Raw genomic sequence first — 144,179 nt, forward strand, 5'->3', positions numbered from 1 at the left:
CTTAATTTACGAGCGCTAAAAGAGTACGTACTCTATAGCCTGATCGTTTTACTGTAAGTATGAATGCGATCTGGACATCATCCGTCATGTTGACGTTATCATGTGACTTACGACGTTATAACAAGTGCAGCAACTTAAAAGATACGAGTGACAGGTTTAATTCATCTATCTGTAAATATTTTGATGTTTATGAAATTTGCTCATTTTGTGGTGAAAATGAGCAACGGCTGCCCTTTTATTTTGTGATTGTAGTATAACCAATAAATTTTGAGTTGATTGAAGTTTTTTGTCATTATAATTTCTAAAGAAAATTACAATTTTGTTAAAGATACAACCATCTTTCATTGAGCTTGTATGTAATTATAAGTTCTGCAGTAATATTAATAAAAAAAAAATAAAAAAAGAGGGACAGGTGCACTAACAACTCATAGCATCAGTACCTAGTACGGTTTTCCTCAGCGTTTTCAATGTTTGCACTAAGGAGATGTCGATCAGCTGCTCAAAGATCTTGCCTTTGGAGAAGACTGTTGATTTTATACTCGAAAAATGTAAGTATTACTACTTAAAAAATAAGATAACCCCAGAATGCATTGGTAGCCCACCCCAACACATGCACATTAATTAGGATAAACGCTGACCAATAATTACTAAATGATTACTAAAACGTGATAGGAAAAAAGAAAAATACTTTTTGTGACAAAGGTCAACTCCTTTTATGATGTATATGTTTTGAGGTGACTTGTAATAAATTAATCTATTATTGTTCCTACATAATATGTAACAAAAAACAGTGGTAATCTATCTGTTTAGGAGTCTAAAGCCCAGCTCACACCAAGAACGATAACTATAAAGATAACGATAAAGATATAGTTCTAAAAATCGTTCTCAATATTAAAGAATAGCCGAGTCCACACCACAACTATAACGATAAAGGCGCAGAGAAATTATATCGTTGGAATCACTTTCAGAACAATATTTTCCAGCTGATGAATACAAACATTGACATCTAATCAGAATCCATCCTGCTGTCACGAGCTCAGGAATTTAAAGTGGCAGACGAGCGTACACTTAAAAGAAACAGACGATATCGTTCGCTGGTGTGGATGCTAATATTGTTATCTTTATAGTTATCGTTCTTGGTGTGAACGGGGATTTAGACCTTTCCAACGATATATATAGAGCTTACAGAGCTGCAAGCTGGTTATCTGGACATCAACTGAGCACCTGGAGTTGGACATTTCATTTGACAAAAAGTATACAGATGCACACATGAAACAGTAAGCAGATAACAGGTGTTATGTCTTGTACACGCAACAAACACCAAGAGCACTGTATAAAAACATTAATAGTAAAAAACAAACAAAAAAATGTTTTAAAATAAAAAAAGTCACAAGGCATTAGAAAAGTATATTACATGTGATCAAAAGTTAAATAATACATTGTAAAATAAAATGAGTATGCTTTTATTAGTGTTTGTTTTTTATTCAGTTTCTGATGTAGCAATAGTCAACAATACATTGTATGGGTCAAAATGATCGATTTTTCTTTTATGCCAATAATCATTAGGATATTGAGTAAAGATCGTGTTCCGTGAAGATATTTTGTCAATTTCCTACCATAAATATCTCAAAAATTAATTTTTGAATAGTAATATGCATTGCTAAGAACTTCATTTGGACAACTTTAAAGGCGATTTTAAAATTGACCCTTATGACTGGTTTTGTGGTCATAAGGGTATTCTCACTTTTCACTTGAAATAAGCTCACCTCTTAAATTCACTAGACCAGCACAGATCTTTAGCATTTCATCAATTTTTTAACAAGATCCTTGGCGTGTTCAGACATTATGTCTATCCAGATTCCAACAGTCTTGCTGACCTGACCTTGTGACATTTTAAATCGTCTTGCTAAATCAGCCATGACAAAGTTTTGTCTTAGTTTCATTAGGATTTGATCCACAACAGGCATGGATGATAAAGTAGGGGTAAATTGTTGTAGGCAGGACACAAGGGTGTGAAACTCAAGGAGTAGAATCCCTGTATACAAGAGGGAGTCTGCATTACTCTTCAAAATACTATCTGCAACAGGGCAAGATCATTCTTGTGGTGGTGTAGACTAGTACTCATTCTGCAGGTGATGGTAGGCTCTTTTGAATAGGTGTGGTCCTCCATCATTGGATCGGACCACTTTGTTTGGGCATCACAGGAGGGCTTTGATGTAGAGCACGGCTCCTCATCCTGATCCATCTCGTCAAGCTCATCTGAGGCTAACAACACAGTTCACAATTACTAGGGCATTAGAGACATTATCACTTTATCATTATTGGTTATTAAGGTTTGATGACATGCATTTTAGCTTTAGTTTCTGAGAAGGGTCATTCTGTGTCAAATCAACCAAAATACAGAAACTTCCTCAGCTCAAACACAAACACAAATAAAAAAGACAAACACAAATAGTGATGAAAGCCAAAATATAAAATTTCATGGATGTATATTTACTGAGTAATTTTTAAGGCCCAATATGGTTCATTTCCAGAGATATTGGGATCTCAAATGTGGCTCCATGAGAAAACTGGTCAATTGTACCAAATGAAACAAATTGTGGGTAACTTTTCATACAGCTGATACTTGTTGTGTTTAAAGAAGAATGTCTGAAGAACAAATAATACTGAAACTGGAAATGTTTCTGGAAAATCTAAATACAACATTTTAGTTGACACAGAATGACCCAGAATATGTGAATTCAGCAGTCGACCAACATTTGTGTTTGATTCATCCGCTGATGTTGACATCACTGACGAAGACTGTTCTTCGCCTGAGAGCGATGAGTAAAGTGCTGGTGGTAAGTTCACGGTTTTTGTTTTGCTAATATGATATTAGCATCGAAAAATGTTTTCTGTTCTTATTTATCTAACTACTTCGCTCTTGAAGGGTCGACTCTGGAGGAGTGCACACACTGTCAAAAAAAAAAAAAAAAAGTTGAGCGAACTTAAAACTTTTTGAGCAGATTTTCAGCAGATTTTTGAGTTTACTCAACTTATTTTTGTCGGAGATTCTCAAATTTTTGTTGTATAAACTCAAAAATGTGCTGAAGCTGGTTGCCTTAAAATTTTAAGTTGGTTCAACTTTTTATTTTTTACAGTGCAGTCGGATATTCACTGAAACTGTGACTGCTTACATCAAAAAGTGCACTGATGATGTGACAGTCACCAAGACCATCACCACACGCGCCAACCAGAAGCCATAGATGACAGCAGAGGTTCGCGGGCTGCTAAAGACCGGAGATAAAGCAGCCCTCAAAACAGCAAGAGCCAATCTGTCCGGCAGCATCAAAAATGGAAAACGGTCATATGTTCAAAAAATCAACAATCACTTCACAGACAGCAGAGACACACGGAGCCTGTGGCAAGCTATTCAGACCATCACAGACTACAAGCCCCCGCCACAGGCCTGTGATGACGACACATCCCTCCCAGATACACTCAACCACTTTTACTCACGGTTTGAAATGCAGAATGACACACCTGCACAAAAACTGCCCACACCTCCCAACGACCAGGCGCTCTGTCTGTCTCCAGCCGACGTAAGGAAGACCCTATCTAGGATCAACCCACGCAAGGCTGCGGGTCCCGACAACATACCTGGCCGTGTACTGAAAGACTGTGCTGCACAGCTGACAGATGTCCTAACAGATATCTTCAACACCTCGCTGAGCCAGGCAGTCGTCCCCACATGTCTCAAATCCACAACAATCATACCAAAGAAATCACCTGTGTCCTGTCTAAATGACTACCGTCCCATAGCACTGACTCCAATCATAATGAAGTGCTTTGAGAGGTTAGTCATGCACAACATCAAAACCAGCCTCCCAACACACTCGATCCGCTCCAGTTTGCATACCGTCCGAACCGCTCTACGGACGATGCAATTTCCTCCACTCTCCACCTGGCTCTTACCCACCTAGAAAATAAAGACTCTTACGTTAGAATGCTGTTCATTGACTTCAGCTCAGCATTCAACACAATAATCCCACAACAGCTCATAAATAAACTCAACCTGCTGGGCCTTAACAATTCCCTCTGCAATTGGATCCTGGACTTTCTAACCGGAAGACCTCAGTCAGTCCGTGTCGGCCACAACACCTCGAGCACTACCACACTGAGCACAGGTGCCCCACAAGGCTGTGTGCTCAGCCCGCTGCTCTTCACGCTGCTGACCCACGACTGCACTGCCAAGTCCAGCTCCAACCACATCATCAAGTTCGCTGATGACACAACAGTGGTAGGTCTCATCAGCAACAATGATGAAACGCACTACAGAGAGGAAGTGGCACAGCTGGCTGAATGGTGTGGTGCTAACAACCTGTCCCTCAATAATTGTGATGGACTTCAGAAGGAACTCCGGTGATCACCCCCCATCGACGGCTCGCCTGTGGAGAGAGTCAGCAGCAATAAATTCCTGGGGGTGCACATCACAGAGGATCTCACCTGGACCACCAACACCATGTCACTCTCCAAGAAGGCACAACAGAGCCTACACTTTCTCCACCAGCTGAAAAGAGCAAGTCTCCCTCCACCCATCCTCACCACCTTCTACAGGGGCACCATTGAGAGTGTGCTGACCAGCTGCATCACTGTCTGGTACGGGAACTGTACAGCAGCAGACCGCAAGACCCTACAACGGACAGTGAACACCGCTGCAAAGATCATCGGTGCCCCTCTCCCCTCCATCCTGGACATTTTCCTCACACGATGCTCCAGCAAAGCCAATAGTATCGTGAAGGACTCCACACACCCCTCCCACAGTCTCTTCCAGCTCCTACCATCAGGAAGACGGTACCGGAGCATCAGAGCCCGCTCTGCCAGACTGCTCAACAGCTTTTTCCCCCAGGCTGTGAGAGCCCTGAACTCAAATCACCCCGCCCCTCTCTGAACCCCCATACAAACCCCCTACCTCCTGAAACATGGACCATTTGAAACTTATGGAACTTTTTTTGTGCAATCGAAGTGTGCTACACACTCTCCTCCTCTATGCGCACTAGTCACTTTTCACACACACTGCTGTGTGTACACAAATCCCACAAAAAGACTCAGAAATATACGTATGTTTACATGCTCATGCACTACAAATCATCCTGCACTGTTCCCCAGCCAGCTGCTGACTCACAATGTTCTCTTCGCACATGTACAGTATTTATCTGAAGCACTCGTATAGTTTTTGTATTTTTCAGTTTATGTATAGATTAAAAAAAAATATATATTATATATTTTTTTTTTTTTAAATCTAACTTTTAAAGTGCATGTAAACCAGGGGTGCCCAAACTCGGTCTGGAGGGACAGTGTCCTGCAGAGTTTAGCTTCAGCTTGCCTCAACACACCTGCCAGGAAGTTTACATTTACACGCACTTTACAAGTTAGATTGCAAGAAAATAAAAGCAGTAATTTGACTTTTTAAGGTGTCATGTACACACTTTTGTCCAATTGAAATTGTACTACTTTTGCATTCCAGACGAAACTGGACAAGTGTAAATGCATCTGGTTGTTGAAACCACATATGCTAATTTTACTCCTCCCAAAATATTAAAATAATAAAGGTGTAAGAGCATTTTATAGACTATATGGCAAGTTATAGTCAGATATGACAGCGCTAATGCAACAAGCACCGCCGTGGATGAGTAGCTGAGTATCTCTTCAGAAAGCCGACACGCAAACTGGCGCGAATGAAACTGGAAGTAACAGACGCTCAACACACAATCATCTTCATTAAAAGTAGTGAGACTAACCTATCTTTCCAGTGCTGATGCCGCGCTCTCTCCTGTTGCGGTCTCTGATCTTGAAATTAGCTGATAATGATTAAAATGCAGCGCATATCTATTGCTTTCGTTGACGTGAACTCCGTTAAATTTGCATATACACTCAAAAAAAGGAAATTAGCTGGTTATTACATTAAAACAAGCGTAACGTGTAATTTTAACAAAATTATTTCATGTTTCAAAGGTGAACGTGATAAAATAATGTAGGATAAGCATGAAATTCAACAAATTAACATTTGTTAAATTCAGTCATGTTGAGATAACATGATTCAATATAGTCAGACTGATCTTGCACCGAAAATGGATTAGCGAGATCACGGGAGATCACGCGAGATGACAAACCGCGTGCTTCGGAAAATAACGAGATTATCACATGAAGAACTTGCCTGGCGTGCCTGGAGTTCATTTGGAAAAGGTAAGATAAAATCTGTTTTCATCCATCTACAAAACGATGTGTATAAAGTCATCAGCAGACTGTCCATCATTTTCAGCAATATTTGGTCATGCTTGTTTGTTATTTTTGTACTCAGGCCGTTAATGTCATGCTGGCACATTCATGCTAACATACGTGACGATAGTTGGCTCGCAGTTAAAGGATAATTCCGGTATTTAGCACTTTGAGTCTCTTTTCTGGTTTATGGATGAACTAGAGTAGTGGACACAGAAATGTTGACGATGGGTCCTGTCTCGACTTTTTGACTCGTTTAGATTCGCCTTTGACCGCTTCAGAGTGGCTGGCTACCGGCATTCACAAACATGTCCTTAAAACAACCCTTAACATTCGTTTTCAAAACTGTGCAACTCACTGAGTGGTTAGTGGTGTTCGTTGATGATTAAAAACAAGTAGCGTAGCGAAATACAGTTTCTGTCGTGTTTTATTTGGCATTTTGTAAAATCCCATTGATTTCTGTTGGAGGACTCGTTGCTCGTTGATATTACTGCGCTTCAGACTCAAATATCGAGCGGAAGTTTATACTGTGATTGTGAGGTATCTGAAAAATAGTTCCACTATAGCAAATAACACGGATTGAAATCATACATTGCGCCGATATATTTGTTTTTAATCATCAACGAACACCACTAACCACTCAGTGAGTTGCACAGTTTTGAAAACGAATGTTAAGGGTTGTTTTAAGGACATGTTTGTGAATGCCGGTAGCCAGCCACTCTGAAGAGGTCAAAGGCGAATCTAAACGAGTTAAAAAGTCGAGACAGGACCCATCGTCAACATTTCTGTGTCCACTACTCTAGTTCATCCATAAACCAGAAAAGAGACTCAAAGTGCTAAATACCAGAATTATCCTTTAAATAAAAACTCACTACCACATAAAAATTATTTGGCCTGTTTTTTTTCATCATGTAATTCTTCTATACATGAACAAAAACAGTGTATCAAATGTCTGTTTGCGGTAAAGTAACTTATTACTGATCTTTTTGGAAATAACCGGGCCGGTTTGGGAGCCTCTCTCCTTGTCTTTCTCTCAGACAGTAACACACACACACACACCCCATACTTTTTTTCCCCCCTTTAATAAGACAATATACCTTTATTCGAATGGAATAACTAACACTGAACTCATGATTACAACAGACAGGCCCTTGGTATGGCTTAGTTGAAGTATTTCACCGACTCAGCTAAACAATTTTAATGTCAATTGGTTATTTGATTACATTTGCGTTATTATATTATGAATATGGATCAAGTTAGTGATGGCTGTTTTACAGTAATACTGTAAAGATTGTGTGCTATAAATATGCATGTAATGCACATCAGTAAAAAAATCTTTGTCCTTGTTCATTTTGTTTTTTGTTACAGGATGTCGATGAAAGCACTCAAATGGCCATAGCGGAGACAGTATTTGGAATCTTTGTCATTCGACAAGAAGGTGCAGAGCCTGGCGATGACCCCGCGGATGTTGGTATTGTCCTGGAGGGGTTGGAAGTGATGAGTGAGTTGGGCAATGTAGCTTTTGCTGTGGTGATGTTGCTGGGGCTTGTCTGCGCGCTAAACCTGAGCTACCCCAGGAGCTCAAGTACACTTTGAGGTTCTGCAGAAGATCATTATGGAATTGGATGGAAACAAACTATCCAACAAAGGACAAGTTCTCAAAACACTGCTTTCCCGTTAAGAAACATCGCCATAGCAAAAGCTACACCAGAAAACTTGTACCTTCTGTTTTGTTGTTTCAGTACTCCAGCACATTAAACTACAGGTGTAAGTGCAAATCTTGAAGGGGAATGTGAGTATAAAGACAGGGCCCCATTTTCCAGTATATCAGTGTTCAGTTCATCTGGGGTTTTGTGCTCTGTTTTTATTAAAAATGTTCTCTCTGATGCAAGGTCCAGTCTATTGGCACTTAAGGAAAGCTGTATGCTGAATTATTTTTTCAGTTTCTCATAAAAAAATTAAAGGGATAGTTCGGCCTATCCCTTTAAGACTAACCTATGTTTAATTTTTTTTAAGTTTAAACATTTACAAATTTCGGGAGTTAAACTTTATTGTAAGATCTCCATTTGTCTTGTTTTTACCCTTGATGCCAACCATACTGTAGACATTGTTGAAACTTGTTTAAAAAAATGTCCCTACGTTTCAATGTAAAAAATGTAAATATATATTTATGCAAAAAATGTTCTAACTTTGGTAAATATTTTTTATTAACTTCTGTGTGAGTTCACCATCACATAAAACCACAGGTGCAAGATGTACAAAGTGCAAATGTTAAGAGTAGATTAAGTGGGATGCGGTGAGAGGGCCCATTTCCTGTATTCTCATAACAAACTTGAGATATATTTCCTTGTGTTATCAACAAGCAACTCAATTGTGTAAAACAATGTGCATTATAATTTTGGAAATACAATTTGATTGCACCTTTTCTCATTTGTTGTGTGTTGTTTCCACCATTAGAGTTTGTTAAAAAGGTTTTAATTTATTCAACTCAAAAGCTATTCTTTGAAGTAATGTAATTAAATCATGGAAAGGATTTCCATGTGATTAAATGGCTTTCTTTCAGCATTAAGCACTTTTGTTAGGCTAACTTAAATAAATTAGTTGGTCCAAAACATTGCTGATTAGTTGGGCTGACACTATTAAATTAAGCTGTGCCCAACCATAGTAAATAAGTTGAATCAACCTTAATAAATTAAGTTGACCCAACGTAAGTACATTAAATTGGAATAACAGAATTGCATAATGCTGAAATAAAGCAAGTTAATCATGTGGAAATCCTTTCCATGATTTTTTTATGTTCATTCAAAGAGTAATTTTTTTGAGTGTAGCGCAGGAATTGAAGAACGGATTTGTTTTGCGATGACACATTTATGTGGCCAAGTGTAAATAGGAACGTTTTAACCAATCAGATAGATATATCCGATCAGAGAAAATGCATGAAACGACTAGATGTAAACAGGCCCTAAAGACTCTTGACCCCATGCTGTTCAGATTAATACGTGGTCAGAAAAACAGATAAAGAGGATCTCAAGGTACGTACAGGAGTTTAGATTTGAAGATCATAAAGATAAAAATTATTAAGAGCTTTGTAGATAAGAAGCAAAATTTTGAAGTTGATACAATATTTGACCGGAAGCCAATGCAGATGGCAAAGGACAGGTGAAATATGCTCTACGAGAGGGGATCTAGTAACAATTTGTGCAGCTGAATTCTGTACCAACTGCAATTTATGTTACAGTTTTGAAGGAAGACCAAAAAGTAAAGAATTACAATAATCTAGAAGTGACATAACCAAGGAATGCACAAGAATAGCAGTAGTATTTGTTGTTAAAAAAGGACCAAGACGGTTTATATTTCGTGAGTGAAAGTAGGCGGATCGGACAGTATTATTCATGCGAGTTTCAAAAGATAGTATACTATCAAGGATGACACCCATACTTTTTACCTGTAATGAAGGAAAAACTATAGACTGATCAGTAGACACAGAAATGCTGGAAGATTTTGCCAAATCAGACCTAGACGCTACAAGAAGAATTTCAGTTTTGTCGCTATTAAGTTTCATAAAGTTAGACGAAAACCAGGTTTTAATTTCAGCTAGACAGCTTAACAGAGAAGGTGAAGGAAAAACAGAAATAGGTAAAGAAGACATAAAGTTGTGTGTCGTCTGCATAACAATGAAAATGGATACCAAATTTCCTAAAAATTTGTCCCAGAGGCAGTAAATAAATAAACAAAGGGCCCAAGACTGAACCTTGGGGAACACCTGCGGTAACATTTGATGATTCAGATTAAAATTTTTTGAGTTGAACAAACTTATCTCGTTAACCCCTAACTAGGTTAGGAGACCTCTCCGGCTCTTAAATAATTTAGGAGCCAAGACCAAGTCTTAACACCAACATGATTTCACAGAATTCCGTGTAATGACCACAGACTTAATTAACCCCCAAATCTGTGGTGGCATCACGGAATCGCCGAAAATTCTGTGATGGGCTCACAGAAGTGATACCAATGTAAGTCAGTGACAGACATCAGCCGTGCTCCACGCAAGGATTTACTGGTTCAACACTTTAAATAGGAAACTCTTAGCATCAATATGCCGACGCGATACTGGGAAATTTATCGTCATCATTATTGTTCAGAACTGGGTAGGTTTAGGGTAGGGGTGGGGTCAGGTACTCCAGTGAAAGTATAAATTTATATGCAAAATATAACTGCATCGGAGTCACTCTTTTTACGTGGTCCGATGCAGCGCTGGTGTTGAACCAGTGAATCCGTGCATGGACCACGGCTGATGCCTTCTGTGAGCCCATCACGGAATTTTCGGCGATTCCGTGATGCCACCACAGATTCGGGGTTAATTAAGTCCGTGGTCATTACACGGAATTCTGTGAGATCAGGTTGCTTAACACATACTGTGTAGGAACCAGGGGCATAGCCACGGGTGTGCCGGTGCCACCCACAGTGGCAGCTGGCACACCTAAAAACAGATTCAGAATTATTTTTTTAATCGTAATAAACATGGGCGGCGCTAAGGAGGGGCTAGCAGATGCTTCAGCACCCCCAAGAAAGACCAAAGCACTGCCATAGCACCCATAAGAAATGAAATAAAATAAAAACATTTGACTTATTACGCATTAATAACTCGTGTATTGCAATATAAAGTGACATGATTAGCAGGCGCACTTTTCAAATTTTATTTTAAAAATGGATCGGTTCCTTGTGCCAAGTAGGCCTGTCCCCGACTAAAGATTTCACTAGTCACACGTAAATTGATTAATATAATAACCTAGGCTACTAACCGTCCTTTAATATATAGGCGTATAGCCTATTCCACGCTCAAGCACACGTATAAAACTTGCAATGGCAAAAGTAGGCTAATGATTATGAATATAGAGTTGGGGGAAAGGGAAAAGAAAACATTTTAATTATTTGTTAATAAACTAGTGATTTCTTCTCAGTCAGTGTCGGCTGAAAAGATAAAGTTGCCGAATGCGACGCTGCACTCGCCATCTCCACATGAACTTTAATAAAGAAATGCACCTTTTCATTCCGACTACGTAATTAGAGATGTTATACTATTTTTACAGGCTATATCAGCCCAGTCTGTTCTGTTCTGTAACGTTAGTAATACACAGTCTTGGTGTTTTTTTTGCACATTAATCTGACAGTAAATGTGGCACACCCAGTTTTTCTGATGCACACCCAGAGTCTCTTTTCTCTCTCTGTAAAACACATTTATTCTTAAATTATTTTCATATTGCATATTTTTCCAATTCTAATTTTTGTTTTGAAAGTATGGTAAATACTGGTAAAATGTACCAACAATGACATTGGAAAATTTTGATATACCATTGAAATAACAGGTAGCCCATCTGAATTATATAACAATTAGGTTATCCAACTCATAGTAGCCTACCAAAATGTTATTATCAGTAGACGTGAAATCTTATTGTAGTCTTCAAATCTGGGTACTGTCTTATGTTTTAAAATCACTTACAGAGGAAGTTTGGTCCCATCAGGCTAACATGACAGTCACGCTCATGCTGCTGTAAGCTTTTCTTTTTCATTTGTTTTCATTCGCGATCTTTACAACACACATTACATTACATTACATATTTCATGGCACACTCGTTTTATGCGTTTTTGGCGCCACCTATTGTTGTGGGTGTATTATTGACATGTCAAAGTCTAGACCCTGAATATAAGACGACCGCGTTTTTTCAGATGTATTTCCAAGGAAAAAACATTGTCTTATATTCGGGTCAATACGGTAATTGGTATTAATCAAAACGGATAATTTATACTTTCTTAACGACTCGTCCAGTGAGCATTAAACCAGTATATCTTAGCAATTATGTTTATTCCGTGGCCACGATAATAATACAGAATTGGTTGGGAAATTTCGAGCAGCAGGTAACATGATCTTTGGCAAAGAGTTTCAAACTTGAAAAACACAGCACCAGCCCATTCTTTATAAATTAAACGAGAGTTTATTTGCTATTCTGATACAATACTAACAAAACACACATACACATACACATACATACACACGTTCCGGCAAGGTGAAAGCAATTTGAAGAAAGTTTAAGGTTCTAATACTCTTTTCCAAGAGTATTGAAGACCTGAGGACGTCACAAATAGAGAACTTTCATATCTCTATCTTTTAAAGATTAATTCAAATCATCTCAGCAAGACATGGAGATTGTTTGTTTGTTTACTTGCTTTAAGTTGAGTTGAAGGCTGCTCGTTCCCTGGATGGTTGCTTGAGGGAATCCCGAAGTTGATTGGCTGCTGGTGCGGTCCTTTCATGACGCGTTCTGGGGAACCCCTTCAGTGGTTTCTTTGTGACGTTGAAAGTAACGCTCACTAGAAGTTCTGCTCAGAGTTCGTTTGCGTAGATTCAGGTTCTAACAGTTTCTTTAGTGAGAAGTTGACGAAGTGTTTTAGTTGTTTTAAATGATCAGCTTGATGTTTATGGAATTAGATTTGTGCCAAATAAAATGAATGTAATTTTTCAAGAAACTTATGAAAATATAAATTGAAACTAAATAAAATGTCTTTGAAACTAAAAAATAAATAAATTACAGGCAAAATCTTTGACCTCGTTTTTAATATACTGCATGTTTTGCAACTTTTTTCTCATCTTTCATTCGCTGATCTGTACTTACAAATGCACTTCCAGAGTTTTCATTTACGCTTCTAAAGTTTTCGTTCGCCATTCTGGCACAAATCTCTTGTGGGGTGGGGCTAACAGCGGTGTGTTCTCATTGGCTACTGAGTTTTTGATTGACAGCTTCTTGACCTGGAAGCGTCTGTTAGCGGCTTCCTATTTCATTTTAATGATATAAAGTTAGGAGTTTTGTTTTTGAATTCAATCTGTATTTATCTGTTGATACTACTCTGTCAACATGAGCTTTTAGGAGCATGAGAGGTTTAATTATTAAAGTACTGTAATACTGGAAATATTGTATAATGTCCAGTGTTCTATTATTATATTTGTTTATTGCTCTTGATTCTTTTGCATTGTAGGGTCTAATTAGGTTGAGCTGTTACATTTGAAATATAATACTATCCTGTTATATATTCAGACGTCAATAAAGTCTCACTCCAACCAGGCAATCAAGCTTATTTTATTACATATTCCACACAAAGAATGTTCTTGCTGCCAATTGTTTTTATCATGCTGATCATTTTGTTTAGTTATTTTATTTAGTTAACATCATTATCTAACATTTAAAATTGGAAATACATTTTTAACAATCATCAACTCTTTCAAGTGTGACTTTTATAAACCAGTTGAATTAATGTAAATGAAAATATGAATTAATTCAAATAAATTGACATTCTTTATTGTCACTATAGCATATACACAAGTATCAAAGTGAAAGTCTTGGATGCAATTATGTTGTGAGCGGGAAGACCAGAATCCACAAAACACTAACTGCATAGTATACATAATTCAGTATCATTATAATTTACATTACCACACAAAATGCACAAGAACATAACATACAGAATGTTTACAATTCAGAGATGAATTATTTGCCTAAAAATCTTAACTTGTGTTTACCTGTCCAGTAGAAAGAAAGTACTTGTGAACTATACCCTTAACAATCATATGCTGTTGGTATGCCAATCCAAGATCAGCATAGAGTAATAAGAATAAAGTGAAACCTCTTGTGTACTTGTGAACAGTGCTTGTTTTATCTAGAGCCCCAAAGAAATAAAAATATTTGCATAATATCAGGTGTCTGAAGATCAAGATCCCAGTCATTCAAAGGTGATGTGTCTGAACACAATAAGATTCTTGTCTGATGAGGGCAGTGGATCTCTGGGTCAGCATCAGAAGTTCATGGAAAAGTTGCTCCGCTCCCTGGAAACAGAGAAAGGACATGTATTATAGTCTAACAATACAAACTGCTTTGAACTCCAATGGCACATTTCAAACTTAAAATATTTCAAACAAATAAATACACAATATAATTATTTAATATATATTAGTATCAACTTGGTACTAAAATACCTCAAAATTACGTACCATTAATCATCTGTAATACCGCTGTGTAACCATTAGATGGCTCTGTATAGGCCTATATAATCATGACTGTATACCCTAGTTGCTGGAAACTGTTTTCAGTCATAATTATTTGCATGTATTAGGTTTTGCATTTGGATATATATTTAGGCATTATTTGTGAAAGTTTGTTTGTTTCCCCCCCCCGAAATGTTCATCTGAAGTGACTATTTTTTCATTATTATTAGAGTCAAATCTGGACACAGAAAAAGCATGGTAAAACGCCTTACCTTGCTGTGATTGACAGCGCGCTTGTAAAATAGCATTGGTTAATGGTTATTGTCAGATACAGTCAATTTAGTACTGTACACTGGGGGAAAATATGAACTAATCGAAGCAAATATGATCTAATTGAAGACTGTAACTGTGTGTAGATAACCAGGTCCTGTGATTGGACTAAATCAAGACAACTTACCATGAGTATCCTGATAACAACGATGATTGATGATCATAATGATTATATCATTCATCTGTGCTATTCCTAAGAAATCATCTCATCAATGTAGTGTAGCAGCAGAAAAATACTGATAAAATAATAATAAAAAATCTTTATATATCATTTTATATCATTAAAATGAAATAGGAAGCCGCTAACAGACGCTCACATCCACACAGGCGCAACAATAATGACGCTTTCACTTCCAGGTCAAGAAGCTGTCAATCAAAAACTCAGTAGCCAATGAGAACACACCGCTGTTAGCCCCGCCCCCACGAGAGATTTGTGGCAGAATCGTAAACGAAAACTTTAGAAGCGTAAATGAAAACTCTGGAAGTGCATTTGTAAGTACAGATCAGCGAATGAAAGATGAGAAAAAAGTTGCAAAACATGCAGTATATTAAAAACGAGGTCAAATATTTTGCCTGTAATTTATTTATTTTTTAGTTTCAAAGACATTTTATTCAGTTTCAATTTATATTTTCATACGTTTCTTGAAAAATTACATTCATTTTATTTGGCACAAATCTAATTCCATAGATGTTAAGTCTGCGAGTGCTTCGCAGCGCGATCAGGGGAAGCAAAGCCAAAGTTTTCAAGCAGCGAGCAAAGCTGGGTGTCTGTTTTATCGGACTGATTTGAGTCCATCCTATTCACTGTTTGATCCAATCACATTGTCTCTGTAGGGCGGAGCCCCGCCCTGCACGGCCTCATTCCGTGCATGTATTATCTGCTAATAAATATGTCACATGGAGGAAATATCCTAGCAGATTTCTATAAAGTGTTATAATCATGCCTTATGATGCTAAAAGTCAACAATCATTCTCACCACATAATTGCTATAAAAACAAGCTTTAATTTAATATCAAGCATAACGTATTTGTTATACCGAATACATACACTAATTTTACCTAACACACGGGTTAAGGCATAGATTAAAATATCCTAAATCCTAATAACCACAGCAAGCTTTTAAAAGGCATAAAATACCACATTAATATATATTGTCTCTTGAGTATATTGCTTTAATATACTTTTGGCAAAGTCCATAAGAGTTCGGGTGTTCTTTCCCCAAGAAGGGAGAAAGAGCGCATTCCTTTGGAAGGTGGGAGAACGAAGAGGAGAGGTCTTGAGGTCATGAGGAGTGTCACGTTGTTTAGCTCTGGTGATTTTCTTAGCTCAGACGGAGCTATAAGTCAATCGTTTGTGTTTATCAGAAGCGTAGTTTATGGTAAGCGGGGTTAATGTGCTGAGTTGAGACTATATGTGTGTGTTCTTTTCGACCAGGTTCTACAGAACCTTTATGTATCATTCGTTCTTAAGTCTAGGAATAAGAGTAAAATTGTCATTCTTAGAATTTTTACACACTTAAGCCTTACATTCTACTCTGAGCGGCTTTATACATACGGCCCATTATTTCACAAGCTGACTTAACTTCCTGTTCTGTTTCCCCCTCTTCCCTTTCTGTATTGTTACCTCATGGGAGAAGTATTAATATTTATCTTAATTATTGCTTTTATATCTATATTTTCACTTCAGTTCATGTGTATGTTACTTTCCTTCCTTGTGTGATTATTTTCAGCATTTTACTCTTTTTGAGTTACATTTCTTCCTTTTACCTAAATATGTGGAAGTGAGAGCACGTGATTAAGTATACAACACGTTTATTTTATAGAGAACGATAAGGGCAATTTCATCTTAGAGGCTGCTTATGTATCAGATGAGTAAATGCTGCCAGTGAACCGCCACCTACTGTCCTGTGTCTGATTTCATAGTCACAAAACGCAGTCGAGTATTTCAACTGGTGTCGCCAGCCATATATTTAGCTTTGTGACTCACCAGCAGTGTTGGGCTAGTTACTCAAAGAATGTAATATATTACTCATTACTAGTTACTCCTTTCAAAAGTAATAATGCTTCTTTACTTATTACTTTCTGGCAACAGTAATTAGTTACACTACTAGTTACATTACTTTTTCTTCACGCTCCACAGAAGTTGTAACTGTGTATCTTCCAGATAAAATTCTTCTAGAATGTTACTAACAACATATTTCTGCTTCATCATTTGACCAAAATCCACATTGGATCGCAGTCAGAAGTTATTACAAACACTCAATAGTGATTGATAGTGACATTCAAGTAGAAGTGTTTAAGTCTACATTTGTATAAGGACTCTAATGGTTTTAGAGTCACTGAACTCGCCTGAGACCAGGTGGTTAAACAGTAAGTCATGTGAAAAATAACCATAGAATACATATACATTTTAGCTGCCTCCAAGGACATAATCTCTAGTAAACTTATAATTATAGAGATAAAATGTTAAAGCAGGTTAAGTTTAAAAACATTTTAACTTTAGCTTTAAAATCTAAGTTTAGAATCAATCAGTATTCCCAGATATTTATATTGAGGCACTACCTGCAGCCTCACCCCTATACGTAAACAGCCGACTCTTTAATAATACTGTTAGATTTAAAGAAAAACATACATACTGTTTTGGACACATTTAGTTGTAACCAAAAATTCTCTTTTAGCCATGCCGACACATTAACCATAGAATTCTTCAGTTCATTTGAAACTTGTGTCAGACTATTACCATGTATATAAATTACTGTATCGTCCGCATACATTTGTATGTTAATGCCAGGACATGCAAGATGAAGATCATTTATTTATATATATATATATATATATATATATATATATATATATATATATATATATATATATATATATATATATATATATATATATATATATATATATATATACACACACACACATATACACAGCAAAAAGCACTGAACCCAAGATAGATCCTTGCGGAACACCAGTTGATGTACCTAAATCATTGGATAGGTGATTTTGTACTCTAACACACTGAAATCTATCTGATAGATATGACTCTATCCAGTTAAGTGTATGTAATGAGAAATTAAAACAAGATAACTTAGACATAAGGATTATATGATTAATTGTGTAAAAGGCTTTCTTTAAATCAAGGAACACAGCTCCAACTACACCACCTTTATCCAAGAAAGTTTTAATATTTTCTATAAAAAAACAATTTGCAGTTTCCGTTGAGTATTTTGCTCTAAAACCTAACTGCATTGGATGCAATTAAAATGAACTACTACTCAAGTAACATATTACAGGATTTCAAAATTCGCTCAGGTCTATTAGTAAATATTAGATCAATTTGACTTTTAGTAGAATTAGTTATTCGAGTAGGTCCACTAATTAATTGTTTAAGATCAAAACTCAGTTATCTGCTTAAGATTTTTCCTAGTAGATTTATCTTCCCAATTAATGTTGAAATCACCCATGATAATTACCTCCTTGTTAAAGCTACATTCCTTCAGTAAAGTTTAAAAATTTTCATAGAAACTGCAATTAGAAGAAGGGGGACGATAAATTAAAATGAGTGTAAACGGCATTTGTGGAAATAAGGCAATGTTTAAACCAATGCATTCCAATTCCTGGTAATTCACCCATTGGATTTCGTTACACTGAATAGTATCCTTTATATATATTATTACTCCACCACCCTTGGAACCTTCTCTATCCTTTCTAAAAACATTAAAACCAGGCACCTGAACTACTGCAGTAGAAACATTTCAAGTCTCGATAAACAAAGGAAATCTAAATTTGAGTTTAGTAAGAGATGATGAACATCATCGCTTTTCGATCTAATACTTCTTATGTTTAGGTGACCACCTAAGAGACCCTTCTTGTGAGACATCTTGTGAAAAGGGGCATCATATGTCTCCTTTAAAAACAACAATACTGAGAAGATTAAAAAATAAAAAAATAAAAAAAAATCCAAAATTTCTTATTTGCACAGATTCTTTTATAAATGACCCTGATTTTCATCCCAGCTGCCAGCTATATATATAAAATATAATATAATATATTATGTGTGTGTGTGTGTATTATATATATATATATACACACACATTAAATGATCAACCCGTGCCTGTGCTTCGCTGTATATAACCATCAGACAGTCTCTTCTTATGCAAGTGAGCCATAAAAAGCTGCCTGAATTGGCAGTAATGCATTCTTTTAGTTTTGATGTGCCTTTACTATCTGTAGTAGCTGCAGACTAGAGTTTTTGCAGTAATTCAATTAATGTCCGTGCCTGCAATGTTGAACTGCAGCATGCATTTGTGGGAACCATTGCTTTTATGTCAATGAAAGCAAAAGAAAATGACTAGCTCAGTGACAGTGTTTTTGTTTAATAATGAGTGAATCACTGTTACAGTGTGATCCTAGTGGTACTATTAGATATGACAGAGGAAGAGATATTACATAAGCACATCAATCAGAGGAAAAAAAATCAAAGAACCAGCAGTTATTTAATAGACTGTCTGAAATCATATTGAACATTATGACAGCTATAACTCCACTATGACTGACCTGAAAAATACAACAGCAGCATGTCATCTGTGAAAACCAATATTATTCTCCAGAAGTCGTACATTTCAGCAGTTCCTGAACATCAGTGCTAGGTCAGCAGTTACTGTGAAAGTTTATTAGATTTAAAACACACAGTTTTCTTGCCAATTGTGAGTTGATCAATATTCAGTTAATAAAGCACACACATATGCAACAGCATGTTTTGCTGTTTGGGTAAGCAATTCGCAGACGGTGTTTCTTGCACATGAAACGAAATATCAAAGCTGTTGTGGATCTGCTCAATTCAATCTCTCTGTAACTGGCACAGATTTGCAGAAAATTGCTGTTGTTTGGCAAATAAATAATTTACAGGCGGTTATACATATTCCCAACATTTTAATTAAGCAAGCTTAACGGTTACACCGTAATGAAAACGCGGCAGTCTTTAATGGTCACCGTATACGGACACCATATAACTCCAAGCCGGCACCGTAACTTCATATTGAAGCACGGCTAAACAAAGGTAGAATGCCATAACTCATTTTGAGCATTCCAAACAAAGTGAAAGAGCCGTTACTGGTGTTATACAGTGTTCTGCCTTGGTTTCTCCAGGGCTTTTCGAAGTTATGGTTAAGATGACCCATTATTTTCTCGAAAAAACAACGAAATTGACTCAAGATACTTTTTGGATCTGATCAGCCGGCTTTTCTGTGGAGATTGTTTAAGATTCAGATTCAGATTGAGATTTTTAACATAAAAGATGGAGTATGATGAAAAGGATGAGCCTGTCCTACTGAATAGAAGAATAAAACACTCGGTCGCAAGTGTAGCATGCATTCATAATAGTTTTTCTTGCAGTGCCATTATTTTGAAGGAATCTGATTTATTATACATCAAACAACAGCTCTATTTCACCAAGGACAAAGTCAAACAAGATGCCATTCTCCTCTCTCATATGGATGTGATGCCAGATGTATGTATTTTAATGCGTTTTTAATGTTGGGTTGTTTGTGTAACGTCTGTTTTTTTGTTGTTAAAATAAATATGCTGCAATTTTGTGCCATTGTGATTATATTGTGGGAATCTTTTCTTTTGTTTTGTTTTTTATATTTTTGGGGGGATTTTTGCCTGTATTCAGACAGGGTTTCTAGTTGCATCTTTAGTGATTTTTCAACTATTTACTGTCTTGTCCCAAAGAGGTGGATTTAGAGGTTTTTGCAAAAAAAGCACAAGTGGATTTAGCTGGTTTTGACACAAAAGAAAAATCTAACTTGTTAAAAACCAATGAATTGTCTAAAGTGAAAAAAAAAAAAAGTTGAATGAATGATGCAGTTATATAACGCTTTATAATACAAGTTATTTTATTCACTAACTAATTACCTTATCATTACCTTTAAAATGAAACTACTGAACCTGATCATAACAGCCTGATTAAAAAATGCTCATTTAAAAGAAAAGAAGTCTGATGGATTTAGAGGGTTTTGCATCTGTACTCTTCATATATATATATATATATATATATATATATATATATATATATATATATATATATATATATATATATATATATACACACATATATATATATATATATATATATATATTAGGGGTGCAACGGATCGTAGATCCGTACATACCAGACCCCACGGTTCGGCGCATGTGATTTGTGGGTTAACTGTTAAGTTTAACCATCATAGAGTGAAAGTTTATTATTTGCACTTGTTTTGTCTTGCCAATTTACCCATTAAAACAATTTTAAACCATACAAAGCAAAAGAGAACATGCACGCTATTTTTTTACCGCTGCCGCACACACCCGAAGCGACCACACGCACAGAGAGAGAGGCACAATTCAGACTGCGCGATTCACACAGATTGATTCCTCTTTCACTTCTCTTTGAACGGAAACATACACACAAAGTTATGTTGAAATCCCCGTTTTGGCAAGTATTCTGGTAAACAGTCGGTTATGTCTTAAGTGAACCGAAACAGCTGAGAAAGAAACTGGATGTATGTCAGTATTAGGTACGTGCATTTGGTCTGAAAGAGACAGCAGCCTATAAATACCTTCTAGTGTTACTGAATTTATTAGTAACTTTATGCTGTATTCATCCATGCTTCTAATTTGTGTAATTATTCTTGTTTTATTACTGACTTTATTAGTTCAGCTAATAGTTTTTGCTGTGGTATAGAAGTACTTAAAAAACTTTTATTTTCATTTACTATTGAAAGCTTACTTTGTTTTGTTTGTTTTTTGCTGATCCGAAAAATTATCCGATCTGTGACTCAAAATCCATGATATGCTCCGAACCATGAGTTTTGTGATCCGTTGCACCACTTATTATTATTATTATTATTATTATTATTATTATATATACACACACATATATATACACACACACACACATACAGAAAAAAAGTAAAATGCAAGATAAAAACCACTGCTTTACTGGAAAAACTAAAAGAAGAAAATAATTATTTACAGTTGAAATAAAGGAACAATTGAACAAATAATTATTTATTTGGTATAACTATATAACAAGCTAAATTTTGTTAAATGAAAATGAAATTTGGTATTAAAAACTATAATTATTGGCCATGTATTTTAAAAGGGTCCTATTATGCCTTTTTACGAAGTCTTGATTTTGTTCTTGGGGTGTACTAGAAATCGTGCTTTAAAGGCAAAGTTCAAACTTGCACATCTTGTCAAGCCAAACTTTCACCATCTGGCACCTTTCAGCAGGTTTAGGTCTTTTTCCTGCAGATTTCTAAACATACTGTTTAAAATATGTGTTTGCTCTCAAATCGCAGAGTCCACAAACAAAGTAGAGGGTGAAAGTGTTTTAAAAATATGAGCAGCGGAAACAGCTTCTACTTAATTTTTTTTTCCTTTTTTTTTTTTTTTTTTAAATGTTTCCCTATCTATTTTGCAGTATCTGCAAAACTTCTATCGTTTTATTTTCTGTAAATCCACCAATGCAATGGGAGCCCAGATTATCCCCACAAACTGCAGATAGAGTTTCCCGGTGCACTGTTCCATTTGGCAAAGTAATGCCACTTACCTCCATATCTTTAAGGTCTTTGTCCTGAAATCCTGCTCCCTGGAAAGATTCTGTGCCCATTGAATGGCATTATATGATTGACAGACTACAACGGTTTGAGTTAAAAACCTTTGTTTGTGTTCTACTGAAGAAACAAAGTCACCTACATCTTGGATACCCTGGGGGTAAGCAGATAAACATCAAATTTTCATTTTTGGGTGAACTATCCCTGTAAGATTAGGTCTCGGCTCCTAAATTATTTAAGAGTGCTGGGGAGGTCTCCTAATCTAGTTAGGAGTAACAAGATGGCAGTACAGAGGAGACAGCGCACTTTCCAAGAACGAAAGAATATGTTGGAATTATATGATGACAGGAAGTTTATAAAACTGTACAGACTTGATCGTCATGGTATTCTTTTTGTTACTGACCTAGTCAGAAATTCAATTACTCCTTAAACTCTGCGAAACAATGCTTTAACTGCAGAACTGAAGGAAATAGCAGTGCACCAGTGATGACTTGGGCCCATCACAGTCCACAGTCAGCAGGGTCTTCAATGGCACTATCGCAGCACTAACCACCCCAAACATAGTAAGGCAGTTCATTGACTTCCCAACTGACCTTCAAACTTCATGGCAAAAGCAAGAAGCTTTTATAAGAATTGCAGGCTTCCCCGGAGTTGCTGGAGCCATTGATGGCACTCACATTTGCATAATTTCTCCAACTGTAAATGAGGAGGCATACGTCAATAGAAAAGGATTCCACAGCATCAATGTTCAAGCTGTGTTTGATGCTGCTTACAAGATCCTGGATCTTGTGCCAAAATAGCCAGGGTCAACACATGATTCTCGGGTTCTTTCTGAGAGTGGCCTCACTGGGTTATTTGAACAAAATTATGTTCACCCCGGTTGTCATCTGGTGGGTGACTCAGGATACCCTTTAAAACCCTTACAGAAGACCACAAGGTGAACAGCAGCTCAATTATAACAGGTACTGTACAGGACTGAACTTCAGGTAAGACCCCAATTTTGTTCAATATGTGCATTCTTGATTTGTTCTTGTATCATTTTTCATCTTGAAGAGCACACAAAGCAACAAGAGCTGTGGTGGAGAGAGGAATTGGACAGCTCAAAAGGAGATTCCATGTCCTTCATGTAGAGATTAGACAGTCCCCTGAGTGTGCTAGTCGCATTATTATGGCTTGCGGTATTTTGCATAATATTTGCAAAGCTCGTAATATACCGCTGCTTGATGATAGTGATGATGATTATGATGATAATGACAACAGTACCATCGACCCCACATTACAAAGTGGTTCAAGCAGAGAATCAATAAGGGACTGCTTTGCAAACTTACATTTTGGGTAAGAAAATCTTGTGGACAATATGCAACAATTCACAAATTTGTGTTCACACACTTTTATTTACTCAAACATATGTTCAATCATTGAGTATTCTTTAATCTCTTCAGTTTTAGTGTGTAATATTCATTTTGAACTTCCAACAACTTGATTTGTAATTTTATTTTATTTTTTAAAGAGACTCGATGTCATCTTCAGGGGCTACAGTCTGTGCAAGCCCTGTGTCTTGTGAAGCAGAAGCCTCTTCTGGAGGACACAGGAAGACATCCTGAGATGTGGTGCAATGTGGCATGTCAGATGGCCCGGCTCCAGCGTCATCAGCACTACATTCACATGCAGAAAATATTAAACAGTGCAAACATGTTTATTCAATCCGATGTGGTGTGGTGTTTTTTCTTCAGTGTCCATAGATTAAAGTAACTAATGACAATTTAATAAAGAAAAAAATAATTCACATTAATTTTCTTACCATCTTTGTAACTCCTTTAATTTGAGCAGTGCAGGGTCCGGGGCATCTGCAATGCCACAAATGGAAGGATTGGCTGTTCCCAGTATCTTCTCTACCATTTCAGCAATCTCAGACAGAGGATTACATGGAGGGCCTCCACCTATTTGACAAGAACTCAGCTACTGACCACATAGAAACAATCATTTCATATTTAAAAAAAAGAGTTTAGTAAGATTCAAATAAATTGTACGCTGCAATCTTGTTGCGAGATGTTACCAATACATTGTACCACCCTTTCTCACGGTCTTCAGCAGACTGGCTTGTCCGAGGAAATGCTGCATTTATAGTCAAGGCAATTTGTTGCCATACTTTTTGTCTTTACTTACTGAATTTTCCTCGTATGATGTCCTTCCATTTAAGGACTGATTGCACTAGAAGAATACTTTCGTCCTTGGACCAGTTTGGTTTTCTTTTTGATTCCATTTTTAAGAGTTTGGAATATTGGTCTTTCTTTTATATACAGCTGAGAGTGCAATTTGGGTGATGTGATTAGTCAGCTTAATTACATAAATAGAGTCCATTTGTGAATTTAATTAATCCGTAAACCTATTAATAAAATCGTGCAAGATTGTAAAATATAAAAGTACTTATTTGACGTTGTGTAAAATAAGTGTAGTTACTTGTAATGTTTTTGCACATAATGTAAAGCTACCTTTAAAAATAAATTTAAATAAGAGAACAATTGTATTGTCTTGATTTATAATTGATGTCATGTGACTTCACCTTTGCAGACTCCCTATTGGCTGATTCAGAGACTGAGGGTGGCCATTTTGTGTTGAAATCATTGTAGTCCTTAATTCACAACACTTAAGTCAGCTCTTAAGAATCAGTCTTAGACTTTACTGAAAGTTGTTTTTAGCCTCTTCATTAAACTCTCCTACACTTAGATAACTCCTACTTGTAACTAAGAATTTTTAAGCTTAAGACTATTCTTAAGAGCAATTCTGAGAAGTTATATACATACGGGCCAAGAACACACTTGTTTGCAATATTCTCTGTGCCAATAGAGAGCCAATTTTTTTTTTATTCTAAACATATTAAGCAAAACACTCGTCTACCTCAAAGTGAAACTGGTGCTGCACAGTAAAATGTATTTCTTTTATGATCAGTTTTAAGTCTTTGTGAACTGCAAGTCTGAGAGAGATTTTCACATCTGTTTCTGCAAGCTGCAATGCATTCAACTTTTCTCTCAATTTAAAAAACTGACTCATTTCATGAATTTCCTTAAGGTGATCAACAATTATTTGAACAGTACAGGATGAAAGCTGACATTTAGATCACACTTTTAGATAAAACGGAGCAAGTTGCCTAAAAAACAGAACTTAATTTCAGCAAAGTTGTGTTGTTTGGCATTATTAGTAGCACTGCAAAGAGAGTGCTGTTCAGAGCACTTATGTTTGCAATGAGGAATTGCAATCGAATCAGTCAGGTTTACCTCTGAACGATCACAATGCTTTCTAAATACATGCTGTAAATGTGGACACAATTGAAAAAGTTTTGCCATATTGCTGAAATGGTCATAAAACATTCCTCCCCTCTCTAATATGTATTTTAAGATGCTGATAAACCTCTTCAGAGTTTTGCACTTGACTTGACACCAGTCAACATGACGTGTTAATGCAAATGAGGTCAATGACGTAGAACTGAACTTATATCTTCCCTCTATGTGTCGACAACAGTGTTTTAAAGGTGAAAACTCTTTGAAACTCTAATTGCAAGCAGGCAAAGCACAATTAAACCTGAAATTGGCCAAATGAATGTGAATGTGTATATGCCTCAAGAATACTGGTATAGTACTGCATATGTGTGTGCACAAAGCTGGCAAGAAAACATATTTTCTAGCTTTCACACCAAGAAAGAGCACAATCCTGCAATTAAGATAAATACCACATTTATTAAAGAAATATATATTTGGAATTTATAAGCTAACAAAATGTAGCAAATTAGCTTAAAAGGGAATTGTATATAAATAATTACAATTATTTATATCGGCTGACAGTGATAACTGTAGCAGAATTAAATTGCCATCAACTGATCTGTTCGTCCAGCGACCATTCAGTGCAAGTTCAAATCAACTCTAAGAAAGGATATTTTCGTGGCCACAGAAAATACTTTAAGTATTAATGCATTAGAGCATGTAGCGAGGGTCAAAATCATAAAGGGACATTAATTTGCAAGGCAGAACCAGAAAATCATGTAATTTGTGCACACAACTTTTATTAACTAAACGCTAACACGCATAACTAATCTAAACAAACAAACAAACATACACTCACACGTATATACAAAAGGGGAGCTAAAGTGGATGAATGAAGCCATTAGAGAAAACAGAATGCAGTTATGGAAAGAGTTGGTTAACCACCTGAGTAAAACCATCAGCGCCGTTTATAACGGGGTCTATAGCTTATACTAAATGTACCAAATGTTCTATTTAGATGTACCATACTTGCATTTCCATGGCTGTTGGCGTGTGTCTGGAATACAGTCTCGGATGAAAAGTCTTGATGGTTTCAAGGTTTTGGACTCGCGATCACGTTCTTCCGGGTTAAAGAGTGATGAATTCCACAAGATGTTATTCTGGTTCTGAGGTCCGCGGAGCTTTGGTTGAATGGAAAGTCAAGGCCGCAAAGCCTGCCGCAAAACTTAAAGTTTCAGAAGAGTTCTAGCTCACATCCTTCTAGGATCTAACAGAACCGCAAAACTGAGATATGTTGAAGTCCACCGGGCACGCTGGTACCGGCTCAGGCTCTCCACACGAGCAGCAGTCCGGAGATTTAGCAGTAGAGTTTTTTTTTAGAAGAGCACTAGAACTGTGCATGAGCCCTTTAAGGTCTGAGAAGGGTCACGCCTCTCAGGATGGGCTTGACCAATGAGAAAGGCTGAATTTCCAAGCGGGAGTTTGGAAATACTGGGGCACAGGGGTTGGATTGGACAAACTATTAAAGATTCTTAGGACATTAATATGTTGCATAGGTATCAACATGTAATATTCACTCTCACTTAGATCATCTGAAGACGAATTGATAGAGACCAAACATGTTACAGTTAGAGTGATATTAACTAGTGATCTATTATAAGCATGCATAAAACAGTATACAATACACAAAAACAGTAATAATATACACAATGACTTAATGATATGTGTGCTCATTCAAAGAAAGGTTTTTCTATGAATTAATTAGAGAAGAGTCCATTTTATGGCATAATGTCTTTTTCCTAAAGGGGATATGAAGTGAGTGTTGCTCGGCCATTTGCATTCCTTTGAGCAATAAAACTAGTGTTATCTGATGGGTTGCCATGGGACCAGGGGCCTGAAGTCCTTGATAGTCCTACTGGCTCCTGGTATGTGTATTGGGTGAGGGGTCTGTGACCATTTGTTAATCTAATAACTAATTGATTAGTTAAATCAAATGCAAAATTGTGTGTCTGATTGGTCCAAATGCTACAAAAACTACCTCAGATAATGATGGTCTGTTTACTAAATGCTCGCAATTAGTGCCAATTTGTCAATTAATTCAAAAGCTCTAGCTCACAAAACTCTTATACAATTACATTACATTGTGAATAAAACAACTGTGCTCATACACAAAACCCACTTAATAATCAAGTGAACATGTTTTGATTGTCCTATGAGTTGCTTAAGGTCACTTGTACCAAAAACATGCTCATGCTCATTTTACAGTAAAAAACATTTTCTACTGTTGCCAAAAGTAAATTTATTAAAACACACACACGCACACACAAAACCATGCAGACATATTTCCCACTGAGACCAGTGTGTCACTCCCTCACACATACATAAATTGATTGATTTATTTATTTTTTACAGTTCACTAATTCTAATTTTGAATACTATTTAGGATGCAAGTATGTGAATTGGGATGCAGCAAGTAATATGAAAAGGCTTTGCTGGTCATGAGGCTATCCGCTGTGCTGCTGGATTCTTCCTCCTACAGAGCCACAAAAAAAAAAAAAAAAAGTTACATAAACAGAAAACTTTTTCCTTCCTTTATACTGCAGGGCATCTGTGACACCAAGGGAGCACCCAGATAGCACACGTACGTCTGCAAGATGTCTGTTAAAGATCTCTTGATCTGGAAAGCATCTGCTGTCTATAAACGTCTGACAGACGTCTGTAAGATGTCAGTTTTACATACATTCTAAATCATAAGCATCTTAAAAACATCTAATAGACGTCTATTTGACATCTAAAAGGAGACGTCCTATAGACGTATTGCAGATGAGCAAACACCCTAAAAAATACGTCTTGCAGATGTAAATGCAGACGTCAAATAGACGTCTCAGAGATGTACGTGTGCTATCAGGGCATTTATAGATGTGTACATGATCAGTCCAGGATCTTTACATGATGCCCTTGTCCTGCACAGATCACCATACCAGCAGGCTCTTTATCCACCAGCTTGAAACTGTCTGTTGGGAGATGGTGGATACCGATGCCTGCAGCATCCCGTTACAATGAAGACACCATACCACCAGCCTGTCGCAAGTAGGAACACTCTTTTTTGTCTCATTAGACACACACTCAAAGTGTTAATTTTTGTGACATTGAAATACACCACATATTTTCTAAATGAATTTTGATTAACAGGCCAAGTTGACGCCTGTTACAACAGGCATCATGCAAAGGCGAGAAACGTTATTGAGCACACCTTTTGGATGTTAAAGATGAGCAAGCATTCCATTTTCTTGAGGGCCCTGGAGATCAGGCCTCTGTTCACCCCAAAGGAGATTGGTGCCTTTTGCATCCTCCACAACATCTATGTGGCAGCACACACCCTGTGTGGCATATCCTTGAGGAGGAAGAAACACAGGGACAAGATGACAGCGTGGATGACATGAGTAATGCAGCAGTGGATGAGAGGCACCTGTCGGGGAACCGTCTCCGAGGACGGCTTGCTTCCCCACTTTCATCTCCTGATGAACTGCCCGTGTGTGTCTGGGTGAAGAGTAACCTCTCCAGATGTAGTCATGTTCACTAGAAGTTTGCATAGAAGAGTGTATATTGTTTAGGAAGATAGATCTATTTATATATATATATATATATCTGTTTGTGTGTTAATTTCTTGATGTTGGGATGTTCATCTGCTTTTCTCTCCCTATTCTCTTCCCTCTCTTTCTTTCAAGAACTCCAGAAGAGTCTGACTGTCCCTAGGCCTCTTTCTAGATTGCTGCTCCTGGTTTCTACAGAATGGGTAGAAGCTGGTGTGCTGACCGAGCCACCTGTAGTGAGAGTCAGATTTACTGTGACAATCAGATGCGGAATAATTGAGTACTGCCCTGGGTTGCGTTTCCCAAAAGCATCGTAAGCTTACGTACATCATAGACCCATTGAAATCAATGGAGCTATGATCAACATAGGCTTACGATGCTTTTGGGAAACGTAGCCCTGGAGTGCAGTGTTCATGGCAGCCTCTACCACCTTTCCTGTAGGCGGGTCTATGGAGTCAATTTAATGCCACATATATTTGCAAAAGTAAATAAAGTATTTAGCAAAAATATTTCAAACAAAAATAAAGAAATGCAAAGGTTTTGAGAGGAAAAAAAAATGCAATGGCACAAACGTAAATATAATTTAATTACAAAATGTAATGACTCATGTTAAAGAAGCTTAAGATCTTTGATCATTTTTTACCTCTGCAAAAGATTTATTAGTAGCAATGATTTTGCAACACAAATTTCCTTTCCAATATCTGCCAAATCATCTGCAACGCTCATTTTAATCTGCTTTTGTGATACCGTTTTGCCTTTGCTCTTCACATTTCTGTGCATTTCACTTTCTGGCATTGCTTTGATGTGGGGGTGGAGTCAAGGGAGGGATGCCTCTCTCAAAGCTATGTCATCAGCTGGAGACTTAGATCGCAACAGATGAAGTCAGCATGGCTGAGAAGAGGCATGTGGGCGGACTTCAGGTATGTCAAGTTGATTGTTTCTTTTTATTTCACTAATGTTAAAATGAATATTGTTTGTGATTAGTATCAACAGTTTGTTATAAGTTAAAGAAGTAAGAGAATTTACTCGCTCACGTGAACGTGTTGGAATTAATTTCTGTCATTGTGCACACTTTTATAGTGCCAATAGAGTTGGTTTATTTTTAAGGATTATGATATTCTTACATTGCAAATTAGATGTTACACTGTCTCTTGAAACAAACTGCAAATGGATAACCAATAAAATAAAATGACCATATACGATGCTCACTAATGTTAATAATTGTCTAGGTAATCCCTTATAATTATTCTACCATTACACGTTTAACAGAGAAAATCAAGATGTAGGAACAGCAGCACAGAATTTAATTAATCTTCTGACCCAAAGCCTCAGTCAGATACAGGCAGCTCGGAGTCATCAGCAACAGCAGCAGCCTTCTCCTGCTTTTTCTCAACCTCAAATAGAGGAGGATACGACCTGCTATGCACATAGTCACAAGCTGAGAAAAACTAAAGAAAAAACAATGGCAACATTTCCATGGATGAGCGGTTCCATTGATAAACAGTTGTTAACAGTTCTATGACCATCTCAAGATGTATTTTTGTAATAACTATTTTTCTTTAAAACTGTCTAAAATGTTGTTTTGATGAAACTGCAATATGATCATTGGGTTTTATTTCTCTGAGTTGCAATCTTATATTAGGATTTGTAATGTTGCATCCATTTTGTCAGTTTTTTTCATATTCTGAAATATTATATTATATATAATATATATATATATATATATATATATATATATATATATATTGGGGCAGTACTCTGGCTCAAGTGAGACATGGGAAGAAGAAGAAGAAGAAGATGATTCAGAAACATGCAGGACCGTTCCATTTGACTGTTTCTACAGTTGTAAACCAAAAGGTGAGTCTTTTTTACAAAAGTAAACCAGGTGCTGTCCTTATAGGGCAAGAACTTCACATGTGCAACACCATGTTTCTCATGTAGACCATGAAAGACCACACTGAGAGCGTCACATGCCCTTGCTTCAGCAATTTTGCTTGTCAGTTTCATGGAGCCACTGGGGACAACGATCTCACCATCACCATCCACCTGCTAGTAGACAAGAACTGCAGCTCCGTACATGTCAAGCCAAAAATGTAAGTAATCCTCTTTGTATGCCAGACGACTGTTGTACAAATTTTAATACTAATGCTTATTTCTGAAGTAGCTCGTGAAAAGAGCGGAAATGATGTCACAGCCAATCAGATTTTTTTTTCCATTTATTTGGACCGGGGTTCGAATCCCACTCACGCAGGTCTAAAACCATTATTTCACACAGCTTTGTGCTTTTTATGAAACAAAACTGTAAAATTTAACAATACATTACAACTGCAAAGTATTTTAAATTTGTGTATTACGAATAAATGGTTAGTATTAAAATACAGTAAAATAATAGTATACATTACATGGTTATATAAAAACATGAATTATATAATAATGGTTTCTATTAAATGGCTTTTGAAATGAAAATAGGCATTTAAATTGAACTCAAACTAAGTAATATTCAAGTACTAAATGAAAATGGAGTTAAATAATCAATTGTTTCCAAAACCATAGAAACTGTGAAATATTTGTCCTATGAAAAAGAACACAGCACTCGTGAAGCAATTTGTAATTTTCAGTTGTTTTTATTAAATGCTTTAAGCACTTTTTAAGATTAGTAAATACTGATCCAAAATAATAAAGTATAAAGAAAAATAGAATTCTGACAAAATATACATATTACAGTCGCACACTAAAAAAAATAAACAAATCTAAATATACAGTATATACACGAGTTAAATATTACTAAGGGGCAAAAGATCAAAAAATGTTGTTTATTTATTTTTTTCTGCCACACATCTGTCTTTCCATCTCGTAAAATGCAGACTCTTTAAACTCTTTCCGGGTCATCTTTCTGCATGTCCTGAGGTTGGTAAACGGAAAAGACTTTAGCAGGGCAATGAACATATTTCCCTGCTACGCCAGCAAAGCCTGTGTGTATGTGAGGACTGTTTGGACCCTGCTTCAGCTCCATTTGACAAAATCTGCACAAGCGACTAACGTGTTCAGTTTCAGGCCTTTTGCGTTTTTGCTGTCCTTTCTCCTCCACACATTTCTTTGTGTCCTCAAGTTCACTAGAATATGGAAATATCTTTTACTGCAGCTTCAGATCATGCTGCAAAAAAGTGATGTTCTTCCTCAGTATTTTTGTCTTGTTTTCCAGTGCAAACGCCTAAAGATTCTTAAATAAAGATACATTTACTGGAGATACAAAATGACATAAAATACAACGTCTTGTTTAAAGTGATTTTAAAACAATAACTAATATCTGCCATTTGGCAAAAAAGTAACCTTAATTTAAAGGGAAGTTTTGATAGCTCATAGACTGATATTTGTTATTGTTTTAAGAATAAACTCATTTAATTTCATTACATTTTTCAAGACTTCATTAACATTTGCATCTGAAATAAACATATCTTGATTGAAAGATGTTTGATATTTGTATTGGAAAAGACAAAGTACAGAGGAAGAAATTCATTCACTTTTCGCTTTGCATCCAACATTTAACACCATCATTTTATGAATTTAAGACTTTCTGCTCTGATTTAAAACTTAGACTCAATTATTATCATATTTTACTGGAAAAATAAGACCCCAAGAATTAAACTATCTACTCTACAGAAACCATAAACACAAGGAGGATTGGAAGCACCACATTTCTACCACTACTCTCTGGCTAGTCAGCTTCAACAGATATACAAATGGACTCCCCAAAACTCATCAGAAAACATATGGCTAGATATTGAGCAAACAATGTGTAAGGATATTCAAATTTCATAGTCAGACAATCAAAAAACACTCCTGTTTTAAAGCACCAACTATAGCAGCAGCTCTGACAGCCTGGTGGAAATTTCACCAAATCACAAACACTCCTCTTGCACCATCTAAATACACCTCCATTTGGAACAATCCAGATTATACAGTTAATAAAAAAACACTTTAATTTACACACATGGGCAGAAAAGGGCATCACACAACTCCAACATATATTTTATAGAAATAATCTGGCCTCATTTTCATATTTGGTCAAGGAATACGGCATCAGGAGGAACAGTTTTTTGGAATATCTACAAATCACATCATCTATCCAATCAAAAATTAACATTTGAATCATTAATCTAGAACTTTCACCGTTAATAAATACATCGTCCTCAAAAAAACTCTCCAAAATTATTATTATTTGTCATTATTTATTTTCTTTACACTACTTACATCTGTTATCTGTCTATTATGATACTATTTCAGTTGTATGCTTCCATCCCCAAACCCGACACTATGACACACACATAGACACATATGAATGCAAATATAGGAGTTAATCAGAAGGGACTTGTAATGTTGGCCATCAGTATGTACTTTTTTTCTTTTTTCTCTCTCTCTCTCTTATATGTTTGGTCCATAGGGTTATGTATTTGGTACATGTAAACATTATTATGCAAGTAAAGAATGTGACAAAGTAAAAAAATTAATAAATAAAAAACACTCTGGACTCTGTGGTTGATTAGCATACCTCATGTATGTTTGCACTGCAGAAAAAGAAGTGAAGTGAGCTCAGAACATTGCATTATTTTACATATTGTATCTAATTGAAAAAAAATATACTAAAGGTTGGAAAAATGCACTTGATGCATTTGATGAGTGGTGAGTTTTGTGTCTAGAGCTCTGAAAAATGACATCAAGGTTCTGATATTAGTGCCAATGTGATTGTAAACACTGTATTCATTAGATAATAGTACTTATTAATTAGTACATATTCATGAGATACTAGTTAGATTCATTAGATACTATTACTGTACACAACAGTGATCTGGTGCCCTTTTCTTGATTTGAATCACTGACCCTTAAAATGTTTGAGAACAGCTCTTGTTAGAATGGCAAACATGCTCTTTGACAGAGAACAAGTTTAATAATCAGCTGAAAAGGAGCAAAAAAAACTCGATCACGGAGGCATTTCTGCAGATGCACCATAGACAGGACTGTAAAATGTCCGATAGCACGTGAAGGCAGCATTACACGCATGCAGTTAATTTGAGTGGTGACAGATATTATGGGAGTGGCTTGATGCAGGAGATGCAGATAACATGAAACTCTATGAAACTTTAATTAATGCTGTCACGTAACAAATCTGTTTCAAAGATAAAATTAAATGAATTGCTAATTACAACATTGAAATAAAATGTAAAGTCTGTACAAATAACAGAAGTCGTCAATATAAATAATTGGGAATCATGTAAAAAAAATTAAAACAGTGCCATTTCATTTATAACATTTATGTAGTTTTGTTTCCTTATAAAAGTCCAGAAATTTGTCAATTTTTTTCGTCAGGTCTTTTTTAATGATATGATGTCATTACGTTACTGTCTTGCCGCCAGCCAATCGCTGCATTGCTGATCGTTGTTTGGAGTATCGATACATAGCCCCATTTAAACCAACCCATGAACACACAATTATCTCAGATAACTCAATCCAACCATACTAATCATCAACAACAGCTGCGTTCAAAGAACTGAATTAGCCAGATCATGATTAGCACGATAATATCATCTTGGATGTGTCATTTGATCTCGGATGTAATAAGCGACGTACGAAGAACGGGCCCCTAAACAACATTTACCTGTGAAATTGTTAAAAAACATTTTCCTTCCCTTAATAGTTCGCTGTTGCTGATGTCAAGCAGCTTTTCAAATCGACGGACTTGTTCATGAATTGAAAAACGACAAATGCCATACAAAATGGTACAGTTGAAGGGAGCTGCAAAAACCTAGACAGAATAATTGGCGATGTGGCAAAGGACCTTGCTCATGAATTGAGAGCTGCAGTCCACTCTTTGCCAGTTCATGAGTCTACTGGCCTTCGAATTCTCAAGAAACAAAACAATATTATTATTATTGCACATACATATGCATGTATAAATATAATATGGGGGTTGGGGTGGGCTCAGATTACCATGTGTGTACATAGGTAGGGCCCATGAAAAAAAGGTTGGGAACCACTGTACTAGTGTCACTTCAAGAGAAACACGGGAACCAGAAAATGAGACGACAAAGAATTTCACAATACTAGTGTTTACTATTCAAACGGGAACACAGATCACAGGCAGGGTAGACACTCAAAGACCGACAAACACTAACTTCTTCTTCGTTGGGGTTTTACGGCAGTTGGCATCCTTAGTGTTGCATTACTGCCATCTACTGTCTCCCTTTTGACTTACTATATCTTAATTAAATTGATTAAATTCGTCCTTCCAGTCTAGTCCTCCTCAAAAAACTAAAACATCTCCGTCCATGGTCGTTATTTCCACACGTTACTATATTTTTAACATTATACTCTACTATACCTATTTCCCGTAGCTGACTCTTGAACTCTTGCCTTTCTTGTATATATTTCATACATGATATAAAGATATGCTTAATTGTTTCCTCCTCCTGACATTCATCACATAGTCCTGTAGGATGTTTTCCCATAACATGAAGAGTTTTGTTTAACTTGCAATGACCAATCCTCAGTCTATTTATTAGAACTTGTTCCTTTTATTTCCCTTTTTACTTTCCATACCTATCATATTTTGTATCATGTACAGATGTCTCCCTTTAATTTTATTATCCCACTGCTGCTGCCATTTTTGCCTTATCCTTTTCCACACTAAACTCTTCCCATCTGATTTTGATAATTTAATTTTGATGTCAACATGTTCTTTTTTTTGTAGCTTCTTTTGCCAGTCTCTCTACTTTCTCATTTCCCTGGATGCGCACATGTGCTGGCACCCACATGTATGTGATATTTTTCCCTTGTTTACTCATTCTTGAGTTTGTAAATAAAATTTCATAAAGTAATTCCTGATGATTTCTAGTTACACCAGACTTGATACTCATGAGGGCAGATACAGAATCACTACATATTACAACACTGTCCCATCTAGATTGTTCAATCCATTCTAATGCTATTAATATAGCATATAACTCGACTGTATACACACTTAAACTATCAGATGTTCTTTTATTTACTCCCAAATGATATCTAGGGATATACACAGCAGATCCCGTTGTCTCTGTTTGTAAGACAAACACTAACTGAAAGGACTGGGGCTTATAAAGACAGGATAACGAGGGAACTAAGGAGACACACCTGGAATAAAATTAACAATCAGACAGGGGAAAAACTGGGTCACAGAACACATGGGGAGCAAAAACCACAACAAAACAGTCCAGGGGCGTGACAACTAGAGGATCAAGTTGTGTGTGTTTTTTTTTAATGAGGCACATCATTGGAGACCTTCTGTTTTCTATCAACTCACAGTGCCTATAGGAAATCATCATACCCATTTGAAAGAGTTACTTAATTTGTCTTTAGACTGAAATCAAAACGCATTCCAAAAACAATCTTTACCCACTTTATTTGCAAATGTTGCCTTACAACACCAAACTAATGAAAGAAAAAGGCAAGTTCTGAAAAATAAAAATACAAATTAACAGGGTTGTAAAAGTAATCAGTCCCTTCATTTAATATTTAGTAGATCCACCTTTTGCTTTGCAAGTAATATTTTTTGGATATGTTTTATTAGATTTGCACACCTAGATTGGAGAATATATTGCTTAAAATACAAATCTTTTCTGAAAAAAGTGCCACATTCAATCATATTTGCCTTAAGCAAAAACACACCTGAAAGACTTTGATGCCATCTGGCAAAAGTTGCTATGGTCTGTTAAGACCAAAATTTACATTTTTGGGCTGAACTCCAAATGCTATGTTTGTTATGATTGCTAATGGAAATAATATAGTTGCTCCTGGTATCAGCACAGACACAGTTGTTTTCTTTTTTTATGCAGTGATTAAACCTGCCTGCACAAGAACCTGGACCACAGATGAGTCCTGCTGACTTAAACTCTCCCACGAGTCTTTGTTTCCCTCTGAGAGCGCTGTACCAGCACACTGGCACAACACAAATGCCCAGGCTGTGAGGGCAAATGAAAACAATGATAAATTAATCAAACTTCCCTTCCATCTGGCATCCTTCCATTCCATGCAGTAATCAGTTTCATTTTCTGAAGGTGCGATGATTTGAATTTGTGCATCATCAATGCATCCAATTACACCGGAAATTCTAAAAAAATAAATCTAATTATTAGGTTATACTTCCAGAGGTCGCAGCAAGATGTTATCAAGTGAAGGTCATTTCTCAGATTAGCCTCATTAAAACTAATTTCTACACCACTGACTTGCAGTCCTCTGAAACTCTCTTTGACGGGTTTGTGCCCAGCACAAAAATTCTCAGAAAGAGCATGAGAGCAGGGCATGCTTTCCTTATCACTCTGCATACAGCGGCCTTACTAAGGTGCTCTGCATCTCCGATGTTATATAGAAAACTACCATTTAAAACTACTATTGTGCTCAAATAAATATATGTGGATATGGCACAAAAAATGCTTTTCTTATTTAGTATTTTTGTCCTGTGGTTTCCAGTCAAAATAGGCTATCTAAAGATTCTTAAATCAAGTCAAAGTTTATTTATAAAGTTTTTTAAAAACAAGTGTTTATCAAAGTGCTGTACACACATAGAATAATAAAAACATCAAATGATACAGCCAATAAAAATAAAATAAAAGACAATAAGAAACAATGCAGCTCTCACACAGCGTTAAATGCCAGACTATAAAAATACGTTTTTAGGCTAGATTTAAATACAACAAGTGTTTGTGCTTGTCTGATGTACAGGGACAGCCAAAAGCAAATGATCAGCAGACCTAAGTGCTCTTAGCGTAGCATACGGCTTAATCAAATCGGATAAATATTTAGGTGTTACCCCATTAAGAGATTTTAAAAAAAAAACAGAATCTTAAAATTAATCCTAAAACGGACAGGTAACCAGTGAAGAGAAGTGAGAACAGGAGAAATATGTTCCCGCTTTTGTGTACCAGTCAGCAGGCGAGCAGCCGCATTCTGGACCCTCTGTAGTCTGGAGAGAGGCCTGACTAATACCTATATAAAGGCCATTACAATAATCCAGATGAGTTGAAATAAAAATATGTAAAATTCTTTAAAAGTCTTTAGGAGACAGGAACGATTTCACCTTGGTGAGCTGTCTCAACTGGAAAAAACTAGATTTAACTACTGAGTTAATCTGTTTGTCCAATTTAAAATCACAATCCAAGATAACTCCTAATTTTTTTACATAGGGCTTTACAAGTGGTTTCAATTCACCAAGGTCCAAACCTACAGACTCACAGATACCTCCCGGGGTAAACAGCATAACTTCTGTTTTTTTTTTTTTTTATTAAAATTAAGGAAATTTAGTGCCATCCAGGCCTTAATTTCCTCAAGGCACTGCATTAGGGGCGCTAGAGAGCCAATATCTTTTCGTTTCAACAGCAGATAAATTTGCGTATCATCTGCGTAACAATGAAAAGAAATCCCAAATTTCCTAAAAATATGTCCTAAGGGAAGCATATACAGGGAGAACAGAATAGGCCCCAAAATGGATCCCTGGGGGACTTGAGACTCGAACATTAAACTCTCGCAGCTAGTTTGAATCAATCTTGAATTAAAGAAACAAATTGATACAAAATGAATATGTCGAACATTACAACAAATATGAACCATACCTGGATCGAATGAGAAAATACTGTACAACATGAGAAATGTTTATTTTTTGATTGTATCACCTGTACAGATTAAAGACCGTAATTAATAGGCTGAAATCACTGCATTTGACCAAAGCATACACAACTCACAACTCAAACCGCTGTTCACTATCAAAAGCTACTCTCGATGCTGCGAATCAAACACTAATGAGAAAATTCTTTGTTCGACCGGTTGTAAAGCACGTGTGTCAAACACGGCAAGAATTGGCTTAAATAACCTTGGTAGGTGACGTCAGGATTACATGCAAGGTTATTCTTTGTTTCCAAGGACCGCATTGTGTGTGTGTGAGGGAGAAAGAATCTCTTTCCTGCATTGCAGATATACAGTGTATATATAAAAAAATAATAAATAAATAAAAATATCATTACTTGCATTATATCGGAGTCTGATAAGAGATGCGTGCCTCCTTGTCAGAGGCTCATCTCCGAGGATGATCCAAATAGATACTGCTTCGAGTGTTTGGGGGATGAGCACGCTGCCTTCGGGCTCGAGGGAGAATGTGAGCACTGCGATCTTTTGTGCTTGGCACGCGGCTTGCTTTTATTAAAGACGAGCGAGTCACCGATCCCTTGGTGAGATCTTGGGGGTCGCGTGTCGATCTGGCTGAGGCACGTGAGACGGGTCCGCCTCTTTCTCTCGCGCTCTCTCCGGATCAGGAGGTCCTCACGTCCGTTTCTGAAGCACGCCCTGGCACTTTTTCAGAACGGGTGGAGGATACTTCATCTCTTGCCCCTGCAGAGATCGAGAGTGCCACCTCAGAGTACGTCTCTCGCGATGACAAAGCGTATGAGGAGTTACTCGAGGTGGTAACTCAAGCAGTCGATAAACTAAAGTTAGACTTTAGATGCTTTAGACGCTCACGGGCTATCTCTCCCCTGGGAGCTCATCTTCTTCAAAGAAACCTGTGCTCCCCACCAAGCCTTGCAGATTGACGTCCTCGCTGGTGGGGAAAGTTTTCCAGGCAGCGGGTCAGGCTGGTGCTGCCCTGCACACCATGGTGGTTTTACAGGCGTACCAGGCTGAACTGCTGAAGGACTTGAGCACTGGCAGTACCATCGATGAAGAGGCGTTTTCAGAACTTCGCCGGGCCACAGATCTGTCTCTCTGTGCGACTAAGCAGACGGCCCGTGCCATCGGCCGTTCTATGGCTGCTATGGTCTCCACGGAGAGACACCTGTGGTTTAACCTCACGCCCGGTCCCTGTCCTTGATGCCCTCGTCTCGCCTTTCGGCCTATTTGGCGACTCTGTCAACACAGTCGCCAGTAGGTTTCGGGAGGAGAAGCACTATGAAGAGGCATTTGTGAGGTTTCTCCCCCACCGTGCTTAAGCGCCGGGACTGTCGGTCACCCAGTCCCGAGAGGCTCAGAAGGAGAGTGTGGCGAGTCGTGCGCCTCCTCGAAGAGACTGGGGAGCGGCTCGCCGCACTCTCCTAAGAGGCCAGACCGGAGGAGCATCATCTCCTCAAAGAAAAAGTCCTGAGGCTCGTGCGTCCAGGACTGTGGGGATGTGTCCCCCCAGGGGAGGGGCGTGTAAAGTTCCAACAGAGAGTAGAGGCTCCTTCCTGGCACCCTCAGGGGGCCGCTGTACAATCTCTGCCACCACTGGTGTTTCGGGGAGCAGCGGTCTCCAGCAAAATGTTAGGTGTTTGGTTGCCTCCTGCCACGTTTCAGGACACCGGACATCTAACATCCCACCCATCAAAGCGAAGTGTCAAAACTAGTGCCCCTTTCAGAGAAGCTGGCAGCGTGGAAGCTACTGCCAAATATCTCTCCATGGGTAGAAAGGACTACAGGATTCAGTTTGCATATCGGCCTCCGCGTTTCAACGGCGTGATCTCCACTTCCGTGAAACCGAAATGATTGCATTTGTTGACACAGGAATTGCAAGCTCTGCTGGACAAAGGGTCATAGAACGTGTTCCCCTGCCAGACAGAGAGTTAGGCTATTACAGTCTGTATTTTCTAGTTCCCAAGAAAGATGGGGAGTTGCGTCCAATTTTAGATCTTCGCGGGTTGAATCGCTACCTCAGAACATACAAGTTCAAAATGTTGGCAATCAAGATGATTGTGTCTCAGATACAATCAGAGGATTGGTTCGTGACAATCAATCTCAAAGACACATTTTCATGTAGAAATCTTGCCACAACACAGGAAGTTCCTGTGGTTCGCTTTCGGGGGTGAAGCTTACCAGTATCAGGTTCTTCCATTCGGCCTAGTTTTGTCACCCCGCACGTATACAAAATGCATGGATACAGCACTGGCTCCTCTGCGACTCCAGGGCATCCGCATTTTAAATTACATAGACGACTGGCTGATTCTGTCTCAGTCTCAAGAGCTTGCACTTTGACATCGGGATGTCGTCCTAGCTGGGGTGCGGTCTTGGATGGCCGTCCAGCCCAAGGGATCTGGAGAGGTCATCTTCTCGATTGGCACATCAATTGCCTCGAAATGATGGCTCTATTTTGGGCCCTGAAATACTTCCTCCAGCAGTTAAGAGGCTACCATGTCCTAGTGCGGGTGAACAACACTGCGGTAGTCCCTTACATAAATCGCCAGGGCGGACTGCGTTCGCGCTGCCTGAACAGGCTAGCGCAGCGGGTTCTGCTTTGGGCATAGGACAATTTCCTGTCCCTCAGGGCAATTTACATCCCTAGGCATATAAATGTGGGCACAGACTTACAGGTGCTGGTCATATAATTAGAATATCATCAAAAAGTTGATTTACTTCACTAATTCCATTCAAAAAGTAAAACTTGTATATTATATTCATTCATTACACACAGACTGATATATTTCAAATGTATATTTCTTTTAATTTTGATGATTAGAGCTTACAGCTCATGAAAGTCAAAAATCAGTATCTCAAAATATTAGAATATTACTTAAGACCAATACAAAGAAAGGATTTTTAGAAATCTTGGCCAAATGAAAAGTATGAAAATGAAAAGTATGAGCATGTACAGCACTCAATACTTAGTTGGGGCTCCTTTTGCCTGAATTACTGCAGCAATGCGGCGTGGCATGGAGTCGATCAGTCTGTGGCACTGCTCAGGTGTTATGAGAGCCCAGGTTGTTCTGATAGTGGCCTTCAGCTCATCTGCATTGTTGGGTCTGGTGTCTCTCATCTTCCTCTTGACAATACCCCATAGATTCTCTATGGGGTTCAGGTCAGGCGAGTTTGCTGGCCAATCAAGCACAGTAACACTATGGTCATTGAACCAGCTTTTGGTACCTTTGGCAGTGTGGGCAGGTGCCAAGTCCTGCTGGAAAATGAAATCAGCATCTCCATAAAGCTTGTCAACAGAAGGAAGCATGAAGTGCTCTAAAATTTCCTGGTAGATGGCTGCGTTGACTGTGGACATCAGAAAACACAGTGGACCAACACCAGCAGATGACATGGCAGCCCAAATCATCACTGACTGTGGAAACTTCACACTGGACTTCAAGCAACATGGATTCTGTGCCTCTCCCCTCTTCCTTCAGACTCTGGGACCTCGATTTCCAAATGAAATGTAAAATTTACTTTCATCTGAAAAGAGGACTTTGGACCACTGAGCAACAGTCCAGTTCTTTTTCTCCACAGCCAAGTTAAGATGATTCTGACATTGTCTCTGGATCAGAAGTGGCTTGGTAGCCCTTTTCCTGAAGACATCTGAGCGTGGTGACTCTTGATGCACTGACTCCAGCTTCAGTTCTCTCCTTGTGAAGCTCTCACAAGTGTTTGAATTGGCTTTGCTTGACTGTATTCTCAAGCTTGCGGTCATCCCTGTTCCTTGTGCACCTTTTCCTACCCAAATTCTTCCTTCCAGTCAACTTTGCATTTAATATGCTTTGATACAGCACTCTGTAAACAGCCACACCTTTCAGTAATGACCCTCTGTGACTTACCCTCTTTGTGGAGGGCGTCAATGTACGTCTTCTGGATCATTGCCAAGTCAGCAGTCTTCTCCATTATTGTGGTTTCAAACAACAAGAGATACCCAGAATTTATACTGTAGGGATGGTCATTTATTCAAACTCAAATGTAAATATTCTAATATTTTGAGATACTGATTTTTGACTTTCATGAGCTGTAAGCTCTAATCATCAAAATTAAAAGAAATAAACATTTGAAATATATCAGTCTGTGTGTAATGAATGAATATAATATACAATATTCACTTTTTGAATGGAATTAGTGAAATAAATCAACTTTTTGATGATATTCTAATTATATGACCAGCACCTGTACTGTCCAGACAAGATGTGACACACAGGGAATGGAAACTCCACCCCGAAGTAGTCCTTTTTGCTTTTTCAGGAGACAGCACAATGTTCTCTCTACTTCTCTCTGACTCAGGTCAGGTCAGGAGAGATTTCCTATCTCAGGCGCAGGGGACAGTATTTCATCCCCGGCCCAAGCTCTGCAACCTTATAGCCTACCTTGAAGTTTTGATTGATGAGCACTTACATACTCAAAGTAAAGCCTTTCAAAATCACACACCTAAACCAAAGCACCATTATATCACTCATTATCCAGGACTGGTTTTCCACTTTGGCCCTTTAATCCGTTTGTGGACCATGAGATTTGAAAGTGTAAACGCGTATTTTAAACAGATTTTATTTGTTTTATTTATGTGATTTTCAAGCATACTATGATGAACCCTTGCAGAGAAACATCAGCTGCTTCAAGTGTACCTTTATGCGGGCAACTTCTTCCCACCAGATACTATTCTAGAAAAAAAGCACAGAATTTCATTTTATGGAATACAATGAGGAGATCAGGAGGGCACTTTCAAATTTGAATTTTGAAGCGACAAACACTGAGGTTGCCAATGATATCACGCTGAGAGGCACAAAATACAAAAAAAAAAAAAAGTTGGTAACACTTTTTGATGGTCCCTTTTGAACATTCTGTTAACACTAAGTAATGTTGCAACTACATGTCAACAAACTCTCTTAAGAGTATTAGTAGACTGCTTCATATCTACTAACTCCTTATTGTGTTGGTCTCCCAACAGCTATTCTATTGACAATAAGTAACTTTGCAAGAACGTGTCAACTTAATCTAACCCTAACCCTACCAGTCAACTAATACACTACTAACACTCTAATGAGAGTCAGTAGAAATGTACGTGCAACATTACTTATAGTCAATAGAATGTGTTAAAGGGACCATCAAAATAAAGTGAAACCAAAAAGTTTGTTTTGATCAGAGACTGTGATGATGGACTTGTAGCTGGAAAGATCAAATTGGTTCTTGTTCATCAGGGTTCATTTGTACGTTTTGTTACCCAAGAATATCAGGCTGTGTTGGTTCGTAACATGGGTGTTTATAGTATTGTGCCAACTGTGGTGGCTTCCGCCTTTTCTATGAAGAATCACTCTTGAAGGCTTGGGGTTTTGATGCCAGAAGATAGACTTTATTTATCGAAGACAATGAAGCCGAGAGAACTCTGCAGAGTAATCTATCGAATCTGTGTCCGTATATTCTTTTTATACAGTTTTTCTCTAGGCGTGTTCAATACATTTCATACATAGTTGTTTTACCTTTTTTTGGCTGTCTCCAGCCTGCTTTTAGGAAGTAGACAGGGGGCCTCAGCTTATGTTAAGGGAGATGAGGATGCCTGATCATATATTTTGTTTAATGTCCAAATAGAGTGTGCAGCTTCACCATATACTGTAGTTTTGAAATGTCTGCATATTCCATTCTCATGCAGGCCTCTACACACAGGCAGAGACATGATTATATTAGGAGAATAACTTGATACATAAATGGTTATATTCACATTGATTATATTTGATTAATTTATATTTTGATTAATAAAACTCTTCGTCACAACTGAGAGAATGTGCTGTGTAAAACACGAGAATCTGTTAGATTATTACCCATTGCCTGAGTACAGAGTGTGTGGCATGCCTGTACTAATTCTTCATCACTCCTTTCTCTTCTTATAGACCAGAGTTCGTCAACTGGTGGCCCATCCGGACCTCCTAAACATTTAAAATCAGTGCGGTTACTTTAAGATCAGAGCCCGCCAATGCATTCATGTTTAGCCAAACTGATATGTTCCCTGCCGGAAGATGTTTAAAAATGAACCAATTTCCACTCAGCATTGGGATATTATTTGCCAGATGAATGAGAAAAAAATCAAGACTGAAAAAATGTTGCTTTCTACCTTGAGGAAGAGAAAAATCGACAGTGAAAACAGACGGTTATGTGGAGAATGGACAAAAAAATATCTGTTTCTACCCGTTTTACCAAAACTAGTATGTTTGATATGCAGTGAGTGTATCGCTGTAACAAAAGAGTACAACTTGAGAAGACACTTCAAAACCAAACATGCAAACTTTGACACTCAATATCCTTCTGGCTCTGATGCTCATCAACGTAAAGTGCAAAGTCTTACTGCTGACTATGGGCAAAGACGAACCATCATGTTTTGATCGTGTGCCGAGCAAGAGAAGGCTACAGCAGCCTCTCTCCATGTAGCATGGATCGTCGGGAAGAAGAATAAAATGTTTATTGATTCGGAGACTGAAAGTTTGCATGCTAGCAGTTGTACAAGAAATTGTGACTGAGGATAAAACCAGAAACAATATAATTGCCTCTATTCAGAAAATTCCAATGTCTGCCACATCAACTAAACAAAATGAAATGAAACAGTTGAAATACTGTTAAATAATGTTTTTGAAACTCTTTTAGAACAATTAAAAAAGGCCGAGGTAATGTCATTAGCTGTGGATGAATCTACCGATGGTAGTAATGTGGGCCAGCTGTGTCTTTATGTGAGATTTTTTGACGGGCTGTGCTTTCACGAGGATCTGCTGGCATTAATGCTGCATTCACGTGCTATCAGAATTATCGTAAGTAGGAGTTTCCTAGTCGGAAATTGACCATATAAGGCCTCTCTAAGGCTGTTCATGTCCAATTTCCGACTAGGAAGCTCGTATTTACGATAATTCTGATAGCACGTGAATGTAGCATAATTCCATTGGAGGGACATGCAAGTGGTGAGACACTTTTAAATAAAGTTGATCTTTTTCTTACTGAGCACGGACTAGACTTGAAACGAGTAAATATGCTTGTAACAGATGGCGCTCCTTCCATGGTGGGTACGGTGCAGGGGTTGTATGCGCGCCTGACCGAAATTGTGCCACAAATGAGATCACTGCACTGCTTGATTCACCAGAGCGTTCTTTGCGCTAAACTAAGTGGTGAATTGAAAAACACAGTGGATGTTATGTCTATAATTAATTTCATACGAACAATTTCAAGCCTACAGCACCGCTAATCACACTGATTTGCTCCTGCATAATGATGTAAGGTGGCCAAGTAAAGGCAATGCACTACACGGTTCTGTGAACTTAGGCAAGAGATTGTTGCTTTCATTCAAGAAAGTAAGCATATGAAAGCAAATTTCTCTCTCAGATGCTTGACTAAACTTTCATGGCAGATGTGTATTTTCTGAATGATATTTTCAGTCATTTGAGCAGCCTTAATCTGGAGTTGCAGGGAAAGGATAAAACCAGCAAAACTCCTTCGATAAAACTACCAGAGGTATGACAGATTTTTTGGAAAAATGTGTTTAAATTTTGCTGCGAGGTTTGACGACTTCAATATACCCCCTGAGGTGATGCAGTGTATCAAGGACCCATTTAGTGTTGATGCGGGAGGAGCGTTTGCTTCTAAAGCCAAAGAGGTAGGTAGGTAGGTTAACTTTATTGTTCTTACAAAGGCAATTCTTCATGTAGACAGCAGTATACATACAGCAGCAACACAACACACATAAATCACACATTTATAAGTCATTTAAAAACATGATTGCCGCAGGTACACAAGAATTCACAAGTACGCAAGAAAAGGGAGTTTAAATCTCCGACCAGAAGGAAGCAGTTGGAATTCATTACACAATGGATGGGTGACATCAGAGAGAATTAACTGGCCCTTCTTAGTCACCTTATTTTCATAAATGTGTGATAGTCAGCTCTCGAGTATTAATGCCCTGATTAGCTTGATGGCGTACCACTTGTGTCTAATTAGGCTAAGTATCTGACGTGCTCCTCCCGAACTTTGTTAACGAAACATCATTTAGAATCTATAAAGTCTTTAAAAAAACCGTAAAGACCAAAGGACTGTGTCTCTGCTAAATGAATTTAAAATATGCTTGTGATGCCCTTTTATTTATTTTTTTCTCTAATTGTATTTTATTTTGTATAATTGTTTATTTTTTTCATTTTATTAAAATTGTCTCAATTTGTATTTACAAAATGTGTAAATATGAGAAAAATGTGAAGAACTTGCTGATGAATTTTGTAATTTTGAAAGTTCAAAAAACAAAAAAAAACAATTCCACTCCAAAACATGTCAGTGACATTTTCTCTCAAGATGCACAAATATTATTATTATTATTATTATTATTATTATTATTAAAGGGACGTTTGAAAAGCTACTTAAATATCCTAGGTTAACTAAGATTTACTCATGGCTTAATTTAAGCCCCGTCTATGAAACATCATTGCACACAGAGTCCGAAATTTTCGCACGTTAAAAAATAAATACGACCTCATGTTGTGTCAATCACGTTTACACACTGCCTCCAAAACTTTCGTCCGCCATAAAAAAATTCGGATCAGGTTCGATTTTCTGCGTTTTTGCATCCGTAGCATGCATTTTGATAGGAAAGGATGAGTAATACGAAAAAACGCACGCAAAAATTTTGGAATCAGTGTGCAATGACCTTTACTTTTGTGCTGTACTTCTGTATGTACACCCCGTGTTTCAGATCTCAATCCACTGTTGTCGGTAGTTTTTGTTAAACATGTGCCTTCCTGGTTCCAGTGTTTTTTGTTTTTGTTGTTTAGTTTAAATATACTGACTGCTGCTGATAGATCATTTACTTGATTTTTATGTAAACAACTCCTGAAACTAACTATACATCTTTTGTATTTCAGGTGACCAAACTTCAGGCAACTGTGGTGAAGGTAAACTCACCAACAACAGTCAATGCCTGGGACACAGCATATGAAAAAAGAATGCTTCCTAAGAGACAAAACGGGTCAGATTATGCTTACCTTATGGGAAAATGTGCAGATGTATGAGTTTGAAAATATGCAAACTAGAGCCTTCAGGGGCATCCCAACATTGACATCTTCAAGGAGCACTATGATCAAACCAAGTCCGCAAAGTATTTCCTGCTGGTCAATAACCGAAAGTCACAGAAGATATTGACATCCAGACTACAAAACTGATATCAAAACCACAGGGGGAAAAAATCCAAATCAACAAACTTTGTCCAAAATGTCATCAGTCACAGCATGACTTCAATCCAAAACAGCCGTTACATAGATGCACCACACGTAAAGATCTCAGACAAGGAAACAATTCCCTAACAAAGTGCTCTGGAATCATTGAAGTCATGAAAAATGATCAGGTCCTTTCTCTTACAATATCAAATTCTGTTTTGTCCAAATTCATTAGAGCTGAAATGGACTTGATTGCGCAAGACATTGAGGAAATGCTTTTGTCAACATACACCAACACCCTTGAAATAACTCAACTACAAAACGCTCCAACAGACAGTGATTATGAACTTCTGGACATTACCTTTGATGACCGCTTAACCCTCTCCCTCTTCGCTGCAGATGACGACACATCAACTCAGTCACCAAAAAGACCAGCAGAAGAAGCTGATGAACCATGTAGGAAAGTTGCTTTCACTGTCGTTGAAAAGTCTTCTAAAAAGTGAAGCTATTTTTCTTTCGTCATTATTAGTTTTCTCCTTTTAATATCAAAATGTTTTTGTATCAATTAGTTTGAATTAATGGAAAAAGTAACCCTGTTTCAGTTTCTAAAAAAAAAAAAATTATTAGGAATATTGTTTTCATGAGGTTCGATGCCGAATTTCCTAAATATCGCTAAATATAAAAGCAATGTGTGAATGTATCTAAACATTAAACTCTCTTCAAGTCACTCAGTTGTTGTTGTGGTGTGTGTGTGTGTGTGTGTGTGTGTATACGTTGTTGTTTTTTTAAATGTTTAAATACTGTTTTTCACATATGTGACCCTGGACCACAAAACCAGTCTTAAGTCGCTGGGGGATATTTGTAACAATAGTCAAAATACATTGTATGGGTCAAAATTATTGATTTTTCTTTTATGCCAAAAATCATTAGGACATAGTAAAGATCATGTTCCATGAAGATATTTTGTAAATTTCCTGTAAATATCAAAACTTAATTTTTGATTAGTAATACGCATGGTTAAGAACTTCATTTGTCAACTTTAAAGGCGATTTTCTCAATATTTTGATTTTTTTTTTTGCACCCTCAGATTCCAGATTTTGTATCTCAGCCAAATATTATCCAAACCATACATCAATGGAAAGCTTATTTATTCAGCTTTCATGTGATGAATAAATCTCAATTTTGAAAAATTGACCCTTATGACTGGTTTTGTGGTCCAGGGTCACATTTAATATAGTCAAAAACAACACTATGTACACACATTTCTCTTAAAACAGTAAGTAATTTACAAATCTTATCATGGTGTTCAGGAAACCTGCAACAGTTTTGTCAGTCAACAAAAAGTTTTACAAATTTAGAGACTTAATTCTCAGGAACAGTAGCAAATATCAAAAATGCATTCAAGTCAATTCTGTGTGATTCAGTCCAAATATCATATCAGATGATCTTTGTCCAAGTCACACAGAAATTACTAAACTAATTTTTAATATTCACTACTGTTCCCAAAAAATCTGAATTTAACAGTGCATGTGTTTGTAAAATTATGTTAGTTAGCTTAGCATACTAAACAGTTGCCATTCTAATGTGGCTCTTCATCTATCAATCAACTATAAGTTACATTAGCATTAAGTTAGCTTACCATACTAATCTAGCTAACATGCCAAGTCATGCTTCAGTGCGCTCATTTTCACACTGAGCTGTCCTTAGCAGCCTGATGAATGTGTGTCAATTTAAATGGTACAACTTGTTAAGCCATAGGCGCCAAACCTTTCAGGTCAGCGGTTTAAATCCAGTGTAGCACATACCCAGACCACTAGAGATACAGTGGCAAGAAAAGATGCTTTAGTTGTTTTTGTTCCACGTGTTGTGCCTTTGAGTTATTTTGTTTAAATGGAGAAATACTACATGCATTGCATTAATACACAATTCTTCTTCTTTCTTTTTTTTGAGTTGATTTTCACTTGAACTACAGAGATTAGGCATCTACATGAACCCATGTCTTCTCAGAGGCACAATGGGATGAGTGACAGGCACCTGACCCAGACATTGTGGGTTTGATTCCCATGTGATAACATTACACAGTCATCTGAAGCTGTATGTAATTTGGAGCCAATTGCTGCAGTTCTACTTTTAACAACTCAAGTCTCCGTAAAAGTAAACAAACCACTGTGTATGAGTGGCATGCTGTGTTCAAAAGGCTATAGCTTTGAAAGTTTTCTAGTAATTCAATGTGTGGCAAGTGTTTAACTATGGGAATTTTGCAATGTTTAAAAAGTTTCCAAATTAAATCTAAATGTTTAATTTAGTTTAGTTTATTTATTTATAAAGCACATTTAAAACAACAGGAGTTGCAACCAAAGTGCTGTACATCAAATATAAAACAAGGTAAAAACATACCCAATCAAGACAAAGGGACAAATAACATTGTACACCCTCAAACAGAATTAAAACATACAGAATAAAAATGGGGTTTCAAAGCGGATTTAAACAAAGAAAGAGAAGGAGAAGATCTAATGTGGAAGACTGTTCCAAAGCCTAGGTGCTGCCACAGCAAAAGCCCGGTCGCCTTTCGTTTTAAAATGTGAACGAGGAACCGAAAGAAGAAATTGACTAGACGACCGAAGAGATCTAGAGGTGGAATGCGGAGTGAGGAGATTACAGATATACTGAGGAGCATAACCATGTAAAGCCTTAAAAACAAAAAGCAAAATCTTAAAATCAACACGAAACTGAACCGGGAGCCAGTGTAGAGAGGCGAGAACCGGGTAATGTGCTCACGTTTTCTGGTGCCAGTCAATAATCTGGCTGCCGCATTTTGGACCAATTGCAGTCGGTTCAAAGATGATTTAGGCAGACCCAGATAAAGTGAGTTACAGTAATCTAACCTTGACGTTATAAACGCATTAATTACAGTTTGAAGGTCCTTCATAGAAAGCATTTTCTTGATTCTAGCAATTGATCTTAACTGAAAGAAACTGCTTTTCACAACAGTACTAATCTGCTTATCAAAAGACAACACAGGATCAAAGACAACACCAAGGTTTCTAACATGATCACGTACATTTGATGACAGAGGGCCAAGCTGCTTGACAATGCCAGTGGACACAGCTGTTGGACCAAACACCATTATTTCAGTTTTATCATTATTTAACTGTAAAAAATTTAAGTCCATCCAGTATTTAATGTCCTGAAGACATGCAAACAGAGTTGACATAGAACAGTTATTGTTTTTAATAGGAAAATAAAGTTGAGTATCATCGGCATAGAGATGATATGATAATTTATATTTCTGAAAAATATAACCAAGTGGAAGCATATATAAGGAGAAAAGAAGAGGACCCAGAATAGAGCCCTGTGGAACACCGTAGGACATTTTAGCCCGAGATGAGAAATAGTTTCCCAGATTCACTGAAAAAGATCTGTCCTTAAGGTAGGAAGCAAACCGGCTCAGTACAGATCCCTCAAAACCAACTATTTGATCAAGTCTTTGAAGAAGGATGTCATGATCTATTGTATCAAATGCTGCACTTAAATCAAGCATGATTAAGATACAGCAAGAACCAGAGTCAAGGGAAAGTAAAATATCATTAGTAACCTTCACCAGGGCAGATTCAGTACTATGAAATTCTCTAAACCCAGACTGAAATCTATCAAAAATATTAAAAGTACTCAAGTAAGATGAAATTTGTGAATAAACAACTTTTTCCAAAACTTTTGAGATGAAAGATAATTTAGATATGGGTCTATAACTATTGAGATTATGCTGATCAAGATGATGCTTTTTTAACAGTGGTTGGACTATAGCATGTTTAAAAGAGGCTGGTACAATTCCATTTGTTAAGGAGTTGTTGATAATAGCAGTAACAACTGGACTTAAGGCTGGAAAAACCTCTTTGAAAATCTGCGAAGGCAGAACATCGGAGTGACAAAATGAGGGCTTCATACTAAGAACAATGTCATATAGCTGTGAAGGTGACACGGGTTGAAAATGAGATAGAGAGCTCCGATGAGGAACCATTTCTAGAGGCAAAGAATTTTGAAATGGTATGTTAGACCTGATACCCTCGACTTTATGGATAAAATGTTTTAAAACTGTTCGCACAAATCAGTAGAGAATTCTAATGAAGCACTAGGAACAGGATTTAAAAGGCATTAATTGTATTGAAGAGTATCTTCGGCCTATCTGCATTTTGTGCAATTATATCTGACATGTATTTCCTGAGCTTCCTTAGCGGCACTCTGATACCGTTTAAGACAATCTCTGAAAATTTCGTATGATATCTGAAGTTTATTTTTCTCAGCACGCCTACACTCTTGTCTAATGGCACGAACGGGCCCCTGAAGCCATGGCTGTGCTTTTTTCATCATCTTGGATCTCTGTAACCTTAAGGGAGCAACAGAGTCCAAGGTGGAAGTGCAGGTACTATTAAGAAGTTCAACTAATTCATCAGGATGGACACTAGAGGATAGAACATTCACAGCAGTTGGAATTAGGGTAGATATATACACATCATTGAAGGACTTGGCAGTAGAGGAATTAAAACATCTAAAATAACGAGGAGGATGATAAGATTTAGGCAGAGTACATGACAATACAGAGTCAAAAATAACTGGACAGTGATCAGAGATAACAGCATCACATAAATCCAAATTATTCACAGGAAAACCACGTGAAAACACTAGGTCCAACGTGTGACCCTTCTGATGTGTAGGTCCAGTGACAGATTGTATAAAATTAAGGGAGTCCATAAGACATGAAAACTCTTTGACCAGAGGTTTTGAGTGACAACAGACATGAATATTAAAATCACCCACAATTAAAAGACTATCAGAACGTGATACTAGAGAAGCCAAAAAGTCGGAAAATTCTTGGATGAAGTCCTTATTATATTTCGGAGTTCTGTAAACCAGGGCACAGAGCAAGGACGAGGGAAAATCAACCTTGAACAACTGCACCTCAAAACTATGGAAAATTTCATCAGGCAAGTGTTTGCACTTAAAACAGTTCCTGAAAATTGTTGCAATTCCACCTCCACGGCCAGCAGTTCTAGGAGAGTTAAAAAATGAATAGTCAGGAGGAGAGAGTTCCATCAGTGCTGTAGTATCACCAAGACTAAGCCATGTTTCTGTCATTAATAGAAAATCCAAGTCATGAGTAGTGCAAAAGTCATTTAAGATGAATGATTTGTTGGACACAGATCTAACATTTATTAGCCCAAATTTAACAGGACGGTCCACACTCCGAGAAAGATCTGAGATGAGTCTAGTTGGAGGGTGTATTGGTGAATATTCCAGAGAGAGAAGGTTGCCAGAGTTAACTCCAGTATCTAACCTGGCACGGGAGAAGTGGACAGGAGACCAAACAACTGGTATTTGATCATCAGCAAAGGTACGAGGATGACTGGCAGTACAAAATTTGCGACGTAAGCCGCGATGAACATAGAGTCGGCGACGGGCAATCCCCAACCCGCGACAGAGTTTATAGATTCCTTCTGGTAAAGGCGACGATGTGTTCAACTGAACCAGTTCAGCAGGTGAGTAGCAAAGAACCATTGTAGATAAAAACTTGTGAGGATCCAAACAACGAGTGAAGTCAATATGGCGTGCACATTGAAAAAACAGTAAAATACCGACCAGCACGGAGAAAACGCTAAGCCAAAAACAACGCATCTTTTCTGTCCCTACTACATGACCATGTTAGAAAATGCGTTAGCCCGAACACCACACAGAACCACCCTATTGGGTAGGAAAAGGGCAGAGCGAATAAGAATGCCCCAGACCTTTAAAACCCAAAACAGAGTAAACCGGTAACAGACCAGAGAGAAAGTGGAAACTTACCCACGGGTCGATACGCAACAAACTGGGGGAAATGAGGGGATCAAGGCTCGCGATGGGTCAATGAGGGACAGGAAAAGGATTACGAGGGAACACCAAAAATTCGGCTTAGTCGTTGATAAAATATAATCCACAGAAACCGGGAGTAAAAAGGCACGATGTCCACAGAGATTAATCCAGAGAGGGAAGCGAAGCCAGGGCAAAAAGCAGCGACAGACATGCCAGCCAGCGTGTGTTTACGGTATACTCTAAAGTCCTATAAAACAGGGTGCAAAAGTTCACAGAGAGTAAAAATACACAGGGTGCAAAATTCACAGTAGCCACAGAGTTTAATCCAGATCGGGAAACGAAACACCGGAGAGCAGCGGCAGACAGACATGCCAGCATTCACTCAACCGGAAGTCCAAAAAGGACCATAAGGGGCTTGGCCCCGTAATCGCTGTTTGCAGCTATATTTATAATTGCTATTAGTATTATAAACAGTGCAAAATACTCATTTGTTTATTCAAATATGTGTTGGCCTGTGCAGAATACGGGACAAATCGCGTGCCATATTGATTTGATACGGGACGCATCATTTTACCTTTAAATACACATTCTTACTATGTGTTTTCAGATCAATACTATCACTACCACTCGCAAACCACGCATCACACACTGTAGACAGCACAATCCTAACAACCTGCGCACTTTGCCTATGTCTGCTAATACATTACTTTCTTTTTCTATTGGTCTCTGGAATTGTCACAGTCTGCTGTCAACAAAGCTGATTTCATTACTTCCATTACTAATCATTCAAGACTAAACCTCATGGCCCTGACAGAGACCTGGATCAAACCAGAGGACAATGCTACACCTGCCTTTTCAAGATGCATGTGTTTATTTGTCTGATCTTTGATGTGATCATGCAGCAGTGCAAAGTTGATTCTGTGCTTACTTTATCTAATATTTTGTGTTTTTAAAATGTTGTAGATTTAAGTAGCAAATGAGAATCGCTAAAATTACTGCAGTCTGCGGTTCTCTCGGTTGGTTGTGCATGTTTTTCTTCCACACTTTTTCCTTCCACTCAACTTTCTGTTAACATGCTTGGATACAGCACTCTGTGAACAGCCAGCTTCTTTGGTAATTAATGTTTGTGGTGTACCCTCCTTGTGAAGGGTGTCAGTGATTGTCTTCTGGACAGCTGTCAGATCAGCAGTCTTCCCCATGATTGTGTAGCCTAGTGAACCAAACTGAGAGACCATTTTGAAGGCTCAGGGAACCTTTGCAGGTGTTTTGAGTTGATTAGCTGATTGGCATGTCACCATATTCGAATTTGTTGAGATAGTGAATTGGTGGGTTTTTGTTAAATGTGAGCCAAAATCATCACAATTAAAAGAACCAAAGACTTAAAATACTTCAGTCTGTGTGCATTGAATTTATTTAATAGACGAGTTTAACAATTTGAGTTGAATGAACTTTTCCACGACATTCTAATTTATTGAGATGCAGCTGTATATTCAATTATTATTGGATCTCCTTCAATGCTTTCAGAATCTTTACTTATTAAAATGATTTTGTTTCTGTATTTAAATTTTTTTTTAAAATGTATATTAACATTTTAATGACACTATATTTACTGAAATTTTATTTTTCAAAATAAGCAGAAAATAGTACAAACTTTGCTAAAGTGATTGTGTCGAACAAGTATTAACTTAGATATTATTTAAAAAACAACAACAACAACAACATTATTTTAGCTAAAGTACTTTGTATCAATACCGTGTGCCTTTTACACCGTGTGTGGAGCAAAAGGGCCCTCTTGCCACCTCATACATTTATAAGATTTTGCAACAAAATAAACAACTTGACTGATTTATTTTCACACAAAATCTGTTGCCCCATTAATGTTCAATACAACGTTTTTTTTCTTCTGCAATTATACATTTTAGGCGCAGTGAATAGCACATATTTTCTTAAGGTGGGCATTTAGCCCCATTGCACCCTACTCCCTTAGTTATTCTTGGAGACTTCAACATCCACCTAGATAAACCTCAGGCTGCAGACTTCCACACTCTGCTTGCCTCTTTTGATCTCAAGAGAGTGTTAACTATGGCTACTCACAAATCAGGCAACCAACTGGACCTTATTTACACAAGACACTGCTCCACTGATCATGTGCTGGTTACTCCACTGCACACCTTGGATCACTTCCTCCTCACTCTTAACCTCAACATGATTCCTGACACATCACATACCCCTCCACATGTCATCTTTCGACGTAACTTACGTTCACTCTCCCGTCTATCTGCTATGGCTTCATCTTCGCTTCCTCCCCCTAAACAGTTATCATCTCTTGATGCTAACAGTGCTACTGATACTTTCTGTTCCACTCTGACGTCTTGTTTAGATAATGTCTGCCCCTTATCTTCCAGGCCAGCCTGTACCACCCCTTCTGCCCCTTGGCTGTCTGACGTTCTCCACAAACATCAGTCTAAGCTCAGGGCTGAAGAAAGGTTATGGCGCAAATCCAGTGTTGGACAGTACAGCTTTTTCTTTATTCGAGAAACACTATATTTATAAAGGCTGATTTTTGTTTTGTTTTTAAGGAGCATAGAAGAGTGTCTTAGTCTATCATTTGTTGTCGAGTCACAGCCAAATAGCTTGTGTGAATCTTTTATAATACAATATTTTGGCCAAATAACAGAAAAAAACTGAGCGCCCACATGACGACAAAAAACTGTATACCCTGCAAGTTCATGAAAACGTAAATGCGATGTACATACTGCCTCTGATGTGGCGGTAATGATGGGGAAAAAAACATTCGCTGGTCAAAAACTTCGTATTTAAACTTGATTTTGGTGAAATGTTAATAATATAATGACACATGCAACTATGCAAATAAACATAGCCTATCTGTAGGCCTATACATTTATATGGTGACGCTATACAATAAGATTTTATTAATGAATTAACTAACATGAGTGAACAATGGGCAATACATTTATAGCAGTATTTATTCATCTTTGTTAATGTTAATTAATGACAATACAGTCGTTCGTTGGTAGTTCACCTTAGTTCACAGTGCATTAACCAATGTCAACGATCACAACTTTTGATTTTAATTATGCATTAGTAAATGTTGAAATTGACATTAAGATGTATATGTAATAAATGATGCAGAAGTATTGTTCATTCTTAGTTCATATTAACTACAATAGTTAACTAATGTTAATTAATTAATCTTATTGTTAAGCGTTACCCCTTGTATAAATATATCTGTATTGCCTACAGTAAAGCCACAATACCAACTATAAATAGGAGGTTTCCGGCCGACAGCAAAAATGTCACAATATGAGGTAAATCCGGCCCTGTACATGATTCTGATTTTTGTTGCCAAATTGGTTTGGAACAGTTGTTGAATAAACAATTAAACTGAACTATTATGCCTGTCTATCTGCTTGACTGACAGTTTTATTGATCACTGAGAGAGCATTGACTTGGTATGATGTTGGTTTAATATAAAAATTAATTAAAAAAAAAAAATAGCTTAGATGTAGTAAACTACTTTTGCCATGTTGCTGTAGCTTAGCTTGCTACATTTCCCAGGGCTGTAGCTTTAGTAGTGAAGCTTAATTTAATGAAGAGTAACTGTTAGCTTAGCTCACTACATTTTCCAAGTAGCTTGCCCAACACTGCGCAAATCACAAAATCCTACTGAGCTTAATTTATATCGATCACTCCTCTCTGACTTATCTGCTAATGTCTCCACTGCTAAAAGGACATACTATCATGACAAAATTAACAATTCGCCTAACTCTCGCATGCTCTTTAAAACATTTTCCTCCCTCCTTTGTCCTCCTTCATCAACTCTAACAGCTGACGACTTTGCAGCATTCTTCATTAATACATCACCAGGTGTGTTCAATGAAGATCAGGAGTCAAAGATGCGATTCAATCGAAGACATTTACTGAAGAAATAGTTTGCTGTTTCAGGCAGAAGTCAGCTTTAACACTCACACAGAGTTCGTCGGCTGCTCTCCTTCAAAAACACCAATAATTATACCCTGACAGAGGATGCTAATTGCGTCAATACATAGGTCAGCAACATTCTGATTGGTTCTAAAAACTAGATAAACTTAGACAGTTTCCACATATGGACGTAAACGTTTCAGCATATCTACAAATAATTATTGTAGGCGTCAGCAAATGAAGAAGACTGCTTAGCTCGGATCAGGATGGCGGCAGGAGACAGTCTTCTCATCTGACACAGAGAATAGATGCCGACACACACACACACAGAGCCCTTATCTGCATTTCAAGGTTTTCTAGCTTCTAGTGAGCATCTTATTGGTATGGTTTGTTATACACATACTATGCAGTCATCAATCTTGGAGAAAAGAAATACAGGATAGAACAGGAATTTTAATATCCATCAAACAATCTGGGAGGTTAAATACTGGTCAATAAGTTGATTTAATAATCACACAAGAAATACTAATAAAATAATTAATATCAGAAGGAAGGATATGGTCAGATCGGCTTCCACTCCATCCTCTCCTTCAGTAAAATATGTACAACTAATAAAACTTATCACTACTACAAGCTATGTTTCTCTCCTCTGTCATGTTTCAAGTTCATGGGCCGCCTAACTCGGAAACTCAAGTGTAAAAATGATCTCAAGAGTTCTCCAGTTGTAAATAAGATTTGGATGGCCATTCATGTCGATAATACGATAATTCTGAAAGCAAGTGAAGGCAGCAACTCAAAGATCTAGAAATACAGGCTAATAAGTAAGTGTGACTTACGAGTGGGGTGGGGCCAAGAGCCGTGGGAAGGGAGCGAGGCCAGTGGAGTTAATGATAATGAGCGACACCTGCGCCACTCACCAGTCTCGAGTCCCACGGAGGAGCTCCGGAAGGATAAAAGGAGGAGTGACGACAGTGCAAGACGAGAGAGGACCAGGCCTGGACTTTGATTTGTGTTTTGTGTGCGGCAGTCGTCCGTGAGGGGCTGCCGCTTTACTTTTATGTTTGGTTATTTTATTAAAACTTGGTTGAATGTTCGCCGATTCCTGCCTCCTTCTTCCCGTATCTATGAACTGTGTTACAATAAGATGCTTTAAAAATAAAAGATACTAATAGTGATGCATATTAACATCCACAGTGTATATAATAAGGCACACATTAACAAAGCACATATTGCTGATCACATTTTACCATCAGAAAACATTTCCATCAAAATTTTCAGGCACAACGATCTGAAAGCAGGTGTTTGGGAAAATAAATATTATTTAATTTCATTCTTTCATTTCAAATTAATTAAAAATAGCATTGTGTAACGACACTTCATGACATTATAAGAGACTATTCTGAGGGGCAATATCAAGTAAATTCCAAAATCTGAACCGTAACAAGAAAGGTTTTCAGACTTTTTCTGTAGTTTGTTGTGCCTGTTTGTAGGACTGCACAATTTGGCCAAAAATGTTGTTTTTATATATTAAGGTGACTACTAATAATTCTGATTATTGTTATTACTAAATAAAAACATTAAACAAAGTAATAATTATTAGCAATAGGCCTATATTTGACTGAAAACTGCAAAACTGCAGCGTGAACTGTTAACATGCAGGAGGCCTGTAGCTATAAATGTTTAGAAGGGTATAAGGATTTAATATAAAATAAATTACGATTAAAAATCATTTAAAGTGATTTTTTAAATTTTTTGTCAGGAAATCTTAATCCTCCTCCACACTGGAGAGAAACTTAGTGAGAAGTAGCCTATTATTTTTCATATTTTTACCCAAAATAAGGAGTTGTGAGCATTAGTGAATGAACATATGTAATGCAATGTTTTAGAATCTCTTTTCAAGAAGGGATGAAGATGAGCAACCACAGAGGTTATCACAGTATTCCAGTAACAAAACAACATAATACTAGTATTTACAACATTTGTATTTTGACTCTTCCCTTAATAGGTCACAGATCAAAGATTTTAAAAAGTACACATTGACACCAAACTTCATGATGCAATCCATTTTGTGAATTATTCATACCCGCCAGCATTTGGGCACCAAAAGCACTAACATGCTTTCATTTCATCATTATAAGTAAACCTAACTTGTGCAGCCACATTTTAGAGTGGCCTTTTATTGTGGCCAGCCTAAGGCACACCTGTGCAATAATCATGCTGTCTAATCAGCATTTTGATATGCCACACCTGTGAGGTGGATGGAGTATCTTGGCAAAGGAGAAGTGCTCACTAACACAGATTTAGACAGATTTGTGAACAATATTTGAGAGAAATAGGCCTTTTGTGTACATAGAAAAAGTCTGCTCATGAAAAATGGGGGAAAAAGCAAAAGTATTGCGTTTATAATTTTGTTCAGTGTATGTTGTTGAATCAGCATAGTGACTGGGTATGAAGGTCAAACAAACTTTTTGGCCATCGTGATGGACTTAGTAGTTATTAGGTATTTACTGTTTTGTATTCTGGTTGTTTATGTATTTTATTGCTTTGACTGTATCCCCTTTGAATGTTATATGTTTAATTAAAAAGACGCTTTTTTTAAATTAATTTTTTTTAAATTTTTTATTTTTTTATAAATGTCTTTATTGTTGCTGTTTGAATTTTTAAACAAAAAGGAGACAATAAATGGATTGGAATATCGAAGTGTATTTTTTAAAGTATGGCCATTGCGTATTATTGTCAGTCTTCTATTCAAGTACAAACAACGCATCAGAAACAAAACAGTAAAATGGACAATCATGCACCTACAAACACTCTAATACATAACATTTTATTGTGAAATCAGTCAGTTTGGATGTGTAGCTAATATGTAAATATTCATATGCCTGCATATACTACATTTATTATATAGAATAAATTTACCTTTCTAGCTGTCATTGGTTAAGTTATTCATCTAAATTGTCAAAACAATTTTACATAGAATAGTTGATTTAGTACATTACATTAATGACATGCAAAGAAATTACACTTATAAAAATATAAATAAGAATGATATCAAAAGTCATTTTGATATTTTGTAAGTACATTTTAGTGCTATGACAAGTAAATGAGAAAATGTTCCTTTTTATTTTATATAATAACTCACTGGGGATGCAGTTTATATCTTATATCTAATGATGCTACAACTTAAGAGTAAATGCACACTGTTTTTAATAATGGAGCATCTTCCCCTCTGTTGTAAATGGTGAAGTTGTACGTTAGGGGGAAAAATGATTTACAATAGTTAATAATATATTGTAACAATATTCTGTTTTTTGTGAAGTTACACCCACAAAGGGGCGACGTATCCTGAAAAATAAGAGTCAAGTTTAAAAAATAATAATAATAATAATAAAGAAATCATATTTGACACATAATGAAATTATTTGACTGTTACTAGTCCCAATAAGATGGAAAATAGCAGTAAATTATTCTTCTAATGTTTCTTTATGGTCTTGCTCTTTTTAGGGTTAATTACCTCTAGCGGTTAATGATACGGTCTCCCACACAAAAAGTAGGCAGAAAAATACTGTAACCATGGTCATATTTTTTTGAGCGTGTTTGTATTTGTTTTGACACATTTTAATGTCTCATATTGCTAGTAATAATAAAGTCTTTATTCAAATGCTGTATGTAAACAATTAAAGTGTGAATACAGTGAAATCTCTGCTGATGATCATGTAAAGCTTTTCAGAAGAGCTGATTTCATGCTAATAGTTCCTGTTTTCACCTCATTCATGATGCTGATGTCTTCAAATCACCTGTGAACTGCCACTTAAAGCTCATTCAATTGGTCTAAACAGACTGAAACCAACTGCAGTTCAACTAAGTTTAAATGTTTTTTGTTGCTTACACATCTGTACAATTACTTCTGAATCAGTTTATTATTCTATTTTATTCATATATTTTCATATTTGATTTCTTTATGTATGGGTATTCACCTATTTCTTTGTTAGTTTGTTCTTATGATAGATAAACGAATGAAAAGGTTAAGGTTTATATTAGATTGGCAAATAAAAAAAACTCATAGAATGTGAACTTTCACTTTTATCTATCCATCTTTGAAAATGTGGACCCAAAACACTGAATGCTTAAAATGTGTGAAATAATAAAAACATAAATTCATTAACTGATTATTTTGGATTTTAGCAGATCTGGGGCCTGTTTCATAACTTGTTTTATGAAAGAGGCCCCTGCTATTCCTGCCACAGCTTCAAGCTCCTCCCACAACAACTCGCCTTCAATTAAGCTCCGCCCACAACTCACCAATAAATGCTGTAATATTCCCATCAGTCTAGAAGTGAAGCAGAGCTGAACACTGAGGACACGAGAGACCCAGAACCCTGCAGAATGGAACATGAAGAGACCGAAGAACAAAGAGGTTGGTGTTTATTTTTGAATCATCATTAATGAACATTAAAAGTCATTATATTTGTAGTATGAAAAGTCATTTAGTTAAAATATCAAGTAATACACAGGACACTTTCTATGAACTGGGTACAAACTGGAGTCTAAAACTGACATTTTCTTTCGTCATTTTTTTATTTTCAACAAATGTCAATGAAAGGAGGTGCGAGGAAAAATCTGGAATTCTGATGCCTCCAGGAACAGTGTTGGGAAACATTGGGTTATACGCAGAGCACAAATTTATGTACGAGACACACATATCACTTTCACTATGGTTTGTGTAAAAGCTGAGATTGGATTGAGATTCAGTGGGTCAGTGCTAATGCATTTAATTTTTTTTAAATTCATTTTAAAATAAGGGTTTGTGCCAATATTGTTTTAAAAAGAGCAACTGATCAATGTGCCTAATTCATGAAAAGTTCCAGGGACATATAATTGTTTATTAAAATGTAACCAAAATTCACTGTTTTGCAGTATTGCAATTGTTCTAGTGTTATATTTGAGTTCACTTTGTCATTTCCCTTTAATTCTTTAATGATATACTAAAAAAATCAAATGCCCCATGAGTGGTTCGGAGAATAGATGGATGAAAATAAAACATTATTTTTTTTATTTTAGGCTTCATGGAACAGATCGAGGAGAGTGAAGGAGAGGAGAAAAATCATCACGTCAAAACTGGAGAAAAGTCATTTAGGAGAGACAAAAAGACTGGAAAGAGATTACCAAACAAAAAAAGTCTTCACATGAGGGTTCATGGTGGAGAGAAGATGCACACATGTGATCAATGTGGAAAGTGTTTCACACGAAAAGATAGCTTTAATATACACATAAAAATCCACACTGGAGAGAAACCACACACATGTGATCAGTGTGGAAGGAGTTTTGGACGAAAAGACCACCTTAAGGATCACATAAAAATCCACACTGGAGAGAAACCACACACATGTGATCAATGTGGGAAGAGTTTTGCACGAAAAAAACACCTTGAGGATCATATAAAAATCCACACTGGAGAGAAGCCGTACTCATGTGATCATTGTAGGAACAGTTTTGCACGTAAAGTAAACCTTAAGAAACACATGATAATCCACACTGAAGAGAAACCACACACATGTGATCAGTGTGGGATGAGTTTTGCACGAAAAGATATCCTTAAGCGGCACATGACAATCCACAGTGGAAAGAAACTGCAGACATGTGATCAGTGTGGGAAGAGTTTTGCAAAAAAATCAAACCTGACAATACATATGAGGATCCACACTGGAGAGAAACCACACACATGTGATCAGTGTGGGATGAGTTTTGCACGACAAGATATTCTTAAGCGGCACATGACAATCCACAGTGGAAAGAAACTGCACACATGTGATCAGTGTGGGAAGAGTTTTACTCACAAAGGAAACCTTAATGGTCACATGAAGATCCACACTGGAGAAAGGCCGTACTCATGTGATCAGTGCGGGAAGAGTTTTACATCAGCTTCAATCCTAAGGGTCCACCTGAAAATTCATACCAAAGAAAAGCCTCACATGTGTTCTTTGTGTGGAAAGTGTTTTAGTTTGCTGAGTCGCTTAAAAGAACACCAGAAAAGACACAGTGGTGTGAAGGAACATATGTGCTTTGATTGTGGGAAGACCTTTGTTAATGCTGCTGAGCTGAGAAGGCACCAGACAGTTCACACTGGAGAAAAGCCTTACAAGTGTTCACACTGTGACCAGAGATTTCATTTCCCAGGATATGTGAAAATACATGAGAGGATCCACACTGGAGAGAAACCGCACACATGTGATCAGTGTGGGAAGAGTTTTGCAAAAAAAGACCACCTTAAGATTCACATGAAAATCCACAATAGAGACGAGCCACATGTTTCACACACGTAGCACTCTGAAGTTACATCTGCATTCTCACTGTGGACAAAATCCACTTAACTGTGATCAATACAGTAAAAGAACGAGCATTATACCTGAAGAAACATGTGAACGTTTGTACGAAGGAGAAGCCTCACTATTGTTTTATGGCTGGGTGTTATGAGAATGTGTTTAAGATTCACTGATCTTGTGTCTTGATTTAACGTCACATGAAAAACGACATTGTATTGGTCATTCAACATGATGGCGTCAGTTTAGTGACTAGATTCAATAGTTTCAAGTGAGAACGTTTAAATGCCTCTACTTCTCCTGACCAGGTGCTGCTTAAGCCATTCAGGGTACTATTATCTTTAGGGACTAGGTTTGCTAGAGCAATTTTTTGTATAGTCTTTTGATGCTTTGGTTAAGGAGTCACTTTTGAGGCTGTGTGTAAGTTTAACTGCCTATAAAATACAGTGCATCAATCACAGGCTTAGTTGGACTTCATGACTGCAGCACCAAAACAGCACATTTTCAATCAAGAATCCTGCTGAAGATACGCCCGGATCTCCTGGTCTTTGCTTCTGAGTGTGCTACTGTATTTTAAAATTACATAAGAAAAGACATGATGTGAAAGGTCATATGTGTTTTGACTGTGGGAAGAACTAAAGCTGCACTAGAGAGATCACAATGGAGACAAACCTTATAAGCTTTCACACTTTGAAAAGCAGTGGCAGTCTAGTCCACAGTAACTCAGCTCTACTGAATGTTTCAAGCTGATTTTGAGATGTAGGCTAACATTTTATTGTGATATGATAATGAGCAGTGAAAACAGCACATTTTCAACATCTATGCTAGGGTTACACGATTATGGACATATTAGAATTGTTGATTAATTCCCTTTGTATTGTAATTGTTGATATACATTAAAATACTTCTGAGAGTGGCAACTGCATGTCATATTATGTAGATTATACACATCCAAACTGGACAATACAGGGTGCTGTTGAAAAGCAATAAAAATGCCTGGTTTGATGCATCTTTACTTTGTTAAAAAAATGGCTGTGGCATCCATGTTTCTTGTTCACAGCCACAAGAGGCCATAACTCTGCTATGCTTATTTTTGCTTGAGTTAATCATTGCAGTTTTGTTGGTGAAGCCTTCAAGTGCATTTGGGAAACTTGATGTTTTGTTTTTTAAAAAGGACGAGCGTTTCAGTTTGTCCCACCCAAACTTCCTTTAAACACATGCTTATGTTCCTCTGAAGAGGTGAGACCAGCATGACACTTTAAAAAAAAAAGTTTAAACTATTATATTCAGATTACACTAATGACTGTTTTCTCTGTGTATTACAGCACTGGACGAATGTTTAGGTATTGATGTGCAAAGATAACATGATTAAAATAACAATTTTAATCACCATCTTTATAAAATCTTTCAGTGAGTGATTATTATTAAAACGGGTAAAACTCAGGTTTAAGAGGTGCATTATGTTGTAGTCATTTTTAGTTGTGTAGTTTTCTTTCAGGCCACTACAGGGCGCAAAAGGTATTTGTTGTTGAATCATAGTGACTGGGCATGAAGAAGCTCAAACTAAATTTTTGGCCATCATGATGGACTTATTAGTTAGACGCTTTTTTAAAATGTCTTTTTGTTAAAAAAAAATTAAACCGCAACAAAAATACATAATACATCATTTTTGATTGTGATATCATTCAGTTTGGATGTGTAGCTAATATGTAAATATTAATACACCTGCATATACATAATATAATAAATTTACCCTTCATTGGTTGTTAAGTTATTCATCTAAATTGTCGAAACAATTTTAAATAGAATAGTTGATTTAGTACATTATATTAATGACATGTAAATAAATGACACTTATAAATAATGATATCAAAAGTAATTTTGTAAGTACATTTTTGTGCTGTGACAAGTAGATGCATCAACATCCTTATATCTAATGATGCTACAACTTAAGAGTAAATGCACATTGTTTTTAATAATGGAGCATCTTCCCCTCTGTTGTAAATGGTGAAGCTGTACGACAAATGTTTTTCAATAGTTTAAAATATTGTAACAAGTATTGTGAATTTTTTGTGAATTTATACCCACAAAGGGGCGACGTATCCTGAAAAATAAGAGTCAGGTTTAAAAAATAAAAAATAAATAAAGAAATCATGAAATTATTTGACTGTTTATTTTGATTATTTGACTTGAGTCCCAATAAGATGGAAAATATCAATAAATTATTTTTCTGGTGTTTCTTTATGGTCGTCCCCTTTTTAGGGTTAATTACCTCTAGCGGTTAATGATACAGTCTCCCACATGAAAAGTAGTCAGAAAAATACTGTGACCGTGGTCATTTGTTTTGAGTGTGTTTGTATTTGTTTTGACACATTTTTATGTCTTATATTGTTAGAAATAATAATAAAGTATAGAGTAGTTTTATACATTTTTAGCGTTTCTTGATTCAAATGCTGTTTCTAAACAATTAAATAAGGTGTGAATACAGTGAAATCTCTGCTGATGATCATGTAAAGCTTTTCAGAAGAGCTGATTTCATGCTAATAGTTCCTGTTTTCACCTCATTCATGATGCTGATGTCTTCAAATCACCTGTGAACTGCCACTTAAAGCTCATTCAATTGGTGTAAACAGACTGAAACCAACTGCAGTTCAACTAAGCTGAAATGTTTTTTGTTTCTTACACATCTGTACAATTACTTCTGAATCAGTTTTGAAGTTACCTTCCATAAGTTTATTCTTCTGTTTTATTCATATATTTTTCTATTTGATTTCTTTATATATATATATGTGTATTCACCTATTTCTTTGTTAGTTTGTTCTTATGATAGATAAATTAAAAAATTAAGGTTTATATTAGATCGACTCTCAAATAAATTAATTAAAAAAACTCTTTATCTATCCATCTTTGAAAATGTGAACACTAAACATTGAATGCTTAAAATGTGTGAAATAATGAAAACATCAGTTCATTTTCTAATTATTTGGGATTTTAGCAGATCTGCTATTCCTGCCACACAGTTTGGGGCAGTTCTCCTCTGACCAGACGAAATCTGATCGGATACGGACTGAGAAACAGACTAGGAAAGAAACAGACAAATATTAGCGTAGATGCCATTCTTCTTACGATGTAACGAGCAGTGTTGGGCAGTAACTAGTTACTAGTAATTTAGTTACTGTAATATTATTACTTTTTGCAGTAACTAGTAGTGTAACTAATTACTAATAAGATTTCAGTAATAATATTACAGTTACCATCCATAAAACAGCTTAGTTACTTTTGATGCCTCAACCCTGCTGATTTAAAATCCAACAATCAAATAATTCCTAGATTTATTTTCATAATTTTCATGACTCGCACATGCATGTGATATCCCCAGTGCAGCAGGCAAGCTTTGAATATGGAAAAGCTTACATTCAGCAGATAGAAATATTGCATTATATTGATTTTGTCAGGAAAAAAGATCTGTTGTGTAAGTTGTGGCTTTACTTTACTCTGGCATTACATCCCTCTGATCAGCATGTGCTACATTATATTAATATAATTCAAAATATTTTTGGAAAATTAAACAGTTTCTTACAAACTCATGTGATTTGATAAAATACATGACAAAATTTAATTGCATATGGGTAACGGAAAAATTACTTCAAGCTACACATGAAAATTAATGAGATGAATACAACACTTCTGCTTGAATGCCACTATCAATCACTATTGAGTGTTTGTAATAACTTCTGACTGCGATCCAATGTTGATTTTGGTCAAATGATGAGGCAGAAATATGTTAGTAACATTCTAGAAGAATTTTATGTAGAAGATACACAGTTACAACTTCTGTGGGGCGTGAAGGAAAAGTAATGTAACTAGTAGTGTAACTAATTACTGTTGCCAGAAAGTAATAAATAAAGTAACAATATTACTTTTGAAAGGAGTAACTAGTAATGAGTAATATATTACATTCTTTGAGTAACTAGCCCAACACTGGTAACGAGTACATCGTGTGTTATGGGGAGTGTTCGGTTCCGGTTGATCTAATTAATGCAGCCTAACAATCCTTTAACGGATTTGAATAATAGAAGTGTATTAGTGTGTTATGTGTAAGCCAGGCTAAAGAGATGGGTCTTTAATCTAGATTTAAACTGACAGTGTGTGTCTGCCTCCCGAACAGTGTTAGGTAGATTGTTCCAGAGTTTGGGTGCTAAATAGGAAAAGGATCTGCCGCCCGCAGTCGATTTTGATATTCTAGGTATTATCAAACGGCCAGAGTTTTGAGAACGCAGCGGACGTGGAGGACTATAATGTGATAAGAGCTAAACCATTCAGGGCTTTATAAGTAATTAACAAGATTTTAAAATCTATCCGATGTTTGATAGGGAGCCAGTGCAGTGTTGACAGAACCAGGCTAATGTGGTCATATTTCCTGGTTCTAGTAAGGACTCTAGCTGCTGCATTTTGGACTAACTGTAGTTTGTTGATCAACCACCCAATAAAGCATTGCAATAGTCTAACCTTGAGGTCATAAACGCATTAATTAACATTTCTGCATTTGACGTTGAGAGCATAGATCACAATTTAGATATGCTTTTGAGATGAAAAAACACAGTTTTACAGATGCTAGAAACATGGCTTTCAAATGAAAGATTGCTATCGAACAGCACACCTAGGTTCCTGACTGATGAAGAAGAATTGACGGAGCAGCCATCAAGTGTTAGATAATGTTCTAGGTTATTACATGTGGGGTTTTTAGGTCCAAACATTAATTAACAAGCACAGGCATGTTCTAGTTTGCCAAAGTAGTTCTTGGGAACGGTAGTGAATATCAAAAATCTGTTCAATCATTTCTGTGCGGCTCAGTCCAAAGATCTTCTGAGCCAAGTTTTGAAACAATTGGATCAATTTTGAAGGGAGTAGTAGCGAAAAGACAGAATACTGTACTTTTCAAAATGGCTGCTACTGTAATGGGTGGAGTCTTAATGTATGCTATTGAATGTGATCAGCATGAAGAGAGTAATCAGGTGTACTGTTTAATTTTTCTACAACAAGGGGTTCAGGAGTTATTACCATTTCAATGTTGAGTTTTTGAACTGGTGATGGCACTATAGAGTTGGTCAGATCACTATTCATGGCCATCACGACAAGTGTACCAAATTTCATCATTTTCCTATGTTCCCTCCATAGGGCTGCCATAGAGCCCCATTGGACAAGAAGAAAAAATACAGCTGCAAGCAGCGATTCCGGGGCCAAGCCCACGAATGGGCTGTAGTGCAGTGCACCGTGGGAAGATAAAAATAAATAAAAAGGCACAAATTGACAAACGTGAAAAGTGGCCGCATCGGAATTATCGGCGAGAATGACCTTAGAATGAACAGAAGTTCAAATGAAAATGAATGCGGCACGGATAAAAACATTTATTTCTAATCCAGGAGCAATACAGATTTGTACAATGCTGATCTGGATAATAAACGAATCAAAATAGCAAAAAAAAAAAAAACAATTTTGTAAAGTTGTATTACACAGGACTCAAACCCTCAACCTCCAGGTCATGTGCCTGTTGCGCCACTGGGAAGATGCCTGCTTAGTCAGATGCTGAAGTTAGGAAATTCAACTGAGAATTAATTTGTACATAAAAACCCTCTGTCACATTGAATATATTTAGATAAGATCAGAGTGCAACAGAAGAAATTTATGCATGATTTCTTGCCAGAGTACCTTTTGCAGTGTGGGCATGTGTCACACTGAGTGGCGAACCTATGACATGAAGCATTCAAGATCTGTGTTGTAACTAGTGATGGGAATAACGGCGTTATAAATAAACGGCGTTACTAACGGCATTATTTTTTTCAGTAACGAGTAATCTAACGAATTACTGTTTCCCCCGTTACAACGCCGTTACCGTTACTGACAATAAAATGTGGCGTTACTATATTATATTATTAGAATTTAATTTTTCAGTTCATCTGAATGGATGCGCAGTGTAGCTGTATTTGACGTACCATAAACTTTAGTGTGAAGCGCACGACTTGCCGTCGCTTTCTCTCACATACCCGTACGCAAAGAAAGATACAGAGCAAGAGAGTCTTTCATAACATGCAGAAGTGACGCGCTACATGTAAACTATATTCTTTGTTGTATTTTCCTGTCAAAATAACGGAGTTCCTTTAGAATTCTTCAGCTTTTAAGAACTGCCGGTTTCTCTGGTAGTGGGCGGAGCTAATGCGGAAACGACAATCTCATTGGCACGCAGACAACGTGATTAATATTCATGAACCCAGCAGCTCTTTAATCCTTAGTGCATTTTATATTGATGACAAATATGCATTCATACTTGGTTATTCTAATTACTAAAATTGTATCATCATATAATATTAAATTATCATAATATTATATTATAATGCTTGACTGACTGATGCTAAGTGTCAGTAGATACATAGTGTAGATTAATGTACAATGTTTTATAATAATAATTTATTCTTTTTAGTGTCCATTTCATTAATTTAACATTTAACATTAGGGGCACCCAAATTTGACATTTGAATTTTTTTTTTAAAGTAACGCAATACTTACTTTCCCTGGTAATTAGTTACTTTTATAATGATGTAACTCAGTTACTAACTCAGTTACTATTTGTGAGAAGTAACTAGTAACTATAACTAATTACTTTTTTAAAGTAACGTGCCCAACACTGGTTGTAACGCATTGAGCTAGTCCCTCATGCATGTTCATTAGGCTTCAGAGGAGAGGTTTAGGGGTGAGAATGAGCTCACAAAAAAGTTATTTTGCATGTTAACCAGAGTAACATGCAAAGTTAAGTTAGTGGTAACAGCTTGTTAACGTCACATTAAACACAGGCATGTGGAACATCCAAGAGGTATTTCTCGGGAATGGAAATTATTAAAAAAAAACGGTTTGTTCATTTCTGTGTAGCTCAGGTCCAAAACCATCTTATCAGATTTGTCAATTTGTAGGGGGTAGCAAGATAAACTTCTGTTCATTTAAATATTGGACAATTTTTTTTTTTTTTTTTAACGTAAACTGAAAAATATATCAAATAAAAGAAAAAGAGTCATTGACATAAGGCAAGGAACATAAAGAGAAATCTAAATTTGTAGAAGGTTTCAAAATTAAGTTGTTTGCAAAAATGTCAAAAACAGTAGGTGGCATTGTATGCAGTGTTCTCAGGGCCTTTCAGGACATGCGGTTGATGATCTCTATCTCGTGCTGATGTGTTAAACGTTGAGAGATTGCAAATATTTGTGATTTCAAAATGGTGGACAAGTGGTTTTTACAAGCCTGACAAAATTCATGGATCCGGAATGAGTCAAGAAGTCAATAGACAGTTATGAACCAACTGTTGAAAAGTTACAAGGAAAATGCACACAATAGTTTATTCGAAATCATCACTTGTTGGAAGAGAAGCGGATTGTGCAGGTGGGGAGAAGCTTATAAGTGGGGTTGTTTCTTGTTGTATGTCTGGATGCGATGGCTCTGGATATGCAAGGTGGGTAAAACAGTCATGTATGGTGATTTGCATTGTTGGGAGGTCTAGAAGGGAGTCCATTATAGTGTCTGTAGTGGCGGTTTTTGCACTGTTGATCTTATGCCGTTATTTTCAATGTTGAGCGTTTTAATGTTATCAGATGTTGTTTGTATTGTCAGCTTTGCATGAGTGTGTAGAATAATCACATCGGACTTGTAAAATGTCACATTTGTGACACAGGACTCTGCTGCATGACAATGCCATGTCTTTGAGTTGATGTTTTAACGGACAGATGTAGGTGCCATTGACTTTTGCACCCATTATGTTGGCTGTGATGCATTCGGATGTTGTCAGCTCAATGGGAAATGTGGTGTCTTTGGTCGTTGACAGGAATTTTTTACCTTGGAAGATGCACAATGAGAGGTTAGTCATGTAGAACCAAGATTCAATATTGATGTTGTGCTGTAGTCCCCAAACTGTACGCTCTACCACCCCAGTGGTATCTGCTATGGTGCAAGTTGTTTTTTCAAGAAAAGTGCCATCTTGTAGAATGTTATGGCCTTCACTTTCCAACTGAATGCATTTGGCTCTGATATTCACCTGCAGAACAAACAAAAAGAAACCATATGAATTAATAGCCCTCGTGATACATTTTTGGTTACACTACTTTGAGAGTCCAGTTTATACATTGTAGAAACTATAAGTAACGTTGCAAGCAGATGTCAGCTAACTCAGAATGATACTTGATTAGGGTTAGTGTTAGATAAAGTTGATTTGTACATAGTTTGTACTATGTTAGCTGAAGGACTATCATAAACTGTTTGCAGATATTGAGCCAATGGTCTACGAAGTGTGACTAGTAGCTGATATTTAACTGAAATCATTTATAGTTAGTGGATTTGCAGAATGAACGGATGTGTAAAGAGCACAGTAAACCTGGATTTGTATTGTCAAAGCTACCAGCACTTCCTTTAAGTCTTTAGTATGGTTTAACTTTTGCTAAAAATTGAGTAATAGTACTTACACTCTGGTATTCCATGTCCATTTGAAGAATTTGGGTGATTGTCTTGTTGCTATTATGGTGGGGTTGTAGGGGTAATCTAATGAAGTTAAACAAGACCATTTGGACTGGTGTGTAAACATTATGTCCTTTTCCCTTTCTCTCCTTGCTGGCTGTAGGGCCACGTGGTTTAGTTGCACGGGACATCTAAAGCATGAGAAAAAGAGGTTAAGAGAACAAGTCTTGGTTGATATATAGCATTTGTAAGAATCAAACTTAAATTTACCGGTCTGTCTCAATGGTTAGAAACTTGGAATGGAGCTCTACCTTGACCACCATAATTTGAAGTTTTGTGGTGTTGTTGTAAAACTCCTTCAAAATATAGAGGTTTTATTCCATGCCATAAAGGTGTCACATTGTGCATGTAATCCATTACTGTCTGGTGGAGACTTGTGGTTGTTGAAGTACTTGCCATATCTACAGAAAATTCAAAATGTGATATAGAATTATTATAAATCCAATTTAACAAAGTCACAACATATTTTACGAAGAAAACAAATCATTTTCTTTTCTTTGTTGGACATCTCAGTTGTTGATGCAGAGTGTGGACCAGTATAAACCACCATATTTAAATGCTTATGTTAATTGTGGAGCTTAATTGTGTTATGAGGTAATTGTTAACCAGCTTGTTAGTTTATTGCTTTCACATGATAGAACAAACTTTTGTATCTTATTAACTTGTTTGTATTCTTTTATATGTCATTTTCAAAATGCTGACTGACATCCCTGGACGACAAAACCAGTCTTAAGTGTAAATTTTTCGAAATTGAGATTTATACATCATCTGAAAGCTGAATAAATAAGCTTTCCACTGATGTATGATTGTTAGGATAGGACAATATTTGGCTGAGATACAACTATTTGAAAATCTGGAATCTGAGGGTGCAAAAAAATCTAAATATTGAGAAAATCACCTTTAAAGTTGTCTAAATGAAGTTCTTAGCAATGCATATTACTAATCAAAAATTAAGTTTTGATATATTTACGGTAAGAAATTTACAAAATATCTTCATGGAACATGATCTTTACTTAATATCCTAATGATTTTTGGCATAAAAGAAAAATTGATTATTTTGACCCATACAATATAGTTTTGGCTATTGCTACAAATATACCCCAGCGACTTAAGACTGGTTTTGTGCTCCAGGGTCACATATGTTGCTGTTTTTGAAATTCTTTAATCTTCTTTAATCTTAATGTGTAGATTGTTCAGTATTTGGTAGTAATTCATGAACATTAGCATAACAATTAGTGAAGAGAAATAATGCATAAAATTGACAAGAACATGAAATTGAGTGTGAAACAAAATGTATTTTAATTTTCTTTAATAAGAAATATCTCCAAATACTTTGTTTATATACTGATATTTCATGGTTTAATTAAATTTCTGAGCACAAAAGGACATATCTAAATCAGAGTAGTGAAATATATAAATGTTGGTAGTGAAACAATACTGAAAAATGTTACCACATCATATATAACAAAATAATATAATAGAGAAAATATGTCTTTCATTAACTGTGAATATACAAACAATATAAAATAGGTGCAAACAGCAATATAGGTAGGAAGTGTAATGCAGTACATATATTTGTCCTATATATTGTGTATTATTTGTGTACATGTATTTGCACATAAATGCATTGAATGTTGTGTTTAATAAATTCAGAGGAAATCATTATTAGAAAGAATGGTTTCACATCATCTGAAATAGAAGCGACTTTTGCAGTCTAGCATTGGCCACAGTGGAGTTGCCACAAACATACTTGCTATATTATGAAATATCTGATATTCCGATTCTGAAATATGTGCAAGTAAATGTATTTGGTTGTTTAAACACTTTTATAATGACCGTGTTAGTTGATCTATACCGGGTGATGGGCGCCGCCATGTTTGTTCACGCTGAATCCAGCTGTGGGATTTACAACACGTAAATTCATCCTCTCCTCCCGAAACACGTTAAAATAAGTCTCCAGTAAACTGGGAGAAGAGCAGAGTAAACTTTAAAGTTATCTACACAATCTGTATATGATATCAATAAAACATGTCGTCAGGTTATATTTGTAAGGATCATTATTGCTGCTTCCATAGACATCAGCGTGTATTTTACAAACTATAAATGTATGGTTTTGCTAGTACTTATGTGTATTTAAATGTCTGAAATCTAAAATAAGCATTATATGGTTGAAAACACTGAATACGTGATAATATGACAAGCGCTCGCGCGTCTGATCTGGCTCCGCGCCAGAAAGCAGATTTGAATTCAGCAGTTGATGACGTGACGCACTGAACGTTCTAATCACACCGGTGTGATCATAGACATATAAATACCTAGACGCCTCATTGGCCGCTTCGGTCCGTTGCTGCGATACGTCAACACGTCCGCCATGTTTGTTAGGGCAAGACTGCCTTAAAAACAAATGGAGGTAAACGGGGGAGCTGCGTTTTTTTCGGGATAAAAACACGATAACGTTTACATTTATCAACCAATTTCAGTGGTTTGTGATCTACATGGAGTTAAAAATAACTCTGCCTCCAGTTATTCAGTTAGGCTTGTAAAATTCATCATTTTCTTAAGAAATTGTAAAAGCTCACACTCACACTCGTGTTGATTTGGCTGATTTTTTTCGGTTAACAATTCTAATATTGATGTAGTATAACTGTGACATATACATGTAATGTAATTTTAATGTACATTAAATGAAATTAAGTTGTTTCATTGCTTTCTCTGTCTTCAACCCCAACATTTGAGCTTTTCTCGTGCTTCAGGTCAAAACACAGCTCGTTCCCTTTGAAATACTGAGGGAAAAAATCTAAATAATATATATTTTAGCACTAATAATTTACCATCATTGAGAAAATTGAATAAAACCAGCAAATACAAATCAAAAAGGGACACACTGGTAGTCTGCTTTTTATTTTCATAGCACACTATACAGATAAAAACTCCACAACAAACAATAACAAATGTAACTGATAATCCTTTATGGATCCAGTAAAACTTATAGTGGTAAACTAATATGCACTGATGCACAGCAAAAATATAGTAAATGTGATATGTAATATTAAAATGTATACGTAGTACAAGTGGTAGTGAAGTGAATAATATATAAAGCGAGTATAACAGCACAATAACTGATATAATAGATTTATAATAGCACAAGTTATATGTGTAATACAATAATAAATAAATTAATAACAATAGATGAATAATAGCAAGTAGAATATGTAATATCAAGGGTGGAATAATACAGAATAGACAATAATGAAGAATAAATTAACAGTAAATTATAAAGTAAATTAAATAATCGTGAAAAGTACAGTTTTATAATGGTATTTGTGTAATAATTATTAAACAAAGTAAGACACAACTAATGACAAGCAAAAAAAAAAATGTGGTCATGAATTCCAAATTGTGTTCAATTAATGAGCTCCTTGAGTATTTTATATATTTCGTTGTGACGAAAAAACCTGACTAATAAAGACTAAATCTCCACTGCTTCCCTCAAGATTTTCCTATATTTTCTAATTAGGTTTTTCAATGAATGAGTAAAATAATGTAAACAACTTGACAAAGCTTGACATTTTGCTCCACAATGGAAATTACACACACCCATGCGGAAAACACACATTCTGAAACAGTATATTTTTCAATATGTTACTACATAGGAATGTTTGGGGTGTGTGAGTGTGTGCTGTTTACGTTGTACAACAAAATGTCAAAGTATAGTTATGTTTAATACAGACCAGAATATTAAAAAAAAAAAACCTTCCTATAAATCAAAATTAATAATCATTATTACAACATAAAGAGCAATAATAAACAATGATTTTGTCATGATATTGCAGCTTCACTCACTAAGGAGTTCCTGTGTTTCTCATTTCTAGGCTATTTACATTATGCATTTTTTGTGTAAATGCACATAAAGTACATGATCAGCATTAAACAGCCTGTGTAAAAAAAAAAGTGTGAAAAAAATTTAAATGCAGTCTATAGTATTGTGATTGACTGAAAAAACTGGTTATTTTTAAATATTTGACAAAAACGACAGAAACATTTAATAAGGTAATTATATTGTTATAAAAGTTACCCTTACAAAGGTTAAAAGATGCTCCTGGAAGTCTGTTCCGGGGAGAGAGAGTGGTTTGAATATGATCAGGGTCATTCAGGGCTGTTCTGGGTTTTAACGAGTACAAATACAACATTAGGCTGTGAAGTATAGTCTCTTGGAAATGTAGAGAACAGGCTTTCCTCAGCTTTCCTTAAGGCTTGCTTTGTCCTGTTTGCAGTTGGCTACAAAAAAAAAAAAAAAAAAAAATATATATATATATATATATATATGTATGTATATATATGTATGTATATGTATATATGTATGTGTATATATGTATATGTATATATATATATATATATATATATATATATATATATATGTGTGTATATATGTGTGTATATATGTGTATATATATATATATATATATATATATATATATATATAAAATCAGTCCACAGTTTTATGATAAGCTATTAAATCCTTTTAATCAAGTGATGATAAACTTACTCTTTGTAAACGAATAGTGAAATTAAAGAGAGATGCTTTAGCTCCATCCCTGATACTGACAGTCTGACACCGTCTTGTCAAAGTGCTCACTGTACATATTGTGCTCATAACACAATTTAGTGTATGATATAAACTACAATACAAGTTAAAACTTAATAAGAATTAATTTCAACTTTGATTTCTTATAAAGTCTCAGCTTTCACTGCTTACTAGCCATATCCCTAGCTATTAATAATCTGACACTGGTGGCTAATTAAGCGGTCAACATAATGCTAAAAATGACCAAAAAACATCCAGAAATAAGTGTTCAGTCTTACCTGTGAAAGATAATACCCCGAGATCTGTTTTTATTAATGTGCGACGGTCTGTGATGCCCAAGCTGCCGCTGAGTCAGGTGTGTTTTCTTCTGTCCCGGTATGAGAGTTCTGGAGAGTTGCCCGCACCAATATGGCGGCGCCGTTGACGTGCGGTCGAGCGACCAATGAGGCGTCTAAGTATTTATTATGTCTATGGGTGTGATTGTACGCGTCAAAGGGTTAAAGACTATTATTTTGAAGTTTAGCCTCGTCTGCGTGTTGCTCGTTCTTGCCTGCTGTGTGCACCGTGACAGTATTGGATGTCATCATTGTTTAAGATCTGCATAATAACTTAGTACATCTTATTAGTGTTTTTACTGTAAAATAACAAATACAAGTCTTCATGAAAACATTCCAAAAGGCTTTATAATGTGGTCGTATTATTTATAAGTGGTTTTTGTCTGCTTTAAGTGAAGTAACTTCATTGTACCTAAAGCAGACAAAGACCACTTATAAATAACATTATTTCTCATTTTCTTCATAATATCAGTTTGATGGTACCCTTTAGACAACTGTTGATAAGTAACTCTGCCACTACATGTCAACTAGCAGTCATTAGAGTATTAGTAGTGTGTCTGCTAAATATCTGGTAAGACTTTTTGATGATTCACCAACAGACATTCTACTGACTATAAGCAACTTTGCAAGTACATCAACTTATTCTACCAACTGTAACCTTACCCTAAGCGTACTAATACTCTATATAAATAAAGATGACCTGATTTGACTTGACTTAAGAATATAATGCATTATAAATACGGGCTTCATAGAAAGTGTTACTGGAAATTGAGGAAAGAAGGAGAACATTCAGTTGGTGGGTACTGGGTATTGCTCTTTTAAACTTAAACTTAAATTTAGAGTTTAGAGTTTGGAGTTAGATGTCCGTAATTCTGTGTGGTTCTCTCTCTCTACAACCCCAACAGTGCATAAGTGTTCAATCAGAAAGATATATTACAGAGTTAAACATGTTAAAGAAAATGTTTCTTATTTAATCCCTCCCCTCTTTCTCTCTCTTTATGTCTCTCAGGAGATGAAGCCTACAGCCTTTCTGTCCATGCAGCAACTGATGGAAAAGGTTTTTTTTAATTTTATGATGTTGTATTATGTGTTATTGCAAAATGTGTGTGTGTATATATATATAAATATAAATTCTTGAATCATTCTTGAGTCTTGTCTTGCCTCTTTACAAACTTTTAAACATCTGGCTGTAATTTAATGAAAGCAAATGCTCATTTCATTTGATTCCATGTTTATTAGGCTATACCTGATAATGAGCTAATTCAATTTAAGGGGGTTAATCAATATATTTCAAGAAACTAAGACTTAAGATAGCCTACTCCACTTTTTCAGTTGTTTAAAGATTGAAATACATTTATATTTGAAGTGTAAATTAATTTGTTTAAATTTAAAATCGTTACTCAAAAGCAGGTATTACACACAGTCCTTTGTTTTATTTTGTTTATTCATGTATTTGCATTTGGATCCGGATCCTTGCGTCTCCTGTCATCTTTATCTACCTACAAATGGTTTTGTTTGTCACTAGTATTTATTTTTTTAAAGATCTACTTTACCAAACAAACCTTGTTAAATATTTGCTCGCTGGTGTATGTAAATGTTTTGATGACTGTGTTTGTCCAGAAAGTCTGGTAGTGATTCACCAGAACGTGTCCTTGTCCCACTTCAGATTTCAGTCTGCTGCTTGATGAATCTGATTTATTAATGTGCCTCTGGTTTCATCCAACATGGTCATCACACAGATCCATGTTTTATGTTTCCATTATCATTCAGAAGATGATCTGTTAGCGACAAAAGTAAATTAAATCAAAACTACAAATCTGAATGTGATTCAACAAAACCTGGTTCTGATACTTAAATCTTGTTTCCACAGTGTTTTTAATGATTGAGCAAATGGCAAATGGACAAGAAGATAAGAAACAATCATTTTAGTTAAACCTTTGTTCTGTTTTGTCTGAACTGCCTAATATAAAAGTAATTAATTTAGCTTTGAAATTAAGCTGTGAGGCAGTTTAATGTCCTTTTACACTTTGTATAATATAGCACACACAGCCATATCACCCTGCAGCCCAAGACTGGTTGCCCACTGAATCTAAAAAAAAAAAAAATGCGGCCTCTGATTGGTGCTGACTCAGTAGTTTGCCCAGACTTGTTGAGATCAGAACAGAAAATTGATCCATATGGAAGGTGTTCAAGGTAAGAAACGTGCAGGCTGCCAGCTTTCCATCAATTTTTTGCATAAATTGCTCTAATTTTTAACAGTTCATGTTAAGTTTTGGTGTTCGTTTTAGTAGTCTAGGCTAAATAGTTTATCAATTTACATAATGTTCTTGAAAACTATCATACCGAGTTAGCTTGCTACTTTCAGCCTATGTTAAGTCCGTCGGTTGTGCACGAAAAAATAATAATAAAGAGTTTCAGTGTTGTACAACATTATATTTTAATGCCATGATATTGGTGTATTGGTCTAAACTCGCATGGAGCAGCAGCATTTACTGTGAGCCGCTCTTAAATATAGCCACACACACACACACACACACACACACACACGCTCAATCACAAACTTACTCTCTCACCCACATTTACACACAAGTTTGACTGATTTTGTTAGAACTTTTCAAATGTTTTGGAATACCTGATCTGTAGTATTCTCTTTTGGAGTATAAGTAAATGTTCTTATCAGTGGTGTAGTCTAGTTTTTTGTAGTGAGTATACTGTGATTTTCCCCTCACAGCCTCATACTCACCCGTCACAGAGCAACACCCAATTTTTTGGCAATTTTCAATGCACATTTAGGGGTGCAAGTTGGAACTATTATTAACAATAAAGGACAACTGAGGCTTATGGGTAGCAGCATTAACAATGAACATTTGTACAGTTCTATCACCAACACTCATTCAACACAGAATATTATAAACTATTATGCACTGAATTATGAGGACACAAAAAGTGCCTGGTAATCTACAAAACTTTCCAGATATGTTTGTACTCAGGCATCTGAGGTGTGCATTGCCTCCTTGCTTGCGGAGCAGAGTGAAGGCTTCTCAACCATGTTGTAATGTACTTCCTTGGCTCAAAAAGTTTCACAGGTGGCCCACTGATGCTGATCATCATCAAATTACTTACACTGGACAACAACAGTGTGGATCTTTTGTCCGTGTATACATTGTTCATGAGACTGAAGCCCCTTTCACACTCGGCAGTGCTGCAGGGGATGATCTGCATGCATCTTATGAGTGGTTTTAGGCTTTCAGGCTCACTGTCTGGGTGCTCAATGAAATCTCTCATTCCATTAACTGCTTGCTCTTCACAAAGACTGAACCGCCTACACAGTCGTTTTACTTGTGCCTCACCATGCCGTATGCCAGGTGTTGATGGCCAGTTGCCTGTGTCCAGAAAGCTGAGATCATGAAGCATTTCACCTTCAAATGAGAGGCGCTTCTCCAAGTTGTTGATTAGACTTTGTAGGAACTGCTTTGCATTGATTGGTGTGAGCTTCGCATTTGACTCCAGGGGAACTAATGCAAAGTGTCCCAAAGCCTGTGCTGTCAGTGCGCCTTTTCATATTTCTGTCTTGGGGTGTCTTTGAATGATGCCAGCACTCTGATGGTGCGCTTTAGAAGAGGGTCTGCTCTCAAGAGTGTGATTGAATGGACCTGGAGTTCCTAAGACAGGTTTAAAAGTTCAGACAATGCATCGTACATGAGTCCAAGGTCACACAAAAATTCCTTGCTTTGCATACGACGTGCCAGACCTCTGTAAGTTTGTCTCTCTTTGCTGTTTCTTGTTTGGTCTCCTGCAGCATTTTCAAAGTGCCCGTTGAGTGCTTCATATGACCTCCACACAGCCTTTACAGAACGGAAGCTGAGAGATGAGAACAGACAACTTGCCTGAAGAAGACACAATACTGTGAACTATTTTTTTCTGCATCTCTTTTGCTATGTGTTCCACAATTTTTGTGCAACTGTACCTTTAGTGCAGACTAGTGCCCATATTGACACCATTTTTTCCCTGAAGCTCGATAAGATTGTCATGGTCATTGAAAGGTCAGTTCATCTTTGCAAGATAGTATGCTGTTCTGAATACAGCATCTGTTTCAGCCAACACAGTCTCTGACACATTTCTCATCAAATTTTCAAGTAAATCCTGTCCACCCTTTTCAGTGAGCTCCTGGGCTATTTCGTGTGCCCTGCTTGTGAGCAAGCTTGTTAGGTGATGTCAGATCCACGTCACAGCTGGCTACGGAAGCCTTAATAGTCCATATGTCATTTAGTGTTGAAGTGGCCGATTGGTCTGCACATCGCCACTTCAAGTCAAACATACGCCTAGCAAGACAGACGTGGTTAATTTATGAAAGAAAGTGTGAAAATTGTGTGTCACAATACGATGTTGTTATGTATCCTTGCGCATTTTAAAGTGGGTATATACGGAAATCCTTGACCTATACCTGCGTATCACATAGACTACACCACTGGTTCTTACTACACTATTAATGTGTATGTGTCCTCTATACTTCTATGGTCTTCCCCATGTTAATTGTTAATTAGCAGCATATATAAGAGTGTTGTGTGTTAACTGGGATAGGCACTCTGTGGGATGGTTTCTCAGGAGTGGCTCTGATTCAACATGTAAAATTGTTAACATTTGGTTCCTCTTTGCATTTCTTATATTATGTAGTTAAAGTCTGGTAGTTATATTTATTTTTTTGATTTTCCTTATTATTCCTAGACCTATGTTTATTATCATTACTAACTGTTGTTGTATTAGTTTAATTCAATAAAACAATTTGCATTGAGATCTTTTGTTGTTTGATCCCTCTTTTATGTTGCGGCTTTAAAACGAGCCGTTCGTAACATAAAATTGGGCACTCATCCCACATTGCTACATGTACAGTATGAGTGAATGCATAGTGTTTCTGTGTGTTCACCTGTGTAAGTGAGGAGACTTCAGGTAGTTAGAGTGTCCTCAGCTGGGTTTATAATCCCTCCATCGAGGCACTGTTTTTTAGTTTATTTTTCATTTCTTATTTTTGAAGGTTATTCTGGACGAAGGTTTCAAATCTCTGTCAGGGGTATGCTTCGGGCTTTTGGTTTGAAATGCCAATTGTCTTCGAGTTCAGTGTTTAAACGCCGCCCCGAGTCCGGTACACCTTTGAAGATTAGGTAGGTTTTTTTGTAGTTAGGAACTGGAGTAATTTTTCATTTTTCATAAGGTGACACTTATCTGTGTCTTATCTCATCCGTATCTGTGTTGTTTGCAATGTCTACCGAGTTTCAAGATAATTTGACAAATGACTTGTGGTAAGTCTTTATTTATCTTGTAACGGTGAGGTTTTCTATTTGGAGCGTGCTTGCTGTGACGATCCCTGGCGAAGTGGCTGATGGGATTTGTAGTTTTAACGCTCTTACACGTGTGTTCACGTTGTTGTTTGTATTTGCTCTGTTGTTTCTATTAACAGTCATGTCGCCTGTAGTCGAGGATTTCTTTGCATTTCTTTAGGAAATATTATTGGAGAGGTGCATGAAGGAAGAGCTCTTGCAGATTGCAGAACAATTTGATGTGGAGGTAACGAGCAGTGATAAGCTCAAGGAAACGCTGATGAAAGTTGTGAGCTTTCCGAGCGAGGCATTTTAGAGGTAAGAGCTCAAGTTATTAACCCTGAGGAGTCTGTATCCTCCCCTCTTTTTGATGTCGATCAAAATGTAAAGTTTAGTGAGATGTCTTTACAAGAAAGGCAGCTGAGTGTTGATGCAGAAAAACTTCGTGCTGAACGCGATGTTTGTGCTTTAAAAGAGAGAGTTAGAGAATGATTTTGAAAAAGAAGTTGCAGCAACAGTTAGTTACGTAAAATTGAGTTACAATTTGAAAAGGAAAGGGAGGAAAGAGAGTTTCAGTTCAAGCGGCAACCTCCCACTCTCTCTCTTGAAACCAACACGGAAGTGACTAAAACTGCAATTCATTGACTGGCCGCTAGAGGCTGGCTCCAAAAGGGAGTCAGTCCCATAGACCTCCCATGTTAAAATGCCCAACTTTACAGCAGAAAAAAATGTTTACAGCCCGGTACAAAAAGTGGTTTTGGTCTATATAGTAAATTTTGCCCTTCATGTCAACTGTGAGAGGGGCGAATTTTTTTATAACTCATCTGTTTAAATTATATTAAGCCTTAAAGTTCTGCATAATCCAAGATGGCGGCGCGCTCAGACGCAGCGGCTTCTCCGGGTCCCAAAGATGGTGCTTTTATGTCTTTTAATGTCGTCTGTTCGTCTCCAAACAATGTCAATTTACCGCTAATTCATCGGGAGATCACTCCGGGATACATCTATGATCGCCAAAGCCTTTTGGATATCAACAACACATACAAACACAAACTCTCGCCGGCGGCTACTGAGAAGCTACGAGGCCTTTGTTTACTGCTGGAGCCGGACCTCGAGACCGCGGCCTCGTCTACTGACGCTACCCGCACAAGGCGGCGTCGCAAGCGGTGTGAGAGAGGACGGAAGCGCGGTAAGCGCGGAGGTATACGAGCTAGGCTAAGAGCTAACCCCACAAGACCGGCTCTTCCAACACTCATGCTCTCAAACGTTCGCTCTCTGGAAATCAAACTGGACTTAATTCAACTCAGTCGGTCTACACAGCATGAGGCAAGGGACAACATCCCGGACTCCACCATTCAGCTGCACGGGCTAACCTGCTACCGAGCGGACAGAGATTCATTACTGTCTGGTAAGACTCGCAGCGGTGGCTTGTGTGTGTATATCAACAAAGAATGGTGTAACAATGCTGCGTTAGTATCAAAACACTGTTCATCGCTGGTGGAGTTTATGGTTGTGAATCTGCCGCGGGAGTTCACGGCCACTGTTGTCGTCGCGGTTTACATTCCCCCGTGTGCAAACGCTAAGGACGCGCTTCGCGAACTGTACAGCGCCATCAGCGAACAACAAACAAATAACCCCGACAGCTTTTTCATCATAGCCGGTGACTTCAACCACGCAAACTTAAAGACAGTTTTGCCAAAGTTCTACCAACATGTGAACTTTGCAACAAGGGAAAATAACACACTGGACTTTGTTTACACAACAGAAAAGAACGCTTACAAAGCCGAACCCCGCCCCCAGAAGCCATGGATGACAGCAGAGGTTCGCGGGCTGCCAAAGACCAGAGATGAAGCTTTCAGATCAGGAGATAAAGCAGCCCTCAAAACAGCAAGAGCCAATCTGTCCCGCAGCATCAAAAATGGAAAACGGTCATATGCTCAAAAAATCAATAATCACTTCACAGACAGCAGAGACACACGGAGTCTGTGGCAAGCCATTCAGACCATCACAGACTACAAGCCCCCACCACAGGCCTGTGATGATGACACATCCCTCCCAGATACACTCAACCACTTTTATTCACGGTTTGAAATGCAGAATGACACACCTGCACAAAAACTGCCCACACCTCCCAACGACCAGGCGCTCTGTCTGTCTCCAGCCGACGTAAGGAAGTCCCTATCTAGGATCAATCCATGCAAGGCTGCGGGTCCCGACAACATACCTGGCCGTGTACTGAAAGACTGTGCTGAACAGCTGACAGATGTCCTAACAGATATCTTCAACACCTCGCTGAGCCAGGCAGTCGTCCCCACATGTCTCAAATCCACAACAATCATACCGGTACCAAAGAAATCACCTGTGTCCTGTCTAAATGACTACCGTCCCATAGCACTGACTCCAATCATAATGAAGTGCTTTGAGAGGTTAGTCATGCACAACATCAAAACCAGCCTCCCCAACACACTCGACCCGCTCCAGTTTGCATACCGTCCAAACCGCTCTACAGACGATGCAATCTCCTCCACCCTCCACCTGGCTCTTACCCACCTAGAAAACAAAGACTCTTATGTTAGAATGCTGTTCATTGACTTCAGCTCAGCATTCAACACAATAATCCCACAACAGCTCATAAATAAACTAAACTTGCTGGGCCTTAACAGCTCCCTCTGTAATTGGATTCTGGACTTCCTAACCGGAAGACCTCAGTCAGTCCGTGTCGACCACAACACCTCGAGCACTACCACACTGAGCACAGGTGCCCCACAAGGCTGTGTGCTCAGCCCGCTGCTGACCCACGACTGCACTGCCAAGTCCAGCTCCAACCACATCATCAAGTTTGCTGACGACACAACAGTGGTAGGTCTCATCAGCAACAATGATGAAACGCACTACAGAGAGGAAGTGGCACAGCTGGCTGAATGGTGTGGCACTAACAACCTGTCCCTCAATGTGAGTAAGACAAAGGAGGTTGTGATGGACTTCAGAAGGAACTCCGGTGATCACCCCCCACTGACCATCGACAGCTCGCCTGTGGAGAGAGTCAGCAGCACTAAATTCCTGGGGGTGCACATCACAGAGGATCTCATCTGGACCACCAACACCATTTCACTCTCCAAGAAGGCACAACAGCGCCTACACTTTCTCCGCCGGCTGAAAAGAGCAAATCTCCCTCCACCCATCCTCACCACTTTCTACAGGGGCACCATTGAGAGTGTGCTGACCAGCTGCGTCACTGTCTGGTACTGTACTGCAGCAGACCGCAAGACCCTCCAGCGGACAGTGAACACAGCTGCAAGGATCATCGGTGCCCCTCTCCCCTCCATCCTGGACATTTTCCTTACACGATGCTCCAGCAAAGCCAACAGTATCGTGAAGGACTCCACACACCCCTCCCACAGTCTCTTCCAGCTCCTACCATCAGGAAGACGGTACCGAGCATCAGAGCCCGCTCTGCCAGACTGCTCAACAGCTTTTTCCCCAGGCTGTGAGAGCCCTGAACTCAAATCACCCGCCCTCTCTGAACCCCATACAAACCCCCTACCTCCTGAAACATGTAACGTGCAATTCGAAGTGTGCTACACACAGGTGAGTGGGACTGTACAAACCACCTGTAGTAGCACACTCTCCTCCTCTATGTGCACTAGTAACTTTTCACACACACTGCTGTGTATACACAAATCCCACAAAAAGACTCAGTAATATATGTATGTTTACATGCTCATGCACTACAAATCATCCTGCACTGTTCCCCAGCCAGCTGCTGACTCACAATGTTTCTCTTCGCACATGTACAGTATTTATCTGAAGCACTCGTATAGTTTGTATAGTTTGTATTTTTAGTTTATGTATAGCTAAAAAATTATTTTATATATAGCATATTTATAGTCAAATCTATCAGTAGGATAGTTGTGTATAGGTTTATATTGTTTTACTTCATTGCTGTATTCCTGTATTTATGTAGCACCGAGGTCCTGTGAGGCACTACATTTCGTTCCACTGTATGCCCCGCATGTAGCGGAATGACAATAAAGCTCAACTTGACTTGACTTGACAATTAAGGGTGTGGCCACTTGAGTGACAGGTGGACTGCCGCTCTGCTCCAGAGTGTGAGACTCGCTAGAGTGTGAAACTTAGAAAAATGGCTTTAAAGATTTTTATTTGTCCAGCAAAATTAATTATAGGTAGGACAGTGGAAATCTGGCAATTAGATGTTTTAATGAAAATGATTTCAAACTTGATTTTTACTGCTATTTTGAAGTTATCGTATTCTGCCTTTGCACTGCAAAAAGTGAGATGTCACGCCAAGGCAAAAGGCAGTAACTTCCAAATTATATACAATATTTGGGTGCTGATCACCATTTACAGAATTATTATAGTAACATCTGTATAAAATCTAGTGATCGGCTAGACTATAACATATAGTAGTGATTCCATTTTTTTTTTTCTGACAGTAACAACCAGACAAAATGTTAAACGTGAGTGGATACCGTTTTACAACCAATTTATTTGCAATGTTCGAACATTTAAAGGATTCAAGACATTAGCCTATATTGTTTTTACATCGAACTGAATGAAAATAGCTTAACTATAAGAACGAGTTACTGTGGATTAATGTGAACGCCAGCAGGAATAATGCTGAGAATGATTGTGAATTAAACATCTCCGATGACATTCATTGCAATGGATTTTATCGAGTTACAAGAAAAGGTAGGAAAAGGATTTAATTGCAAACAGTTACTGATTTTATGTGGGGTAGATACGCTGTCACGGCATTCGAGTCCTCACACGTGCAGAAGTGTGCAGCCCTGACAGCTGGCTCTGAGTGAATAATCTGCATTATAAAAAGAGAGGGGAGAACAAACTTTAAAGATTATATATTGTTGCCAAGTTATCTAGTCATTTCTTGTTTACAGTGTTTTGTTAGATGGAGCAGTTTGTTAGATCACGATCGATATAATTTGTTTGTGTACTTTCATACATCTGTCGGGACTTCATCAGACAAGTCACATTGTAATTTAAATGCCGCAGACTTTAATGGACAGTAAAACAGGAAGGATACCGAATAACTCCAGGGTGGCACAGTAATACTGACAAACTGCTAAACAAATGCAGAGCACCATAACTTTGTTTTAGAACGCTCAAATTAAATCAAAGAGCGGTAAATGATGTTATACTGTGTTCTGTCTTGGTTTCTCCGGGGCTTTTCTCCATGATACTTATACACAAAATTATCAATAACTAATTTTCGACCAAATTTCGACCATTTAGACAAAAACAAATTTTTGTCTTTGCACGGTAGCACTGCTGTAACTATAGATGGGTGTGGTTTCAGCAACCAGGCACCTCAGCTTCACCCACGTCTTACCTTTTTGCCCATTTTCGATTATCCGGGAGTGACGCGCTGCCAAGATGGCGGCGGTCGGCTCCGCCCACTTTAGGCTTCAAAAATGCTCTTCAGAAACCTGTGACGTCACAGGTGACGTACTGGACACTACGTCCATGTTTTTTTACAGTCTATGTTTCAGTTACGAAAATTTGAGTTGGAGCTGAATGCAAAAACAGGTGAAATTCCCATTCCTGTGTCACTTGATGAGTCTGTGCACGTTGCGCCTGTGTTTGATGTTTATAAAAACATTAGACTTGTGCTACCGTTTTTGGAGAAGGAAGTAGAGAAGTATTTCCAGCATTTTGGAATTTTGGACCTTATTATTGCATTGTGTGTTGGTGGGGAGAGCACAGGAGGTGTGACTACTGAGCAAAGTGCTGACTATGAGATCGTGAAGTCTGCTATTTTGCATGCTTATGAATTGCCACCTGAGGCATGTCGCCAGAAATTTAGGAATCATTCTGAGAAGTGCACTTATCTTGAGTTTGCTAGGGAGAAAGAAAATCTGTTTGATCGTTGGTGTTCCTCTGTAAAAATTAGCACTAAGGCACAGTTTATAGAGCTCATTCTTTTAGAAGAGTTTACAAGTTGTGTTCCAAGTGCTGTTGCTATGCATCTCGATGAACATAAGGTGACTAGACTGTCCGATGCTGCTCTTATGGCAGATGAATTTGTTCTCAATCATCAAAATTCTGTTCATTTAAATGAGCTGAGCAGGTCAAAGTTGAGTGTTTCAGTTAAAAAATAAAAAGATGGTTGCACAGAATGTTGTCTCAACTCCTGCAGATAATGCTTCATTCACACGTACAAAAGGAAAAATGGTTTGCTTTTATTGTAGGAAGCTAGGACATAACATTTCAGACTGTGCTGTTCTCAAAAAGAAAGAGAAGGCTGTTAAATCTGTTGGCTTAATTTCTACATCAAGTGTAAATTTTAGTCCTGATAAGCAGATTGAGCAGATGGATCTCACTGAGATGGAGAATGTTAAAAACAGTGTTGACTTTGGGCCATTTCTCACTGATGGGAGTGTTTCTTTGCCTGATTGTGATGAAACCGTGCCTGTTCGTATCCTTAGAGATACTGGGGCAGGGCAGTCATTTTTGTTAGAAGGACTTTTGCCTTTGTCCGAACGTACTGCCACTGGTTTACATGTGCTGGTCAGAGGGCTTGAAATGGGCTACATGGAAGTTCCATTCACCTTAATTCCAAACTTGTGTCAGGTGATGTGGTTGTAGGAATTCATACTATGCTTCCTATCCCTGGTGTCACTTCCATACTCGGCAATGACTTAGCTGGAGGTCATGTTTGGGAGAAGCCGGATGGTGGAGTTCCACCTATAGTAGCTCCCGTTGTAGAGGATTGAATAGATATTTTGACTGTCCTTACTTATTTCTGGCTTGTGCGATAACTCGAGCGATGGATGTCAGATGAAATGAAATAAAACTATCACTAAGAACATTTTCCATCTATTAACTCTCAATCAGAACCTGATACTGTGTACACCATGGCCGAAGATGAGATTCCTGTGCATGAAGTATCGTCTGTTGATGACCAGACTGATAAGTCTGCTTCCATGTTTGAAAGACGATGACCATGTTAAGATTTGTTCTTTGTCTCCACTTTATAGTGTGACTCGAGATTAATTAATCAAAGCCCAGAATGCGGACGAAACTCTTCAAGATTTGTTCTCCTTGGCTGCTGGAAGAGGAGGAAATAAAATTGTGTCTTCTTTCTACTTTCTTCAAGATAGATTGCTTTGTAGACAGCAAGCCTATGAGTTCTGACTCTTCACTTGATCCTAGGATCCAAATTGTAGTTCCTCTTACTTTTCGTCAAGCTGTCCTACAGTTATCACACCAGGGCCTTGCTGGTCATATGGGGGTGTGGAAGACGTATGATAGAATTTTGAGGAAATTTTATTGGCCTAGAATCAAGAGAGATGTGGTTAACTATATACGATCTTGCCACATTTGTCAAATGACCGGAAAACCAAACCAAAAGGTTCCTTTGGATCCTTTACAGCCTATTGCTGTAGTTACCACTCCATTTGAACATTTGATCATCGATTGTGTTGGTCCTTTACCACGATCTAAGGCTAGGCATGCTTACTTGCTTACTGTAATGCGTCAGTCTACACGTTATCCTGCAGCTTATCCGCTGAGATTGATTACAACAAAATCAATTTTAAAGGCTTTAACGCATTTCATGTCTGTTTTTGGCATTCCAAAATCATTCAGTCTGATCAGGGCTCAATTTTTATGTCCTGACAATTCTCAAAAGTCATGCAACAACTCAAGGTTAAACAAAATATATCAAGTGCTTACCACCCTCAGAGTCAAGGAGGGGAGTTGGAAAGGTTCCATCAGAGTCTTAAGTCACTTTTGAGATCGTATTGTGTTGAACTTGATTGTGACTGGGAGGATGGACTTCCTTGGATGCTGTTGTGCAAGAGAGCACTGGTTTTAGTTCTAATAAGTTAGTATTCGGACTGTCAGAGGCCCTATTGCTGTTTTGGCAGATGAATGGAAAACATCTGATCCACCCGAGAATGTCTTGGGGTGCTTTCAGACCTGTAGATCATTTGCTTTGTTCTGAAAAAGGGATTAATTTGTTACATTGTTGCATTTTCTTCTTGGTTCGGTTCACTTTCACAAGGCAACATTGCAAAGCGTACCAAACTGTGTTTATGCAAGTCATATGTGAGTAAATCTGTCCTCTAATTGGTCAATGTTCACCTGTTTACGTTCCTCTGCGTCATTCATCAAGATGGATTGACAAGTTCACTCGGCGAGCTTATTGTGGCTTTATAGCTTTATAAACGCAAAACGAATGTAGCCGCCAGCGGGAATCAAGGCTTCGTCCGGATAGCATTTGTAATGCGCGAAGAAGCGCAATTAATTACACCGTTTTAATATGAAGAGGTGCTCTTTGGTTTTCAACTGCAATAACAAATATTCTCACTCACAAAATCACAGTTTCTCACAAATTCTCACTCACACTCACAAAAGACACTGACTGCTGCTTTTTATATAACATGTTTCCCATTATGAATTATAATACCGCTTGGTTCGTTGGGTCGGATTGCTTTCTCACCACGAGCGAACAGCTCCAGAGTCCGTAGTTTTCGTTATTGACTCTATGAAGCCAGAGCTATTGCTCTACGAAAGTTAGGTAAGTCTCAGAAAAAGGGGCAGAGGTTGTGTACAAAAGCCTGTCCTAGGAACCAAAGTTGTTGACCACACGGACTGATTTATAGTGTGACACGCAGGAAGACAGTTTGGTGGATACTCATTTCTGCACGCTTGTTAAATGCTCTGTATAATGCGTTTTATGCCTTAATAGCATTAATACAGATATCATTGCCAAAGCATAACTGGTGCAGATGACAACCCAAACCCTGTTCAATAAAGGCATCTTTGTGAAGAATCTCTTCTCCAATCGTTGATTCTCTAACCGGAATCCAGTCCATATTTGGCTGCCTCAATCAGCGTAATACAGAATTGTAGCGTGCCCCTGCTACAGGTTGTTTGATCGTAAGGTCCAGGCAAGAAGTTTTCAGGTAGGCGATCAAGTGCTCGCTTTGTTACCTGTTTTGAGTAGTCCATTCCAGGCTAGGTTTACTGGACCTTATATGATAGCAAAGTGTTATTCTAATAACAACTATCTTTTAAACCCGCCTGATTGTTGGAAGAAAGTACAGGTTTGTCATGTTAATTTATTGAAACTATATATGACTCCTGTATTGGCCCTGCCTGTTAATGTTGTAACATCATAGATCTGGGTGTCCCAGAAACACCCGTAGAGATGGCTGATGTTCTGGAGGAGAAGAATGGTCCTTCTCTTAACAACTCTGAGGTTCTTATTTGTCTCATTTGTGTGAACCAGAGAAGACTGATATAATTAAGTTAAGTTCATTCCCCTCTATCTTTTCTGATATTCCTACCCGAACTCATGTCATTAAGCATGACATTGATATTGGTATGGCTCAACCTGTAAAACAACATCCATATCGAGTAAACCCTGTAAAAAGGAAGTTGCTTCAGAAAGAGGTGGATTATTTACTTATAATTTTGTCCGTTTGGTGCTGGCTGTGCATTATGACTCCCCATGTGATTTTTTTCCGCTATTATTAAAGTAATGTTGAATTTTCTACTTGCTCTCCTTTGCATTAATGTGATGGAGTGAATGTACATTGTATAGTGTGCCCTGGGTAATACATATTAAACAAGAGATGACTCGGATTCGTGGCTTTGTTCCTGTTCTATCAGGATTACATTGTCGTGTTGAGTTTAATATGTTTCAACCAGACTGAGAATTGTTTAATGTATTCTTGGAAAAATGTGCATCTGGACAAAAATGTTGTCATTTTTAAGTAATTTATCATGATGTGGTGATTCGAGGGGAAATGACTGAGTAAATTGAGATAATACGCTCAAATGTACCGGAGATCAAAGACTATTTAAAAAAAAAGGGACCTTGCTGGAGATGGAGAATAAATCCATCCAGCGCTATGTTAAGCAGATTATCTCACGAGTCAACGGTCTGAGTGGCCATATAAGTTACAAACAAGTAAAATGATATTTCTTTATAGATTATATAACAACAACTTGGAAAACAGACAAAACAGAAAAGGTAAGAATCATTATTTGAGAAAAGGGCACACTGATATAATAGGCGCAGACCTGTAACAGAACTAACTTTACCCTGCGCTGACGTAATTTCCGATTCTTGTGAAAAGGGCTAATTAAGTTGGTATGAGCCTCCACAGACATTTAAACATACACAAAATGACACAAAGTGAAAATAACTTGCTATTTTTGGGTTATGGAAACTACCGTTACATGTGAATATACAATACTAGAACTGTTAATGAAACATGGAAACTGCTTCCGAAAAGAAACATACGTTCATGCAAATCCTTCCCAGTTAACACACGCAGTACCAGTTATGTGATTTATCGGTACTGTACACGTATTTCACGCATTGCATGCATTTTTTGTTTGTCTGCGTGCTTGCACCTGATTTGGCAGGCCTGTGTAAACTGACAGGAGTTTCAGCACAAACTCCCTGAAAATCTGTGCTGAACACAATATTTTTTAGTTTTAGTATAATAGTTTTGTGCAGTTCTGCAATTCTTGCAGGTTCTTGCACAGTATAAATGACAATAAAGATGTACACAATAACAACTGTGCACAAAATTCACACTGATCCAATAGACATTAGGACAAGTTAAACAAATACAGCGTGTTTGTTTGAAACCTGAGAGACGGGCGAGTGTGACTGAAGGGAGGAGAGACCAGGTTGGTCATGTGATGCACATATAAACAGATCATCCTCCATAAAACGTACATCACTCACACTCTTCATCCTAAAGAAAGACAGACACCTTTAATCAGCCATGAAGAAGCTCTACAAGTGCCTGTGGATCTTACTGGGTAACGTACAACATTCATGTATCTGCTATTTTACACTGATATTAACGCTGAGTTTTCTGTAATGTTTTTCTTTGTTCAGAGATGCCAACACTCATCTCGTCCTCTAATGTGGATTTACAGCATATTATAAAGTTTTAAATATTCTGGCCAAACAAAGCTAAATAATCTAAATGAGTTGCTGTTTCATACATTCATGCTTGTCTATAATTAAGCTGTTTTTTTTCACATGTGAATATCTGTTAAAATGTAATTTATTTCTGTGATCAAAGCTGAATTTTCAGCATCATTACTCCAGTCTTCAGTGTCACATGATCTTCAGAAATCATTCTAATATGCTGATTTGCTGCTCAAGAAACATTTCTGATTATTATCAATGTTTAAAACAGTTGTGCTGCTTCATATTTTTGTGGAAACCGTGATTCATCCTATTTTTCAGGATTTACAGATGAATGGAAAGTTTAAAAGAACAGCATTTATTTGAAACAGAAATCTTTTGTAACAAATAAAAATGTCTTTACTGGCACTTTTGATCACTTTAATGTGTCCTTGATGAATAAAAGTATCAAGTTTGAACGTTTAACGTTTGAAGGGTAGTGTAGATTGTCAATTATGGTTTTGTTTGTCACTTGATATCTAGGATTGTTTTTCTCAGATTATTTTATTTTTATTATTTTGGATCTACTTTACCAAACAAATCTAATGTAAAATATTTGCTTGTTTGTGTATGTAAATGCTTTGTAAGGTGGTGTCCCTACAGTGGTTCAGGCTGAATGACTAAATAAACATTAACAGCAGGATGATATAAAACTGTACATTTCTTGTCTATCACCACCCACTGCCACTTATACCAACGACGGAAATAAGCGCAGCTAGAATAGCCAAATATGTGTGAGAGCATTGCTATCATGTGACTAAATTGTACTGCAATAGGTAGCACTTCAATATTAACCTTGAATCAAGATTAGTTAGCACATAATTTATAATTGAAATGGTTTAATAACAGTATTTTGTTATGGTTACAAAACAGATGAAGGATAGTAAAACATAAACCGATAATTGTACCCAGCATGTGTGTAAATGTTACCTGAGAGAGAGAAAAAGAGAGAGAGCAGAGCCCCATGAAGAGGACCCCAACGAAGAAAGAGAGATCGCCAGCCAAGAAAAGACACAGAGCAACAGTTACAATCCTCTTTTATCCCTTCCTTGACCATGTGACTAAAACATTCAAACTGACCAATCAGCAAACTACAGCTTCACTAACTGTACTAAAGGGGTGACAATTAGTAGACCCCCAATGTATAGACATCTTGGCCTACAGGCCTTGATTGCTATCAGCACTTCTGTGTTTTCAGAAAATGCCAAATTACCCTTTTGTTATGGAAGATAGGTTTGGGACAGGAAAGCAGAAGTCTTTAATCATTTTCAACCTTACAGGTTTGACAGTCTTTATGACTGTTTGTCTGGAAATTCTGGTAGTGATTCACAGGAACGTGTCCTCATCCCACTTTAGATTTCAGTCTTCTGCTTGATGACCATGTTGGATGAAACCGCTGACACATTAAAAATCATTTGTATTATTAATGTGTTTCATCCAACATGGTAATTTCGTAAGTCAATGTTTTATGTTTCCTTTATCATTCAGACAATGTTTTTAATTATTAAATATCAAGGTGAATTAAAATGCAAATTCAACAAAACCCGGTTGTTTGACTTGTTTCCACAGGGTTTTTATTGATTGAGGAAATGGCACGTGGACAAGAAGGTAAGAATCCTTCAGTGTCTAAACACTTTTGTTCTGTTTTATCTGTTAAATGGGCAGATATAAAAGTACTTAGAAATTTAGCCCTGTAATAAATCTCTGAAGCAGTTCGATGCCCAGTTTATAGTTCCTGATATCAGATAGACCAAAGTCAGAAAATGAACTTCTTATTAATGGGCAATATTTCCCTCCAAAATTTATTTTTTTCAGAAACAGTCTTTACAAATTTTTAATGTCAGATCATACGGCTTTTGTATAATATAACATACCAAGCCCATCATGATATATAGGCCAAGATTAGAATTATACTAATAAATGTTGGATATCCAAAATAATAAAAAAAGATGTTTACTATCATTCTTTTACCCTTGTGTTTTAAATATCTGTCGCTGTTTTGCACCCTTAACCCATCATTTGATGATGAGTAAGAAAGATTAGTTTGGTAAAGTAGATGATTTCTTATTGGCCTTTATTGATGAATTTTTTCCAGAGAATGTAGCACTATGGGGCAAAACTAGTCAGTCTTCAACTTCCGACGCAGCTTATCCTGATTTGGCTCTTGATGGATTGTTGAACACCTGGTCCCACACTAACACTGAAACCAACCCATGGTGGAGAGTGGATCTACTGAAGGTATACAGAGTGAACAGAGTGACCATCACTAATAGACCGACCTTTGCTGATAGGATTAACGGAGCGGTGATTTGTATCGGGAACTTTCTTGACATTTACAGCAACACCATGTGAGGATTTCTTTCTTTTGATTTGATTTCTGTGGCTGAAGTGAAGTATTAACAGAAACAGATAACAGATGATCTTTCTGTCTGTAGATGTGGTGTAATCTCTACTCTTGGAGCCGGTGCCACGGCCACTGTCTCATGTGGTGGGATGGAGGGTCGTTATATGGTTGTTCATATTCCTGGAGATCAGCAGATTCTTAGTATTGCTGAAGCTGGAGTCTACGGGTATTTGGCAGGTAATTAGTTTTTGTAGAGCACTTTATTGAATGTAATAAATACTTTTTTACTAACTTACTGTAAACTTATAGTTCACCAGATATATGTCTTTCCAAACCAGTATGACAGTATTCATGCTTTACTGGCGTCTTATGTACAGATGTTTCTGATAAACGTGGGGCTTGAGCATATAACAGGGATGCAAACTCATCATGGGTGAAAAAGGTGACAAAGACTCTAGAGTTGTGCAGTAAAATGCACTTTAAACTTTAAAGATTGGCATTTAATTCATGAAGATGACATGAAAAAAATGTGTCTACTGGTGGAAAACAAAGATTTGTAAGATGAAAATGACATGAAATTACCAGTACAACCAGTAGATGCCAGCAGAGCTCATTAGCTCAGTTACCATTTCCAAATATGGATGCTTTATGCAAATGTCTGTTTATTATTAGTGAAACCATAGTCAACAGAGCATGAAGACTAGACATGTTTCAGAGGTCATAGATGTTTTTCAAATAACTTGTTCATGTCTATTAAACACATGAAAAAAGAACATAGAAATACCAGGTTCCCGTTACTTCTCTTTCTTTGCACTGAGCAATTTACTTACACAAGCCTGTTTACATTATCTGCAGGACAGGGCAGCTCACTTCTGATGAACATGCAAAATGTACATTTATTATTTATTATTAGATTTGCTTGTTTCTCTGTGCCCACATACTGCAATTTGATGCAGCCAAATTCTTAATAAAACTGTTTTCATTGTTATATTTTACTGATTCTGTTGTCAGACAACCAAATTAATATGAAATAGTGACTGAAACGTGACCTATTAAGACTACATAATCAGATCTCCCTTCCAAGATGTTAATCTGTACAAAAATCCTGATTTATTTTTGAGTCGTCGTCTGATGAAATCAAATACACATAAGATAAAAACAACAGCTGTGTTGTGATTTTGACTATACTTGCATTTAAAATTAAAGAAGCAACATAATATCTGGTCTAACTAAAAGCGCTGCTCCTCAGCTGCTCGCAGAACAGAGCAGATGCAAAACCTTGCACTCGCGCAGCAGTATTGGCGAGTCTCAGAAACGTCTGGTTACATATGGTAACCCTCGTTCCCTGATGGAGGGAACGGAGACATTGTGTCGAGTGTATGACACTAGGGGTCGCTCTTGGGAGCCCAAACACCTCTGACATCTTTGAGAAAAGGCCAATGAAATTGAGTGTGCAGATTTTGCATAGCTGGCCACACCCGGATATCAGGGTATAAATAGGCTAGCTTAGCATCGGCTCACTCGTTCTTTTCTGAGGAGTTGAGAAGCGTCTCAACCCACTCAGAGGCAGTCCATCAGGGAACGAGGGTTACCATACGTAACCAGACGTTCCCCTTCTGTCGTTCACTTCGACGTTGTGTCGAGTGTACGACACTAGGGGTCCCCATGGAAAACAACTGCCAAACTGCGTCACAAGTCCACGGGGGTGCAAATGTTGACAAGCCAGCGTGTCACGACCAAATGCACCTCTCCTCCTCGTAACCTTCAAACGCCCAAGACTTAAGACCTCACTCTCCAACATCTGGGAGAGTCGCCATAAAGTCAAAGGTCCCCTCAGCCGGAGCCTTTTCCCTACAGTAATACTAAAACTGCTGGGCAAATTCTTCCACAGTGTCACCAAAGAGACCAGCCTGTGAAATGGGGGCGTCAAGAAAGCGGACTTTCTTGGCTTCCCGCATCTTGGCCGGGTTGAGGTACCTGGACTACCATAGCAGACGTCGCCCTTCCCAGGGCCTGCGCCGTGACCTTCGTAGCTCGGAGAGCATAGTCGGTCGCCGAGCGCAGTTCCTGCAATACCTCTGGGTTAGGACCGCCCTTGTGCAGTTCTTTCAACGCCTTGGCCTGGTAGATCTGCAGGATTGCCACAGCATGCAGGACTGACGCAGCTTGTCCAGAGGCAGTGTAAGCCTTCGCCACTAGGGACAAAGAAAACTTACATGCCCTGGACGGGAGTCTCGGGCGGCCCCGCCAGGTGGTGGCATTTTGCGGGCACAGATGCACCACAATTGCTCTCTCCACCTGGGGAACCTCGCTGATATACCCCCTCGCTGGACCCCCGTCGAGGGTGGTGAGGGCTGAGGAGCCTGTGTACCGTGTTCCGGCCGAAAAGGGGCCTTTCACAATTTTGTCAGCTCCTCATGCACTTCCGGGAAGAAAGGCACCGGGGCCGAATGCGACTTAGCGTTGCGCTCAGCACCCAGAAACCAATCATCCAGCCGCGAATGCTCGGGGCAGGGTGGGGGAGACCACTCCAGCCTGATGCTCTTGGCTGCCCGGGCAAGCACAGCTGCCATCTCAGCGTCAGCCTTGGACTGAGGCCTGGCACCCAGAGGGGCCTGCTCAGCCGAGACATCCACTTCCGATGGCTCGAGCCCACCCTCCGATACTGCGATCGACAGCTCATCCTGCTCATGAGTCCCAAAAGAGAAATTGAGCCCGCCCACAGACGGGTTCTCAAACTCATCCGGAAACTCGACCGGTAAAAACGAAGCTGGTGAAGAATGTGAAGCCCACGGGGATTGACCTGGCGAAACTGTCTCATTCTCCCCATGCCCTCCCGCAGTACACATTGCTGTAGCTTCATACCCGGAGGTAGAAGAACCAGGACAGCAAGCAGCTGCGGTGACTTGGGGTCCTTTGGTAAAGAACCCGAGCCGCGAGCGCAACGTGCCGATAGAAAGTGCCTCGCAAGCGGGGCACAACCCATCCACGAGCGCTGCCTCAGCGTGAGCGTGGCCCAAACATTAAATACAGCGGTCGTGGCGGTCTTCCGGGACATGCCAACCGCACCCAGAAACACACGGACGGAAAGGCATGGCGAATCACACAATCCCACCATGTTTTTGCTCTTTTAGAAGTTTTTGCTCTTTCAGAGGAATGCTTCTTCCAGAGATCGCCGTCGAAGCACCCAGGGATACTCTCACAACACTTAGCCGTGCTTGAGAAGGGAGAGACTGCTGACTGTGCCTTAGATCCAACGACAAGGCTTTGAGAGGTGAATGGCTGCAACTTCTCCGTGAGAGATGCTGCATTCGGCTCCAAAAAACAGAACGAGTGAGCAGATGCTACGCTAGCCTATTTATACCCGGATATCCGGGTGTGGCTAGCTATGCAAATTCTGCACACCCAATTTCATTGGCCTTTTCTCAAATATGGCAGAGGTGTTTGGGCTCCCAAGAGCGACCCCTAGTGTCGTACACTCGACACAACGTCGAAGTGAACGACAGAAGGGGAAATAAATAAGGTTTGTCCAATTATGTGTTATGTATTGTTGCTAGGCGCTTTTTTGAAAAAGTCTCTGAATCTAGCGACAAAGTCGCTAAGTTGGCAAAACTGTCAGCATCTCCATTTCTCCAACTACAGGCTAGGCAACGGGTCAAACAGAAAATGTGTGCTGCATTAATCACGCGTTAATAAAATTAGTGCCGTTAAAATGAGTTTGCGTTAACGCATTAATTTTGACAGCTCTAATTATTTAAATACTTAACTACAAATTTTGTTACTTTTTAATGGCATAAACATTAAATAACGCATTAAATATTTAGACACTTCTTAGATTTAATGTAAAAACTAAATTTTTCAAACATTGCCTTAAAAGTGACTCGTCTTTAAGTTGCTTTTTCACAGACAGGGCTTAGACTAAACCAGGATTAGGCCATAGTTCAATTAGGACATTTAAGTAATTTTAAGTAATTTAAGTAGAAAAAAAACATTGCCTGGTGTGCATCTTGAGAATTTTTTTTTTTTAAGATCAATCATCAAGTTTCTTTCAATTGAAACGGCTCAGGCTTACATTTTAGTCTAGGACTAGGCTTAAGCCTTGTCTGTGAAACCAGGGGTTTAAGTTTTATCTTTAATTGTAGAAGCTGCTATTCAGCTAACACAGACTTGTTGGTACTGTAGTTTTGTTACTCTGAATTTACTCAGCATCACTTAATGCACAGCTCTATTTTGACATTGGCTTGTTCATTCTGGCCATTGCTACAGTTATCACCGTTAATCACAGAACAATTTAGCGGATTCACTCACTTAATTTTTTACACTCGTGGTTGTTAATCCTGAAACCGTATACGTGGACGTTTGGTCCTCTTAGACAAACAAAACTTTTCTTCAAATTGTGAATGGATTATACAGAAAAACTGAGCAAAGGGCGCTTCCCTTATAGCGCAACTGACCAAGCTTACTCGCATGAAAACTACACAATGAATCTCTTATTTACATTGTGCATGCTTTCTTTTTCTTTTGTTATAATGGGAAGATCTGCGAACACGAAGAACTAAAACTTGCAAAAACAAAAATGAGTTCAGAGCAGATCCTGACTAGCCTTCACTTGTTCTGTTTCTTGGAGCCGAATGCAGCGTCTCTCACGGAGAAGTTGCAGCCATTCACCTCTCAACGCCTTGTCGTTGGATCCTCTGATTGGCCATTGATTTCAACAGAGATGCCTGTGATTTGCTACAATATAAAGTGCTGCAGAAACGTATTGTAAATATAAACTTTTGGTTTTGTAATTCGAAACCAGAGCATGCGCACAACACCAGACAGGAGCGTTTGAAAGCGGGTGAGTTCGAGCAGGTTTGAGTTGGTAGTAATGGTACTATACAGACAAATCAACAGTCAACTTTCTTTTTTATTCCAAATAGGTGTTATTGAAGATATTGGTTATATTTCCACCAGGTTGCTGGGACTAATGATGTAATGAATTACTATGGGCATCTAATAATTTTGTGTATATACACTGAACAAAATTATAAACGCAACACTTTTGTTTTTGCCCCCATTTTTCATGAGCTGAACTCAACGATCTAAGACTTTTTCTATATACACAAAAGGCCTATTTCTCTCAAATATTGTTCACAAATCTGGCTAAATCTGTGTTAGTGAGCACTTCTCCTTTGCTGAGATACTCCATCCACCTCACAGGTGTGGCATATCAAGATGCTGATTAGACAGCATGATTATTGCACAGGTGTGCCTTAGGCTGGCCACAATAAAAGGCCACTCTAAAATGTGCAGTTTTATCACACAGAACAATGCCACAGATGTCGCAAATTTTGAGGGAGCGTGCAATTGGCATGCTGACTGCAGGAATGTCCACCAGAGCTGTTGCCCGTGAATTGAATGTTCATTTCTCTACCATAAGCCGTCTCCAAAGGCTTTCAGAGAATTTGGCAGTACATCCAACCGGCCTCACAACCGCAGACCACGTGTAACCACACCAGCACAGGACTACATCCAGCATCTTCACCTCCAAGATCGTCTGAGACCAGCCACCCGGACAGCTGCTGCAACAATCGGTTTGCATAACCAAAGAATTTCTGCACAAACTGTCAGAAACCGTCTCAGGGAAGCTCATCTGCATGCTCGTCGTCCTTATCGGGGTCTCGACCTGACTGCAGTTCGTCGTCGTAACTGACTTGAGTGGGCAAATGCGCACATTTGATGGCGTCTGGCACTGTGGAGAGGTGTTCTCTTCATGAATGAATCGTACAGTGGAAATACACTGGAAATATAACCAATACGTACACTGGAAATATAACCAATATCTTCAATAACACCTATTTGGAATAAAAAAGAAAGTTGACTGTTGATTTGTCTGACAAATGTGGACTGTTTAACATGATAAATTAACAGAATTTACAGACAGCATGTATGGCGTCGTGTGGGTGAGCGGTTTGCTGATGTCAACGTTGTGGATCGAGTGGCCCATGGTGGCAGTGGGGTTATGGTATGGGCAGGCGTATGTTATGTTGATGGCATTTTGAATGCACAGAGATACCGTGACGAGATCCTGAGGCCTATTGTTGTGCCATTCATCTACGACCATCACCTCATGTTGCAGGATGATAATGCACGGCCCCATGTTGCAAGGATCTGTACACAATTCCTGGAAGCTGAAAACATCCCAGTACTTTCATGGCCAGCATACTCACCGGACATGTCACCCATTGAGCATGTTTGGGATGCTCTGGATCGGCGTATACGACAGCATGTTCCAGTTCCTGCCAATATCCAGCAACTTTGCACAGCCATTGAAGAGGAGTGGACCAACATTCCACAGACCACAATCAACAACCTGATCAACTCTATGCGAAGGAGATGTGTAGCACTGCGTGAGGCAAATGGTGGTCACACCAGATACTGACTGGTTTTCGGACCCCCCGGACCCCCCCCAATACAGAAAAACTGCACATTTTAGAGTGGCCTTTTACAACAAAAACAAAAGTGTTGCGTTTATAATTTTATTCAGTGTAGTTGTGAAGGACATTGTTAGACAAAAAGTAATTCTGTTTGTAATTCCGTTTGGTGACAGAAGTCTAGTTGGTGCAGAAATGACATACTTCACCATCATCTCCTGCACTGTTGCTCTCAAATTTTATTTGAATTGTGCTTAAACATGGGTCACGACGGGTTTTTATTAATTTTCCAGGAAATCGGGCAATAGGAGGAGCCACTATACAGTCGTCAACATCTGCAGACTGGGTTGCTGAAAGGGCCGTTGATGGTAATCGAGGTCTCCAGCAGTTGTATACGGGATGCTCCTCAACCCTTAATGAGACAGAGCCGTGGTGGAGGCTGGATCTGCAGGATGTCTACCGAGTTAATAAAGTGGTCGTCACTAATAGAAAAGACTGCTGTACAGAACAAATAAACGGAGCAGAGATTCACATCGGAAACTCTTTGGAGAACAACGGCATCAACAATCACATGTGAGAAACTTGAGGTTGAAAGAGTGTGAGACATCAAGGACAAATGTGAAGGATTAATGCAGATATGACAGTATTTTTATATCCTTCATGTGTTTCTCTGTCTGTAGATGTGCTGTTATTCCTGCTATTCCAGCAGGTGAGTCCTATAACTACTCATGTGATGGATTAGATGGACGTTATGTGATTATTCATATCCCTGGAGACTGGAAGATTCTTGCGCTTTGTGAGGTTGAAGTCTACGGGTATTTGGCTGGTAATTCATTGTTGTAGAGCATTAAGTCCAATATTCTACATTTAATATATAATTCATGTAATATCATGCCATACTTGAAACGTACTATAAAGGAACACAAAATCATAATTTTCACAATTCGGTTTGGTGAGAGTAGTTGATGCAGTAATAATTCACTTCACCTCCAGTCGTTGTTCCTCAGTAATCTTCCCCTCTGCTGCAAACTTTGTGCATCAAGACGAGTCGTGACATTTTTTTCATACATTTTTTTTTAGAAAATCTGGCAGTAGCTGGAGCTGCTATACAGTCGTCAACATCTGCGGACTGGTTTGCTGAAAAAGCCATTGATCGAGGTCTCCAGCAGCTGTATACGGGATGCTCCTCAACCCTTAATGAGACAGACCCGTGGTGGAGGCTGGATCTGCAGGATGTCTACCGAGTTAGTAAAGTGGTCGTCACTAATAGAAAAGACTGCTGTGCAGAACAAATAAACGGAGCAGAGATTCGCATCGGAAACTCTTTGGAGAAAAACGGCATCAACAATCCCATGTGAGAAACTTGAGGTTGAAAGAGTGTGAGACATCAAGGACAAATGTGAAGGATTAATGCAGATATGACAGTATTTTTATATCCCTCATCTGTTTCTCTGTCTGTAGATGTGCTGTTATTCCTGCTATTCCAGCAGGTGAGTCCTACAGCTACTCATGTGATGGGATGGAGGGACGTTACGTGAATCTGATCATTCCTGGAGACATGAAGATACTCACTCTGTGTGAGGTGAAGGTCTATGGAGAAGGTATACATCAGTAATATTGGTTTATAATATATCAGATAATAATATCTTCACATCATCAATTTTTGTCAATATGCCGCAGTGAGGCGCGTGGATAAGTTTTAATAAATGCAAGCTCATTTGTAGGGTGCAAACCATATTTCTTAGCATTTTTTATGAATTTACATATATATGAATATATTTTTCTAGGTCCCTGTTTAAAAAGATCATTTGTAAAACTGCTGTTTCACTCCAGCAAAGATTTGACCGACTCTACAATAAGAGAAAACGTTCTGAAACAGGTGAGAAAAAAAAGTAACAATTGATGAGAAAACCAACACTTATTGCATTGTTAAAGGGGTCATATAATACGATTTCACCTTTTTAACTTGTGTTAGTGTGTAATGTAGCTGTGTGAGCATAAACAACATCTGCAAAGTTACGAAGCTCAAAGTTCAATGCAAAGGGAGAAATTGTCTTTTACAGAATTAGCAAAGCATCGTCTGCAGTGAACGGCTGGTAAGGGACTACAGCAAAATACTTCCGGGTTAGTGACATCATAAACCCAGATAAACCCCGCCCCCCGGGAACATGCAACGAAGGGGGCGAGGCCATGCTGCGCTGCTTCAGAGAAGAGGAAGAAAACTTGGGGTGCATGTAAAAATGATTCATATACTGTATGAATCGCGATTCTGTCTTCTAACGATTCTCATGTATTCACAAGTTTCAAAATCAATGTTGTAAAGCAGTGGTTCTTAATACTGTTCCTCGCATCGCCCTGCTCTGCATCTCTCTCGCTCTCTCTCTCTCTCATTCAGAACTGTTCCATTTATACACTTATTTTCACATAGCTATGGCAAGCGTTAAACATGGACAGTTGCCGCACTGTATTAAAGCTTTAATCAGGATAAAAACGTATATTAAAAGCTAACATAAGCAGTAGCATAATAACAGCGTCTCTAAAAGTATGAGACAACAACAAACAAAAAACAGGCCTACCATTAAAAGCCGTGCTCTGCGCGATCCTCTTCACTAATATCCTCTGCGTCTCAATCGGGCTCAAACTGACAAGCAATATAGACGACCCCATTGTTTACAATACAACCGGAGGCGGTTTAGCCAATCACAACACACTGGGCCAGCTAACCAATCAGAGCCCATCTTGTATTTTTGTTAAAAACTAAATCAACTGCTGTTCTCCTGCAGTTGCATTTGCAAAGAGAGAACTGGTTTATATTATGATACAAAGGTTCACCGACTGAAGTGCCGATCACCTATTGATTATTCAAACTAATTTACAGCATGAACAAATTTACAATATTCTCACATTTTAAAGAGACTGATTTTACAAAAGTACTGTTTGGGACATGACACGAGAAAAGAGGAGAGGAAGATCTCAATGTCTTGTCATATTCTGATCTAATCAGTTTAGTATGAATGTTATTTCCAGTTGGGATCTGCTCTGGCTGATAGAGGAATCACAGACGTGACACTGAGGTGGTCTCAAACCCCTAAACAGGAAGTGAAGCAGAACGCTGACAAACGTGAGTGTGTTCTCACAACGGTACAATAACTTATGACACATGCTGCACAAATAGGAATGATTATAAAATTATGATATGTAATAGCAATAATGTTTCATTTACAGGTCGTTGTGATTCAAGTATGCAATAATTCCCTGGAAATCAACAGTGTCTCTGACTCACTAAATTCACATTCATTCAATTTCTTCATAATTTATGAAAGCTCGTTTCCATCACTGAATAAAAAATAAAACAAGGTAATTGTGACTTTATCTCACAATTCTGACATAAAGTCCATTCTGAGGGGAAAAAAGAGAGACTTTTCTTACAATTGCAAGTTTATATCTCGCACTTTATTACTTTATTTCTCAGAATTGTGAGAGTAGTAACTATGCTCGACAGCTGGACAACTTTGTTTGCGATTGGTGCGAGAGGGTTTTGGTTTGCAGAACTTCGCACACTAGATGAGAAACGGCATTATAATGCATTATAATTGTAGCAAATCCTTGTTAATGTACTACAGTCTGTAAGATTGTACTTTTTACATCCTAGTCTGTACATTTTAATATTAGAAACAGTACTAATAGCATTATTTAGATGCCAGATACATTATGTATTTTTTAAGCTATGACTTTGGATAATTGATTTTTAGAATAGAGATCACGGTTCTCCCACGATTCAGAAATCAAAACATTAGACAACCAAACTAAATAATATGTAGGCTAATATTCTTGAGGTTCTGACTAAATGTTTTTTTTTTTTAATGTTATAAATGAGTCTATTTAAAAATATTTATTAATTTAAATGAATTCATGATGTAAAAAATCATTTGAAATAAATGAATGAAGACTTCCTCCAGAGTTTTTGAACTAATCTCTTGAATGAATGATTCAGAAATCAAATACATTTGAACAATCACTGGTCACCACCTACTGGCATAATGTAACATATACAGTCTTTATTTGAAGCGTAACATTAGTTCCAAAGATCAGTTCCTAATTTTGATCGTGGCTATATCCGGACCATAAACTTTTATCCTAATACTTTCGTTATTATTTAATGTCTGCAACACAGAAATGTAGCCTGCTGTGTAGACTGTTTGCGAAGCTGTTTCAACATAAAGCTTACATGATGAGCGCTGCTCTCTCTGGATCAGCGGCTGCACGAAAACAGGTGTAAATATTCTGATGTGATTGTGATTTCAAAGGTTCAATAGACAGCGGAATCAATGTCATTAAGGGATAAGGTAACGCGTGTTTGAATCGCAGTATTTTAATGATTGATCGTGCATACATATGAGCCTATAGCATATGTATTTTTGTATGTCATATTTGTACCAGACCTCAAAAGTAACCTGGGCCTGGGCCATTTATCTTTAATGTGATCACAGTTTAAGAAAAACATTGTAAGCTACTAATTATTTCATTATTTTATTAAATTTCCAGTTATTCAAGCGAATAAATTATACACCTAAAGTGAGCAAAGAACATTTACATTATCACATTGTCACTGACTATAGTCTAGCGTGAGTTTAAACACTCTCAGAAAACTCCCGTTATTATCAATGAAGCTGTCTACACTGTCAAATTAATCTCTTACTTATCTGCACTTTGTTGTTTATGAGAGAATTCGCGAGAGTGCAGAATTCAGTCAGCAAGTGTCCGCACTGAACAAAAGCGATGACTCATCTGAACACTTCTGACTGACCGTTGCATTCATAAACTCAACAGAATCGTGTGTGATTGGTTAAAATGCGCAACGCTGTAAAAAGAAATATGATCCGATATGATCAGATCTAAATGTAATGCTGCAATCAACACTTTTAATTTCAATTTTACTTTATTCGTGACAATTTGGTGGCATTTTGCGTCAAGCCCCCGTTAATTTCAGACCCGTTGCCAGGGGAAGGCTATGAGACGCGTTCGGCCAGATGTTTCTCAGGTCAGTCAGAGCACTCATGGTACGCACAGTGCATACAGCCATACACCTGCAGGCGCCACTGTACTGGTTTTTGTGGTTTACGGGGACAAAATTTGTATAATGACATAGGTATGACAGAGGTATTACAATTTGAAGGTGGTTTATGAGGACACTGCCAATGTCCCCATAAAACAAAAGGCTTAAAAAACCATACTAAATGGTGGGGTTTTTTTTATCTAAAAATGCAGACAGTCTCCTGTAAGGGGTAGGTTTAGGTGTAGGGTTGGTGTAGGGCAATAGCACATACAGTGTGTACAGTATAAAAACCATTACGCCTATAGAGAGTCCCCGTAAACTACTAAAACAAACGTACTTGTTTCTGTGAATTGTGGGGACTTTCCATAGACTTCTATTATATTATATTATACTTTATTTATATTTAGTCATTTAGCAGACGCTTTTATCCAAAGCGACTTACAAATGAGGATAACAGAAGCAATCAATTGTAGTATTAAAACAACTAAAACCGATCCAAAATTAAAAGCTAAAACTTTATAAATACTATATATACACATTTATAAAAATGAATGCATACAACAAAATTTCAAAACTTAACATTTAAATGAAAACAAAAAATAAAGCTAAAACAACTCAAAATATTAAAGAACAAAAGGTATGAGTATAATAATGATTCTAACATAACACTAAGCCAAACAACAAAAACAACTACATGTGTGTATGTACAACCCCCACCCCCACCCCCACCCCCACCCCCCCCCACATACACACACACACACACACACACACACACATACACACACATATATATATATATATATATATATATATATATATATATATATATAATTTTTTTCATTTCAGTGTAGTTTGTTGAAGTACTAAAATAACTAAAATTAAATAAAACGTAATAAAAAAACGAATGAAATAACATTACTCCAACTTTAACTAAAATAGATAACAAATACAAAATCAATCTACATTAGTTTATCAGTAATCCTAAAAAAATTACACTGAGCCAAACACACATGCTAAAAACAACAACTTACTTTCATAGTAAGAAATGGTTAAAACTGAAACAGAAGTTAAATAAGTAGTAGGAAAGAGGATAAATAAAAAGTGATACTTATGTCCCTTGCTGTTGTCCCTGCATGGTAGAGTCGATGGTCTTTACACTCTTCGGTCTTCACACGACGGCAGCCGCAGTAAACTAAGTTTTTTCAATCTCTTCTAACAAAATACTAATTGAATTCAGCTGGACACACTTTCCTGTTAATCACAACAAATGGCCAAGCAAGCATATGACACTGACAAGGTACGTGATACAGAACAAGACCAAACACGATTTCAGCACGTCTCCACACAGTAAACAAAACGAGTGTTTCCTAGCAAGGACAACTGTGCTAAACACTAATGAGACAAGTAAATACACTTACGAGCTGATTTTAACTTCCGCTGACCAAATATATTATAATAATATATTATACTGACCAAAATATATTTTCTATCCCCTAACCCTAAACCTACCCCTTACAGAAAACCTGTTTGCATTGTTACACTTTCAGATAAACATCATTTACTATTTTTAATATTTTTTTCCCTCGTGGGGACCGCAGGAATTATTGTCCGTATTACCGTATTTTTGTCTTGCCATATCGTTTATTGCTCGCTACTGTGTTGCTATAATTCTAGTCTGGCCGTTTCCTGAAGGAAAAAAAACTCCGATCTATGATGTAATTAATAAAACATGTTTTTTGATTACCCAAAGTTTATTGCCATTGTTCTCTTATTCAAATTATAAATGATATAACTAAACAAATTAATTGGGCATAGGTGAAGCTGTGCGCTTGAATTTGTCATAGCATCATCCTGTGCAGTGTGGTGAATTATTATTGCTCATTATTGTCTATTGGCTATTTTAGTAATTTGAATAACATGGGTTATCCTAATATATTGATTAATGACATTGTATTATAATATTACACCACCCAAATATTTACTCCGTTCTAATTTTCATTGTCAGTACAGGCTTTTTTTTATTTTTTTTAAGCTTACTGACCATTATGGATTAGTGTAGGCTGCATTAAAAAGTCTTGAACATAAAACAACAGGGTAAAAAATGTTGATATAGTTGACGACTAGACATAATCATTTCATGACTCTAGACACTTCTTTGTGAAGACAGTGGCATAATACAGTGAAATATGTTCTTTAGCCATATAAAAACAGTTGCCATGTTTGGCAGATGGGAGTTTTCCTTACTCAAACATGTTCTGAGGGCAGAAAGGAAAATGATTGGTTCACAGATTCAACCAATGAAATTGAAGCAGAGGCGGGGTCAGGAAATTTGAACTTGTGGAGGAAATGCTTCAGGCAGATACGTTACTGAAGCTTCGTGGGAGGCATTTATAACAAGGTAAGTTAATTTACCATGTATTTTAATGAAACAAACAAACAAACAAAAAAACATCTCTAACCTTTAGTGAGATAATTAGCGAACAAAGATGCACAGAACAAATAATCATTGACTAAATATATCATATAGTATGCATTTTCATTAGACTGCTTCATCAGTCCATTGCACCAAAGCTGCTAATGAGGTAACTGGAGTAAAACATGCTTTTCCAATGCTACCGCGCTATCTGTGAAACCGATATGAGCGACAACATAACTTATTCAAATCTCTGTGACATTTCATCAGTCAGTTAGCGTTAGCATTAGCATTAGTACTGCTCTCAGGGCAAGAGTACTCAATATTCATATTACTGTTCTTTTTACTGAACTATGTGCTGCTCTCAGGGCAGGAGTAGTCAATATTCATATTATTTTTACTGAACTACGTACTGCTCTCAGGGCAGGAGTACTCAATAGGTCCCTATTACTGTTATTTTTACAGAACTATGTGCTGCTCTCGGGGCAAGAGTACTCAATATTAATATCACTGTTATTTTTACTAAACTCAATAGGTCCCTATTACTTATCTTTTTACTGAACTATGCGCTGCTCTCAGGTCAGGAGTACTCAATATTCATATTATTGTTATTTTCTCCAAACTATGGACTGCTCTCAGGGCAGGAGTACTCAATAGGTCAGTGTTACTTTGGGCTGCACGATATATCGTATGCGATATTTAATGCGCATCTTGTCAGTAAAGCCGGTTCTGTAATCAGCAGTAATTTCCATCACGTGCGTGATTTCACATGGAGCAGCATTTACTACACAGAGCCGATGTTCACTGACAAGCCGCGCAAATCCACATTGATAATGAACGTGGTTTGTGCAGCTTGTCAGTGAACATCGGCTCTGTGTAGTAAATGCTGCTCCATGTGAAATCATGCACGTGATGGAAATTATCGCTGATTACAGAAGCGGCTTTACTGACAAGATGCGCATTAAATATCCTGTGCGATATATCGTGCAGCCCTAGTGTTACTCTTATTTTTAGTATACTATGTGCTATCCTCTATGACCTAACCATTGTTCATTCTTTTAAACAGCACATTATATCAGTCATGAAGAACATTCAGTAAACATGGCTGGGCATTCTTGACTGTTGTAAAACTGAAGAAAGTTGTCCCATAATATACATTGTATTCTACACTGCGTAGATGTGTGTGTGTGTGTGTGTGTGTGTGTATGTATATATATATATATATATATATATATATATATATATTTGTTCTATATAGTATTGATATTTTAGCATAACTTTCCTGTTTATTTTTACTAGTTTTAGTCTAGTAAATTTATGCATATTTTTAAAGGTATTCAATTATAATTTTTTTTAAATCATTACATTTATAAATCAGTAGACAATTACTGTATTATTGATTGATCTTTTATTTTATTCTTCCGTTACCTGGAGGAGCTGGCAGAAACTGGACAAATCAAAGGAGCTAACACTGAAGAGGCATCTGACGCTGCAGAGTCCAAAATGGTGCAAAAATGGAGATGTATGAAAAATGGTTTATGTTTGGTTTAACCTCATAAAAGCACATAATAGCCAGATGTGGATGGTAATTGGTTCTCATGGGGACGTAAGCGATTTTCAACATTTTATAGAACTTGGTCGAAAAGAACACACATACAATCTTAACTCAGAACATTCCAAGGAGTTTTCCCTCCATCGCCGAGTCGTAAAATTTACAAATGACCAACACAACGCCCAAGTATCTGACTAGCTTCCTGCCTGTTCTCTTTATCATCTCATGAGACCCATGAAACTGTGAGGAGAACATCTGGCTACCTTTGAAGAACAGGGGTTTTTTTATCTAAAAATGCAGACAGTCTCCTGTAAGGGGTAGGTTTAGGTGTAGGGTTGGTGTAGGGCAATAGCACATACAGTGTGTACAGTATAAAACCATTACGCCTATAGAGAGTCCCCGTAAACTACTAAAACAAACGTACTTGTTTCTGTGAATTGTGGGGACTTTCCATAGACTTCTATTATATTATATTATACTTTATTTATATTTAGTCATTTAGCAGACGCTTTTATCCAAAGCGACTTACAAATGAGGATAACAGAAGCAATCAATTGTAGTATTAAAACAACTAAAACAGATCCAAAATTAAAAGCTAAAACTTTATAAATACTATATATACACATTTATAAAAATGAATGCATACAACAAAATTTCAAAACTTAACATTTAAATGAAAACAAAAAAATAAAGCTAAAAACAACTCAAAATATTAAAGAACAAAAGGTATGAGTATAATAATGATTCTAACATAACACTAAGCCAAACACCAAAAACAACTACATGTGTGTATGTACAATATAATGATATAGTTGACGACTAGACATAATCATTTCATGACTCTAGACACTTCTTTGTGAAGACAGTGGCATAATACAGTGAAATATGTTCTTTAGCCATATAAAAACAGTTGCCATGTTTGGCAGATGGGAGTTTTCCTTACTCAAACATGTTCTGAGGGCAGAAAGGAAAATGATTGGTTCACAGATTCAACCAATGAAATTGAAGCAGAGGCGGGGTCAGGAAATTTGAACTTGTGGAGGAAATGCTTCAGGCAGATACGTTACTGAAGCTTCGTGGGAGGCATTTATAACAAGGTAAGTTAATTTACCATGTATTTTAATGAAACAAACAAACAAACAAAAAAACATCTCTAACCTTTAGTGAGATAATTAGCGAACAAAGATGCACAGAACAAATAATCATTGACTAAATATATCATATAGTATGCATTTTCATTAGACTGCTTCATCAGTCCATTGCACCAAAGCTGCTAATGAGGTAACTGGAGTAAAACATGCTTTTCCAATGCTACCGCGCTATCTGTGAAACCGATATGAGCGACAACATAACTTATTCAAATCTCTGTGACATTTCATCAGTCAGTTAGCGTTAGCATTAGCATTAGTACTGCTCTCAGGGCAAGAGTACTCAATATTCATATTACTGTTCTTTTTACTGAACTATGTGCTGCTCTCAGGGCAGGAGTAGTCAATATTCATATTATTTTTACTGAACTACGTACTGCTCTCAGGGCAGGAGTACTCAATAGGTCCCTATTACTGTTATTTTACAGAACTATGTGCTGCTCTCGGGCAAGAGTTCTCAATATTAATATCACTGTTATTTTTACTAAACTCAATAGGTCCCTATTACTTATCTTTTTACTGAACTATGCGCTGCTCTCAGGTCAGGAGTACTCAATATTCATATTATTGTTATTTTCTCCAAACTATGGACTGCTCTCAGGGCAGGAGTACTCAATAGGTCAGTGTTACTTTGGGCTGCACGATATCACGATATTTAATGCGCATCTTGTCAGTAAAGCCGGTTCTGTAATCAGCAGTAATTTCCATCACGTGCGTGATTTCACATGGAGCAGCATTTACTACACAGAGCCGATGTTCACTGACAAGCTGCGCAAATCCACATTGATAATGAACGTGGTGTAGGTTTGTTGAGCGTCTGGTCAACGTATATCTGTCTTTTCTTGTTGATACCATCATTGAATTATGGTCAAAAGCAGTCAGGGGATTCAGGGAGAGTTTACTTTATTTATGGTAAACTGGTCAGGACCAACGTTGAAGGTTCTGTTCTTCAAAGGTAGCCAGATGTTCTCCTCAAAGTTTTATGGGTCTCATGAGATAAGGAGAACAGGCAGGAAGCTAGTCAGATACTTGGGCATTGTGTTGGTCATTTCTAAATTTTATTTAATGTGCTGAGTTGAGATTATGTGTGTGTGTCCTTTCGACCAGGTTCTACAGTGATATGAACCTATTGAGTACTCCTGCACTGAGAGCAGCGCATAGTTCAGTAAAAATAATAGTAATACGGACCTATTGAGTACTCCTGGCCTGAGAGCAGGGACGTGCAGAGAGTTCCTCAGGGGCAGGGGCTCAAATGTAAAAAAGGGGCAATATGAGGAGGAAAAAAAAATTATAGGTCAAAAGATTGGATACATTACTATTTTGTATTTTTGCAAGAAGTCACTTATAGTCAACAAGCCTGCATTTATTTGATCAAAATTTTACTTATTTACTTAATGCATTTTATGCAATGCTGTAAACCTGTGATACTTTTTTCGGGATTATTTGATGAATAAAAAGTTAAACAAGAACAGCATTTATTTAAAATATAACTTTTGTAACAATATAGCCTACAATACCGTTCAAAAGCTTGAGGTCAGTATTATTTTTATTTATTTATTTTTTTAATTGTTTTTTACTCAGCAATGATTTGTTAAATTGGTAGAAATGGTGATAAAGATTGACATTGTTAGAAAAAAAAATCTCTATTTTGAATAAATGCTGTTCTTTTAAACATTTTATTTATCAATGAACCCCAAAAAAGTATCACAGATTCCAATAAAAAGAAATTAATTAAAAAATGTAAAAAAAAAATTGAGCAGCACAACTGTTTCCAACATTGATAATAAATCAGCATATTATAATTATTTCTGAAGGACCATGCATTGAAGAATTGAGTAATGATGCTGAAAATTCAAGAAATAAATGAGATTTTATTAAAATAGTATAAATGTATATTAAAATAGAAAAACATTATTTTAAATTGTAATAATAATTCACAATATTAGGCTACAGTTTTTTTCTGTATTTTTGATCAAATAAATGCAGACTTGATGAGCATAAGACACTTTCATAATGCTGTATAATTATCAAATATGGTAATATAATAAAGTCCTTTCACCTCACCATTTCGCCAGCCTACACTTCACATAATAGGCCTGTAGGTGGCACTTGGGCTTAAATAACTATGATAGTTTAATCAAATCGTAAACAGTGTATATCATACATAAATATAAGTGAATTGAATAGCCTACTGATTACCATTATTGGACTTTTAGCGCTGCACGGTTTTGTGCAGTGCTTTTAGCATACATTTTGTAATTTGTATGTAATTTGATTAATAAAATGAGACAAACCGCAGATCCAGATCGCTCCACAAATAAGCTCATCTGTCCCATGTAAGTTTCAACCGATTTATGAATAAGAATGGAAAATAACCGCTCCACTTCACTTATTTGAACTTCTTGTGCTAGATCATGATTGGTTGGTGTATTATACGACGCTTAAACGGGCATTGATGAATTATGTAGTATTCTAAAATATACAATATGTGGATTTTTAATGAAATCAACACACTAGCTTTGATTATTGATGAAAATATTGTTTCGTTTATTTTCTCCTTCTGTCGACCTCTCACTGAAAGAGCCATGGCTTGAGAGCCTCGGTTTCCGAACAGACTGTGGAATATCAGTCGAGCAAAACGCACGAAACCCATAGCAACGCCCCAGATTGACAGATATGTAAAAATAAACAGGAATTTTCCGACTTTTGAGCGATTAGTTACTGTTTTGTACAAATTGTCATGTTAATTAGAATTCAAATGCATTTTGTTTTATTTACCTTGTTTTATTTGTCTGAGAGGGGCACTTGTGAATAATTTTGAAAAAGGGCAGGGGCTCGATGGTATGGCAGATGACCATTACAGACTGTTTCACTTTGAAGTGAGGCACAGTCACAATACTCGGTTCTGTCTTACCATTGTTAAATTTTCCATTTCAAAGCATTTCTTATTATCATCTGTGTCCCGTTTTGAATTATGTTGTAACTCTCTGGTTGTTGTGTCCTCATGCAGTGTTAAACAAGATGGCCTTGTAAGACATACAGGACTCTGACTATAAAAAATATTTTATATTTATTTGATATATTTTTTTTAATATCTGAAACTTTCGAATGTTTGAGGTTTTACTTACCAGTCAGATGGTTCATAGTGTCTTGGAGATGTTCTTCAACAAGAGGTCCCCTCAAACTCTGTTGCACGGCCATCAGCATGGAAGAATATAGGAACATAAACAATCTGTCACAGAGCCGACAATATGTAATATACAGGTGCTGGTCATATAATTAGAATATCATCAAAACGTTGATTTATTTCACTAATTCCATTCAAAAAGTGAAACTTGTATATTATATTTATTCATTACACACAGACTGATATATTTCAAATGTTTATTTCTTTTAATTTTGATGATTATAACTAACAACTATGGAAAATCCCAAATTCAGTATCTCAGAAAATTAGAATATTGTGAAAAGGTTCAATACTGAAGACACCTGGTGCCACACTCTAATCAGCTAATTAACTCAAAACACCTGCAAAGGCCTTTAAATGGTCTCTCAGTCTAGTTCTGTAGGCTACACAATCATTGGGAATTGACAGTTGTCCAAAAGACGACCATTGACACGTTGCACAAGGAGGGCAAGACACAAAAGGTCATTGCAAAAGAGGCTGGCTGTTCACAGAGCTCTGTGTCCAAGCACATTAATAGAGAGGCGAAGGGAAGGAAAAGATGTGGTAGAAAAAAGTGTACAAGCAATAGGGATAACCGCACACTGGAGAGGATTGTGAAACAAAAGCCATTCAAAAATGTGGAGGAGATTCACAAAGAGTGGACTGCAGCTGGAGTCAGTGCTTCAAGAACCACTACGCACAGACGTATGCAAGACATGGGTTTCAGCTGTCGCATTCCTTGTGTCAAGCCACTCTTGAACAACAGACAGCGTCAGAAGCGTCTTGCCTGGGCTAAAGACAAAAAGGACTGGACTGCTGCTGAGTGGTCCAAAGTTATGTTCTCTGATGAAAGTAAATTTTGCATTTCCTTTGGAAATCAGGGTCCCAGAGTCTGGAGGAAGAGAGGATAGGCACACAATCCACGTTGTTTGAGGTCCAGTGTAAAGTTTAAAGTCATCTGCTGGTGTTGGTCCACTGTGTTTTCTGAGGTCCAACGCAGGCGTATACCAGGAAGTTTTAGAGCACTTCATGCTTCCTGCTGCTGACCAACTTTATGGAGATACAGATTTCATTTTCCAACAGGACTTGGCACCTGCACACAGTGCCAAAGCAACCAGTATCTGGTTTAAGGACCATGGTATCCCTGTTCTTAATTGGCCAGCAAATTCACCTGACCTTAACCTCATAGAAAATCTATGGGGTATTGTGAAGAGGAAGATGCGATATGCCAGACCCAACAGAAGAGCTGAAGGCCACTATCAGAGCAACCTGGGCTCTCGTAACACCTGAGCAGTGCCACAGACTGATCGACTCCATGCCACGCCGCATTGCTGCAGTAATTCAGGCAAAAGGAGCCCCAACTAAGTATTGAGTGCTGTACATGCTCATACTTTTCATGTTCATACTTTTCAGTTGGCCAAGATTTCTAAAAATCCTTTCTTTGTATTGGTCTTAAGTAATATTCTAATTTTCTGAGATACTGAATTTGGGATTTTCCTTAGTTGTCAGTTATAATCATCAAAATTAAAAGAAATAAACATTTGAAATATATCAGTCTGTGTGTAATGAATGAATATAATATACAAGTTTCACTTTTTGAATGGAATTAGTGAAATAAATCAACTTTTTGATGATATTCTAATTATATGACCAGTACCTGTATAATGTCAGGTTTATTAAAAATAAACTACAGCAGAGGTGAAATGCAGAAATGAGAAAGAATAATGTACAGAACATACAAAAAATCTTAAGAAACAAGGATTTACGTTTTTAGGTTTTAAAGATCTATGATGATATAGGTGAAATATATTGTGAAAAATATATTGTTTCAATTCATCCATTAACGAATTGCCAGCAAAACATTTACAAAGCTATAAAAATCACTCATCTAAACATATGTGATTAAAATTCCAAACTTTCATAAATAAGAGCTCAAATCTATAGCTAGCTTACCTCTTGCAGTTAGCCTCTATAGTTAGCTCACGGTTGTGATGCTAACAGACTTTTTCCAATGACAGTGAGCCATTTCTGTAAAGTAAATATTCAACAGAGAAGTGTGTCAATTACATGTAAGAAAGTGTCAGGAACAGTTGTATGCATTATTTGTGTAATTTTAGGGACTAAACTTACCTGAAAGCAGTAAAAACAACAGTGAGAGACCGAGTTTTTTTGCTACTTGTCAGCTGAGTTGCCGCCCCGTTTCCATGGTAACTCCCTCTACTCCAGTTTAAATGAGTCTCGAATGTTCAACGCGCGCGCCCATCAAATACATGAAAGTTACGCAGCGTTTACATAAATAGTACTGGTACATAAAATTAGGGTCCCACTTTATATTAGGTGGCCTTAACAACTATGTACTTATGTCACATTAAGCACTTAATACAATGTGCTTACATTGTACTTTCACTTAAAGTACCTGCATGTTCAATCTGTAGTTATAATAGTGTACTTAAATATGTAAGTTGTAAGTACACTTTTGTAAGTACACACCATAATTAAAATATTGTAACTTCAATTGTAAAGCATTATTATTCATGCCTACCACAATGTGCTTAATATACTTATTATTCAAGCCGTTTAGTATGGATGCAAAAAATGTTTGCAGAATACCCCAGAATACATCAATGTAGATTCAGCCATTTCATGTTACGGCTACTAAGGCAGTTTGATTGTATTTTTTTGATTTTGTTTTTGCACCTCACATGATGTAAACGGCAATGTGCAAAAACTGTACCATCTACACAGCAGGAGGGCAATAAGGTTTCATGTGTTAACATTAGTTAATGCAGTAAGTAACAGGAACTAGCAATGAATTATATTTATATATATCATATATTTATGTATTAATCTTTGCTGATGTTAGTTAAAAAATGTTCTTGTGCATGTTAACTAATGTTAACAGATGCATCTTTTGATCTTAAAAAATGTATTCGTAAATGCTGAGGTCAATATTAACTAAGCTTAATAAGTGATGTATAAGTATTGTTCGCTGTTAACTAATGAAACTTTTTTGTAAAGTGTGGAACCATCGTTGATACCCAAGAACTAATGTGTACTTACATTGAAAGTACACTAAAACTGCCCACTTAAAATAAAGTGTGGAACCATTGTTGATACTCAGGAGGAAATAATGTGAATACAGGAAACATACATTTTAATACATAGAAGTATGCAACATTTAGAAAGTTGATGATTAAAAAACTATGTAACAACATTCATTTGTCATAGATATGAAATTAAGCACTCTGGATCTACGTATATCCACATATATTTACTCTATTTCATATTAGAACAACTACTTTTTTAACTCTGCAAATTAATGGATTTTGAAATCCTTTCTTATGTCATGAAACAGCTGAGCAATTACTCCTTCTTTGTTTCGTTTGCCTAACCAATGATACCACTGAATACATTTCAAATGCTCTTTCAAGAGCTGACTGCTTTTGTTGCCTCTGTGCTTGTAAACCTGTGACTTGATGCTTTGCCATGCACGTTCTATGTGCTGTGTATGGCAACCGGTGTTTGGATCAACAAAGTTTTCTGAATGGTTGTCAGTAAAATGGCCTGTAGCCATGTCCAGAAAGAGCCTGAACATATGCTCTCCAACAGTCACTGAAAATGGTGGATCCTCTTCTCACGTGCCTTCTGATAATGGGTATGAGAGTCTGTTTTGAGCGGTTTTTGACAATCTTTAAAATTGGCAAGCGTCTGTGGCCTTTGATTTCCAGCATTCCAAACACCCAGTTGTTTCTTCTCCATGTAGTTCGAAAACGTCCACGGTTATACTAGAAGAAAAAAAAGAGGCACTTTAGATGCTGGAATTAAGCCAAAAATGTCAATAAATATTTCATTAATTTCTACAGTAAAACAGTCAATTTTATTTTAAAATAGATGATATTAAAAAACTTTTTTCCAGCAAATAAAAAAATAATAACCCAGTTTGCTGTCATGTTACAAAAACAACAAAATAGAGAGACCCCTGCAAAACAATGTGTTATTTTAAAATGACATTTAAAAAAAATAATAAATAAATAAGTGAAATAGGAAAACAATAAGAACATTTCACATCGCTTGTTTACAGACACAATCAAAATTATTCAACCCTGCAGAGTCTGTAACAATTTCCAAGTGTACTTTTTTGTTGTTGTTGTTGTTTGTTTTTTCAAATCCAGAGTTTAAAAATAATGCATAACTCTTTGGTGGCATATTAAAAATTATAATGTCAATATATAATTGTTTAGTTATAAGATTTTGTCATAATACAACTATGTATAATAGTAAGTTTTCATCCCTTATTCAACATTTACAAGACATTTTTAAAAGTTCATAGAGAAACAGTGAGCAGTCATAGCAAACCTTCCAGGGCATGGAAGAAAAAGCACAATTTCATCAAGGGGAATAAGATGTTTGAGCAGAGAAGCTGAGAAAAACCCTAAATTTACTGCCAAAGACCTTCTAGGTGTCACGAATCTGGTTCGCGGCCTTCCGTCCGACTGCCACAAGAGGTCGCCTTTCCATCATATTGACTCTCACACCACGCATCACAATGGACTGCATTTCCCATCATCCATTGCACTGATCACACAGCTGTCACCAATCACATGCTCACCTGAAATCTATTACACCCACACTATAAAACACACTCAGATTCCTGATTTAGTTGCCGAGTATTGTCTAGCGTTTATCATTCTCTTAGCGATAGCTACTCTACGGAGCCCACTTAGTTGTCATAGTCTTGCCTTGCCTGTTTCCCCCGTGTTTCCTGGATTAACCCTTGCCTTGCCGTTCGGACTATGTTTACACCTCTCTTGGATTATAGCTTGTGTACCTGGATTATCTCTCCACCTTGCCCTGTTGGATACTGTTCGCCGATCGAAGACCCACGCTTGCCCTAGGATTACTCTTGTGTCTTGCCCGTTTGCTGTTGTTTGACCCTGCCTGTGATTTGACTATGTTAACTAATAAAAGCTTGCACTTGGATCCGCTTGCCTCACGTCTCATAGGCTCCGTTACACTAGGTGACCTGATGAAGGAGGTAAAACATCTCAAGCATTGACTTCATGCCTGGACACCTCAGCGAATGCCACTCTTGTACAACAGAACATAAAGGTTGACTTGAATATGCTAAAAAGGAATTTAGATAGGCCTATAGAATTCTATAAAAATGTTTTATGGAGTGATGAGACCAAATTGGAACTTTCTGGACCCATGGATGACGGATCAGCAGAACTGTATGTCTTGCCCAAAAAAAAGCATGTCTAGTCAGCAGAAAAACACCATCTTGACTTTTAAAATCTAGATTTAAAAAAAGGTATCTCTCTCTATTTATTTATTTTTTTCAAATTAACTTAATTTGTTCATTTACCTTTCTTTTATGTGCAAACTTCGACTCATCAATGGAAATGAACTTGCGTTTTGATTTTCCACCCACTGTAAGACCAGTTGTTCTTCTCAGTCTCTGTAGTGCAGCTATGCATATCTGAATAACATAAGAGAAATATTAATGAATGGCATGCAATGTTTAATTGCTTTGTTTCTGTATTAATTATAAAGAAGTACCAAACCTTCCTAATGGCATTTGTCATATGGGACAGTGTTCTTGAACTTCTAGCTATCTGATCCTCTAGCAGGTCAATTTGCCTGAGTTGGAGACCTTGTGCAAATCTGAGAACAAGGAGCACATCACTAGTACTGACTCTGTCTGCTCTACAGGCTGTACAAATATTATCATCACAGAGCACTGTACAGATAAATAAGCTTTTCTGTTTTTATAACCACTCACCGGTAAATAAATTCAAACCATTGAACGAGTTGTACTCTACTTTGGCTGAAAAGTGAGCCTTTTCTTACTGATGATGAAACTTTGCAATGACCCTTTCTTCTGCACAACCTGAAATAAAACACATTTAAACCAATAAAGTGAAGCATAAAAAATTGTAACTGCCAATGCAATATTTTGTTTTAACTGTGACCCAGAAAAAATTTTTATCACATGAATGCTATCATAGAAATAGACATGCAATGTCATTCATAAAGCAATAAGCCCCAAGAAGCCTTGATTTACATTGAATTTAAAACAGCTACCTTAGCGGCACTACATTCACTGTAAACCAAGGCTTCACGGAGCTTATTGCTTTTATAGAATGGTTAGACCATAAAAAAATATTATTTTAATAAATAACAGGTGTATGCAGAGTAATTTACAAAGGCTTTGATGTTCAACAAATCACTTACCAATCAGAATCAAGGACTGTAACAATCCATTTTATAATACTTCCTTTCTTATTGAGATTTATCAAACAAAAAGGCTAATTAAGTTAAATGTACAAAAAGCTGAACATAAAAATTATATTTATTTTAATATGCTTAATTAAAAAAAATAGACTGTATTTGTAATGTTTTATATCTCAAAAGGTTTGTCATACACATCATATTCAGATTTTTTATTTTATCTCTTGTTATACAATTTTTTTATTTGTAAGATAATTTAATATATTATGTTAAAGTCATAAATAGTATAATGGAAATTCATTTTACATACGCAATGCTTTATATTTAACCAAAACTTTCATATTAAAAATATAATACATTCGTATTAATATTGGAAACACTTTTAGTAACCTGTTACAGTGTACAGTAGATGTGCACAAATACAGTAACTTTATTGCTCTACTTACCACATATAGCCATTGTTGCTCTTGTGATTGGCCAGCTTCATTTCCTTTCCGCAAACGTGGCAAGTTGGTGCACCATGAAGCAGTCTCTTCTTAATTAACCATTTTATTAAACTTTTCCGTAATTTATAGTAAGTAGTACTATAGTGTTTTTGAACCATACTATAGTAAAGTGTATTTATACTGTATATTTTATAGTACTTGCAACACTTTGCTAATGAATGCTACCGAATACTGTAGTACTAATAGTGAATTGATAAACTAATAAATGCTGTAGTATACTTTAGTGTATTGTACTATAACATACCCTATAGTTGTAGAAAACAGTACAGTATTGGGTAACGTAATTTGTTTATATTACAATAGTTGTTATATTACCACAGCAACTATAGAATTACCACAACAAATTAATTCAAGTACTTTACTATAGTGTGGTTCAAAAACACTGTAGTATTTACTATAAATTACTATAGTATTTTTTCATGTGGGAATATTTAAATATTATAATATTTGCTTTTGTATATCGTTATCAGAACTATGTTAATTTTGTTTTAGAGAGGACTCATGCCCAGACACTGCACCTGTTGCTAGCTGTTCTTTGGACAGACCAAGTGAAAGTGAGAAAGGTGAGATTAAATCTGTATGGCTACAAAATCCTGATATGACTGTTATTTCAAACCTGACCTTTGATGGAACATAAACTATGACAGAACATAAATTTGCATGTCTATATTAAGGACTCACCGGTGAACAATCTTTTGAAACGGATAGAAGAATTAGAGGAGGAATGTGACTTTCTTAGGCACACTCTTGCGTCCGTCTGGTGAGTAAGCTATGTAAGATATAATCATAGTCTTGATATGTGATGTTGCTTTTTACATATGGTTACATTTGACAAGACTACAGGAATAAACAATGAATACACTACTTTGAGTGGTTACTTGCAATTACCTTAAAGTTACCTTAAATATGCTTTAAAACTATTTTTTGTGGCTAGTATACACTGTTAATTAGTTTTTAGTCATTCAGTATTACTTTTCGCAGGGCTCAACATTTAGCCTTGTCATGTAATTTGTCATTTACTTGTCAGAGTAAAAAAGTTACTAGTCTGGGGAAAAAATAGGATTTATTCTGAAGCAATATTACGGTGGCCGAAAGAGCTCAACGCACTGCAACTTCAGAAAACACTTCACAATTTACAACTGCATTTAATAATGTTATGAGATTGTTTGTTGACCATTGTCCCTATGTATTCTCTTACTGCTTGTAACTGGTCTTTTTATGAATGATTTAACTTCCTTGTTATTAAAGGGGTCCTATTATGCTCTTTTACAAAGTCTTGATTTTGTTTTCGGGGTGTACTAGAACATGCTCGAAACATGGTTCGAAAATCGCATTATTTTTCACATAATTTACATTATTACAATACCTTTCTCCCCATGCAGCCTGACACAAACGGCTCGATTAGTTCCGGGTTTGATGAAGGCCCGCCTTCCGAAAAACTAAATGTGTTGTGATTGGTTAGCTGTCCCAGTGCGTTGTGATTGGCGAACAGCTCAGACGGTGTTTCAGTACTGCCCCGCCCCTTGCCAAAACAGCAAGTTCGTCAATATTGCCATATCAATTCAGGCCTCGAGAATATTAAACAAGAGGATCACGCAGAACCTTTGCACGCACCGATATTGCAAGACATATTAATGTGGTAATGTTATTGTTGTTTTTTTTGGCTAAATCACGTTTTAGACAGAGTGTCAACAACAGCTTAAAAATAACTGCATTGACTATGTACAGATAAGTGCAATATGTATTATGTTTATTGTTCTTTAATTCTAACATTATAACATGAATTGCAGTGAAACTGTTATACAGTTGAATTTATTTAATCCCACAGAGTTACACTATTTGTGGCCGCATACATATGCAAATTAATTCTCTGCCAGCGGGCGGCGCTGTAGGAGCGGGAGAGATCTAGGTTTCCTCGGTAACGCTGTACATAAAGCAGAGCTCCGCTCACAAATGCTGCTTTATCAGACATTATATGCAAGATGAAATGAAAATGACATCCAAAATTTTCTGAAAACAGTCAGTTTCCATCAGAAATATAGAGATATAAAAACACCCGCACGGGTTTCGATTTTGAAACGTGCAGTGCTCAACTAAGCTTCTCCCCACCCGCCAACCATTCAAATTTCCGTAGGCGGGATTTACAATTTGTGATGTCACAAATACAGGAAAACCACTTTGTAGTCCAAACGAGCCGTTCGTGGTAGTTCTTGAAAAGGAATTTTTTTTAAACTAAATATCTCCCTTTGGAGTGGACTTTGAGATTTGTAACTTTGTAGATCGTTTTATGTCCAAACATACACACTACACACTGACTAAAATTCAAAAAGTGAAAAAACATAATAGGACCCCTTTAAAATAATAATAAAATGTTGACATTAAAATGACATTTCTGTGATATGACTTGATCCTCTCTGTATGTGAGGCACAGTTGCATTCAGATCAGCCTCCATTTTTGTATGCAATGCTCGCTTTTCACAATCAAACTAGCAACCAGTGGATAAAATTAGACCTACACTACGTATGTTTTTCTTGTTCGATAAGCTGTTTCACTCAGAATGTCACAATGCAATAGATCTTCATTTGCAACTTATTTCATGCCAACATTAAAGGTGACAGCCATTTCTCAGGAAAAAAGAATTTAAGAGAAAATCTTTCTTTTAGGCAAGGAAAAGAAAAAGAAGAAGAAGAAAGACACTAGGACTAGTAGTGAGAGTGATGAGTTAAACTCTTCATCATCTTCATCGGAGGATGAAAGATGCCACAAAAAAAAATCCAAAAAGAAGAAAACACAAAAAAACAGGTCAAGATCTCCATTCTCCAGTGCTACAGTAAGAGGTAAATCCTTTTTGTGAATTGATTCTTGATGAAGATACTATATGTTTTGTATAATTTGTAATGAATTAACAAACTGTTTATTTTATGTTCAACAGCCAAATGTCCAGAGGACGTTCTGAAGAGATACAAAAAAGTTCTTCGAGCATACAAAAAGGAAGGAAGAGCTTTCACGAAAGTTGGAGTGGACAGAAATACCCTTTTTAATTTAATTTGATTATTTGGGGTATTTTATGCATTCAGTTTACTTTTCTAGTATATAGGAAGAAAAGTGTTTAAACATAAGGAGTAATCTTGTGTGACCTGAGTACAGCTTCTTGTTTTAGTTACATTTTCTCAAAATTAAAGTAGTCTAATTATGTTGTAAACGTTTCAGAAATAGACACTTCCTGTTTATCTGAAAGATTTCATTACAAAAAAACAAAAAAAATCATAACTGCATGTGTTGTTTTTCTTTGCATGTCCCAGTATTATTTCATTTCAGCAAGTTTAAATAAGAATACCGTAATTTTATTCTGCATGTAATAGAGTGGACTATGACGTCACTTTGTATGCGGATCGGCGGTTAGCATGAAACTGGTTCCTTCGACAAAAAACCAATAGGATTTTCCATAGGCTTTTGGATTATCGCAAAAAATAAGCTCTGTGTTCAACCATAGTTCATGAAACTTACACGTTTTGTCCATCAAGATAATCTTGACAAGAAAATATAACTTTGACGAATTTTGAAGCCGAAATAAAAGCGCAAGAACTAAAAAGCTAAACTTAGGCTATAAACGAACTACAGCACCACCGTCGCTCGCCTTCCGCGTCACCACCAGCGCGCTCCCGACAACTGTTTCAAACTTATTTTTAACATGTTCAGTGAAGGATTTACTCTGTATATGAATTTTAATTCACGCTACAGGAACAGTTTCATGAATAAATACAAAACTAGAGACAAACTAAAACTGAAATGAGACATTAGTAATAAATAGTACAGTGAATAAATGAAATAATCTTAACTAAAGGACATTTAAAGCTCGTATTTCTGTACATTTCGAAATAAGGTGCATTAAAAGTCAATAAACCCTTGATTTAATATGAATATTTTAATTAAAAACTTATCCCCGCGTATTTAAATAACAGCAGAGTGAGCGAGTTTTTGGATATGGTAAGATTAAACTTATTTAGTGAACAAAGTACCACATTTCAGCTATAATTTTGTTAGGATTGGTACACAAAATGTTATTTTATCCGTGCTTCAAGGAAATCCTATGTTTTCTAACCGCTTCATGTGGCCGCAAACATTTAATTTTTACGTGCCTTTAAGCAATATGCATCATTAAAGTTTAACTTTCACCACGTTAAGCCGGCAATTGTGGTGTTTACATGTAATAATCGTAATATGCGTTTACCTTATGGTGCGGAGAGTCTCCGTGTCAGTAAAGCGATAAAACAAGCATCTTCCCTCTGAAAACATGTCGCATTTCAGGGCAAAGCAAATAAAACAACATCGAACAACAATATAAAATGCTGTAAACTATTCATTGGTTATCCTAAAATTAATTGAATTACAAATTATACTACGACTGGAAAATACTGTATATTGATAAACTGTTCGGCGTGATGACGTTTAATGTCTCCGACAGCGCCTGTAGTCCCATTTAGCAACTTGTTAGCAACCGTCTTTTTTAAGAAACATAACAGCTTAAAAAAATCACGAGTGGGGTGTAACTGGTGTGTTTTATGTCGTAGAATAAAACGTGAAAGTATCTTGAGCCTGTGTGAACCATGGACCTTATTTTAGGGATTTAACCAAAATCCCATTCAAAAAACCCATTGACTCTGGGACGTTGGAACCGGAAGTGCTAAAATGCTAACTCGCTTCCGGGTTTTCGCCTACAAAGTGACATCATAGTTCCCCCACTCTATTAATGACAGTTTTAGTGTACTTTCAATGTAAGTACACATTAGTTCTTGGGTATCAACGATGGTTCCATACGTTAACAGCGAACAATACTTATACATCACTTATTAAGCTTAGTTAATGTTGACCTCAGCATTTACAAATACATTTTTTTTTAGATCAAAAGATGCATCTGTTAACATTAGTTAACATGCACAAGAAAATTTTTTAACTAACATCAGCAAAGATTAATACATAATAATAACAAAGATTAATACATAAATATATGATATATATAAATATAATTCATTGCTAGTTCCTGTTACTTACTGCATTAACTAATGTTAACACATGAAACCTTATTGCCCTCCTGCTGTGTAGATGGTACAGTTTTTGCACATTGCCGTTTACATCATGTGAGGTGCAAAAAACAAAATAAAAAAAATAAAATCAAACTGCCTTAGTAGCCGTAACATGAAATGGCTGAATCTACATTGATGTATTCTGGGGTATTCTGCAAACATTTTTTGCATCCATACTAAACTGCTTGAATAATAAGTATATTAAGCACATTGTGGTAGGCATGAATAATAATGCTTTACACCGGTAAAAGCATTCATTTGCCTCAAAAAAAAAAAAAGTTTCACAGAAACTGCAGAGTAGTTACAATTGAAGTTACAATATTTTAATTATGGTGTGTACTTACAAAAGTGTACTTACAACTTACATATTTAAGTACACTATTATAACTACAGATTGAACATGCAGGTACTTTAAATGTAAGTACAATGTAAGAACGTGAAAGTACAATGTAAGCACATTGTATTAAGTGCTTAATGTGACATAAGTACATAGTTGTTAAGGCCACCTAATATAAAGTGGGACCAAAATTAGAAACTTGTCCTGAAACTTGATGACATGTTTAAGTGGATAGTAGGCCTAAATTGAATGAGAATATAGGATCTATAATATAATAATAGCTTTAAAAATGGTAAACGTAGTGTAGAAACAAAATGCATTGCTGCATTGCAAAAACACATTGATTAAAAATCATGAGACATGAATATAATTTCAGAAATAGCCTATGTAAACACACACATGCAACCAGTGGGGATTTCTTTAAGACTGCAAGGGAAGCTCAGCTTCCCCTATAATGTCAAAAAATTAATGGTCAAATATGTACTATTGTGTTAACATTTTACTGACTAAAAATGCGTTAGAACACGTTCATCTGAAAGACGAGTTCGTTCAGAATCAGCTACATATAGCAGGTCGGACTCGATTTCCTTCTCATACAGTCCCGTAGCGTCAGTGTATTTCTCCGTGACTTCAATGGAGCTGCTTTGAACAGTTTTTTCAGTGCTTCCAAACTAGACGGTCATTGGATAAATGCTGCGATTATGTCCCGCCCACGGACGCTCAGCGTCACTGGGGGTGAATGGAGGAGTGGGCTGGCCTGGACTCCAGGCTTCTGCGTGATGATTGGACGGTCTGTATCTCCTTTTGATTGACAGCGATTTTGTACTATAAAAAGTCGCTGACTCTGAAGCTATTGGAGCTCAGTCCCATAGCGGCACTTGGTTCTTATCAATCAATATATATTTATAATGTTATGTTTTAATATACATGCTGCTAACTCGGAAATTTCAAGATATGCGAGCAAAAAATGCTCCTGACACTTAGGCAACACGACACGAGAAAGAGTGCTGTTTTTGTTTCGTTTCTGTGTTCGAATCCAAATCCGCGTTGATTTGGGCGAATCACTGATTCACTGAGCCATTCATAAAAACAGTCATTTGATTCGCTCCTGAAGGATTCAGCCGTTTTGAAAGAATTGTTTGAATCACTCAGTGATTCAATCAAGAACTTCTGCCACCTGCTGGCCGTTTTTTTAAAGGTGCTGTATGTAGGATTTTGACTTTGACAGATATTTAAGAAACATGCTAAGTTAACATACTTGTTTATCTGAAAAACAATGCTACAGTCAGTTATTCTCCTTTGAAAATGTGCATTCCGGCCCGGAATGTCTGTGTTTGTTATGGTTTGTGAAACCCGCCCACTGCCAGTTTACCCAATTGTATTCCGGCACCCCGGGTTGCCAGTTGGTGGAAAACACAGCGTATTTAATTTCATTCATTGTCATGTGCGCTCGTTCATGTTGGTGTCGTTAATCTGGCAACCTGCGTGTGCGTCAAGTCTGAGGAGGAGGGTCCGGGTGAAAAAAAAAAGTCTCCAATATTTTGAATTTGGACTGCAATACCTAGTTCAACCGCTAGGTGTCAATCCTACATACAGCACCTTTAAGTTTCCCCGTCTAAAAGTAGGCATATTACATTATTTTCCTACATATTTCTATATTCAGAATTTAGTATTTAAAACATTAATCTCATAACTTTATTTATGCAATGATAAATACAGTCTAAATGAATAAATGCCACATCTAAATGTCACTTCATGCAGCTTCTCTGCAGTGCTAAAATGAGTTTGGTTTAGATCATTTCATGGATAACAATAGCCAGTCATTCATTCACATTAATTAAGTATTCAGAGAATAATATCGTCTGTTTTCACTTACATTTATTTATTACATTTTGATTCATTTTGTAGAATTGAATTATAAATTAAGCTGGTATCGTATCGTAAGACATTTTTATGGTATCATGACAACCCTATTATACACCACATTCCTTGTTTCAGTTTAATCTAATTCCCACATTTCCTCCGCCGAGTTTAATATCTTTTTTTTTTTTTAGATTGTTTGTTCATTCATTCATTCATACAGTAGGCTGGGCTAGCATCATTGGAGAAGACACCTAGTTGGTACGAAAGGGTCACAGAGCATTTTCTTGAAAAGGAATGTAGGGCAGGATTTACGTATAAATAAATGGACAATTTTTATGATGTAGGCCGAAAATGATCTTCCCCTCTTTGAAAGACCAGCAGCCGCCACTGCATGCAACATATGTATTTTTAAAATATATTTTTGAAATATTTAATAGTGCTTCACATATATGTTAATATATTACCTTTCCGTATAGGTAACCTCCGTCTGCCAGGATAAAGTGCCCTGGAGGAGGGTACACTGACCTCCTGTACAGTGGGCTGTGGAGGAGCACTCGTGCATTGTGCACTGACCCACGCCAGCCCACGTAGGTGTCAAAGAAGCGGCGCTGATGGTCACAAACAGCCTGCAAGACAATAGATGGAAACAGTTTCCTGTTCCTGTAGCACTGACCATCAGGGCCGCTCAGTGGCTTGATACGGACATGGCAGCCATCGATGGCTCCTGCAGCTTTCAAGAAAGCTCTGTCTTGCCAGCCCTGCAAACCCACGGCAAACTGCCTCCAGGTCTTCTGGGGTCTTCAGGAGGTGAATCACTTTGTGGTGAATGGCCAGCACCTCCTCAGTGACTTGGTGGACAATGCGGTGACAGTGGAACAAAGCATGTCAAAGTCAAGTCAATTCAAGTCACCTTTATTTATGTAGCGCTTTTACAATACAGATTGTGTCAAAGCACTTAACAGTATCAAATTGGAGGACAGAGTGTCAGTAATGTATAATGATAAGATTAAACACTCAATTTTCAGTTAAAGGCATTTCATTATTGAATTCAGAGATGTCATTGTCTAGCTCAGTTTAGTTTAAATAGTATCTGTGCAATCAAATCGGCGATAATCGCTAGAAATTAAGTGTCCCCAACTGAGCAAGCCAGAGGCGACAGCGGCAAGGAACCAAAACTCCCTCTGTGACAGAATGGAGAAAAAAAAACCTTGGGAGAAACCAGGCTCAGTCGGGGGGCCAGTTCTCCTCTGACCAGACGAAACCCGCTGTTCAAAAGTTTATATTTCTATTTTAATTTTGTTGCAATTTCTAACAATAGTAGTATTATGTAGTTAGGTATTTTATTATATTTTAGTTATTTTGTTATTTTTGGTTGATATATCTAGGGATATATCTCTGGGGGTCATCTGGGTGTCCTGGTCTCCGCTGACGATCAGGGCTGTAGACATCATCTCTTGGTGCTGATCCACCATCTGATCGGATACGGACTGAGAAACAGACTAGGAAAGAAACAGACAAATATTAGCGTAGATGCCATTCAACTTACGATGTAATGAGTACATCGTGTGTTATGGGGAGTGTTCCCGGTTCCGGTTGATCTAATTAATGCAGCCTAACAATCCTTTAACGGATTTGAATAATAGAAGCGTATTAATGCGTTATGTGTAAGCCAGGCTAAAGAGATGGGTCTTTAATCTAGATTTAAACTGACAGAGTGTGTCTGCCTCCCGAACAGTGTTAGGTAGACTGTTCCAGAGTTTGGGTGCTAAATAGGAATAGGATCTGCCGCCCGCAGTCAATTTTGATATTCTAGGTATTATCAAACGGCCAGAGTTTTGAGAACGCAGCGGACGTGGAGGACTATAGTGCGATAAGAGCTCGCTCAAGTACTGAGGAGCTAAACCATTCAGGGCTTTATAAGTAATTAACAAGATTTTAAAATCTATCCGATGCTTGATAGGGAGCCAGTGCAGTGTTGACAGAACCGGGCTAATATGGTCATATTTCCTGGTTCTAGTAAGGACTCTAGCTGCTGCATTTTGGACTAACTGTAGTTTGTTGATCAAGCGTGCAGAACAACCACCTAATAAAGAATTACAATAGTCTAACCTTGAGGTCAGAAACGCATGAATTAACATTTCTGCATTTGACGTTGAGAGCATTGGTCGCAATTTAGATATGCTTTTGAGATGAAAAATGCAGTTTTACAGATGCTAGAAACATGGCTTTCAAATGACAGATTGCTATCGAACAGCACACCTAGGTTCCTGACTGATGAAGAAGAATTGACAGAGCAGCCGTCAAGTGTTAGATAATGTTCTAGGTTATTACATGTGGGGTTTTAGGTCCGATAATTAACACCTCTGTTTTTCAGAATTTAGCAGTAAAAATTATTCGTCATCCAGTTTTTATATCGACTATGCATTCCGTTAGTTTCTCAATTTGGTGTGTTTCACCGGGCGAAGAAATATAGAGCTGAGTATCATCAGCATAACAGTGAAAGCTAACACCATGTCTCCTAATAATATCTCCCAAGGGTAACATATAAAGCGTGAAAAGTAACGGCCCTAGTACTGAGCCTTGAGGTACTCCATACTGCACTTGTGATCGATATGATACCTCTTCATTCACTGCTACGAACTGATGGCGGTCAGATAAGTACGATTTGAACCATGCTAAGGCACTTCCACTAATGCCAACAAAGTTTTCTAGTCTATTCAAAAGAATGTTGTGGTCGATAGTGTCGAACGCAGCGCTAAGATCCAGTAGAACTAATAAAGAGATACAACCACGATCAGATGATAGAAGCAGGTCATTTGTAACTCTAATGAGAGCAGTCTCAGTACTATGATACGATCTAAATCCTGACTGGAATTCCTCACAGATATCATTTTCTCTAGGAAGGAATATAATTGTGAGGATACTACCTTTTCTAGTATCTTTGACAGAAAAGGGAGATTTGAGATCGGTCTGTAATTAACTAGATCTTTGGGGTCAAGTTGTGTTTTTTTAATGAGAGGCTTAATAACAGCCAATTTGAAGGTTTTGGGGACATATCCTAATGACAATGATGAATTAATAATAGCCAAAAGAGGATCTATGACTTCTGGAAGCAGCTCTTTTAGTAGTTTAGATGGAATCGGGTCTAACATACATGTTGTTGGTTTAGATGATTTAACAAGTTTATACAATTCTTCCTCTCCCACAGTAGAGAATGAATGAAATTGTTCCTCAGGGGGTCTATAGTGCGCTATCTGATGCGATACTGTAGCTGACGGCTGCAAGGATACAATTTTATCTCTGATAGTATCGATCTTGGAAGTGAAGTAGTTCATAAAGTCATTACTGCTATGCTCTTGGGAAATGCCAACACCTGTTGATGCTTGATTTTTCGTTAATTTAGTTACTGTATTGAATAAATACCGAGGGTTATGTTTGTTTTCTTCTAGAAGAGACGAAAAGTAATCAGATCTAGCAGTTTTAATGCTTTTCTGTAGGATAGGTACTTTCCCGCCAAGCTAAACGAAATACCTCTAATTTAGTTTTCCTCCAGCTGCGCTCCATTTTCCGGGCTGCTCTCTTTAGGGCGCGGGTGTGCTCATTATACCACAGTGTTGGACTCTTATCCTTAATCTTCCTTAAGTGTAAAGGAGCAACCGCATCTAGAGTGCTAGAAAAGAGAGAGTCCATAGTTCCTGTTACATCATCAAGTTGTTCTGAGCTATTGGATATACTGAGGAACTGAGATAAGTCAGGAAGATTATTTATAAAGCAGTCTTTTGTGGTAGAAGTGATGGTTCTACCATATTTGTAACAAGAAGTTGGCTTTACAGCTTTAGCTATATGGAGTATACAGGAGACTAGATAATGATCTGAGATATCATCGCTCTGCTGCAAAATTTCAACGCAACTGACATCAATTCCATGTGACAGTATTAAATCTAGAGTATGATTTCGACAATGAGTAGGTCCTGACACGTGTTGTTTAACACCAATTGAGTTTAGAATGTCTATAAATGCTGATCCCAACAAATCTCTTTCATTATCAACATGGATATTAAAATCACCAACGATTAGGACTTTATCTGCAGTCAGCACTAACTCCGATAGAAGATCAGAAAATTCTTTAATAAAGTCTGTATGGTGCCCTGGTGGCCTGTATACAGTAGCCAGTACAAACATCACAGGATTTATCATTAACACTTGTTTCTTTGGATAACGTTATATGAAGCACCATTACTTGAACGAATTATACTTGAAACCTGGCCTCTGAGAGATACTGAAAATATTTCTATAAATTGTAGCAACACCTCCCCCTTTACCTTTTGGACGCGGTTCATGTTTGTAACAGTAATCTTGGGGTGTAGACTCGTTTAAAGTAATGTAATCATCTTGTTTTAGCCAGGTTTCTGTCAAACAAAGCACATCTAGTTTATGGTCAGTGAACATATCATTTACAAAAAGTGCTTTTGAAGAAAGGGATCTAATATTCAATAAGCCAAGCTTTATCATGTGTTTATCTGTATTATACCGGTTTTTTATTTGTTGAACATCAATTAAATTGTTACTATTACTTTGGTTTGGATGTTTTCTGTATTTTCTAGTTCGGGGAACAGACACAGTCTCTATAGCGTAATATCTAGATGAAAAAGATTCTATGTGCTGAGAGTTAACTGACTTTGGTGACATGAGGCGGCTAGCAGACGATCGGTTTAGCCAGTCTGTCTGCTTCCTGACCTGGGCTCCAGTTAGTCAAGTACAAACTCTAAGACTATGTGCCATATTTCTAGAGAGAAGAGCGGCACCACCCCAGGAGGGATGAACACCATCTCTTTTCAACAGGTCAGGTCTGCCCCAAAAATTCTTCCAATTGTCTATAAAGCCTATGTTATTTTGCGGGCACCACTTAGACATCCAGCCATTAAGTGACGACAGTCTGCTATGAATCTCATCACCCGGTAAGCAGGGGTCAAACACTCTGGAGACCACTCTGTATGATGTACCACTGGCCAGACAGAAGAGAAACACCAGGGTCTGGATTGTGGCACCCCATCCATGTTGCCGTTCACTTCTCAGAAGATCCAGCAGCACTGTCAGAGCCTCCCTGCTCAGCCGAAAACCATTAAAAACCTGCCCAGTGCTGTTCCACGCTTCAGCTTTATCCTGCAGTACAGGAGTCTGGTCTCATTTAGGGAAAGAAGGAAAAGAGAAATTGTTTACAGCTATGACAAAGTAATTGGTAGAAGAAATATTAAGATACTTTAGTAAACTACTTATACCACATTGGGGAAATGTACTAGTCATATTTAAAACCTTAGTTGAAGGGATAATTCAACTAACAATCCCAACCCCATTTTTGGATGAACAGTCCCTTTAAGTAGAAGTATTATCTTGCATACTGTAAAATACTTAAGGTATGGAGAGTAAAAGGAAAGGTATATATTGTTCCTCAGGATAGTTTTGCATTAATATTACTGCTGCACATTGCATTTTACTTCTGAATATGTTCAAGGTTGTTAAATTTAAAGTAGCCTACTGCATATACTGTTGGGCAGTTTAATCTATAACAATGCATCATGTTGTAAAAGACCATATTTTTATAGTGTTGCTGTCCTGTGAGGAAAAAACCCATAGTAACCTACTTCACATCTGTACTGAATACTTAACGAATGTGCTTCGTTACAGTCCTCCACTGGTAATTTTGAAAATTAAACTAACATTTATTGTCAGAATATTAACAAATTGTGGTAACGCTTTAGATTACAGCCCACAATGTACCGCATAAATAAATGTACCATGTAAATAAACAGAATTTACAGTGTACCTATTTATAACTATAGAGTATCTCCACGGTACCTACTTGCAGGTATAAGGGAACAATATGCAACGTTTGGGGAATAAGGGGGTAATAACCTGCGAAATTATAAAGCATTTATACTTTTAAGAATTTTATAACTAAAGGGCACCTATTCTGAATTTACGTGGTATGTTTGACACACAGATCGAAATTTTCTGCGTAAGCATAACTTACAGCTGTACGTACGTGTAGGTAAACAGAAACAATGTGCAACGTTTGGGGGATATGGAGGTAATAATGACTTAAAAAATCATCATTGCAGGGTGTGTGCGGAGGCTCTGCATGGACATCCGCATGCCTCCCATTTTTTGTGACCGTGCGTAGCACCAACTGCGCATGCGCAGGCTGTGTGAAGAAGCCCGTTGCCCCCCGAACCTGTACAACCCGTTTATAAAACAATATAAAGATGATGTGCAATAACTCTAGGCAATTGTTTGTTCACATGTTTGTTTACTGTTCAAGCCGATCTACTGCGCATGTATGGAACACGTCCGTGGAGCGGACCACCAGCGAATGCTTTCTGTAGTTTAAATACAAGTAGTCCGTGTCCGCGTCCGGATTGCTCATGAGGAAAGTATAACACCGGCTTTAGGCAACAATATTATGATTTAGAACAAGCTGTCTTATTGTAATAACACGAAATATATGATGCAGTATATTTTTACACTACGTACTAGGTACTTATTGTATTATTACAACATATATCTTACATGACTGATACAAATATTAAACAGTAGTAGTATAATTTAGTAATTATAGTAAAGTTAAAAAACACCATAGTCTTTCTAAAATTTTAACACAGTTTACTTAAGAATATGATTAACTAGTGTTTCTTTATGTGGGATCATGGGGAAATTATGTAATGAATTTCTACTATGATTTGGTTAAAAAATTTCCATATGAAAATTTACCTGATGAAAGAACATTGCATATGGTTGCAGCTGCTCCCAGGATATATAATACACAACACATTTATATTTACTGTATAATTAATGTTTTTTTGATAGCTGTAGTGCTGTTGGTGCACTTGAGCTTCCGTATGTGGTTTGAGGCAAGTAGAATAAAATGTACTACAACATTTTTCTTAACTACTGTGCAAACATACACCCTTGTCATGTGTAGTTACTGTGTAAGTGTAACATCTGCGGGCTGTAATTTAAAGCGATCCTTTGTTACCCTCTTGTTACGTGTAGTTACTGTGTAAGTGTAACATTAAACAATTTTAGTTATGCTGCAATAGCTTTGTTTCAAAGTTATTAACAATTAACTGTATTACATAGTTAAATGCAAGGTCCAAAGTATGGAAGAATATTCAGGACTTTTTTCAAAAGGAATTGCAAATTGTTTTTTCGATTGCGTTTTCCACACGTGGGCGCATAAATTGTGACATAATCCAAATGCAATTGCAAATCTTGCATTATCATTTGCATTTTCGCTTTTGCGAACGCACAGTGACTGCCACATTTCAAATTAAAAAGCAAAGTCCATTTGCAACTGTATTTCCAATGTCTTACGAGTTATGAGCCTGTCATATTGAAATAGCAATATTAATTACCACATTTGCCTTTTCACTTTCTCGGCGTCGTGCATGTAACCTGCCAAAACTCAAATGGAATGGACAGGTAACTGGAAAATAACAAACAAGAACTTAATAGTAAAACAAAATAGAGAATATGCGACAGTCAGTAGGTGACAGTGAACTCCAACTCACCTTAACCCCTGGGTATACCCTGTACCTTACGAAAATTAAACATGTTTATACCATAGTTTAAAAAAAAGAACACTGTTACTATCATTAAACCATGGGTACCACAAAACAGCCATGCTTGTGCTACAAAACCTGTGGTTAAAACCTCTTCAGCCCTGTTGCATATTTTGCATTTTTACAGAATTAGGCGTACCTGAATTTAAAAAAAGTGCCCTACCCACAAACATTAGAGTAAATTTATTAAAAAAAAATAGTCTCAGAGATGTTCACAAGTCTTTAACTTGGAGTCCGAGTCAAGTCTGAAGTCTTTGGTCACGAGTCCAAGTCGAGTCTCAAGTCATGTAATGGCTCGCTAAAAAAAATCCCATTCAGAATCCTCATGTATTGAAATCTTCATATTTACAAAGCTGTTTTATAGGCTATAGACAAAATATATGATCTGCTTTGTAAAAACAAAACAAAGATATGTTAAGATGCAAAGCTCATTTCGGCCTTATCAGGAAAATCTGCCTCAAAACGCGTATATGCGTTTGTCGACCCCAGGGGGTTAATGTACAGTCTGTGCAGAATTATTAGGCAAGTTGATATTCTGGTCATATTTTTTTTCCAAGAACATTTTACCAATTCCAAACCACATCAATCTCAATAACTACTATTGATTTTGTATTTAATAATTTATAAATGATATATAATTGTCCATGAAGGCTGATAGTCAGAAACTTCTTATTTCAGGTGTGCAGAATTATTAGGCAGGTTTTCCTTTACAGATAAAATGAGCCAAAAAAGAGATTGAACTCAAGAATAAAAGTTAAAAAAAAATTATTAAATGCCCATGAGAAGGATGCAATAATAGAATTAGCAAAGTTAAGGGCATGACCACTGGGCAGCGAAATGCTCATTGGGTCAGCAAGGTCAGAAAAAACAGGTGGAGAGGAAAAGACAACTTAACTGCAAAAAAATTAGGAATTAAGGTGAAGAATTAGGTGAGAAACCATCAGGAATCATTTAGTCTCCAGCACCATGCATGAAGACAGAGTCGTAGTAAGGTTGATCATTTACTGTCACTCTCCCTCATTAACATTTGCGGTGAAAACTGTAATGAAACAATACAACAATCTTCAGAATCCAGTGTCTTGACTAACATCGCAACATGAATGACCGTAACATAAGCATAAACTACTGTTCTCACTGTAGCAGTAGTTACAATGCACTGAATGCTTGTACACAATAGTACACAACTATTTTTAGCAACTTATCAAACATATTTTTAACAAAATCATTACTAATATATGATCTTTTACATGTCTAATGTTGTATCAATGAACTTACGGCATTGCCTCTATGATGCTTTTTGGTGGATGCAATAGATTATTAGAGAGAGCACGCTATGTCTGTCTCATTGTTTTCATGCAGAACGGAGCACTCACAGGAAGTGATGTCATCACATGAAACAAATAATATAATTTCTTTACAAACAAGGTAGATAAAGGAAAAGTAATTATGAACTTCACATTTTCACTTGAGAATATGTACCAAAAAATATTTAAAGAACTATTTGAAAGTTACATTCCTTAAAGGGCAACACACGTGGCCTCTATATTTTCTTACAAGCAAAGATCCAGACAAAACAAACAAATAAATACATTTTTACATTTAGATACATGAGAGGCCATGTGACAAAAAAGAAAAGAAAAATACTGTTTCTGTTCAGGGGTTTCCTCCTGAAATCTATACTATTTTAATATTTTACTTAAAAGCAGTATCTAGCCTACTAAAAACAGTGTAGCTACACAGAACAAAATTATAAACGCAACAATTTTGTATTTGCCCCCATTTTTCATGAGCTGAACTCAAAGATCTAAGACTTTTTCTGTGTACACAAAAGGCCTATTTCTCTCAAATATTGTTCACAAATCTGTGTTAGTGAGCACTTCTCCTTTGCCGAGATACTCCATCCACCTCACAGGTGTGGCATATCAAGATGCTGATTAGACAGCATGATTATTGCACAGGTGTGCCTTAGGCTGGCCACAATAAAAGGCCACTCTAAAATGTGCAGTTTTATCACACAGCACAATGCCACAGATGTCGCAAGTTTTGAGGGAGCGTGCAATTGGCATGCTTATTGCAGGAATGTCCACCAGAGCTGTTGCCCGTGAATTGAATGTTAATTTCTCTACCATAAGCCGTCTCCAAAGGTGTTTCAGAGAATTTGGCAGTACATCCAACCGGCCTCACAACCGCAGACCACATGTAACCACACCGGCCCAGGACCTCCACATCCAGCATCTTCACCTCCAAGATCGTCTGAGACCAGCCACCCGGACAGCTGCTGCAACAATCAGTTTGCATAACCAAAGAATTTCTGCACAAACCCTCAGAAACCGTCTCAGGGAAGCTTGTTCGTCATCCTCATCGGGGTCTCAACCTGACTGCAGTTCGTCGTCGTAACCGACTTGAGTGGGCAAATGCTCACATTCGATGGCGTCTGGCACTTTGGAGATGTGTTCTCTTCACGGATGAATCCCGGTTTTCACTGTACAGGGCAGATGGCAGACAGCGTGTATGGCGTCGTGTGGGTGAGCGGTTTGCTGATGTCAACGTTGTGGATCGAGTGGCCCATGGTGGCGGTGGGGTTATGGTATGGGCAGGCGTATGTTATGGACAACGAACACATGTGCATTTTATTGATGGCATTTTGAATGCACAGAGATACCGTGACGAGATCCTGAGGCCCATTGTTGTGCTATTCATCCACGACCATCACCTCATGTTGCAGCATGATAATGCACGGCTTGAATAAAGTGTGTTTGGCTTTAGAAAAAAATACTAGACAATATAGCGCTGAAAGATATTTACCATAAACGACCCTGAGCACGTTATGTGATCCGCTGTTTTGACGCGCTGCTCACTTAAAATGGCGTTGCTGTTATGGCTCGCGGTCCAGATGGATGCCGGGGTGTGGATGCGGTCCACCTTTTGAAAATGATCAGTTATATAAAATATTCACAAGTCCTTTTCCTTGAGTTACAAATAGGTAGGGTGTAAATTCTGTCACTGCTGCCGCTGAACATTGAGCTGAACAGTGCTCAATTAGTTTTTATTTATTCAGTTTTATTTTTATTCTTACTTAACTGCCTAAAAAACAGGATTGCAAACCTTTCTAAATATGTTCACCATGGTCAAGACAATACACTATTAGAATATAAAATCGCACGTTGTTAAGATATCAGTCAGCATTTGAACCGCTATGTGTAAATTTGTGTGTATTTTTCATATGTATCATTACATTATTCAAGTCAGTTCAAACGCAATACCTGCATTTAAAGTTGTAATCCGGCAATTAAGGATGCAGCAAACCAGTGTAATGTACTTAGTGAATTTTGCTTTCCCATCATATTCGTTACATTTCAACCAAAGTACAGCTCACACAAGACGCGATCTTAATTTGCCTGTTGACAGTGCTTAAATGTTATAAACTCACTTTGTATTTAAAATATTTGACAAAAATGTCTACAAAATTAACATTTTACTTATTTTATTTATGTAGTGAATAAGAGTATGGTCTCTTTGGTTCCCAAAGAACCAAAACAGAACCGTTGTGTTCTCAGTGTGAAGAACATATTAATAATCCGAATGAACTTTTTCCACTGTAAAAAAACCTTTTGTGGAATAAAAAGTTTCGCTCTTCAGTGAGTTTGCTCGTCTTGAACAGTAATGGATTAGAAAGAATACAAATAAGAGAACTAAATTGTACAGACCTAGACTCAGAAACATACACAACAGACAGACTTACCTAGCAATGAAATATAATAACTTTGCTGTAAATGGTGGCATTTTATTGCATCATGAACATTACAATCACCTCAGCTATGGAGGAAAATATCTGTGGTTTAAAAACAGCATTCGCGGCAAATTAATGTGACTCTGTGAAAGTCTGACCACTTTCTATGGTTTTTAAATAAAGTTACAGAAGTGATGTTGTGTTCACACAACCAAACAAATGTGCAAAGTCAATAAATGCACATGTGCTTCATTTAAGATCTAATGTGTAAAGACATGTTTGCTTTAGACAAATATTAAAGTTATATTCTCATGATTGCTGTGACATGCCTAGTAATCTTCCTCCTGAAGATGTGTGTCATTCATCAAAATGAATTCTATATAAGTTACAAACCATACACAACAAAATAACTAACCTACGATTGTGGACGAGAAGAGCAGAGTTTATTGATTTCTTTGAGTTTGTGTTTTTATTATCACACATACACTAAAAAAAATTAAATCTGAGCAGATTTTACTTGCCAGGATTTACTTTAGACAGAAATTGCTACATTTCACAAATAATTACCAAGAAACAGCAAGTAACACATTAAATGAAACATTAAGTTTTAAAGTAGAAATACTAAAGTAGTTTTTTTTTTTTTTTGTAAAACATACTCCAATAATTTTTCATTTAAAACTTTGAAAAATAATTTTTACAGTGACTCACTAAAAACTGTTTTTCTTTTAGTTCTTTCATCGCTTCTTTTGAGCTCCCTCTGTAGGACAGATGTTGACCTGCAGGCGTCGTCTTGCTTTCCAGTTTACATTTATTTTGCATAGGTTTGTGTCTGTTGTTGCCATTTTTCAAACTACTGTTTTACAAACTTTCAACAATGCAAAAGCAGTATTCAAAATGTGGCTAAAAGGACACAGTCAGTATAAATGTGAGGATGATTAGGTAGGAAATGCTATTATGAACAATCATTTCATGTTTCTCCTGCAGTGCAAATTAGAAAAATCATTCTTCTGACACCACATCCTGTGAAAGACAATTTCACCAGAAAACATCATCCACGAGAGCTTAGCATCCTCTGTCAGCCCATTCCCCTTCAGTATCTGCTCTACCTGAAGGACAGAAACAAACTTTTAATACTCAATAATACACTTAGGTAAGTTCATAATCACTGTTACATACTCAACTTACACACCTTTGCCAAAATCTCTCTCTTCACGCCAGGATCGTTCACATTTTGACTTGATTTCACCTCCAGTCTCACTATCTGTCTCTTTTTCTCTGAAACACATGCACACACACGATGAATCGCTCAGGCTCATAATCAATAATAATATAATTTCAGTGTTTCAGTGAAAGTGACAAACAACTGTCAAAAAATTAGTATTTTGTCTGCCATTTATCATTTCTTTCTGCATTTTGGAGCAACGTTAGATAGCCTCTTAAAAAAAACTAGGCCTATACTATATCATGTGAGTGAACATCCTCTATTAGTTATGACACAAAATAAACATGAACAAGCACTTCACATCTCCTGTAGGCCAACCGCTTGCTTAATCAGTGTTTCAACCATAGAAAGATGTCAATAAAACTACTTATAAACAAAATGTTATGTAGCATTGTTTTTTTGTTTTGTTTTTTGCAGTTCCGCTAATAACAGTTATATTAAACTGAAATTACAAAATTAAATGGTTTGACTTGTAATGTACCTGGTGCTAACAACTCCAGTAAAACACATAAGAGTTCACACCGGAGGTCAGAGCTGCGGAGAGAGGCATTAACACGTTGATGTAATTTATATTGTTTAAATGTTAATTTCAGAACAATATCTTGGCAAAATTAAAAATTGCAAAATTCCATTGGAATTTTCTTTAGATCAGCAACACAATCGCATCTAAAACACACCATATGGAGGTTTGGAGGGAACTTCTGGAAGCATGTTTCCAGAGTTTAATGAATAAACAAAAAAAGTAATTGCGACGACTTAGGCCTATCTCACAATTCTGAGGAACAAATTGTGTAGAATTAGCAGAATTGAGAGATAAAACTCCAAATTCAGATTTGATTTAGTGGCCAGTTTATATCTCACAATTTGGACATTTCTTCTCAAGATTGCGAGTTTATTTTTTTAAAGGTTTCATGTAACCCCAGAATACTTTTTCTGAGATTTTAGCAGAGGTGTTGCACATCACAGAAGGCAATGTTAACATCCGATCATTTTAACTGTTGGAGAAAACTAGTTAATTTTAAGCTTTTTTGCGCTAATTTCATCTTCCGGGTTTAAAATCTACATCGTGTTGACGTCACAATTTGTGACGTGGCAAAGGACTATAGTACATCAATGACGCAACTATTTAATTATTCATGAGACTGCATGTTCTTATCCAATGAGAAGAGCTTCGCTTAATAGGTCACAACAGCATGTGTTGATTTGCTGTGACAGACGCTTCAGACTGTGAGATCACGTGCATTAACTGAGAGAAACGTTCATGGATCGAAGGAGAGTGTTTGTTTTTGCTTTGTAATAAGAGTTCGGCACAAACACGATTAGTGAGTGTAACCGTTTTTACAGCTCCATGACACAAACCGTCAAAAGGCTTATATAAATTCTACAGAATAAGCCTTAAAATTTATCAGAGGTGCAACAGCGTGTTATATATGTTTTCGATGCAGAGTGCAAATGGCTGTGCATTTATTTGTTTTTAACTCGATGGGAGCGAAATTAAACTGTCTGAACCCGAAGCTGTGTCTCCGGAGCGCACCACGGCCACTTTTTTTTAGCATTTTTTAAAACTGTGGTGAGAACTAACCAGTGCTGAAACAGGGGGTTTCATGACCCTTTAAATGAATTGCGAGAAAAAAAGTGTTCAT

The 144,179-nt window shown here is 37.3% G+C and overlaps 3 protein-coding genes and 2 long non-coding RNA genes across 9 annotated transcripts in view; 3 read left to right on the forward strand and 2 right to left on the reverse strand.

The window, feature by feature from the left end:
• Positions 1–26,276: 26,276 nt before the first annotated feature.
• On the reverse strand, positions 26,277–77,902 carry LOC131536829 (uncharacterized). 5 transcript variants are annotated; one of them, XR_009270097.1, is made up of 7 exons: positions 77,502–77,902; positions 72,890–73,039; positions 72,587–72,769; positions 71,964–72,162; positions 62,068–62,144; positions 28,738–28,878; positions 26,277–28,017 (listed from the first exon to the last, which is right to left on the reverse strand). XR_009270097.1 is itself a non-coding variant. In XM_058769968.1 (6 exons), the coding sequence occupies exons 2-6, from the start codon at positions 72,899–72,901 to the stop codon at positions 28,846–28,848; spliced, it is 504 nt and encodes a 167-aa protein (XP_058625951.1). In that variant the 5' UTR covers positions 72,902–73,039; positions 77,502–77,902; the 3' UTR covers positions 28,737–28,845. The 5 variants fall into 5 exon arrangements, 4 of the variants coding, with proteins under 4 accessions (XP_058625951.1, XP_058625950.1, XP_058625948.1 ...); XM_058769968.1 differs by lacking the exon at positions 26,277–28,017 and having other exon boundaries at positions 28,737–28,878; XM_058769967.1 differs by lacking the exons at positions 26,277–28,017; positions 28,738–28,878 and having other exon boundaries at positions 59,929–62,144.
• Positions 77,903–93,632: 15,730 nt separating this feature from the next.
• Positions 93,633–103,741, forward strand: LOC131536827 (fucolectin-4-like). The gene is made up of 6 exons (XM_058769964.1): positions 93,633–93,694; positions 95,418–95,456; positions 95,944–96,196; positions 96,284–96,429; positions 102,902–103,181; positions 103,289–103,741. Exons 1-6 carry the CDS (start codon positions 93,658–93,660, stop codon positions 103,449–103,451), a joined length of 918 nt encoding a protein of 305 aa, XP_058625947.1. The 5' UTR covers positions 93,633–93,657; the 3' UTR covers positions 103,452–103,741.
• Positions 103,500–106,413, forward strand: LOC131534418 (fucolectin-like). The gene is made up of 6 exons (XM_058767280.1): positions 103,500–103,560; positions 103,689–103,962; positions 104,070–104,209; positions 104,396–104,487; positions 105,636–105,729; positions 105,834–106,413. The coding sequence occupies exons 1-6, from the start codon at positions 103,500–103,502 to the stop codon at positions 105,857–105,859; spliced, it is 687 nt and encodes a 228-aa protein (XP_058623263.1). The 3' UTR covers positions 105,860–106,413.
• Positions 106,414–112,651: 6,238 nt separating this feature from the next.
• LOC131536830 (uncharacterized) lies at positions 112,652–126,441 on the forward strand. Its single transcript, XR_009270098.1, has 5 exons — positions 112,652–112,726; positions 123,173–123,243; positions 123,355–123,440; positions 125,345–125,518; positions 125,614–126,441. It is a non-coding gene; the product is annotated as an uncharacterized LOC131536830 (long non-coding RNA).
• Positions 126,442–141,502: 15,061 nt separating this feature from the next.
• LOC131537502 (uncharacterized) overlaps positions 141,503–144,179 on the reverse strand; it is a 5,122-nt gene continuing 2,445 nt past the window's right edge. Inside the window, exons 2-3 of the long non-coding RNA XR_009270306.1 lie at positions 142,504–142,589; positions 141,503–142,420 (exon numbers count right to left, since the gene is read on the reverse strand). This is a non-coding gene — a long non-coding RNA (uncharacterized LOC131537502). The remainder of the gene's footprint in view (positions 142,421–142,503; positions 142,590–144,179) is intronic.

The sequence above is a fragment of the Onychostoma macrolepis genome, chromosome 03, assembly GCF_012432095.1.
Source record: "Onychostoma macrolepis isolate SWU-2019 chromosome 03, ASM1243209v1, whole genome shotgun sequence".
Taxonomy (NCBI): domain Eukaryota; kingdom Metazoa; phylum Chordata; class Actinopteri; order Cypriniformes; family Cyprinidae; genus Onychostoma; species Onychostoma macrolepis.

What these genes read in the sequence shown, in the direction of transcription:
- LOC131536829 (XM_058769965.1), bottom strand. An exon ending in TGGACATGGAATACCAGAGT is followed by an intron (nt 72,163 to 72,586) that starts GTAAGTACTATT and finishes TTTGTTCTGCAG; the next exon opens with GTGAATATCAGAGCCAAATG.
- LOC131536827 (XM_058769964.1), top strand. Translation starts at nt 93,658, where the DNA reads ATGAAGAAGCTCTACAAGTGCCTGTGGATCTTACTGG. An exon ending in GACATTTACAGCAACACCAT is followed by an intron (nt 96,197 to 96,283) that starts GTGAGGATTTCT and finishes TTCTGTCTGTAG; the next exon opens with ATGTGGTGTAATCTCTACTC. An exon ending in AGTCTACGGGTATTTGGCAG is followed by an intron (nt 96,430 to 102,901) that starts GTAATTAGTTTT and finishes TTAATTTTCCAG; the next exon opens with GAAATCGGGCAATAGGAGGA.
- LOC131534418 (XM_058767280.1), top strand. Translation starts at nt 103,500, where the DNA reads ATGCCATACTTGAAACGTACTATAAAGGAACACAAAATCATAATTTTC. An exon ending in GAGAAAACGTTCTGAAACAG is followed by an intron (nt 104,488 to 105,635) that starts GTGAGAAAAAAA and finishes TGTTATTTCCAG; the next exon opens with TTGGGATCTGCTCTGGCTGA. An exon ending in GAAGCAGAACGCTGACAAAC is followed by an intron (nt 105,730 to 105,833) that starts GTGAGTGTGTTC and finishes TTTCATTTACAG; the next exon opens with GTCGTTGTGATTCAAGTATG.